The sequence below is a fragment of the Myxine glutinosa genome, chromosome 9 (genome assembly GCF_964187855.1).
Source record: "Myxine glutinosa chromosome 9, kmMyxGlut1.1, whole genome shotgun sequence".
In the NCBI taxonomy this organism is placed as follows: domain Eukaryota; kingdom Metazoa; phylum Chordata; class Myxini; order Myxiniformes; family Myxinidae; genus Myxine; species Myxine glutinosa.
Genome location: NC_136269.1, coordinates 24,547,166 through 24,691,344, shown reverse-complemented (window position 1 = coordinate 24,691,344; position 144,179 = coordinate 24,547,166). Strand labels below are relative to the sequence as shown.

The 144,179-nt window shown below is 43.3% G+C and overlaps 1 protein-coding gene across 4 annotated transcripts; it reads right to left on the bottom strand.

Moving 5' to 3' along the window:
• Positions 1-86,581: 86,581 nt before the first annotated feature.
• On the bottom strand, positions 86,582-143,718 carry SLC37A2 (solute carrier family 37 member 2). Of its 4 annotated transcripts, XM_068129451.2 has the most exons (19): positions 143,256-143,710; positions 135,304-135,385; positions 134,945-135,068; positions 134,706-134,784; positions 134,397-134,532; positions 132,032-132,108; positions 121,522-121,688; positions 121,378-121,415; positions 119,911-119,964; positions 108,538-108,717; positions 105,799-105,889; positions 104,218-104,280; positions 103,429-103,514; positions 101,347-101,395; positions 100,517-100,590; positions 100,124-100,202; positions 95,115-95,212; positions 92,513-92,571; positions 86,582-92,241 (listed from the first exon to the last, which is right to left on the bottom strand). In XM_068129451.2, the coding sequence occupies exons 1-19, from the start codon at positions 143,309-143,311 to the stop codon at positions 92,226-92,228; spliced, it is 1,608 nt and encodes a 535-aa protein (XP_067985552.2). In that variant the 5' UTR covers positions 143,312-143,710; the 3' UTR covers positions 86,582-92,225. The 4 variants fall into 4 exon arrangements, with proteins under 4 accessions (XP_067985552.2, XP_067985553.1, XP_067985554.1 ...); XM_068129452.2 differs by lacking the exon at positions 119,911-119,964 and having other exon boundaries at positions 143,256-143,718; XM_068129453.2 differs by lacking the exon at positions 119,911-119,964 and having other exon boundaries at positions 108,538-108,660; positions 143,256-143,712.
• Positions 143,719-144,179: the final 461 nt, after the last annotated feature.

The window sequence follows — 144,179 nt, the reverse complement described above, 5'->3', positions numbered from 1 at the left end:
GCATGTACACCTTAAACCATGCATGTACACCTTAAACCATGCATGTACACCTTAAACCATGCATGTACACCTTAAACCATGCATGTACACCTTAAACCATGCCCCCTTGTGCTGTAAGTATCCATTCTGCTGAAAAGATTATTCTGCACTTATTTTGTCTCTACCCTTCATTATCTTAAACATCTTTATCAGATTCCCTCGTAATCACCCTTTTTCTAACGTTAAAACTCCAGTCTATTTCAGCCGCCCCTCGAGGCTTAGTGTAGCCAGGCCTTGGATCAATATAGTTGGTGTATGCTGTACCTGGTGTTTCAAAAATTCCATTGAAACCCCTTTCCCTCAATCAACAACCTGATAATTCATACCTCGACTTCAAGTCCTTTGAATATGTTCTTCCCACATCGTTGGTACCCACAAGCATCACAACCCATGTCCTTCCACCATGTCCTGCCAAAACATCATCCTATAATTCATCAATATCCCTCATCCCCATCACTCTGAAACACAGAATTGTATTTTTTTATTATTATCTCTGACACAAAATGGAGTCCACATGCCCAATCGCCTCATCCCTGGCAAACTTATCTTCCCGATCTCCCTCCCTCCTCTCTCCATCCAATGCCCACCACTCTTACACCCACCCCACCGCCAACAACTATCCACACCACAACCCCAACATGCATCCCTATCGGCGTCTGAACCTACAGCACCCCCAACTCACCAACGGCAACCCCACTGCTGACCAAACCAACCACAACCCTACCGCCGACTACACTAACCACAACACTGCTGCCGTCTCCCTCACTTGAAACCCCCCCCCCCCCCATGTCATTATTAGAGGTCTCACCCCCTCTCGCATGCTATGCGACCCACTGTCACCCACAATCTCATTCGCACCCGTTGTACTTACTCCAGCAACCGCTCCCTCCACCCCTCCTCACTGCTGGCAGCACACTCTGCCATCACATTGTCACCCGCACCCTACATACCCCCACACCTCTTGCACTGCCAAACCCCCTCTAGCACCCGCACATGCCGTAGACCAACCCCCTGACCATGACCAACCTTCTTCAATTAATCCCCAACTTCAGACAAATCCCACAAAGTTTTTGTCTTTTTCCTTAACTTTCCAAGCAAAGCCCTTTGGTGAGCCATCTCCAAACATTTACCAAAGGAAACCTGCGCTTCCCCTTCCACCCCCTTTTCAGTCACTACCAACATGGACACCGCCCACATAAAACACCCAATGCACTGTTTATAACTGCCTATGTACTTGTCCCTGGCCTATGTACTTGTCCCTGGCCTTGCACTTATCCAGTGACATCTGCTTCATCTCGATCTCTTCTTCAGGCTTCTACCCCTAGGTGGCACTATCGATCATGGATTGATCATCATGCTCAGTAGATTCGAAATTTGAGTGGTCACTTTCTCTGATGTAATTCCTCGGTGAGCCGCCATTGTGAGATGTGCTCTGCCCACACCTGTTCTCCAGCCTCAGGCCAATGCACTTATCTCCCTCGTCAATCAAAACTACGCCCTCCATGAATACTTCGATCCCATCCTCCCTTTGATCTCATTCTTCCCTCGGGGTCTTCAAGAGAGCTGTTCAACATCATCTCAGGTCATCCCCTGTCCAAAGCCATGATCTTTTCGACACTTATTAAACCACCCCAACCCTGCCAAAATTTTGTTTATGTATCCATCTTGCCCACCCCTTTGCATTCTCTCCTACCACTCATCGTTACATGCATCCATTGTTTGTCCGTCTCTGTCGACCTTCACTCTCTGCCCTGCTGTTGATGCTTTTCCCATTTATCCTGCTCTTCCCTTTGTTATGTTGTGTCCTGGTCTGTTCTGTGTCTTAGGTCTTCCAAACCAAGTATATATAAACAAGACCGAAAGTCAAACAGTGGCATAGCTGGGCTTGTTTGATACTTTAGTTGAAGAGGATGGTATGACCTGAATGGGGATACCAGTTAGAAAATAATGTAAGTATTAAATTCTGGGGTCAAGAGGTCAAAGGTCAGAGGTCATGTCAGGTGCAAACAAGGGGGGAACTAAAGTAAAAATAAGTGATGTTTCGTTTCAAGCTGGCGCTGGCCGGCACTTAGCTTTGCGTCCCCAAATGGCTGGTAAGGCTTGCTGGTCATCGCCTTGAACCACTGCGTGGGAAACGCACAAGATGGCGCAGAATCGCACCCGTAGCCAGCCGCCGGCATGAGGCAAGCAGGCAGGATCCTTCTTTGCTAACACGGCTCCGATGATCTCTCCGGCTCCGGCATTGATGTACGTATTTTTATTTTTTTTGTATACAAGATCGAGGCTCGTGAAAGAGCTAACATTAATCACACAAAAAGTCAAAACGACACATAAAACACAAAAAATAAGGGGAGCGGTAGACAAGATGGGGAGAGAGGGGGAAGGACACAAACACAACATTTGAGAGCAGGGACATCGGGAGAAATGTGGGAGGGGGAGGGCTTGGGGGGAGGTATAAAACATATGAACACTGCAAGGACTTCCAGGAAAGAAGTTGGAATTTCCAAAAAAAAAAGTGTTTCTGGGGTGAATTAGCGGGGGTAGAAAAGATCAAGGTTTTGGATGGGGGAAGATAAGAGATGGTGGTGAACAGCTGTTTTAAAGACCTGGAGAGGGGAGTGGGATTGAAGGGAGTGGGGGAGTTTGTTCCAGAGGCGGGAGAAAAGGGGAATGAAAGAGTGAAGGTGAGCAGAGAGCCTAGATTTTGGCAGTTTAACCAAAAGAGGGTTACAGGCAGATCTTGTGTGACCTGAAGGAATATTGGGGGGACAGAGCACAGAGAGAGCTGGGGGAGCAAGGCCGGAGAGGAGTCGGTAGAAGACAGAAAGACCACCAACCTGACTGCGGTGAGTAAGTGAAAGGCCCTCGGAGTTAGCTTCATTGCAGGAGATTCCAATGATTCTGAAAGCTTTGGTTTCAACAGTGTGAAGCCAAGCTAGGTGTGAGGCAGGAGCACCGGCCCAGAGGGGGGAACAGTATTCCATTGAGCTACGGATGAAAGCCTTGTATGTGATAATGTGGATTTTATGTGGATGTGGATTTAATACTTACATCAATACTTACTTACAATACTTACATCAATACTTCAGCAATCGGCCTTTTATGTGGATTTAATACTTGCATCAACACTTACATCATTCTCTCCGGCGCACACAGATGAGCGCCCGTCGTCCTCTCATGCAAAACAACCAAGCGACCACCGCGATCAAGACCAGGACAAGAGCAAAAGACAAACGCAGCCGTCCTCTTTGAAAGGGCAGCACAAAAGAGAAATACGACCGCCTCCAACAGAAGAGAGAACATGATGGCGAGACGGCTCCGTTTTGCTCTCCGAGCTCTTGAATGTTCCACCCTGATATCACACTCCCACACCTCCACCAATCACAAGGCGTGGGGCATGGTCTTTCCATTACACGTCATTCTTCTGGGAGGGGGGGGGGGCGGAGTCTAGTCACTGTTTGTGAATGTTCAGATGAAATCAGAGTACCCACCCCCAATTATTCTAAATCAGGGTACCCACCAGGATCATTCATCCCCGCAAGCTGGTTTCATCCCCACAAGCTGTTGCTCAATTTGCCAACCTTGGAAGGATGACAGGCTGAGTCAATTCCCCTGGTCATTAATTCAGTAATTATCAGCCGGGATTTCGAACTCAGGATCCTATGATCCCAAGCCGGCACCCTATCCACTAAGCCAACACCAGGCTTTGGGATTATTAACCATAAGCCCTATCATTAATTAGCACAAAACCACCCTCCTTATGGCAGGCAACATGCAAACACTCTTAACCTGAGCATTTACTCTGTTTATCCACATTGAGATGGCTTCTTCTTCTTCTTCTTCTTCTTCGCGTCACATGATCCATACTAAACTATACATTCCTGACTTTCCGAAGGTATTTCTTGCCTACCCCCACAAACGTAATATTATTATCATTATTATTAACGTTATTATTTTATCACGAAAATGATTGTACTGTCTTAAGAAACTTGGGCTAATTTGTCTGAAGTGGCCTGAGGTGAGGCATGAAGGCATGAAGCCTAAGGCCTATTGGTACTGTGTCGTTGAAAGAGCCGTAATGCAGATACTTTTGATATTTGATGGTAATTTTAACAATCGGTTGTTTGTGTTTCACACTGAATGAAAAACGTGAGGGTAGAGCATGGCGATTGTGATATATGACAGGTTCGACGATATGTTTGGCACGAAGAGCATAGAAATCAAAATGGCGGTGTGTGGCGTCAGCCGTTGTATGCCGTAATGACATCACGGATATAATCACATCACGTGACCCCTGTCATGTGACCAGACCTCAGCTATGATTGGTGTACGCTTGTAAGGACCATACATACATACATACGGACATATGGACAGACAAACACTGTTCTAGACGGCTTTGCTCTTTGGGCTACACCATAACAAACAAAAAGATACACGTAGGCCATACGGCTGTCAAATTCCCACTGCCCTCCATCCCGAATCCAGCAAGCACAGGCCAACCCAACGGCTCCAATTCACGATAGGACTCGGCGGAGGTACTTTTTTGTCCTTTGGAGGCTGTTTGACCACTGCCACGACTTTCCTAGTCGATCTGAATCGTTTCTTAGCCATTGGGGCTTTTATGGTATTGAACATATCTGACTCGTTATCGACTAAATGGTCAAAACGGTTCATGATGGTGCAGCCGAATGCCCACTCAAGCAATGGATTGCACTCAGTTGCAAAGATAAAAAGGAAATTTTGACAAATATGCTTCGTTTCAGTTATGACAAGAGATAAAGACGTTTATAAATTTGCTCTTTTGAATATAATTGTGTTCAACGTTCTTGAGCATTTACTGTGATGAGGTCGGTGCAATACATCACAGAAGATGGCAGAGCCGGAAGTGGTCGCTGACATCATACATAGTGTCGCATGTAGAATTAGCAAGTTGTCTCTATCCACATACATAACATGTCTCTTTCCACAGTGCTGAATCCAACACGTTACTCGAGATAGAACTGTTATGTTTAGTTAGAATACATGTAGATCACCTTTACTAACCCTGTTAACCTCCCCAAGCCCACCTCTTTCTGCATTTCCAATCTTTCCTTCCACGTCTGTGATTGAGAGTTTGCGGCCATCTTGTTCATCCCATATGCCATCCTCTCTTGCCCTCGTTCTTCCCCACGGTCCTTATTTCTCCAAGTCTCCCTCTATTTCTGTCTCCAACAACCCTGCTGTCGTTGTGCCTTATCCCCCTCTGTATTCAAAAAATCTATAAAAAAAAATGAAAGACTAGCTTAGCCGACCCAGCGGAGAGTCACTTTAGCTCGTCGGTAACAGTTCCTGATGCTCACATGTTCAGTTGTACATTGTGAATCCATCAATTGTAGTGAACCTTCTTACTGTATAACAAAATTATCACAGTAGTTAAGCTAGGCCGCAATCTGAGATCTGAAAATGCGGCGAAAAATCTTTATTTATACATGAAATTTTTTGTCCAACTTTTCATTTAACATAAGTACTGTGACACTGAAAACGTGGATGTGCATATAATCCTTTATTCTTTTATATTCCCATTAAATCTCTGATCTTCTATGGTTTCCCTTTTCCCAGCGCTCCTTAATACGCTCTATTACTCCCTTCTCGTTTACTCCTTTATTCTCCCAGATGAACTTACTTCACTTCACTTCACTGAACTTACTACACTTCCGATTCCTGTACTAAGTTATTTGGAGGCAACGAACCTTCAATGGAATTAACCGGGTCATGTACCATATGTTGCTAGCCAATGTTAACTACAACACTTAGACTAATTCAGATAAATAAACAAACTTATGTAACAGACACACATGTAACATGTTTACTTTCAAGCAAATTTGTCAGAATGTTCTTGATATGTCATTAATTATCTATAGAAGTTTCCATGATGATTTCAGTGTTTTTCGAGTTATACCACCAACTGTCAACTGCAATATGATTATAACATCGCACATAAATGTAAACACGCGGAACTACAACTTGCTTGGCACAGAAACCAAGACGAACTCTATTTCCATTTCAGACGACGAACTTTATTTTCACAATTTTTTTTCTTCCAGAATCTACAAATTTTTAAACATCAACAAATCTCATTGATTGGTGCATCCCAATGGCACAGCATCCTATTTGTGGGTACCGCAAAAACGGCTGAACCGATCGCAACAAAATTTTGGGTGGGTAATCCTGGGACCCCCTGGAGTAAAATAGGCTATATTGTTTTTCCAATGTTTTTTCCCAAATTTACAATTTTTCCAATTTCCAATTTTTCAAATTTTCCAGTTTTTCCAAACACGACGGAATAATATTTACCAATATGAACAGTGATGTGGCTTTTATTGAAATTCTACAAATACTGTTTAGATTTTGATGATTTCCGTGTGATATGATTTAACGGATGTTTATATAAATCGTTAAAAATAAAAAAAGCCTTCAATTTCTGATATTTTGCCTTTTCATTTGGGCCTCCCAATTGAAGCTCCGCCCTTAGGGTGGGTACCGTTGCTAGTCTAACTATAATTCACTAAATGTCTGTCCGTCTGTCTGTCTGTCCGTCTGTTCCCAGGTACCGCAAAAATGGCTGAACCGATCGCAACAAAATTTTGGGTGGGTAATCCTGGGACCCCTGGAGTAAAATAGGCAAATTGTTTTTCCATTTTTTCCCCCAATTTTCCAATTTTTCCCCAATTTTCCAATTTTTCCCCAATTTTCCAATTTTTCCAATTTTGCAATTTTCCAGTTTTTCCAAACACGATGGAATAATATTTACCGATTATGAACAGTGATGTGGCTTTTATTGAAATTCTACAAATACTGTTTAGATTTTGATGATTTGCGTGTGATATGATTTGACGGATGTTTATATAAATCGTTTAAAACAAAAAAAAAGCCTTCAACTTCTGATATTTTGGCTTTTCATTTGGGCCTCACAATCCCAATTGAAGCCCCGCCCGTAGTATGGGTACCGTTGCTAGTTTTCAAAATAATGATGAGCTAACGTGTGCTCATTCAATGAGCTATCATTACAGCCTGTATAATCAAAATGGCGCCCATGACCCAGGTGACCAGAATTGGGATGCACCATGTCACTACTCCTCGTTATAGAACGACTCTAACTAACCCAAACCTCTTGCTTACAGGTTACTGTGCTTCCTCCTTTCTAATTCCCTTTTCCTGTTTGTCCATTCACTTGTTTGATCCAACTGTGGCCGCACTGTCGTTGTGTTTACTTTTTTTTGACGTCACTCTTCCATGAGCCTTGATTTGGGATGTAAAAAAAAGTTTTTGATCCTATTTGAATAAAAATTGTGTAACTTCACTCGACTTCAGGAGATCTATAATGGTCGTTTTAACAATTGATCTTTATTAGTCTTATGTTTTCCATTCCCAATGCTCCAGAGTAATATAAATATATTGTTACAGACGCGGTTGTGGATGTTGGTTTACCGAGCGGTTTGGTATGACCGCGTCTGCACAGTTTAGCCGATTATACTCGAACATTGGCCGAGTCGCGCTACGCTAAATCAATTGAGGAAAGGACACAACGGCTGGGTTAAATTGACACGACACCAGGGGTACAGTTCTCAAGACCTCCGGAGGAGGTTATAATATTGCGGAACGTTAGATTACAAGGACGAGAGAGACAGCATAGTAAGGTGGGCACTTAAATACGGTCTTATAGTAACCCCGACAGACGACAGATAAACAGGACAAAACTGACTCACACAGGGATTGATGGCAAGGAAGGGCAGGTAGTCGAGGCTCAAGGTGCACCTTGGCGCAGGGGCAGAATCGACCCGGTCCGGTCCAGAGATGCGGGAGGTCTCGTCGCGCTGGAGGTGGCGTCCTTTTCTCTCCGTAGTTCCGGCGCATCTGACCTCACATCCGGTAAGTCGCTGCGTATATCCAGCGGGGAGTGACACGCCCTCGGCTCGTTAGCTCCGCCCCAGATGGAATCGGCCCGCCGCTCCTTATTGGTGCTGGGGGTTACCGGGCTCCGCCCTTGACGAGGAGCTGGCAGTCAGCCCCTTCGTGGTAACCCCGTCGGAGCACATGGGCCATGGCGGCTAACCGAGCCGGAGTGAGGACGCCCACTCCCCGCACCGCGGTTGTTGTAGTTGTTGTTGTTGTTGTTGTTTCATGGGGAAGATGGGAGGAGGTATGGGGAGGTCCTAAACTCACTACTGGTGCCATACAATCACATTCTGGTGCAACGAAGAGTCAGAATTAATGGAAACGAGTCCTTAACTGACATAGACTAAGAATAACTAGCAAGAGGTCCTATAGTTGTCTACGTGAGATGCGGTGAACCTGGGCACGACATTTAATGGGGGAAAAAGGGGAAGGTCGGTTCTACAGAGTTATTGTTGTGTTGTGTTGTTGTGTGTTGTTTACAGACAATGGGACTAGGGAATGGGGGATTGGGGATAGTTGGGGAGTATTGGGGAAATAGGGGAATATTTACAAGCGGATATGGAGGCCAAATCCCATATCCGCAACATTGCACCCTTCTCTACCCTCGGGGCGTCCCGACCCGATAAATTTTTACCTGTTTTAGTGTGGCACTCAGATGTAGTTCCCTCTACTATTACCTCTACCCTGAGTGCGACAGTTTTACAGATATTCACAATTGAGTAAATATGTCCCCCTGCGACGTTGCACCCTTCTCCTCACAGAAACACACCCACAGGATAACCGAATCGCGGAAAGAATTCGCAAACTAAACATACAGCCGGTAGGGAGCATTATTTACAAGACTACACTGATATTTACACTACGATCCAGGACCTGTTTTTGGAGGAACACATGCAGATGTTATGCATAGAGAGAGCACGCATGCCAGCATCGATACACCAACCCACGAGTGCTCTGTGGCCTTACGGCCTTTAATAATGTGCAGAGCACCCCTTCCAAGCACCAAAAGCACCACCCCATAATGTACAGTCAGCACCATCCGGTGCACCAATAAAGTGTTTATAGTCACCGGTGGTGTCGCAGCCGGCCGATGTTCTGCCGCTGGTCTTGCCTTCGTGTGGTGCACTTGGCCTTCTGGCTTCTTTAAAAAATAAAGAAAGGCGCCAACCGCGTCCATTTCTTTATTGTGGCCGTCAGGGGGCCAACTATTAGTGGTTCACCTGTCTGGCATAGGTGCCACGTTGACCCATAGGTCCATCGACGGGTGGTGCTTGGCCGCAAAAGACTGCGGTCCATGGTGGGCGGCCACAAACATTGCGGTCCATATGGTGTATCGATCCAGGCAGCAAGCAGCGAAAGTGCAGGCCCACAACTGCGGAGCCAGCACCTCTCTCTCCTCTCTCTCTGCCCCAAAGCCAGATCCTCGGAGGTGGGAGACAAAAGAAGAAGACAAGTGAGTAAGGTGGTAAGGGCGCAAAAGTGCACGCAATACAAGATGATGCACACTGGGGGCACATGGGAACCAGGTGAGACAGGTACGTTCCTACCGTACGCCCCCCCCCCCCACCAGGTAACCTACATTGCCCCTCCCTTACCCCTTACTGTATCCACAAAACACAACACTACCCATAAACATCTACTTTACAAATCAACAAACGTCCCTACTGTCTTCCCCGTTCCTCCCATATACCAAATTCGTCTTCTCTCCCTCCTAACCAATCAAATTTGCCATTTTCAACTCTCATCAAAATTTGCCATCTCCAACTGAACATCAAAATTTGCCATTACCAATTCATCATCAGTCCCTCCTAAGGAGGGAGAGATGGAATCACCCCAATGTCTCATCCACGTCGTGATGCGTCTCACCAATCCACACAGCAATTCTCATTTCCTGCACACAGAACAAAGAAAACACAGGTGTGGAGTCATCATCATCACCACAGGTAAGTGGCTGCGTATGGTGCGACAGGTTCATCAATCCTAACTATTTCCTAAATGACTTTAACAACTTTACATTACCCGGGGTCTTTCTCCTGCCAAACCATTGGCCCTCTTACACTATGGGTTCTAAAAACCAATTCCCATTGACCAAACTGTGGTGCTTTTCAATTTGGGGTCTCACTCCCCCGATTCATCTCTCGGTGCCCTCGCACAATTTCTGGGCTGCGACGTGAAGCTCTCCTAGCCGGTCTACCCACCTGCACACCTCCACCACTGCAGTTGCCTCCGAGCTTACCTGCTCCTTACCCTAACCTAACTACCTGGGGAAGGCCCTCTGGCGCTCTCCCCACTCGGTGCCCTCTCTGGCACTGGGCTACCCGGGTCCATCCTCCGGATCCTCGGGCCCCACTGACACTAACGGCTCCCAGAGCCCACCTGCGGCCTCACCTGGCCGACATCCTCACAGTGGTGGAGTGCCCAACCAACTACACACACTAACAGGCTACACGCCCAGCCATTTCCACAACACTAATGCACCCATCCACAATACCATTCTGTCACCCGCACCACAGATGCCAATATCCAACCACAATTTACCTGTACCCTCTACCTAACACTTACACTACCCGCCCCGGGTATCCGTGATGGGGGTCCACTCTTCCCCCATTCACACCTTCGCACCATGCACACCACTCCGTACCACTTACTGCAACTCTCTCCACACACCTCATTCTCTGCTCCATGTATTCCACACACCTGTGCTCTCACACCTGGTGCCACCTGCACCTTTCTCTCCCCAAGCGCATTCGCGCTGATCCACAACACTCACTACTCATACACTGCTCCACACACCTGTCCAGTTGCACACCTGTGCAATCACACCTGTTCAATCCTCACACAGCATCATCTCATCTAACTACTCCCCTCTGAAACTTGCGCTTCCCAGTCGTCCCTTTAAACTATTGCGCTCCCACGTCATTATCATCCACACTAATCTACCTGCGTCCCCACTACAGGTATCAGTCACTAACTAAACTTAACGTTACCTAATGTCCTCTTCGCTAGATCCCTACAATATAACCTAACCCACCCGGGCTAGTTTTCACTGCCATACACCCCATAAGCTATTGCGCATTTGCCCCCCCCCCCGTTTGTGAGGGATGACAGAGTTGCCATCCCACCACATCGGGCATCTCCCACTACCAATTTTGCACATCAAATTTCAACAAATTAAAAATTTGCCAATCACTATCCATCATCTGCCAATCATTACTGCTAATCCTTTGCCAATCATCAAATTTTGTTTTTCTCTAATTTTGGGTCCAAAACACTAACCTCATCACCCAGTCTACTCACTAATGCCTCTCGGTGCGCCAATTCCTGTCCAAAGCCCGGCTTCGTAAAGCCGAGCAATGAATGCGGGTTGTTTGGTGCCAGCGGCTGGATGCGTCCGGCACTCGGTGCAGGGAAGGAGGTTTACCCGGGCCGAGATCCCACGCACCTTCTCGGCACGGAGCCATCCCATGGCTCGATCTCGACCTGCCGGAATGCCTCAACAAAAAGTGGTCGCCATGACGACCCTTCCTATCCAGCCGCCCGCTCCGCCTAGTGGAGCACGGACGCGGCCGTTCAAAGCGAGGCCCAGCACGCACCGAGGGCCCGATTCGGCTAAAAGTCGCTCTAACCTCTAACCCGGTTACCTTCGATGCCTCACCTGCATGCTTACACCCCGCAGCCCGTTCCTTGCTCACACATCCAGCCGTTCCCATGCTCCTCGTACCTTTCCTTACACACCCAGGTACCCTCATTCCACTCACAGCCTTGGTCACACACCTGACCACCGAACACTTTGGCACACATTCGTTGGTCGCACACCTCACCAACACACCTCTTCGCGCCCCCTCCTCGGTCACCTCCTCTGTGACAATCACAGGTGTGCTCTCATTCGCACACCCAACCACGTGCCTCACTACCAATTCCAGCGTGCATTCCCACTCACGCTCTACCATTCCAGGTGTGCTTCCTTTCTCACCTGTCACAACCAACTCACGCTCCGTGTCACTCTTACTACTCTCACCTCCACTCTTGACAGCGCACTCACCCTTACTCTTGACCGCGCACTCTTTCCTCATGCACCCGTCCGTTACACACCTCTCTCGCGCACACTCTTGCGCACACTCTCCCGTCACACCCTCTGTAACACTCACCACAGGCGTGCATTCTTCCTTGCCTTTGACAGCGCACTCTTTCCCCATGCACCTGTCCGTCACACACCTTTCTCGCGCACACTCTTGCGCACACTCTCCCATCACACCCTCTGTAACACTTACCACACCGCGCTTCCATGTGCTCCCTCGCACACGCGCTACGACCGACTCACTCTCGCCAGCACCCTCACTCCTTGGCACGCACTTTTTCCTCACACACCCCAGAGTCGGACTTTCTCGCACACCTCCTTTTTCGCACACCAGACCTGTCGCACACTTCACCAACGGCCTTTCACGAACACCCGGGTCCATCTCGACCCCCAAGCTTCTTAAATCCCCTGGCGCATCATACGCACGACCATATTGGTCACCACTTACACCGGGTCCTCTTCCTCTTCGCTTCTCCTCCATCACCTGCGAATCCCTCATCCGGTTAATGAGCACATCATCACGATCCGAACACAGACTTCGGACCAATTCTTTTATCTCCTCTTTTATCTCTTTCTTATCCCCTCTCCGTCGCTTCTTAATTTCGCTCACCCCTTCTATTCCCCGGTACGTCTCCTCAAGCTCATCCTCTAAGGCTACCTTGACCGTTTCCATGTGCGTCCTCACCTGCCGGTCCTTCGTCTCCATTACCTCTATCACCTCGTCCAACCTCGTTGTCAGTCCCTCACGTACCATCTGACATTCCCTCTTTGTCGCTATCAAGTCGTTTTTTATGTCGTTTTGTGTCACTTTTAACCCTCCTAATACCGCAGTGTTCTTTTGAACCTGCTCCGTTAATCCTTTTTGTCCCTCCGTCAGCTGTTCCACCTCCTGCGTCAGGTCCTCTATGCCCCCTTGTAACTTTACAGTCCCCTTTCTCACCTCCTTCTCCATGTGCTCCTTACAGTGCCTCACCTCCTCGCGCACTCCTCCGACCTCCTCACTCACACCTCCTCTGATCTCCTCTCCCATCACTTGCATCTCCTGCCCAGATGCCACCCTCATCTGCTCCATTTCCTCCCTGTGAGCATCCAGTTTGGTCTCTACCCCCATTCTGACCCCCTCTATCTGCTGCCCCATTTGTTTAACTTCCCTTTCCGCTTGGTCCCTCATGTCCCTCAATTTGCCTTCCATCCTGTTTTCTAACCCCTCTAACCCCTTTTTCACTCCCTCTATCTGATTCTCCTGGGCAGCCATTCTATTTTCTACCCCCATTAACCCATGTTTCACCCCTTCTATCCCATTGTCTAACCCCTCTAATTTCTTGTCTAATCCCTCACCGGTACCCCTCGCTTCGTCCCTCATTACTCCCAATTGCTCACTCTGAGCATCCATCCGGTTCCCCATTACCCCCATTTGGTTTCCCATTACCCCCATTTGGTTTCTCAAACCTCCAATTTGGTCTATAAGGGCCCTCATTTGCAGGAGGAAAAGGTTCAAATCCACCAGCGGCGCTACCACGGTCGCGGGCGTGGTCGCCGTGGCCATGTGCGAGGCGCCATTTTGTGCGTCTGCTACCCCGTGCGTGACGACGCTATTTTGCGAATCTGCTACCCTCACTGCTTCGCTCTCCTCTTGTCCCTCAATTTGGTCCTGGATCGACCCTGCCTCACTCCCTACTACCGGAACCCAGCCGTCTTGGTCTGCCATAGCGCGACTTTCAAAATTCGGGTTTTTATTTTTTTTTGTAAAACACAATTAAATTTCGCCGTTATAATTTCGAGCGCGGGAAACGCGCTCCGGATCGAATTCCACTTCCCGACACCAAAATGTTACCCTAATGGTACAATTGGTGTTCCAAAATTTGGGCCTAACTGAATTTAGTCCCAGGTCCGAATCCAACTCCTCGACACCAAATGTTACAGACGCGGTTGTGGATGTTGGTTTACCGAGCGGTTTGGTATGACCGCGTCTGCACAGTTTACCCGATTATACTCGAACGTTGGCCGAGTCGCGCTACGCTAAATCAATTGAGGAAAGGACACAACGGCTGGGTTAAATTGACACGACACCAGGGGTACAGTTCTCAAGACCTCCGGAGGAGGTTATAATATTGCGGAACGTTAGATTACAAGGACGAGAGAGACGGCATAGTAAGGTGGGCACTTAAATACGGTCTTATAGTAACCCCGACAGACGACAGATAAACAGGACAAAACTGACTCACACAGGGGTTGATGGCAAGGAAGGGCAGGTAGTCGAGGCTCAAGGTGCACCTTGGCGCAGGGGCAGAATCGACCCGGTCCGGTCCAGAGATGCGGGAGGTCTCGTCGCGCTGGAGGTGGCGTCCTTTTCTCTCCGTAGTTCCGGCGCATCTGACCTCACATCCGGTAAGTCGCTGCGTATATCCAGCGGGGAGTGACACGCCCTCGGCTCGTTAGCTCCGCCCCAGATGGAATCGGCCCGCCGCTCCTTATTGGTGCTGGGGGTTACCGGGCTCCGCCCTTGACGAGGAGCTGGCAGTCAGCCCCTTCGTGGTAACCCCGTCGGAGCACATGGGCCATGGCGGCTAACCGAGCCGGAGTGAGGAGGCCCACTCCCCGCACCGCGGTTGTTGTAGTTGTTGTTGTTGTTGTTTCATGGGGAAGATGGGAGGAGGTATGGGGAGGTCCTAAACTCACTACTGGTGCCATACAATCACATTCTGGTGCAACGAAGAGTCAGAATTAATGGAAACGAGTCCTTAACTGACATAGACTAAGAATAACTAGCAAGAGGTCCTATAGTTGTCTACGTGAGATGCGGTGAACCTGGGCACGACATTTAATGGGGGAAAAGGGGGAAGGTCGGTTCTACAGAGTGTTGTTTACAGACAATGGGACTAGGGAATGGGGGATTGGGGATAGTTGGGGAGTATTGGGGAAATAGGGGAATATTTACAAGCGGATATGGAGGCCAAATCCCATATCCGCAACAATATAATATGAGTTCTCAGGTGAAGAGTGCAAGGTCCTCATGAATCTACCGCATTTCTACCTTCAACATACCTTGGCAATCATACAAGAAAAAAGAAGCAACCCAAGGGTACAATGAAATATTTTCATTGACGTCTCGAGTGTTTTCCCAAAGATTGTACAAAATTTATGGATTCTCATAGACTCGCCGGTGTTTCAAGTTATGTGGCGTCCGACCATTATCTTTTATGACGTCATTTCCTCCTCAATTTCTACACAGTCCTCCTGGTTCTACGCACCGGCACGTCTGACGTGTTTTCAGCATGCAGTGGAAAGGTCATGTCCTTAAAATGGGCCCACGGTGTATACATATGGGATAATGTACCAGACGTCTCGGTCTTCTTTCTGAGGATGCTGCATTTTTCTCCATCATGATTTCTTTTCCTTTCCCAATCATTTGGAGGCTTCAAATTTACCCCAAATTTCTGGATAATGCGACTGCCTAATTCACATTTTGGTTGACATTGATCATAGTTTATCTTATAAATACGTTATTTGATAAAGTATTTTGTTAAAGCCCTACCGTATCATTGGGTTAGCGGTTAGGGTGTCGGCTTGGGATCCGAGGATCCTGGGTCCGAATCCTGGTTGATCGTTGAATTAACACCAGGGGGATTGACTCAACCTGTCATCCTTCCGAGGTCGGCAAATTGAGTACCGGTTCACTGGTAATTCTCTGTGTGTCGCAAGAGGCGAATAACAAGGTTGGCGGCAGGAAGGGCACCCGGCCATAAAACATTGCTTCAAAAAGGGGACCAAAGGAAAAAGGGGGAAAAAAAGGAAAAGGCAAAAAGGAAAAAAAGGCCAACCCCTGCTCTGCGGGGAAAAATGGCCTCTTCAGGTGGTTCCTACCATATGATTATCTACTCATTACTTCCCTCTCACCCACCATATCCAATCAGTTTGCATTTACATCGAGAACCTTCGACATATTACATACAGAAATGGTGCAAATGTTGACTTCCTGCTTCCCCCATGTTCCTATCAATGATCCACCCACCCTTCCTTTAACCGTGCTCTTCTCCTCTTTCTCACCCACAGGATTTGTCCATGCTCTGTCCTCTACATGCTGAGTCCTAAGTAAGGAGGCAGTATAGTATGTACCATTTGTAAAGTCCTTAATATGACTTGATCAGAGTGAAAATACAACGGCTGACCTTCCAGACCCAAAGTAGCCACTCTACCCATTATTCACCTGAATGTGATACTTATAACCTGCGCCATCGACTGTGGACGAAGGTTATGTATTTACCCTTGTTTGGTCGTTTGTGAGCAGGATATTTCAAAATGTTATGGACGGATTTGGATGAAACCTGGTGGACAGTTTGGGTGTGTGATTGGATGACATTATTCCCATTTTGGTGAAGGTCCGGATCCGGATACTGGAATGTTTTTCAAATAGTGAATTTCCGGATATCCGGATATTTCAAAAAGTGATTCTTTACTACTGAGGGATAGGGCCAAAAACGATATATAGCATCATATTTCAAACTGTTGTGGACAAGTTATGACAAAACTTGGTGGATGAGTTTGGTAGGTGACAAGAACAAACCGATTCGATTTTGGTTCAGGTTGAGATACAGAGCCAGCAAATCAGTGGGATACAAAAGGTAACTGTTCAGCCTGGCAGAGGTATTCGCTATACAGATGGATTGGTCATTTATTGGTCTATTTATGATCAGGTCAGTCTTTTGGGACTGCCACTGGTAACATGTAACCCAGTGCTACCTGCCACCATGGTCGGGTTGTTGGTGACTAAACTGACACCCCTCACTGGCTTTGCTAATGGGGAGGGTGACTGTGACAACCTGCCAGGACCAAAAACAACACCTGGCAAAGGGCGGATGGTCTCACGTAGGGAGCCAACGGCCATCCAGTAAGGAGATGGTGTCTCCTAAACAACACCCATCCCGTTTGGACCCGTTCAAGTCATACCAAAGACTTTTAAAATGGTATGTGATGCTTTCTTGCTCGAAAAGGGATAGAGCACGGACAATCCCCATTGGTTGGCATCCATGGGGAGGAGGAAATTCCTCTTGAGGAAATGCCCCGCTGAGTACGGGGAGAAAAGCGGCGCCATTGTTATGACGTCACTGGTACCCAGAGTATCCCAGGAAGTGGTGGTAGTGACGGCATTTCCCCCACGCTCAGTATAGTCCATGAGCCAGACAAAATTTGAGTATCAAATTGGCGGACTAATTCCCACCATGATTTTTAGTTACACACATGTATGACGTTCATGAAAATGAGTGATGGACATTTCAAATGAGTAGCTTAATGCCATTTCCGACGCCATCTTTAAAAATGGCTGCCATTTTCAAAGAATATTCATGTAATTCAAAACTATGGCTGCATGGTAAATTCTGATGGTCAAATCTTAATTTGTACTTATCAAATGTTGTTCACTTTATAATTTGGAGCATGTCAATACTTATTTTAACCATTTTTATACATGTTTGCCAAGTATTTTGCTTAAAAATGCTTGGAAAAATGCCTAAATTTGTTATTTTTAAACAGGTCACTCGCAGAAGTTGTCTATAAAAGTTGGTTAAACCAAATTGGGACAGATAGATTGAGATTTTCAGTAAAGGTAATGATTACCGACATGAGAATATTAGTCATAACTACCGTAGCCTCCGCGTTTTTGGTGAAAAACCTCGTTTTTTGTTTGTGTGCCCAAATTCTAAAACAAAATTATGGTGTAGGGGAAATAAAAATAGGCATAACGTTTGAACCACACAAGATAAGCCAACATATTACCATTCATAATGTGTGTCTTGAAGCCCTCTACGCATTGCATTAATTAATATGTAAATTGGATCAGTAATTAGGTCACCAGGGGTCACAAGGTCACGAAATTCAGGCACTACTGAAAATGAGTACATCGTCCAGCAAAAATTAAATTTAAAAATCGGTTACACACATTTTCACAGTTTTGTGCTTCTATTCTTCAAAGATGAGACCCTTACACCTGTTGGATGAGAAACTACTCTTCTTTGTGGGCAATCTGTGTGTAGTTTTGCATTGGTTTTATTTTGCTTTGATTATGTCGTAGTTTCTATTGAAATTACTGTATGTACTCTTTCTTTGTTCTTGTAGTATTAAAATCGTCTATTCAACGTATTTATGCCTTTGTCTTTATCAATCCTGGTTGATTTCGAGGGCTACATGTTTTGCTAGAAATGTATTGAGGACACAATATTTTATATTTATATTGGTATTATTTTCAGCTGAAGGAAAAACATATTGATTTTCAGATTTGTTTAGCTAGATTCACATTTCAACTGCATATACAAGTATGGTAATTTTCCCCCATCGTTTTCTCATTTCAGATTGCATGGATGACGATTCGATCTTCTGCCCAAAAGTGCCATTCCACCTACATATACATGGTTTATAAACAATTTTGAAATGTCTCAATCGGAAGTAAGGGTTAAACGGAGAAAGCTGGAGCATGGCACAGGAACATGTATCATTTGCAGCAAGAAATCAGCCCTGCATGAGTTGAGCAAGCCAAATGACAACGACTCATGGCAGACACTTTGCAATGCAGCGACCATACGAAATTTTAAACCCATTCTTCAGCTTGCTGAAGAGAGCCCAGCTGAACTTCCGCATGTTCCAATATACTATCACAGGGCTTGCAGGTCAGACTTTACACACAAAAAGTCATTAGCTAAGTTTCAAGAGCAATCCAACAGTTCTTTGGCAAATGTGCCCGATACTGCGCCCAGACGATCTTCCAGAGATGAGCCGTCATCGAACGAGAGAGTGTATGAAAAGAAATGCATCTTTTGTCTGCGGGTGTCAAAGTATATCAAGGGAACACGGTCGAGAGAGGCTCTTAATCCAGCTGTTGAGCTGCGGTCAGACAAAACCGTGAGGGAGGCTGCAATCAACCGTAATGACGACAGAGTGTTGGCTGTGACTGCAAGAGATATAGTTGCAGCCGAGGCTCATTACCATAAATCGTGCTACCGAGATTACACACGTCCAGAGAGAAGAGAGCAACTGCAGACTCCAGAACCGAGTGAAGAAGACTACATTCAATATCAAAAGGTTGAGAAAGCATCACTAAAAACTGTGTTTGAATACATCCGGAACAATTTATTTTCAAATCCAAGGATTATTCCACTGCTCGATATCACAGCCAAGCTTGTGTCATCAATGGCGTCTGCAGGCATAAGTGAGATCACCAATTCCACCAAGAAAAATATCCGGCGCAGTATGGAGATGCAGTTCTGCGATTCACTGACTTTCTTCACAGAGAACCGTCACGTTTACTTAATGCCTGATAACCTAACCAAAACGATGTTAGCTGCTGAGTTGATCCACGTGAAATCAAAGCTGGAAACATTTGAAAAAGCCAGTAATGACAACATAATTGTCCAAGCAGCCATGTCACTGTGAGATGAAATTAAAGCCGCTCCCTTCAATGACAATTGGCCTCCTCAGCCAGCAGACCTCACTCCAGATTATGTGAAAGTTCCACCGACTCTACAGAGATTTTTGAGAATCTTACTTGGTGGAAGTGTGAACGCCTCTGCTCGCATAAATAGACTAACATGGTCGATGGCACAGGATGTCATCACTGCAGTAAGTGTTGGCACAGTGAAAACATCAAAACATGTCTTGCTTCCATGGGCTATCAAAACACTAACTGGTAATGTTGAGTTGATCAAAATCTTGAATAGACTCGGACATGGGTGTTCATACATAGCTCTGGAAGAGATTGACACAGCACTCTGTATTGACAAAATAGCAAGTGTTAACAGCGATGATGTTTCTCTTCCTTCAGATGTGCACCACTCTGTCCCGACAGTATTAGCGTTTGATAACATTGACAGGTTAGAAGAATCCCTGAGTGGAGGTGGAACATCACATAGAGTCAATGGAATCATTGTCCAACCAAAATCATTTTCGTGTATGCCCGCACAGAAAACATCTGTTGTTGATAAACAAGAGAAGAAACGATCCATTCAATCATCGGATAAACTGCTACCAGTGTATAGTGTCGGGAAAAGAAAAGGTCCGCCAGCAATACAAACAGCTGATTTGTCTGGAACTCTTGAAGATGCAGCTTCTAAAGCACAGAGGAGAAACCACTTGTGGGTGTTGACGCGTTTGCTCGACCCACTTCATCAGAAAGTCAGCTCATGGACAGGTTTTAACATCATGACAAGGGGTCATGTGGAGGTGATGGAAGATGTTGTAGGCTATCTGCCCTCTATAAATGCACCCGCAACAGAAATGGCAACAGCGCAGGAGATTCTCTCCAATGCTTTAAAGATCATGTCTTCACTCCATCTTGAGAACATTGCAATGGTACTCGATCAAGTTCTGTTTGCTAAGACAACTGAAATAGCTTGGAAGCATCCCACCCAGTATTAGTGGGGCGACTTAGCCCAAATATTCAAAAGAATTGTGCATTTTGTGAAACAAGCACCAAATTTGGCACAAATGTACATTAATATGTTGCGAACATTTTCAGATATTGGGCCACTTGAAATTCCGTAATTTTTTTTTTCAAATTTTTTCAAATTTCGTAATTTCAAATTTTTCGGGTGACACCGTCACAATTTCAGTCTTCGAGGCCGGCCGATAGGCAAAGTGTGACCGGAAGGGACGAGGTTCTCCTGACCACGTGGCCCTCGATCTGGGAAGCGAGAGGCGTTCCATTAGTGGACGCGCCCCTCACGCCCGACTTTTGGGCGGCCCCGGCAGGCCGTTTGTTTTGACGTTCCGTGACAGGCCCCGCACCCCCACCTCCGGGCCGCCCGGAAGCTTGTGCTGAGTACATCATACCTGAACAACTCAGTGAGGCAGAACACAGCAGTGCACACCAGGGTGACCCCTTCAGTGCATAAACCAATTAACCTGTCCACTGCAGGGCATATAGAAATGAAGTTATTTTCTGCATATAATAATAATATAAGTTCAGTTCTATATAACAATTTCTGTTATCACCACTACCACTACAACTACCACTACTACAAGCTTTGTCTGGAATTTTGTGGACTAACAGACAAACAGACATACAGACAAGCTGGGATCAAAACATTACCTCCTTCCACCATTGAGTGTAGAGGTAAACATCATGGAAATTATATCATGCCCTAGATTTAATTCATGCTTACCCGTGTATTTGCTTCACTGGTTCACAAGGTCTTTTGCATACATGTAATTCAGACTCTCGTCTTCATTGCTGACCACACAATGTTCGCAACATATTAATGTACATTTGTGCCAAATTTGGTGCTTGTATCACAAAATGCACAATTCTTTTGAATATTTGGGCTAAGCCGCCCCACTATATCGGCCAGCCTCGAAGACCGAAATTGTGACGGTGTCACCCGAAAAATTTGAAATTACGAAATTTGAAAAAATTTGAAAAAAAAATTACGGAATTTCAAGTGGCCCAATATCTGAAAATGTTCGCAACATATTAATGTACATTTGTGCCAAATTTGGTGCTTGTATCACAAAATGCACAACAGGTTTGCTATGCTGCTACACTATATGGAAAAATTGTGCTCATGATGGGAAATTTCCATACCATGGCTGGGAATTAAACAGTGACGGAGAACTAATAATTCAGTGGATGACTGGCTTGCCGGCTCCAGATGTCGTTCTTAGTCCCATCTCATGCAAGTGTGCACGGAGTTGCTGCCAGTTGGACTGTTCTTGCATGATTAATGGTCTACAGTGCACTGCTGCATGTAAACTGCAGAGTTGCACCAACATGGCACAAGAAGACGATGATTACGATGATGGTGCTGATATTGAACAGGACTCAGATGATTGCGACAGTGATTGTGATAACGAAGAGGATTAACGTCAAAAACTTGTAAACGAATTTTTTATCAGTGTATATATGAAGAGTTTGGCTCCAAAACGAGATAAATCCATTTTCGAGGTTTTAAGAAAAATGGCAGAAAAGGTCAAAATTCAAAGGGAAATGTATAATATACATGTTATTATTGCCAAGAAACCCAGGATTTACGGCACTTTGGGACGAAAAAGCCCAGGGAAAGTTTGATCACTTTGACAATCTTTTGACAACAAAAAATCCAAAATGTTAAATTTGGCATTTATTTCATTTTGAAACCAAGCTCTTCGTATGTCACATTGATACCGATAGGCTAAACCATTTTCAGATTTCATTCAGCATGCCATGGAGGTTAGGTTTGAAGAGGACTAAACATAGCCATTGAGTAGAACATAGAACTTTTTCTATTTCCCTACAATTTCATAGACATTGCACAAGCTGTTTTGGGTAGAGAGCAAAGCACAACGTACTGGAGGGCATATTTCCAGTTTCGCATGCCCCACACATCAATTAATAATTCATTGTATGTAAACTTGTTAGCATGGGTTTAACAGTATACCAATAGGTGTAAGGGTCTTATCTAGGCATCAGAATTGTGAAAATGTGTGTAACCGATTTTTTAAGTAAATTTTTGCTGGACGATGTACTCATTTTCAGTAGTGCCTGAATTTCGTGACCTTGTGACCCCTGGTGACCTAACTACTGATCCAATTTACATATTAATTAATGCAATGCGTAGAGGGCTTCAAGACACACATGATGAATGGTAATATGTTGGCCTATCTTGTGTGGTTCAAACGTTATGCCTATTTTTATTTCCCCTAACCCATAATTTTGTTTTAGAATTTGGCCGCATACAAACAAAATAAATGGATTTTTCACCGAAAACGCGGAGGCTACGGTAATTATGACTAATATTCTCATGTCGGTAATCATTACCTTTACTGAAAATCTCGACCTATCTGCCCCAATTTGGTTTAACCAACTTATTTAGACAACTTCTGGGAGTGACTTGTTTAGAAAAAACAAATTTAGGCATTTTCCAAGCATTTTTAAGCAAAATTCTTGGCAAACATGTATAAAAATGGTTAAAATAGGTATTGACATGTTCCAAATTATAAAGTGAATAACATTTGATTAGTACAAATTAAGATTTGACCATCAGAATTTACCATGCAGCAATAGTTTTGAATTACATGAATATTCTTTGAAAATGGCGTCGGAAATGGCATTAAGCTACTCATTTGAAATGTCCATCACTCATTTTCATGGACGTCAGACATTGGTGTAACTAAAAATCATAGTGGGAATTAGTCCCCAAACTTGATACTCAACTTCAAAATTTTTGGACCTGGCTCATGGACTAGTAGCTGTGCTAAGTGTTCGTCTCGTCAATGTGTGTGTGTGTGTGTGTGTGTGTGTGTGTGTCTGTGTCTGTCTGTCTGTCTGTCTGGGCTGTAACCTTTTTACATTTGAGCTTTTGTCATCAAATTTTCAACAAAGCTTTATGAAAATATCTTGTGAAATATGAACAAGTACAAAAAGTTTTAATTAAAACAAAAGCCGCGTCGATGTTACACAATGCCAAGATGCAGCTGTGCTTATAACGTCGATGTTATAGGCACAGGACATTCCTATTGATTCGATTACTTGATGTTATTTTTGTGCAAAGTGAAAATATATCTCGGCAATTTCCCGTGTGTGGCGACGAATTTTTTAATATATCTCGCCATTTTCCCGTCTGTTATTTCAGGCGGTGTATGACTGACCATGCCGCGATTTTAAAAATATATATCTCGGCAATTTCCCGTGTGTGGCGACACGTGAACGAAGCTATGCTCCTCTCTCCACATTATTGTGACGACGTTTAAATTAAATATTTCATCGTGACGATTGTCATCAAATGGACGAATTTTTAATATATCTCGGCATTTTCCCGTCTGTTATTTCAGGCGGTGTATGACTGACCATGCTGCGATTTAAAAAATATATATCTCGGCAATTTCCCGTATGTGGCGACACGTGAACGAAGCTATGCTCCTCTCTCCACATTATTGTGACGACGTATAAATTAAATATTTCATCGTGACGATTGTCATCAAATGGACGAATTTTTAATATATCTTGGCATTTTCCCGTCTGTTATTTCGGGCGGTGTATGACTGACCATGCCGTGATTTAAACAAAATATATATATCTCGGCATTTTCCCGTCTGTTATTTCGGGCGGTGTATGACTGACCATGCCGCGATTTTAAAAATATATATCTCAATGGACTTGAAGTTACAGGCCTTTGAGAATTCATTTCGTTCTATAAAGGGCAACTTTCATCGGATTTTCTTCCCGTTTTTTTTCAACCGAGTCTAAAACTATGTTAGCGTCTGTGAAAAATGAAATGATATATCGAATTTGATTTGAAATAAAACTGTGTGAGAGAGGAAGACACCACGGGCCTACAAAACAGGCCTCAAAGCTATGTGAGTTAATAAAATGGTGGATATTTGTTTATATGAAGCCTCTCCAAAAATGGGTGGAGCTATGGTTCCCAGAATGGGTGGAGCTTTGAGGTTTTGTCTTCTCTGCAAGAACAACAACAAGAAGAAGAAGAACAAGAAGAAGAACAACAACAACAGCAGAGGGCACTCTATGAGCAGCGTCTGCGACGTGGCTAAAAACAAAAGCAGAGAAATTAATCATTTGGTCAAAACTCAGCGTCACATATCGTCAATTTTCATCCAATTGGCATGAAATTTTAGGAATTTACATATTGCGTCACTGAACTGGTTCACCAATCAAAAGCGAGAAGCCAATGTCGGCATAAACTGGTGGAGATAAAAAAAATTGACGTCATCGGTCACATGGTACGGGCACCATCTTGGAAAAACTGAAAACATTTGCACCTATATATCTCTGAAAGTGCTGCATAGAAAATAATTGACATGGCTCATTGTAAAGAACTCTCCATGGGGAATAAAATATGTCAATGATGATATCATAGGTGCCTCCATTATGACGTCATAATTTGACAAGTACAAAACTTAATCCAATCAAGATGAAATTTCTTGAGCATCAACTAGGGTTAAATTGGTGGATAAAAAAAAATGATGACGTCATCGGTCACGTGGTTCGGCTTCCATATTTGCTTTAACACAAAAGCCTTAAAAACCACTAAAACACGTCCTGGCGAGTGTCTGCAATCTCTGATTGCTCTTTCTGGTTTATATTTGTGATAGAGCAGTACAACATGCCTTTTTTTGCATGCCAACTTTTGCTGCTGTTTAGGTATGTTGCTGCTTTGTATTTGGCATGCGCACACAGCTACGAGCCAACTGTTTGTAAACGAATCCGTTACGTTAAACTTCCCCATACAGCTGCCTTGCAACAAACATTATTGCCTCAAAACATTTACCTCTACACATGTCAAGCTGAAAAGTCTACAGTTGCTCTTTTATGGCATCATCCTCAATATTGGAGCTAAATCGTTGACTTCCAACTTATATTGCATAAGTCTCAAATTCAAATCGATTGACATGTCAAAGGAAAGCTATACCATCATTTCAAAAACTGAGAATTTAATTTTCCACTTTACATCCTCGTATGGTGAAAAATATAACCTGTGGTAGCAATCCATTCCTTGCCTAGATGCTTAGAAAGTCCCTAATTGGCTGTGGAAAAGCACGTGGTTTTCACAGCCAATTATGTACAACAGGGTCTCCTGCAAACAATTATTATGAATGAGTCACAGAATCTAGGATGGAGTGACAGGAACTATGAACTACAGGATCTGAAAATTTTCACAATAAATTAAGATGAGGAGTTAAGTGTCTTTTCACAAATTTGAATATACTGGATATGATCACAATATAAAAGTTGTACTAAGTAACTCCTTGTTCTCCAGGACCTTGCCAGTGATCATTCTGTTTGTTTGAATCTTTTCCGTTTTATTTGGACTGGCAGGCAGTATTTTTTACTTCATGCTTCTCGGTGGAACATTCACCAGATGTTTTCCTTGGTGGTTAACCGCTGTAATGCAATGAAAACTAAAATAAATATCATGATAATAGCATCTTTGAATAGTGGTTGAATTTCAATTTATCAACGCTGCTGTGGAAATTGCATTTTCTTTCAAAGTACTTTACAAAAAGTCAGTACTTTGTATGGAACATCAACCACCTGTTCTAAAATTTACATCATCTTCTGAAACATTAATACTTGGAATGAATGAATATCGATGTATACGTTGTTTTTTTTGTTTGTTTGTTTGTTTGTTTTTGTATACAAGATCGAGGCTCGTGAAAGACCTAACATTAATCACACAAAAAGTCAAACCGACACATAAAACATACAATAAGGGGAACGGTAGACAAGATGGGGAAAGAGGGGGAAGGACACAAAGACAACATTTGAGAGCAAGGACATCGAGAGATCTGTGGGAGGCAGAGGGCTTGGGGGGGGGCGGTGGGAGAGGTATAAAACACATGGACACTGAAAGGACTTCCAGGAAAGAATTTAGAATTTCAAAAAAGTGGATCTGGGGTGAATTAGCGGGGGTAGAAAAGATCAAGGTTTAGGATGGGGGAAGATAAAAGAGATGGTGGTGAACACGTGTTTTTAAGACTTGGAGGGAGGAGTGGGATTGAAGAGAGTGGGGGAGTTTGTTCCAGAGGCGGGAGAAAAGAGGAATGAAAGAGTGAAGGTGAGCAGAGAGCCTAGATTTTGTCATATTCTGTTAAACAAGTTCCGTTTGTCGGGTGGGGCGCAGGATAGGAATCATCTTAGATCAGTTATAGAGGTATAGGTTAGTGTGCTCCGTGTTTCGGGTAGTTTAGCCCATTTTGATGTACAAGCAACAGTACCCGCCCTCTTTTTGGGAGGCCCAAATGAAAAGGCAAAATATCAGAAATTGAATTTTAAACGATTATCTATATAATAATAGCGTAAGGTCTCGACTTTGTTATCCCTTTTACGCCGCACCCAGTGACCCGATGCCCATGGCACAAATGGATTTACGATCTACGAACCGCACTCTTTGTTTATCACGTAAAGCCATACTCGAAAAATCTGAATTAGCCGACGTTGGGGCCCAAAAGCATCCGATTAACTGCCGATACGACGCCATCTTACGACGCCATCGTATTGGCGTCTGCTGGGCGAAGGCGAAGCAAGCCGTCCGCTGATTGGACAGGCGAAGGCGAAAGCAAGCCGTCCACTGAGTGGACAATCCAGAGCATGCATTTGTGCCGGTGTCGACGATCGTTGTTCATATACGCACTCTTCATTCTCATCTTTATTCCTAACTCTTACTCGGACAAGCAAATCCCCTATGCCATCCATAATGGTGCACTCTATCCATACACCACATCCTCCCTTCCGTGAATGTCCCACGGGTTTCGGCTAGTTAGGTTTACTCTCCATGAAATGGAGAGTAACCTATTTTATTACTGCTAGAGTTTTTCTTATTATTCTTCCGCCCTATTTTGCACCTCCGAAAACTTCATAATTAATGTTCTCAGCAACCGCTGGTCGGATTGACAGGAAATTTTCATCAAATGATCGTCTCGGCTCCTAGAATTTTTTCATGCTAATTATGACGTCATAGGTCACGTGGTGTGGGCGCCATCTTGTAAAACAAATTCAACTTTTCCCCTCTGTATCTCCGCAACGGCTCAATGGAAAAATTTGAGGAATGGCTCATTCTAAAGAACTCTTCAATGGGAACAAAAGACATGTGTATCGAGTATATGAAAAATGCTAACGTTAAGAGGTAAGAATTCGTCAAACAAAAAAATTTCTCCCCCGAAAATGGGATTTTTTTCCCAGATGCTTAGTTAAAACAAACTCAGAATGCAAAAATTTTCGAAGTCATACGTCACATGGTTCGGCCGCCATCTTGTTTTCCGTGAAAAAACACAAAAACCCCTTTTTCTCCGCAACGGCTGAATGGATCGAGCCCAAACTTGGCAAACATATTCGCATACACATGGCGAACAAAAAAGTCAGCGAGCACGACGTCATCCGACACATGGTTTCAGAGTTATGACGTTTTAAAGCTCAAACTAGAAATGGAATCACCTCCATAATTTGTGGAGATATCGAGTGGAAACTTTACACAAATGTTCCTCATGGGGGGATGTTTCATCGTTACTTGAGACGTTTTGATAAGTCACATGGTTTGGCCGCAATAAATAATGGAATTTAAATTTTAAAAAGCTTGTAACTCTTGAACCACTGCATGTATCGACTTGAATTTTTAATGCAATGTAGATCTCATCAAGCGAAACAGGTGTGCAAACTTTCAAGATGATTGGATATACGGTCGCGAAGCTATAAGTCTTTATTGTTGAAAGAAGAAGAAACACACCATTTTGTCCTCCCAGGCCACGTCTCCCAGTGCTATTGCCTTTTTAAGTTTTAATTTCCTTTAAAAAACATTTTCTCTGCAATAATAGGGCCGATTGAGATAAAATTTTCACGGTAGGAGGGACTCGGTCTGTAGAATATTTTAATGGTAATTATGACGTCGCAGGTCACGTGGTTCGGCCGCCATCTTGTTTTTCGTGAAAACACGAAAACCCCTTTTCCTCTGCAATGGCTGAACAGATCGAGGCCAAACTTTGCAAGCAGAATCGCATACCCATGACGAACAAAAAAGTCAGCGAGCACGACATCATCCGACACATGGTTTCAGAGTTATGACGTTTTTAAGCATGAACCTTTAAAACCTAGCTCCTCCCTCATTTTTGATCCAATCGAGGAGAAAATTCAAAGATCTGTTCAGCATGTCAGTCTACTAAAATGTCATTTTAGAATTTGCGATAGGTCACGTGGTTTGGCAGATATCGTTAATTAAACGATTTTTTTTTTAAATGGATATCTCTTGAATCGCTTTATTGATCGACGTGAAACTTCATACTCTAGTAGAAGTCATGAAGAGTAACAGGTGTGCAAAATCTCAAGATGATTGGATGTACGGTCTGGAAACTAGAAGTTGTTATTGCCTGAAGAAGAAGAACCACAACACTTTTTTTTGACCAGGCCATGTGACATAACCACCTCACGAGCTAAGGGTAGCTCGAAATTAAATTGTCTTCGGATTTGACAGTCGCTAGAGGGTGTTAACATTCGAATGCAACAAATCTGGGCAAATTGTGATGAATTTTCGTAAAACTACACGATATTGTCATTTACATTGGAAAATAACATTGTAAAACTCTCCGCCGCCTCGGCTTATTTCTCGCTCTGAAGTTCATCCTGTCTTCAATTTTAAGGAGAAAGAGAGGTATCTGCAAGCAATGGTGACCTTTATTTTGTGGAAATCCGATTTACAATGACGAAGTTATCCAAAATCTAACATTTTAAATGGGTCGTATTTCCAAAGTGAATCTTCCACAGGTAAAATATCCACACGTGCAGGCACACCTTCCGGCGTCAATTTGGCTCCGATTTCAAATCGGATTTCGATTGTCGTATTGCCTCGGATGAGTTAACAAAATACCACAACAAATTTGGTGACAATCATGAAAAATTTGACCAAGTTCGATCGACGGGATACTTCGTTCTACGCTGACATACGGCACGGGCCACGGCAGGACGTTCTTCCACGGGTGGCAGATATCGTTAATTAAACGAAAATATTTTTTTAAATGGATGGGGTGGGGGGGGGGGGATGTGTGTGTGTTTGTGTGTGTGTATGGATGTGCGTGTGTGTGGATGTCTGTGTGTGTGTGTGTGTGGGTTGGGGGGATGTGTGTGTGTGTGGGGGGGGAGGGATGCGTGTGTGTGGGGGGGGGGAGGGATGTGTGTGTGTGGGTGTGTGTGTGGGTGTGTGTGTGTGTTTGGAGGGGTGTGCGTGTGGGGGGAGGGGTGTGGGTGTGTGTGTGGGAGGGGGAAGGGGGGATGTGTGTGTGTGTGTGTGTGTGTGTGTGTGTGTTTGTGTGTGTGTGTGTGTGTGTGTGTGTGTGTGTGTGTGTGTGTGTGTGTGTGTGTGTGTGTGTGTGTGTGTGTGTCAGGGTTGTATCCAAGGGGGTTGTGTCAAAGCATGTCCAATGAAAGTGGGGTTGTATCACAAGTGGGGTTGTATCAAAAGTGGGGTTGTATCAACAGTGGGGTTGCATCAAAAGTGGGTGCGAGTAAACCGGTCATCACTGCCAGCAGTTTTAAAGTGGCAGTTCTAGTTTTAAACTATTTTTTGAACGATTATTTTGTTTAATTATTTTAAACGATTCATATTTTAAACGATGATTTGCGTGTGATATTTAACGGATGTTAAAATAAATCGCGCCTCCCAATTGAAGCCCCGCCCTTAGGGCGGGTACCGTTGCTTGTCATATATAATGGCGATACAACAATTTTTACCGCTTTGCTTTGAAAAACGGGAATGAAGGGGGAGGAGCGCGTTAGTATGTCTGGTTGAAGGCTTTGGGTGGTGAAGGGGCTTGAAGCCAGATTTTAATCTTACAGCCGCCATATTGGTGCTCGCCGTCACTGCGATGCCAAGCGAAAGACGCCTCAGAGCTGTCACATTCACAATCGCTATGTCGTATGTACTCCCGATACGTGTACCAAATTCCCGATACATGTAACTGTACCAAATGAACAGTTAAAAGGATTTTGAGCCGATAGCTGTTACGGCCTTGGAAAGATCGATGGAGACAGCGATCTGTTAGCATATACACCGCCCAAATAGCTATGTGGAATTCTCTCATGTAGAGATTAAACGTCGTTTGAACTTTGGCCGAGGTCATTATTTACTTTTAATGATGTTTATATACGAATGATGTTTAAAATGGGTTTGGGTCGTCCTTTCCGCATAACTCGTGGGATTGTGAGTTGGAGAGACGGCCGTGATGGTGGGGAGGGGGTTAGAATTCTCTCAAGCAGGGATTCAACCCGTGTCCTTATAAAAGGTCTTTGTCCGAGGTCACCGAGTCCGATCGGTGCAGCCGTGCAGCAATCGGTGCAGCCGTTTGTGCGGCACCCGGGAAAACAACACTGTCACAATGAAAACATTGTCACAATGAACGTTATGTGAACACGAATGTTATGTGGGAGTCCAAACCTGAGAATGCTGGAGACCAAAGCTGAAATTGGAAAAACTAAATAGTCTATTTTACTCCTGGAGATCCAAGGATTACCCACCCAAAATATCGTTGCGATCGGTTCAGCGGTTTTTGCGGTACCTTCGAATGGACAGACAGACAGACGGACGGACATTTGGTGAATTATAGTAAGATTACATCGGGAAATGTTAGCTTAGAATTGTCCTGTTGCCATATCCCAACAACAGACCAGCAGCTGCTGCATCCTTCTCATCAGAAATGAAAATGATCAGATGCTGGTCTGACTCGGGGGAACATTTTATTAAACCCATGCACGTTTCATATTCTCACCATCTTGTTTTTCAGGAGGATCTCGTGAACCGACATATATAATTCCTTAGTCACCAATGGAAGAGGTTCATTTTGTCAAACAGTTTGATGGCCTCTCTTTTTGACCACCTATCCTCTGGTCTAGTTCCCTCTGCTCTATCAGCCAACTGCTCCAGTTCCAGATGCTCACATATTTCCTGCAACCCTCTGCTCATTCACCTTGCATAATCCAGGCATGCTGTGCAACTTCACTCCTTTATTCCCCCTACCCTCATCCCTCTCCTACTTGTGGAACTATCTCACTGAGTCACTACAATCGTATTTTCCCTCCAGAGCTTCAATGTGATAGTATATAGACATCTTGTTACCTTGCACCCTCAACCATGATCCTTTTCTACCCCTGGCATTCCCCCGCACATCTTACGTTTAGGTGGCTGTCTTAAGTTTTCTCCTCTCTCTCCTTTCCTTTCTCCTATTTTCCCGTTTGTTCATCCACTTTAATTTATATATTTATTTTTGGAGACAAAATAAAGGTTAAAGGAAGAGCAGTGATAGAGGTTACAAGGCAACATCAGGACAGTGGGCTAGTAGACTAACACACAGACACAACAAAATATATAATAATAATAGCTTGCGAAGCCGGTGTTGTCAATGAATGCGTACGTATTATGTTGAAAAAACAGATTATGCTGGATCCCTTGGCTTGAGAATTTCGAAGCTTTGACGCACCAAATCGCTCAATGGAGGCCGCCATCTTGCGGATGCGGAAGTATGCATAACAAATTTGAAAAAGTTCCATAGGAGTTTGTTTCACCCGTCTTTGTTTAATTCACAATCTTATGCACCTCTAATTTGTAATTAAAATACTTTAAGACCAACCTCGGCCCGCACGGGCCTGGTTATCTTAAACGAAAATCGTCACCAAACACCGGAACCAATGAATTCGAGAATTTGAAAAAATACTTCAAAAAAGCTTATTACGCATTTCGGAGGCTGAAAACGGCGTCAAATATTCTAAAATTGACGAAGAATTGTTTTTTAGAAATCTCGCGGCTGTAGGGGATAGTTTTTCACGGCCGGAAATATCCGAAGTTGAGACGGAATTCACCGAATTAATCAAGAAGTAAATTTTATCAATTTTAATCTCATCCAGAATGCAAATGGTGTCATTTTAGGTCTGAATTTGCGAAATTTTGTGAGCTTACCAATCAACGATCAGCTTAGGTCAGCCAATCAGCGCCATCGACACGGTTTGATTAACGACAGTCACACATTGCCGTTGAAACGGCGCTATCGTCTGATTTGTCGGCACTGATCTTACTACAAGCTAACTTCTACTGGTGGAGGAAGCCGCAGTGCCCAGAGAGAACCAGCCCTGACAGCGACTGAAGTTAGAAGACCACACATACTGTGAAAACGTATGTTAAGCCCAGTTAAAATTTCTTAAAATAGGCCTTAAGCTAGCACATCGTATAGTTACTTCCTTAAGCTTCTTGTGACATTTATTGTATGTAGGTATTCGGGAGGACTGTCTGCTCTTCTCTTTTACCAAGTCTTACCAGGTACGGTACCTACTACACCTATCGACTACCAACTACCTAACCCACTGATGCCATCGTGATGGGTAAACTAGTGGCAAGAGGCTTTGGCTTCGCCGGCTCATTGCGGCTTTGCAGTCGGGTATTAGTTTCAGTAAAGGGCAGTGCGTGCATATGTCTCCTCCATAACTCCAAAACGATAACACCAAGCGGCCCCAAACTTTGTATGCGTACTTCTCAAGCTCCAAGGAAGTTTGAAGATGATGACACCCTCTTTGAAGATGATTAATGGGGTGCTCATAACAAAAAACGAAAATAAGCCTTACCAAAATGGCGGTCCACCTTCTTGGTCAGCCCTCTGTGACATCGCTGGGTTCTTAATCTGCCATTTTGTTTTGGCCTATTGAAACGTGCCTTGGCTTGGAAACACTATATATTCTCACGGACTAATTAAAGCATATAATTGAAATCTGGATTCCGATTTGAGGATTGGATCCCATACACTAAAATAGAACGGCACTCAGTAGAGAGCATACCTCCACCAGGTGAATAGTTTACGTTTTGTATCCGAGAGTAAACCAGAAAATCAAAAAAAAAAATTGTTTGTTTTTTGTATACAAGATCGAGGCTCGTGAAAGAGCTAACATTAATCAAACATAACACACAAACAAAAGATTAACAAAACATTAACAAAAAATCAAACACACATAAAACATATACTAAGGGGAGCGATAGACAAGATGGTGAGAGAGGGGGAAGCACACAAACACAACATTTGAGAGCAGGGACATCGAGAAATCTGTGGGAGGGAGAGAGCTTTGGGGGAGGAGGCGTGGGAACCGGGGGGGGGGGAGGGGGGAAGTATAAAACACATGGACACTGCAAAGACTTCCAGGAAAGAAGTTGGTATTTCAAAAAAGTGGATCTGGGGTGAATTAGCAGGGGTAGAGAAGATAAAGGTTTTGGATGGTGGAAGATAAGAGATGGTGATGAATAGCTGTTTTAAAGACCTGGAGGGAGGAGTGGGATTGAATAAAGTTCGGGAGTTTGTTCCAGAGGCGGGAGAAAAGAGGAATGAAGGAGTGAAGGTGAGGAGAGAGTCTTGATTTTGGCAGTTTAACCATAAGAGGGTTGCAGGCAGATCTTGTGCGACCTGTAGGAATATTTGGGGGACAGCGCACAGAGAGAGCTGGGGGAGCAAGGCCGGAGAGTAGTCGGTAGAAAGACCACCAACCTGCCTGCGGTGAGTGAGTGAAAGGCCCTCGGAGATAGCTTCATCACGGGAGATTCCAATGATTCTGAAGGCTTTGGTTTCAACAGCGTGAAGCCGAGCTAGGTGTGAGGCAGGAGCACCGGCCCAGAGCGGAGAACAGTATTTAGAACAGAGAGGGGAGAACACAATACAGAATCACATTTCATCAAAATCGTCCGTTCACAACTTTTTGAGATATCCTGCTATATATCGTTTTTGGCCCCATCTCCCAATGCTTCAGAATCACTTGAAAAATTCCACAAGCCGGATCCGGAGCCGGATCTTGACCAAAATTGAATTGATTCTTCCTTGTCACACACACAACCTGTCCACCAAGTTTCGTCCAAATCCATCGATAATTTTTGAGATATCCTGCTAGATTGTGGTCTTAGTCCTATCTCTCAATGGTGAAGATTCACTTAAAAATTAAATAATTCTCATATCCGAAACTATATTCAGATCTTCACCAAAATTGAATCGATTAGTCCTTGTTAAACACAAAATCTCTTCACCAAGTTTCGTCCAAATCCGTCCACAACTCTTTGAGATATCGTGCTATGTATCGTTTTTGGCCCTATCTCCCAATGGTGAAGAATCACTTTTAAAATTCCAGTAGCCGGATCCGAATCCGGATCTTCATCAAAATCTAATAATTTCGTCCTTGTCTCATAAGCTACCTCTCTGCCAAATTTCGTCCGAATCTGTCCACAACTTTTTGAGATATCTTGTTCACAAACTAACAAACAACCTAATTTTTATTATTCCCCTCACGAAACGACATTGCGTTAACCAGCAATGCCGGGTACCCTTTGCTAGTGATGAATAAACAGGAGCTAGAGAGAGAAAAAGGAAAGAAGCAGAGTAACCTGAAAATATTTGGGAAAAGACAAGGGAAGAGGGGGCATTGGGAAAATCATTGTTGGGGATGGAAGATGAACTGATGTCGTGGTGCATTGCTAATTGAATCTCTGGAAGGAAGAGTCAGATTGAACAGACGATGGAGGTTCCACAAGTGGGAGAAATAAGGAACAACAAGCGTTACGCCTAGGTCCCCCGTCGGTGAAGTGATGCGAGTTGACAAAGTGGAAGACGCAAGGCGGCCATCTTGGATTTTGACGTGGCGACCCAATTTTCAATAGCGTTCTCCCTTATGCCGAGATACACCCACACACCAGATTAGAAGTTGGTACTTCGCTTATTTTGCAAGATATTTCGCTCACAAGGTTCAGACATATATGTGGTGGCGGCCATCTTGGATTTTGACGTGGCGACCCAATTTTCAATAGCGTTCTTCCTTATGCCGAGATACACCCACACACCAGATTAGAAGTTGGTACTTCGCTTATTTTGCAAGATATTTCGCTCACAAGGTTCAGACATATATGTGGTGGCGGCCATCTTGGATTTTGACGTGGCGACCCAATTTTCAATAGCGTTCTTCCTTGTGCCTAGATACACCCACACACCGAATTAGAAGCTGGTACTTCGCTTATTTTTCAAGATATTCATCTCACAAGGTTCAGACATACATGGCGGCGGCCATCTTGGATTTTGACGTGGCGACCCAATTTTCAATAGCGTTCTTCCTTATGCCGAGATACACCCACTCACCAGATTAGAAGTTGGTACTTCGCTTATTTTTCAAAATATTCAGCTCACAAGATTCAGACATACATGGCATCAGACATACATGGCGGCGGCCATCTTGGATTTTGACGTGGGTTGCACCCACAGACCAAATTTGAATGCGGTCCTTCGCTTACGCACGCACGCCCGCACGCACGCCCGCACGGACAGACGGACGGACGGACACACGGACGGAGGGGAAAACCATAGTCCCCCTTTCGCCGAGCCGAGCAGGGATTGGCCTTTTTTGGGCACCGTGGTCCCCTTTTTGAAGCAATGTTTTATGGCCAGATGTCCTTCCTGCCACCAACCCTGTTAGTCGCCTCTTGCGACACACAGGTAATTACCAATGAACTAGTACTCAATTTGCCGACCTCAGATATAGCCACATATTTTGACAAGTAATCTTTTACAGTGACAGCGAGTCTAATTACCTTTAAAATCCACAACTATCGGGGACGCTTCTTCATGGTGGTTGTACCCCCCAAAGCAAGTTCCAATGTTAAATGCCAAAATGTGAACACAAGGGCAAATGTCAAATGTCCCCAACGCAAGTCCATCTGGGCAGCCTCCGTTGTGCGAAGTCCTTCCTTGGCACACCTGAGCTCCTCACCACTTACAAAGCTTTCTCCGCAGCTCAAGGGAATACTGCTCTCCCGTCTGGGCCGGTGCTCCTTCCTCACACCGAGATCGGCTTCACGCTGTTGAAACCAAAGCTTTCAGAATCATTGGAATCTCCCGCGATGAAGCCGATTCTGAGGGCCTTTCTCTCTCTGACCGCAGGCAGGTTGGTGGTCTTTGTCTTCTACCGACTCCTCTCCGGCCTTGCTCCCTCTGCTCTATCTGTGCTCTATCCCCAAAATATTTCTGCAGGGTGCACAAGATCTGCCAGCAACCCTCTTATGGTGAAACTGACAAAGTCAAGACTCTCTGCTCACCTTCACTCCTTCATTCCTCTTTTCTCCGACCTCTAGAACAAACTCTCACACTCTGTTCAATCCCTCCCCTCCCTCCAAGTCTTTAAAACAGCTGTTCACCACCATCTCTTATCTTCCCCCACCCAAAACCTTGATCTTTTCTACCCCGTTAAAACACCCCAAATCCACCTCTTTCAATCCCCGACTTCTTTCCTGAAATTCCTAGTAATGTGCATTTGCTTTATACCATGTACCCATTCCTTCCCCCTCCGCCCCTCCCCCCCCCCCCCCCCCCCACCAGCCCTCTCTTCCACAGATCTACCGACGTCCCTGTTCTCTACTATTGTATTCTTGTATTCTTTGTATTTGTATTCTCTACCTTGACGCTTGTATTCTTTCTTCTCTCTGTCCCTCTTGTCTCCCGTTCCCTTTATTTATTGTATGTTGTATGTGTCCGTGTCTGTTCTCGTATGTAATGTGTTAGCTCTTACATGAGCCTCGACTCTGTATACAAGAAAAAAATCTTCCCCATTCTTCCCTGCTCCACGGATTTTTCAGGTCAGAGCGGTCACGGTCAGAGTGCTGATCGATCCCCATGGAGCGGCCCTTTCCCTCTTGTCTGCCTGTCTGTCTGTCTCTCTCTCTGTCTGTCTGTCTTTGTCATGGCCCTCACTTTGTGAAGGCTGGGGTACACCATCCTGGATGTGGGGGATCTCTGGGTCGCTTCTGTGAGATTGATCGGTTGTCGACGTGCTGCGGGTTTGTTCAGGAGAACTGTCAGGGGATATACAACAACAACAACAACAACAACAACAACAACCGTTAAAATCCTTATATGTACAGAAGTACTGTATCACTTGCATTGAATCCAGCAAAATGACAAATTTCCAGGACCTACAGTAAGAGATCAACATCATCCTCTGCAGGAAACTCAAACCCATCTTGTAACATATTCAGTTTTGACAATGATGACAAATACAAACTTCAAGGAGAAAATAACTTATTCGTCTTCAGTGTTATTTTTCTTGGTGTCTTTTCCGTTAGATTTTCAGCCGAAACAGTGAGGTAGATACATGCTTGGAATCCCATTAATGTTCGTGTTGCCTCTGTGGATATCCTCTATGCTCTTTGATGCAACTCGGCACTCGAAAACATCTCCATTACTGTTCTCTATGGTCCTGTAAAACTTTCACTTTTAGCACGAGCAGCACATTGTCTGTAACAAGATTGGTTCTCTTCTTCGCACGCACTCCTTCACTCTTGTTGCTTATTATCTCTTTGTACGAAGTCATTCCTGAAATTGTACAGGAATGACCTTGCTGACGTTGGTTCTTTTCTCGTTTCCGCAGCCGAAACCTCAGGCATAGTCAGCAAGAATTTGGTGTTGTGTGTAATCATTTCATCTTCTTTCACCTTCACTCCCTCACTCTCTTCAATCCCACTCCTCCCTCCAGGTGTTGAAAACAGCTGTTCATCATCATCTCTTGTCTTCCCCCATCCAAAACCTTGATGTTTTCTACCCCCGGTAATATACCCCAAATACACCTACTTCAAATTCTGTTTTCTTTCCTGAAAGTCCTTGTAGTGTCCATCTTGTTTGTCCTGCGTACCTCGCCCCATGCCTCTCGCTTCCATAGATCTCCCGATGTCCCTGTTCCCTAGTGTTGTTGGCCTTCCCTCTCTCTCTCTCTCTCTCTCTCTCCCCCTCTAGGATTGTTTACAGAAAAAATCCCATTGTTTGCTTGTTTCAAACAACACACACACCTACCTTGGTGGTGTAATGGTTAGAGTGGCCACTCCGAGCCTGAGAGGTCAGTGGTTCAAACCCCAGGCGAGTCATACCAAAGACTTTTATAATGTTACGTGTTGCTTCCTTGCTTGAATACATCCCTATCAGTGCCAGTTGGTGCATTGAAAACCCCCATTGCTGGAAGGGTACCTCGTCTGGGGCACCGATGAAACACCGGCTCCAGCAGCATGGAATGTCTCCTTCTCGCCTCAGTCGAAGCATTTACACAAACTAGGGAAATAACATCCAGAGTGACAAATCCTCAGACTCACAATACGCTGGTTGACCAGTGTTACATCCATTACCATTGGAGTCAGACTTTTGAACACAAATACAGCAACTCCCTGGGAATGGTAACCATCAGAGCGACCAGACCAGTAGGCCTAGTAGGTGTAGCCACCCACCATGATGCCACCACTATCCGGTCTCTGAACCTCAGAAAGTGCTGCAACACTGGTCAGATGACAGCAGTGACAGGTGATCATCCTCGCTTAGAGTGTAAACGTTCCAAGCACCCAACCCAGAAGGGAGCGTCTCAGGTTAACCCGAGGAGACCACCGTCTGGTGGACAACACCTCAGCACCAACCTCCTAGGAATGGTTAACCCAACTGCAGGAGGACATCCATGAACACAATTGGGCACCAGATATGAATGGTGCATGAGGACATCCATGAACAACTGCAGGAGGACATCCATGATCAACTGCAGGAGGACATCCATGAACACAGTTGGGCACCAGATATGAATGGCAGTTGGCTCACTAGGAGCTCATCCACCCTTAGACAGGAAACCCTCCTCACCAGGAAACCTGGTGGGGGAGTGGGTCGAGTCACCGACAACCTGACCTTGAAACATGTTAGTTCAGGTTTACTTGGTACGTGTAGCACGTAACTGATCTGATTGGGCCTGACGTGACAATAAAGTGATACCGTGTAAAACAAGACCGAAAGTCTAACATCGGCGTAGTCGGGCTTGATCGATACCTTAGTTGAAGAGGATAATATGACCTGGGTGGAGATACCAGTTAGCAAATAATGTAAGTATTTAAATTTTTTTGCATTGAGACACTGGTTTGTTCTATGTTTTGAGTCAACAATGAACCAACCATACACCGCTTCAATCTAGAAACTTTGCAATAACGACAAATGGATTTCAGTGTTACGATTACATTTACTATATTATTAGTATTAACGCTATTATTATTATTATGAAAACAATACTACTGTATTAACTAGAACGGCACTCAATAGAGAGCAAACCTCTGCCTGGTTGGTCATATCACTCAACGGTGAAGAATCACTTAAACAAATTCTACTCGCTGGATCCGGATCTTCACCAAAATCGAATCGAATCTTCCTTGTCACACACACAATCTGTCCAACAAGTTTCGTCCAAATCCATCCATAACTTTTTGAGATATCCTGCTATGTATCGTTTTTGGCCCTATCTCCCAATGGTGAAGAATCACTTTCAAAATTAAATAATTCTCAATATCCGAATACATATTCAGATCTTCACCAAAATTGAATCGATTCTTCCTTGTCACACACACAATCTGTCCACCACGTTTCGTCCAAATCCATCCATAACTTTTTGAGATATCCTGCTATATATCGTTTTTGGCCCTTTCTCCCAATGGTGAAGAATCAATTAAAAAATTAAATAATTATCATATCCGAATACATATTCAGATCTTCACCAAAATCGAATCGATTCTTCCTTGTCACACACACACAACCTCTCCACCAAATTTCGTCCAAATCCATCCATAACTTTTTGAGATATCCTGCTATATATCGTTTTTGGCCCTATCTGCCAATGGTGAAGAATCAATTAAAAAATTAAATAATTATCATATCCGAATACATATTCAGATGTTCACCAAAATCGAATCATTTCGTCCTTGTCACGTATGCTACATCTCTGACAAATTTTGACTGAATCTGTCCACAACTTTTTGACATATTTTGATCACAAACGGACAGACAAACAGACAGACAGGGGTGAAAGCATAACCTCCACCCACCTTTGGTGGCAGAGATAATAAACCTGGGCTAATTTGTCCAAATCAGCCTGAAGGTGAGCCATGAAGGCATGAAGCCTAAGGCCTACAGTACTGTGTCGTTGGAAGAGATGTAAGGCCGATGCTTTCGATATTTGATGGCCATTTTAACAATCGGTTTGTTTGTGCTTCACACAGAATGAAAAAGGTAAAGGTAGAGCATTACGATTGTGATATATGACAGGTTCGACAATATGTTCGGCCTGAACGAAATTGGAATCAAAATGGCGGTGTGCGGAGTCAGCCGCCGTACCGCCGTAATGACATCACATCATTCCGCCATGTTACCAGATCCTCAGCTCTGATTGGTGTACGTTTGAGGGGACATACAGACATACATACAGACATACGGACAGAGAAAGAATGTTCTAGACGGCTTTGCCTTATGGGCTACGCCGTACAAAAGCAAAGATGCCACGAGTGTTTTTTTTCCCCTAAACTAGAAATTGAGTAGTAACCAATAAGGGTGCTCTAAAAGGTCACGTGGCTTAGTTACATGTGCCTCACAAATCACAACCCCAATGTATTATAAATGTTCAAATTGCGTCTTGAAATTTGGTTATTTATGGGGCTCGAGGTATTACAGAATATTGATTTGTATTACATTCCTGTAGTTAAAACCTATTAATAAGAGATACAAAACATTTAAAAAATGGATACACAATAAGTAAGCTGTGTGGGTGAGGCCCACACACATAACACATCAGGAGCTGCAAGTGTGGTCCAATATGGTAAATAGGTTGAGAAGCACATGGTCTGAGGGATGTCTGGCACTAAATGCCATTTGAATGAATGTGAAAACAGCAGCAGTGTGTCAGTAATGACGGCTTCTGTGGATTGAACACAATCCATTGGCTTTAGCAATGAATAGCAAATGCTTTGCTCTGAATACCAGACATTTACAAGAGACACACACACACACACACACACACACACACACACACACACACACACACACACACACACACACACACACACACACACACACACACACACACACTAAGGCCACTTCATCTGTAATCATGACTTTCTAATTTCCAGACAAAACTTGTTCGATTATGACGTCATTTCTTCTCAAATGACTGGGGTGTTGATCGTTCTTATAGTCTTCTCTAAAGGCTCCAATTATTCCCACCTTGTGGGAAACGGTTTTGGCCCAAGTCTTTCTGGAAACAGCTGGCCAGGCCCGACTATGTGGGCCTTACAGGTTTGATCTTATTGCTGTGATATTCGATGGCCCAGAAGGTTTGACCAGTTCAAATCATGGGAACATACCAACAGGGGCATCTGACATTCCACCACGCAGCAGTTGATGGAAAAAAAACCCAAATCCAGACACATTACTTGGTGGTACAGCTTCCCGAAATAATGGCATCCTTGTGTAGGGCTTTGGAAAACTTCGATGGAATTTGAGAAATTCTGCGACAGTCTCAGACGTACGACTCATGTGTGCAGACGTGCTGTACATCACTAACAAGTCGACCGTGAAGATTTTTGTGTGAACGTGTGGGTTTTATTTATTTATTTATTTAGTTATTTTTCGACAGCTCTTGGTGATGATCATTTTTACGCCAGGAAATGTGAAGCGAGCATCATGGTGAGAAACAACGACTTTAACAACAAAAAATATTACAACTGTTCTGTGCTTTACACATACGTAAGGCCTTTTGAAGTCTTCATTCTGGATTAGTAATCCCACCTGTTTCCCGCCTTATACTAGTTGAAGTCTCCTTATTACTGTTGCCTATACGTAGTTTTACCTATGGCGACACAAAGTTTACCTTCATCCACTTCCTGTACAAAGGCCCCAACTATTAAGGATGTATGTAAATATCAAGATATTTGATGCCCTGCCTCACCTCAACTGGATATTACATCACTTCCTGCTTCCTGTTCTCAATGATTACACTTAACGAAACCCCCCCTTTGTGCTTTCAAGATAAAAGTCCGTTAAGCTTTGAAAATCCTGTAAAGGCGAGTGTCGATCTGCGTTGGCGGACAGATAGAACAACAGATTAAATCAAAAGGATGTTGACCGATAAATGCGAACCAGTGGAAAGCAAGGGGAAGCTGATGTTTTAAATGTTGCAACAAAACAGTACACTTTTCTTGCTTATTTTTTTTGTATACAAAGTTGAGGCTCGTGTAAGAGCTAACACATAAAAGACAAAAACATAAACACACATCAAACATAATAAAAGGAGCGGGGGACGAGAGGTGAAGAGAAAGGGAAACACAACAACAATGGAGAACAGGGACATCAGGAGATCGGTGGAGGGAAAACGGCTGGGGCTGAGTATACAGGATAAACAAGATGGACACTACCAGGACTTTCAAGAAAGAAAACGGAATTTGATAAAGGTGGATTTGGGGTGTTTCAACGGGGGTAGAAAAGATCAAGGTTTTGGATGGGGGAAGATAAGAGATGCTGGTGAACAGCTGTTTTAAAGACCTGGAGGGAGGAGTGGGATTGAAGGGAGTGAGGGAGTTTGTTCCAGAGGCGGGAGAAAAGAGGAATGAAAGAGTGAAGGTGAGCAGAGAGTCTTGATTTTGGCAGTTTAACTATAAGAGGGTTGCTGGCAGATCTTGTGCGTCCTGCAGGAATATTTGGAGGACAGAACAGGGGGGGTAAGGCCGGAAAGGAGTTGGTAGAAGACAGAAAGACCACCAACCTGCCTGCGGTGAGAGAGTGAAAGGCCCTCAGGGTTAGCTTCATCACGTGAGATTCCAATGATTCTGAAAGCTTTGGTTTCTACAGCGTGAAGCCGAGCTAGGTGTGAGGCAGGAGCACCGGCCCAGAGGGGGGAACAGAATTCCATCAAGCTGCGGATGAAAGCCTTGTATGTGGTGAGGAGCTCAGGTGTGCCAAGGAAGGACTTCGCACAATGTAGGATGCCCAGTCGGCGATTGGCTTTGGAGGCCAGCTTGGAAATGTGGTTTTCCCAGGAAAGATCATGGCAGATTGTGAGACCCAAGAGATTGAGTGGCAGAACTTCTTGGAGAGGATTATTGAGAAAGTAGATGCGATGGTTGTCCAGACGGTCTTTTCGAAGAGACATAGTGAGAGTGTGAGATTTGTCAGGATTGAAAGATATGTTCCACTTGTTTAACCAGTCTGTGATTTTGTCCAGGTCTGCAGAGAGTGAGGAGGCTGCAGATTGTCGATCTTAGGGTTGAGATATGGAGTGGCAGAGTGTGGAGTCATCAGCAAAGAGATAGAGAGATTTTCTCGAGAGTCGGAGAGATCATTGATGAAGACCAGAAAAAGCACAGGGCCCAGAACACTGTCTTGGGGAACTCCAGCCTGAACAGGAAGAGATGAGAGAATTCCATTTAGAGCCACACGTTGACTACGATAAGAGAGGAAGTCCGCAAGCCATGCGTGGAGATTTCCATGGATACCATAGGTATAGGAGGAGAGTTTGGTGAGCAGAGCGGGGTGCCAGACCGTATCGAAGGCACGTGATATGTCAAGGGAGACAGCTCTAATTTCCTGTTTGGCATTGAGGACCTCCATCCATTGTTGAGACAGTAGAAGCAACATGTCCAGAGTAGAGTGACCTGGTCTGAATCCAAATTGTTGATCAGAGATCAAGCCATTGGAGAAAAGGAAGGATTTGATATCCGAAGGAATGATGGATTCCATGACTTTGCTGATGATTGGGAGCAGGCTGATTGGTCTGTATTTGCAATGATGTGTTTTTGCACCTTTTTGTGTAAAGCGGTGATGTTGGCTGATTTCCAAGATTCTGGGAGATGACCTTGAGCAAAAGAGAAGGTGAACAGAACAGAGGGAGGGTGAGATAGAGCGGCAGAGCAGGATTTTAGGACCCATGGGCAGATGCCGTCTGGTCCAGTTGCAGAATCGGAGTCGAGTTTGACAGCCAAAATTATTGGAGTAAAATTGTTCTTTTGCTTTCAAACAGTTCCAGAAAGCAGAAGCATAATCTTCTTTGGTATAACTTGGCCAAGGTTTGAACTTCCAACCTCCGAGACTCAGAGCAGATGCTCTCGCCACTGCCCCACCACGAGTGCGGCATCGCTGGCTCTTGTCCTAAATTCAGGAATTGAATTGGGAGGCCCAACAATCAAATTTGATTGTATTCCATATCTGGTAAATTGTTTTTTTTATAGGTTGTGGCCTTTTGTGGACATGCCCATGATCTGTGTAACTCTTGCACAGTAGTTATTGCGTCAGTGATTTAAGACTCCTGGAAGAGCTTGTGCATAAATCAGCATTAGGAGCCATCTTTGCGCTTTTTAATGTGAATTACAAGGATATTAGTAAACATTGAGCTGGGAGGATAGCCGAGATGTTCGCCTCCTCGCCTCTCTAAACCGTCTAGCATGTGGTTGAATCCCGACCGAGTTATAAACGGTCATCCTGGTGTTTCGTGGGCAGGTGAGCAGATTATGTTACAAATTATGTAACTGCAGATGAAAGAAAACAAGAAGACTAGTAAACGACAGACAAATAAACACGGCATGTAGGATATGAATCTGGGATTCCCAGCATCATGAGCCAGGAGTTCAGATGGGAATAATAAACATGCCAACCAAAATGTTTTCCTCCTCCACTAACCCCTTCAAACCTTCTTCCTCTTTACTTCTGTCAGCTCTAGCTCTCACCCTCTAATCATTTCCCCTTTCTCTTCTATCTTTTTACCTACTTGCCTTCCTTTACTAATTAACATCATTGTCTCCTCCTTCTTTTGTGTACATAGGTAGAATGCCTTTGTCTTTACAACATTTTCAGTGCTTCTCTTGTAACAAGGTCTTTGTGGGTAGTAAGTACTATGGAGGTCCAAGCCTGTTGGCTTAACGGTTAGGGTGCTGGCTTGGGATTCGAGGTATATTATTCTCAGCCTTTAATCTCAGGAGTTCAAATCCCGGTTAGTCGTTGAATTAACACCAGGTGGGGTTGACTCAACCTGTTCATCCTTCCGATGTCGGCAAAGTGAGCACCAGCTTACTGGGATGAATGAGCCACCCAAGTGCCCTGCGTCGGAGTGGCGACCCGACCAGGATTGTGCCCAGTAGTCAAGAAACTGCTTCGGCAGCCATATGCATCTGATGATGCAGGAGTGGATATCATCATCATCATCATCATCTTGACAAAGTTCTGCAACTCGCTTGGAATTTCTTCCAGAATAAGTGTACAAACCCTGGAGCATCATTGATATATCTGCAAGAGGCTTAGATGCAGAATATAAGGCCTCTTACCACAAAAAGTTCAGCAAAATCTTCTTCTTCTTCTTTCTTGAAACCAATGACTATCTGGGCTTGCAACACCTTGTTACTCCCGCCACCAAAGGTGGGTGGCGGTCATTTTTCACCGCTGTCTGTTTGTTTGTCTATCTGTCTGTGAACAAGATATCTCAAAAGGTTGTGGACGGATTCAGACGAAATTTGGTGGAAAGGTCAGATATGTCACAAGGACGAAAAGATTAGATTTTGGTTCAGGTCTGAAGCCAGATCTGGCCTATCAGTGGGATACAAAACGTAAACTGTTCAGCCTGGCGGAAATATGCTCTCTACCAAATGTCGTTGTAGTTTTATTTGATTTATATCTTTGTTAAACTTTGAGGGACAAATTTACGAAAGGATTTTAAGAGTTAGACGCGTGTAGAATCGCTAATCGTGCGATGATCACACGTTCAAAGTGAATCGCCTATCGTGGAAGAGTGTTTATCTAATGCGTAATCAAAACCTAATCACAAGCGTTTAAATAACAAACAAACTTTTACACGTTGGTGACGACATGTTTAAGAGTGTGCTTAAGGCCTTGAAGCAAGAATTGGGCAAAAATGGTGTACTTAGAACTGCAGTTGTACTCTCATATACTTCCTGGCAGTTTAAGTTAACTTTAGAATCACTACAGTATACAAGGATATGGAAGGAGTGGCTAAACGACACCAGATCTGCATACATAATATATAGATAGCCACGTATTAATTTTATACTGTGTCTATAACCCAAACATTAAACATGATAAATGTTTCAATAACCATCATCGATCACTTCAATCCAGATTACACAGAGTGGCATCATGTGCATACATACATACATACATACATACATAGACAGACATACATACATACAGTCACGTGAAAAAGTACATGAAAGAACGTGAAAGTCCTTGAGTGGCCCAGCCAAAGCCCAGACTTTGAAGCCCAACGAGAATCTGTGGAAAGACTTGAAGATTGCTGTTCATCAACGCTCCCCATCCAACTTGACAGAGCTTGAGCAAATCTGCCAGGAAGAATGGGAGAAACTCCACAAATCCAGATGTGCAAAGCTGATACAGACATACCCAAGAAGACTCGAAGCTATAATCACTGTCAAATATGCTTCTACAATGTATTGACTCAGGGGGCTGAATACTTATACAAATTGGCCATTTCTTTATTTCATTTTCAATAAATTAGTAAAACTTGTCTAAAAACATTTTTTCACTTTGTCATTATGGGGTCTTTTCTGTAGATCGGTGGCAAATAAATTAAATTGAATCCATTTTAAATTCAAGCTGTAAAGTCTGGTATTGGCTTCACGTTTAAGGTTGCTGGCTTGAGATCGCAAGGTCCTGAGTTCAAGCCCCTGGCATGCCGTTGAATTAACACCAGGTGGGGTTGACTCAGCATGTCATCCTTCCATGGACAGCAAAATGAGTGCGAGCTTTCTGGGATGAATGAGCCATTCGGGTATCCTGTGTCGGAATGGTGGCCCATCCAGGATTGTGCCCAATAGCCAAAGAAACTGCTTCGGCAACAATATGCATTGTCACGGTGCAAAAGGAGAGGTCATCATAATCATAAAATTCAAACAACACTGTGACAAAATGTGGAAAAAAAAATCAAGGAGTGTGAATACAATATATATATATATATATGGCAGGTGGTGGCAGACCTAAAGCCACAATTGGTATTCCCAGAGGAGATCTGTGTGACAAGGTTGCGGCCTGACTGTCATTTGGTCAAGTGCAACAAGACAGGTCATCTTAGGGGAGTTGTCGGTACCTTGGGAAGAGAACATGGAGGAGGTGCACGAGAGGAAGAGAGGAAAGTACAGTGAGCTGGAGGCAGAGTGCCGGGAGAGGGTTGGCGAGTTTCGTGTCAGCCATTTGAGGTGGGGTGTAGAGGGTATATTGGCAATTCCTTTTCTGCATTTCTTGCTCGGCTGGGAGTGTGTGGGACAGAAAAAAGGAGGATGTGTGACAAGGTGGCCCAGGTTGCCTTGAAAGGCTCATTTTGGATATGGAGGAAGTTTATGGAGGCACGTCGAACGGTGTAGGTTGGTTGTGTGTGTGTTTTTTTTTGTTTGTTTTTTTGTTACTATTATTTCTTATTTTGTGTATATGAGTGAGTGGGTGAGGGTGTGTGTTTTTGCATGAATTAATTTTTGCATGAGTGTGTCTTTTTGTATGTTGAGTGCTGTTTGTTGTAAGGGTAGGTGGTTGGTTGGTGTTGTGTGTGTGTGTGTGTGTGTGTGTGTGTGTGTGTGTGTGTGTGTGTGTGTGTGTGTGTGTGTGTGTGTGTGTGTGTGTGTGTGTGTGTGTGTGTGTGTGTGTGTGTGTGTATGTGTGTGTATGTGTGTGTATGAATGATCTGGTGTGTTTTGTTTGTGAGTGGTGAAGGGTATAAAGGTGGGTGTTTGAGTGTTCCACCATGTTTGTTTGGTGCTGTGGATTCTGGAGGTGGAGGTGTTGTTGTTGTAGTCTGCGTTCGCACTGGCTGGGGGTGGGGGTATGTACGCATCCAGGTGTAGTTGCTGCATGTGGAGATGTATGTGCCCCTGCTTGCCCACCTTAGCTGACCGTATCGAGGTTGAAGGGCCGAAACGGGCTGATGCTGAGGACCTCGACTGAGGACCCAGTCAGTGAGGCACACTTGTGAACAGGTGTGTTTTGAACTTATATATATATATGTATGCTTATGCATAACACAGAGAATTGCCAAATTTTAGTATGATGAGCATCCAGCCGGGTTGGCAGCTAGCTCAGAGGTAGCCAAGTCTGGGTTTGTTTCCCAGCCTATAAACTGGCAGTGATTTGCAGGCCTCAATGTCAGTTAGTTTGACGTAATGTTCAGCTGAGGTCCCATTTGCCAGTATTTCTTGCTGGTGGACATTATCGTTCCAACTATGTCATTCTCAAGGTGGAGGTGATTGTTTCCGGTACCCTGACCAAATTACAAATTCCTGCCTGAATCTACAGCGGGCACTGCGTCAGCAGCACAATTACGCTACCCCAAAAATGAAGCAGCCAGCTGCTGCTCACAAAGTGATGAAATGAAAAATTAATCTCAATGCGAGAGTGAAAGCAAATAATAATGGGACTACATTTCAATTGATTTCAAGCATTTCCTCCGATATGCCAAACAAATTTCAGCACACCACCTCTTTGGGTATTTTATAAGCAAGACACAAGACCTCGGTAGAAGGCCGAGGATTGCAGGATTCCAACATGGAGGAGAACCCGCAAAGCTGGATCCGACGTGGCCAGACTTATCCCAAACCCGACTGCCAAAACTACTCGCAATCCCACAGTTTGCCCCATGTTGAGCTCCGCTTCCAGTACAACAATTCCCCGAAACAGCCTTCCCTTTTACTTATTGCTTTTTCAGCTGGGACAGGCACTTGGCCAAAAGTTTTCAAAACAAATCAAGATTTTTTTTTTTCTTTTGATTGGTTCGTTTTTTCATGTTTATCCTTTCCTGCTATCAGGACAGGAAAGGAACCTAAATGTATACAAAACTTACCATCCCAAATTATGACCCAGAAATACACAAACCACATGTCAAACACGTGGATGCCACAATCTCTTGGTATGAACTCTATGCTTCCTTAACCATAATTTAGTAGTACGCTATTCCTTTATTTATTTTGGAATGTTCCAAGATTTTTTTTCTCTTCTGTGTATAGTGTAACCTTCATACTACTCTCTCAAAATGACGAATTTATTTCTTGCAAATTTCAGCGTAAGTTTAGTTTGTATTAACTATTGAAATGCCCAAGACAGGGGTTGAGTATTGTTTTTCATCCTGCAATATGCAAGGTGTTTTCAGCAACAACAACAAGAGTCTCGATATAAATAAGCAGCAAAGACGTACATGCTAACAATATGAGACCAGAGATGGAGAATAAGTGTTTCATTCGAGTGCATGAAACGTGACGTCACACTTGTGTTCGACTTGCGTTCTCCATAGAAAACTCTAAACATTTGCCTGATCAATGCAACTTCGTAATGTCTATATCTTTATTTAATAACAGAAGTAACTAGAACGGCACTCAGTGGAGAGCATACCTCCTCCTGGTTGGCCACATCTCCCAATGGTGAAGAATCGCTTAAAATTTTAAATAATTCTCATATCCGAATCCATATTCAGATCTTCACCAAAAACGAATCGAATCGTCCTTGTCAGACACCCAACCGGTCCACCAAGTTTCGTCCAAATCCGTCCATAACTTTTTGAGATATCCTGCTATGTATCGGTTTTGGCCCGATCTCCCAATGGTGAAGAATCACTTAAAAATTCTACTAGCCGGATCCGAATCCGGATCTTCACAAAAATCTAATCATTTCGTCCTTGTGACATATGCTACATCTCTGCCAATTTTCGTCCGAATCTGTCCACAACTTTTTGAGATATTTTGTTCACAAACAAACGGACAGACAAACAGACAGGAGTGAAAACATAACCTCCATCCACCTTTGGTGGTGAAGGTAATTAAAGGGGCCGCACTGGGAGTATGATCATGACGTCATGAATTGTAATGAAATTGCAGTTTACAAGCAGATTGCTTGAGTGACATCATAACGTTTGCACAGTTGCCAACTCTACCGCTTTTGGTGGTAGTCTACACTTGAAAAACCTACCGATTTTGGCGATAGTCCACACTTGAACAACCTACCGATTTTGGCGGTAGTCCACACTTGAACAACCTACCGATTTTGGCGGTAGTCCACACTTGAACAACCTACCAATTTTGTCGGTAGTCTACACTTGAACATTGAACAACCTACCAATTTTGGTGGTAGTCCACACTACAACAACCTTCCAATTTTGGTGGAAGTCCACACTTGAACAACCTTCCAATTTTGGTGGTAGTCCACACTTGAACAACCTTCCAATTTTGGTGGTAGTCCACACTTGAACAACCTTCCAATTTTGGTGGTAGTCCACACTTGAACAACCTTCCAATTTTGGTGGTAGTCCACACTTGAACAACCTTCCAATTTTGGTGGTAGTCCACACTTGAACAACCTTCCAATTTTGGTGGTAGTCTACACTTGAACAACCTTCCAATTTTGGCAGTAGTTTACACTTGAACAACCTTCCAATTTTGGCGGTAGTCTACACTTGAACAACCTTCCAATTTTGGTGGTAGTCCACACTTGAACAACCTTCCAATTTTGGTTGTAGTCCACACTTGAACAACCTACCAATTTTGGCGGTAGTCCACACTTGAACAACCTTCCAATTTTGGCGATAGTCTACACTTGAACAACCTACCAATTTTGGCGGTAGTCCACACTTGAACAACCAACAATTTTGGTGATAGTCTACACTTGAACAACGTACCGATGTTGGCAGTAGTCTACACTCGAACAACCTACCGATTTTGGTGGTCGTCTTCACTTGAACAATCTGCCGATTTTGGCGGTAGTCTACACTAACAACCTACCGATTTTGGCGGTAGTCTTCACTTGAACAACCTCCCAATTTTGGTGGTAGTCCACACTTGAACAACCTTCCAATTTTGGCGATAGTCTACACTTGAACAACCTACCAATTTTGGCGGTAGTCCACACTTGAACAACCAACAATTTTGGTGATAGTCTACACTTGAACAACGTACCGATGTTGGCAGTAGTCTACACTTGAACAACATACCGATTTTGGCAGTAGTCTACACTCGAACAACCTACCGATTTTGGTGGTCGTCTTCACTTGAACAATCTACCGATTTTGGCGGTAGTCTACACTAACAACCTACCGATTTTGGCGGTCGTCTTCACTTGAACAACCTCCCAATTTTGGTGGTAGTCCACACTTGAACAACCTACCAATTTTGGCGATAGTCCACACTTGAACAACCTTCCAATTTTGGCAGTAGTCTACACTTGAACAACCTACCAATTTTGGCGGTAGTCCACACTTGAACAACCTTCCAATTTTGGCGGTAGTCCACACTTGAACAACCTTCCAATTTTGGCGATAGTCCACAATTGAACAACCTTCCAATTTTGGCGATAGTCTACACTTGAACAACTTACAGATTTTGGCGGAAGTCCACTTGAACAACCTACCTATTTGGCGGTAGTCTTCACTTGAACAACCTACCGATTTTGGCGGTCGTCTACACTTGAACAACCTACCAATTTTGGCGGTAGTCTACACTTGAACAACCTTCCAATTTTGGCGGTAGTCTACACTTGAACAAGCTTCCAATTTTGGCGGTAGTCTACACGTGAACAACCTACCAATTTTGGCGGTAGTCTACACTTGAACAACCTACCAATTTTGGCGGTAGTCCACACTTCAACAACCTACCAATTTTGGTGGTAGTCCACACTTGAACAACCTTCCAATTTTGGGGGTAGTCCACACTTGAACAACCTTCCAATTTTGGTGGTAGTCCACACTTGAACAACCTTCCAATTTTGGTGGTTGTCTACACTTGAACAACCTTCCAATTTTGGCAGTAGTTTACACTTGAACAACCTTCCAATTTTGGCGGTAATCTACACGTGAACAACCTTCCAATTTTGGCGATAGTCTACACTTGAACAACCTTCCAATTTTGGGGGTAGTCCACACTTGAACAACCTTCCAATTTTGGTGGTAGTCCACACTTGAACAACCTTCCAATTTTGGTGGTCATCTACACTTGAACAACCTTCCAATTTTGGCGGTAGTCTACACTTGAACAACCTCCCAATTTTGGTTGTAGTCCACACTTGAACAACCTTCCAATTTTGGCGGTAGTCCACACTTGAACAACCTACCAATTTTGGCGATAGTCTACACTTGAACAACCTACCAATTTTGGCGATAGTCCACACTTGAACAACCTTCCAATTTTGGCGATAGTCCACAATTGAACAACCTTCCAATTTTGGCGATAGTCTACACTTAAACAACTTACCAATTTTGGCGGTAGTCCACACTTGAACAACCTACCAATTTTGGTGGTCGTCTTCACTTGAACAACCTACCAATTTTGGCGATAGTCTACACTTGAACAACCTACCGATTTTGGTGGTAGTCTTCACTTGAACAACCTCCCAATTTTGGTGGTCGTCCACACTTGAACAACCTTCCAATTTTGGCGGTAGTCTACACTTGAACAACCTCCCAATTTTGGTGGTCGTCCACACTTGAACAACCTTCCAATTTTGGCGATAGTCCACATTTGAACAACCTTCCAATTTTGGCGATAGTCTACACTTGAACAACCTGCCGATTTTGGCAGTAGTCTACACTCGAACAACCTACCGATTTTGGTGGTCGTCTTCACTTGAACAATCTACCGATTTTGGCGGTAGTCTACACTTGAACAACCTACCGATTTTGGCGGTAGTCTACACTTGAACAACCTACAGATTTTGGCGGAAGTCCACTTGAACAACCTACCGATTTGGCGGTAGTCTTCACTTGAACAACCTACCGATTTTGGCGGTCGTTTACACTTGAACAACCTACCAATTTTGGCGGTAGTCTACACTTGAACAACCTACCAATTTTGGCGGTAGTCCACACTTCAACAACCTACCAATTTTGGCGGTAGTCCACACTTGAACAACCTTCCAATTTTGGAGATAGTCCACACTTGAACAACCTTGCCCAACCCTTGAGTTTACTGCCCAACAATGGCGTAAGTTGCTGCTTTCACAAAATACTATCTCATTGAAGTTTTGTATCGATTTTCATGTTGTGACAAGATTTATAATCGGGCTTCAGGTGTAAATGCATCAGGAAAACATGATTATTCTGCTTTAATCTTGAGTGTATTAGAATGTGCAAATTTAAAGTTAAAATTACAACGTTTTCCATACCTGGAGAGAGAGGCGCGACGCCCACTCCTGGACACTCACAGACCCTCACTTTCCCAAACAGACCCTCACCTCCCCCCTTGGTCGCTTCGCTCCCTCACACCACGGATCATTTCCATCCTACTGCATTTTCTTCTCTCAATGTTGGCAACTTTGCATTTGCAAAAACTACAACAGCACTCAGCGCACACTTCCGCCAGGTTGAACCTTTTACGTTTTGTATCCCACTGATAGCCACTGGTCAACAGCCAAATTGGTTCTGACTTATTTTCAACTGTTTCTAACTAATTTGATGCCCACGAATCCGAATCTGACCTTAAAATTTCGCTATCACGTAACCTTGACGTAGTACATCATAAGTGTGAAAAAAATCTTTGGAGCATGCGAATTTCTTGATTAAGTCTCAATAAGTCTATTTATTGTCACAAAAAATCATATGAACTTAAAGTTTTTATTTACATCACATTAAAAAAATGTAAATCTCCAAAAATAATATGAACTTTAAGTTTTTATTTACATCACATAAAAAAATTATTTACATCACATAAAAAAAAATTATGTGAATCACCAATTTACTTTTTGGAGTAAATCCCCAAAAATAATATGAACTTCATAAAATATCACAAAAAATAATATGAACTTTAAGTTTTTATTTACATCACATAAAAAATGTAAATCACCAAAAATAATATGAACTTTATAAAATATCACAAAAAATAATATGAACTTAAAGTTTTTATTTACATCACATAAAAAAATGTAAATCTCCAAAAATAATATGAACTTTATAAAATATCACAAAAAATAATATGAACTTAAAGTTTTTATTTACATCACATAAAAAAAGTATTTACATCACATAAAAATTTTTTATGTGAATCACCAATTTTCTTTTTGGAGTAAATCTCCAAAAATAATATGAACTTTATAAAATATCACAAAAACTAATATGAACTTTAAGTTTTTATTTACATCACATAAAAAATGTAAATCACCAAAAATAATATGAACTTTATAAAATATCACAAAAAATAATATGAACTTAAAGTTTTTATTTACATCACATAAAAAAATGTAAATCTCCAAAAATAATATGAACTTTATAAAATATCACAAAAAATAATATGAACTTAAAGTTTTTATTTACATCACATAAAAAAATGTAAATCACCAAAAATAATATGAACTTTATAAAATATCACAAAAAATAATATGAACTTAAAGTTTTTATTTACATCACATAAAAAAATGTAAACCTCCAAAAATAATATGAACTTTATAAAATATCACAAAAAATAATATGAACTTAAAGTTTTTATTTACATCACATAAAAAAATGTAAACCTCCAAAAATAATATGAACTTTATAAAATATCACAAAAAATAATATGAACTCTAAGTTTTCATTTACATCACATTAAAAGTGCTTCTGAACTTTACTTTTGCGTTTGTAGGAGCAATCACTTTCACGCTGTAAAGTCCAACAGTAGTCGCCCATCGTGTTTGGATTGAATCGGCCTTGATATCGAGTCTCCATGATATCGAGATATCGAGATACTCACCAATACAATTTCCTGGTGAAACCTTTCTCAATGTTCATCACTGACATCGCCAAGATTTTGTGGAAAGAAGTCCAGATGAGAATGGAAGAAATGTATCTTGAGTGACATTCGAGCACCGAGCGCCTGATAACTCTTCAACATCTTGTCCACAAGCTCTTCATAATTTGGTGCTCCAAAATTTCCAAGGTAATTGTTTAGCAAGAGCCACAAAGCTATCCCAAGCAACGCTCTCCAGCTCAGATAGTCTCGTTACAAAGTCCTGATTAGTGAGTACGAGACGAATTTGAGGACCATTGAAAACACCCGCGTTTACTTTGGCCTCAGATACAATGCCTTGAAACTTCATTAGCAAGTAGTGGAAGCCAGCACCATCTTGATCCATGGCCTTCACAAAGTTCTTCATCAAACCAAGTTTCAAATGAAGTGGTGGTAAGAAGCCAGCACCCTAACCGCTGAACTCAGGATTCTCAGGGTCAACAAGAGGTTTGTGAATTTCAAATGAAGTGGTATTCCTATGGTATACTGGTTCTCAAACACTGGATGTGCTCGTGAAAATTGGATATCATAATCGAAATCTACAGGTTCATGTTGGTTCGAATCACCTCAAAATATACTAGAACCTTAAAACTTTAAAAATTTTGTGAGTTAAATCACATCTGGATTCGGACCTGAACCAAAATTGAATCAGCTTATTATTGTCACCAAACCAACTCATCCACCAAATTTTGTCATAACTCGTCCACAACTTTTTGGTGTGTGTGTGTGTGTCAAGGATCATTGATAATTTTTCTCATCCACCATTCGCCTCTGCTTCTCTATTGGCTAATCTTTCACCTCGTGTTGTTCAGCTCATCCATGAGCCTTGATGTGTATGTATTCACAAACTAATACCTTGTTCCAAATTCTTTGCCTTGATGTCAGGTACACAATAACTTGAATAATTGTAGTTGTGATCACAGAACCAAAAGAACGGCATTCAGTAGAGAGCAAACCTCCGCCTGGATGGCCATATCACTCAATGGTGAAGAATCACTGAAATAATTCTACTATCTGGATCCGGATCCGGAACTTCACCAAAATTGAATCGATTCTTCTTTGTGACACACCCAACCGGTCCACAAAGTTTCGTCCAAATCCATCCATAACCTTTTGAGATATCCTGCTATGTATCGGTTTTGGCCCGATCTCCCAATGGTGAAGAATCACTTTAAAAATTAAATAATTATCATATCCGAATACGTATTCAGATCTTCACCAAAATCTAATCGATTCGTCCTTGTCAGACACCCAACTGGCCAACCAAGTTTCGCCCAAATCCTTCCACAACATTTTGAGATATCCTGCTATGTATCGTTTTTGGCCCGATCTCCCAATGGTGAAGAATCACTTTAAAAATTCCACGAGCCGGATCCGAATCCGGATCTTCACCAAAATCTAATAGTTTCGTCCTTGTCACATACGCTACCTCTCTGCCAAATTTCGTCCGAATCTGTCAACAACCTTTTGAGATATTTTGTTCACAAACGGACAAACAGACAAACGGACAGACAGGGGTGAAAACATAACCTCCATCGACCTTTCGTGGAGGAGGTAAAAAAAAAAAAAAAAAAAAAAACATTTATTTTATATAGCGCTTTTCAAGAAGCCCAAAGGCGCTTTGACAGAGTACAAAAAAACAAAAATCAATAGGTAAATAATCAAAGCAAAAGGAAGGAGAAGGAGAAGAGATAGTCAGGGGTTAAATGCTGTGGGTTACATGTTGAATGCAGTGTTGAACAGGTGGGTCTTGAGTGATGTTTTGAATGTGGTGAGTGAGGAGGAGTCTCTGATGGTGTGATGGTGTGAGGTAGTGAGTTCCAGAGGGTGGGAGCAGCGATGGAGAAGGCCCTGTCCCCCCAGGATCTGAATTTGGTCTGCATGGGGGGGGGGGGGGTCGTCAGGAGGTTGGTACCAGCAGAGCGGAGGTTGCGGGTGGGAGTGTGTCTGGAGAGGAGGTCAGCCAGGTAGGATGGTGCCAGGTTATGGAGGGCTTTGTAGGTCAAGAGGAGGATTTTGTACTGGATTCTCTGGGGGATGGGGAGCCAGTGAAGCTTGTAAAGGACGGGGGTGATGTGGTCACGGGTCCGGGAATGGGTGAGTAGACGGGCAGCGGAGTTCTGAATGTATTGGAGTTTATTGGTGATTATTGAGGGTGAACCAAAGAGTTGACCAAGTTGACCAAAATGACCAAGTTATCCTGAGGACAAACTAGCATGGAGCTTCCGCACGCAGGTCACATTATTAAATTATTAAATGCACCGCACAGCCGATACAGCAGTGAGATTGAAATGCCTCGACGACGACGACGACGACAAATGTTGTCACTTTCGACAGTATCAACGTCCTGTGAGTTGATCGGCGGTCTTGTGTCGCCCCTTAGAGAGCCCCTGGTCTAGTACAATAATAAATATCTATCTTTTCCCTTCCTGTAATTATTTTTGCTGGCTGGCCAATCATGTTATCAGAACATTTACAGCCTCTCCATGGGCAATTCAACACATTAGTACAAAGTTAAAATGTACTTTCGCAGATGATCTACATTCTATAAAGTGAGGATCCTCGGTTCCCAAGCCTGCACCCTAACGGCTGAACTCCAGATCCTTAGTACCAAGCCAGCACCCTAACCGCTGAACTCAGGATCCTCGGATCTCAAGCCTGCACCCTAACCGCTGAACTCAGGATCCTCGGATCTCAAGCCTGCACCCTAACCGCTGAACTCCAGATCCTCGGTTACCAAGCCTGCACCCTAACCTCTGAACTCAGGATCCTTGGTTCCCAAGCCTGCACCCTAACCGCAGTATTCAGGATCCTTGGTTCCCAAGCCAGCACCATAACCGCTGAACTCAGGATCCTCGGTTCCCAAGCCTGCACCCTAACCGCAGTATTCAGGATCCTCGGTTCCCAAGCCTGCACCCTAACCACTGAACTCAGGATCCTCGGTTCCCAAGCCTGCACCCTAACCGCTGAACTCCGGATCCTCGGTTCCCAAGCCTGCACCCTTACCGCTGAACTCCGGATCCTTGGTTCCCAAGCCAGCACCCTAACCGCTGAACTCAGGATCCTCGGTTCCCAAGCATGCACCCTAACCGCAGTATTCAGGATCCTCGGTTCCCAAGCCAGCACCCTAACCGCTGAACTCAGGATCCTCGGATCCAAAGCCTGCACCCTAACCGCTGAACTCAGGATCCTCGGTTCCCAAGCCTGCACCTTAACCGCTGAACTCAGGATCCTCGGATCCCAGGCCTGCACCTTAACCGCTGAACTCAGGATCCTCGGTTCCCATGCCTGCACCTTAACCGTTGAACTAAGGATCCTCGGTTCCCAAGCCAGCACCCTAACCGCTGAACTCAGGATCCTCGGTTCCCAAGCCTGCACCCTAACTGCTAAGCCAACACGAGGCTAGGATTGATGGTTAAACGCACTTATGGAGGAGCTTTGTCTTATTTATACTGGGCACAGTGATTGCTATTTGCATAATTTAATTTTACAATTAATGTACAGATCCGATTAAACAAGGCAGCTTCTATTTCCAATAAATATCTGCAAAATGCACTTTTAAAAAGTACTTTTTCAACATAATGTACCCTTTGAGATATTACGGAATTTAGCGGTTCCTTGAAAGCTTTGGGGAAAAACAATACCAGACACGGAAGCAGCAATCCCTGGAAACTTGAAAATATCTTAATAATTCGAGAAGTCAGTGTGGTCTCAATAAGTCAGTGTGGTCTCGTGAGAGCAGAATCCACAGGCCATTCCAACTTGGTTGAAAAGGAACAACAACATAATCTTTCATCTCCAGTTAAGCCAGTTTGGTTTTTGTTCCCCAATCCTATCATTTCCCCCCAATTTCATGTGCATGACACATGGAAGATTATATATCTGTAATAGTGGAAAAACATAAAGGACGAGCAATAAATCATAAGTAATATAACGATCACGGTGTAACCTCTGACCTTTCAAACGGAAGAGAAGCTTAAGGAATGCCTCCAGACAGCAGATGCGGTCACATCATGAGCGGCCATTACGTGCGCATACTTACAACCCTTCTTGCCGATCATCTGGGGGTATACAGGCTCGCTTTGACCTGTTTACATGCTGCATTCCAACAAGGCAATAACATGACTTCCAAGATGCATTCGTTCTGGAAAAAAAGGGAAAAGCAGATAATGGCGGTGTTTATGTGGAATTGGTACCAACGGATTTTTTTTGTGGAGCCCAGGAGTCAATACGACCGCAATATCCTCCTCCTGTCTGGCTTTGGGCTTGAGATCGCAAAGTAAACAATCACAAACTGGCGACTTTCATTGAGCTGGAAACTTGCATTCTCTTCTATATTATGAAATTACATTTGCGGTTGAATATTGAAGTTCATGAGCTGGATCGGGCTAATTAAAAGGAAAATGGAAAGCACATCTGGGCACATCCTTTTTGGAATGGAGAGAAGGAAAGCCCTGAAGGTGTCTGTCCAGCCTGCTTGCATTCATTCACTAGACTAGACCGTCTCGCTATATAGTAAACCTCCAATAAAATTCACAATAAAGCATGTATTGAACAACATGTCATAAGCTGGGCTTAACTCTTCTCAGAGTGAAGCTGCAACTTTGAAGCCATCAATAAAAGATCCTCATGGACTTGTATTATATTCTAACACTTGAATCACAGCATCCTTGTGTTAAACATTCTCCCCGTTTGTGTAAAAGGCCATAGTATTGTCGCGTTTACAGCCCCACACCACTACTGGTAAATACAAGTCAGGTATTTACGCCGACCGGCCCAATCAGGATCCTAGCTATAGCAGCACTCCTCGTCATGGGACCGATCAATGGTGTGCCGCATTACTGCAGCGGTGGAACGGCCATTCCATGGGGCTCACCCCCAACTTACCACATCACCAGCACCAGCACCAGCAGTGACATCATGTCATTGAGGCCACACTGATGTCAGAGGGACGGGGGAGAAGAGGGAGCAAACATTTCCTTGTTGCCAAGCTTGGTGACCTTGTATTAATTGTCCTCTCGGGGATCCCTGCCTCTCCTTGCCTGACCCTTACCGGTTCAAATGGGAAAGACGGCTTATACGACACCCTTATTCTGGCTAATCACTACCGCACAGCATACCGCCTCCCGATGGCAGAAAAAAATATGAAATCTTGGACTAAACGTGAATTCCTTATTACAAGCAAAAATGAACTATTCTACAAGCTGCAAGATGCCCTTTACCGGAACTGCAAGCCAAATTGATATTTTAATTTAAAAAGAGCAACATATTGTTACGTTTGTGGGGGTAGATGATGGAATACCATCGTAAAGGCAGGATTGTATCGTTATAGCATGGATCGTGGACGAGTAGGAGGCATCTCGATGTATTTAAGTAGGGAAACTGGAGCTTAATATTGTTTATGCGTCTTCACACAGGTGGTGGAGCTGTGTTATCTAGGTAGGTATTAAAGTTAGTTCTCCCCAGTATGTGGTTGCCCCCTGTGGTTTTTCCCCTATGTTTTTGTATTTACAAAGCCAGCCATGCAACTATCTCCATTAAGCAATAATAACCGACATAACTGCCGACAGAACCCAGAACATTCCCGATCAGGCTAAACCCCGCTTCCATGAGTATATCGTAACTGACAGGCCATGCCCCGAGCTTAATCATTGGTCAAGGAGACATGGGGTGATTCGACAGATCTCAGCCATTGGTCAGGGTGATGTCGGGCAGAAGGTTTGAGTAAGAAGAAGAAGAGTGCGCCTCTTGGCTCTTGCTCAGTCGTGCTCTTGTTGTATGATCGAGGAGGAAGGCGGTGCCATTTGGTGTGTGTGGACCTTGTGCTGAGAGGGAGCGGTGTCAACAATTTCGATCGTGAGGGAGGGGTGTTGGCAGGGGTTTGTGGGCCTCTTGGCGCTTTGGACAGAGTGGAGAGCAAAAGAGGACCGCCCGCACAAATTACCTGATGTTTGTGGTGCCGCGGAGAGCGACTCCGCACCATCTTGTGCGCTTCCCGCACGGTGACTTCGAGGTGCAATGACCACTAGGCTCCTAAAGGCCATTTCTGCATGCAAAGCTGAGTACCGGCATAAAAGGGAGATTTTATTTTATTCTATCTTTCCACATGTCCGTTTCTGTGTCTGAGTGGAGGATCCTCAAAGTATGAGTTTCAAGTAGTTTTACCACAACTTTATTTCGTCTTTGATTTATTTTCATTAAATTCATTGTTGCATTTTATTTGTTGTCTTTGTTTATTCATTGTGGGTTCGGGAATAAACCTGTGTGCTTTCGTGCAGATAAACGTCTCGATGCCTTCCATTGTGAGCATGTTGTGAGCCAGAGGTTGATAGCCATCTGGGTCGGGCCAGTCATGGATTCACTGTACCATGGGGTGTGGCGCTGTCGGTATCTATGCATGAGGGCGAAAGTCAGAGTCTTTAAGTCCTTGGTGCTTCCAGTCTTTCTCTACAGATGTGAGACTTGGACCCTCACCAAGGGCCAGAGAATGAGACATAACGTCTTCAGAACCAAGTCTCTTCGGAGAATCCTTGACTATCGCTGGTAGGACTTTTTTGTCAAACGAGCGGTTGCTGAGAGACTCAGATGAGATTTGTTACCTGTATGGTCCGTGAGCGTCAGCTGCGGCTGTATGGACATGTGGCTCATTTTCCGGATGCTGATCCAGCTCACCAGATACTTTCAGCAAGGGAGCCTCGTGAGTGGAAGAGGCCAACAGGCCGACCGCGTGCCTCGTGGTTGCAGCAGGTTGATCGGCATCTCAAGGAGATAGGGATGGGCCAGGCATCAGCCTGGGGGGTAGCCAGACGGAGGGCCCTGGAGCACCATCGGAAAGTGGATGGAGCGATGCGCTGCTCCGGCGCATGCTCCCATACCTGACCTAACCTGCCTTCCGTCCTGCGCGCGCCATAAAAATAACCGTCAAGAATTCGGAGTTCTCCTCGGGAGTAAAAACGATCGGCCATTCGTCACCCAGTGGTCTTTATCACTGGGCGACACGACAATATTATAGTTTACTCACATTAAAAGCAAAACTGCCGAAGCCTAAAATAAATAAATAAAATAATATTGTCACCTGGACACTCCCCCATCACGCATTCGTGAACGGCACTTGACGGGAAATAGCAAACCCTGAGGTCTCAACTCTAGAGATGACTGAGTTTTGACCTCAATTTGGTCGGTTGCACACCAGGGTGGTTGAGCAAGCAATGAGATTCCAAGCATGGGCTAATCCCATGCTGGCTATCAAATTTTTACTTGATTTAACGATCTCCCCCAGGGATGTCCAAAAGACTGAAGGGTAATCCACATATTTTTACCCCATGTAATTATTTTATTGTTTTACTCTGAAATCGATTGAATTGATTACAGACTTTGCCCTCCAAGTCCTCCAGTAGACTCTCCAAAGCAGTATTCAACCAAAATCGTCATGTGTAATTTATTGGGCCACTTTCATTTGGTTTTCTGTATTATAAGATTTTTATAAATGAAGTTGCATCTCTTTGCTGTGAGATTAGTTTGCTGGACACTTGAGAAGGTGAGATTAAAATTTCTTGGAATTTACTTTGTTGGCTTACTCACTCAATGTATAACAAAACGTGTATTTTTTAATGTTGTTGAGGTTTTGTTTCTGGGTCAACTTGTTGCTTTATCATCAAATTTGTGTTTAGTGACATCGTGTATGTTCTTTATTATAAATAAATATATGGAATTTTGAGTACAAATGTTTTTTTGATTAATAGGATATTGCCCGCCACAAAGCCATCCGAGGTGGGGGCTACACAAAGAAAACAAAATCAGAACTACCAGCCCCTTGGATTGAAACAAGATAAATGTAAAAAGTTGTCTTCACAGAACAAAAAGGGCTCGCAGGGGTTAACTAGTCTGCTTCGAGACAACAGTGCCTCTACCCCCATTCTCGGAGTATTTGTATTTGCTCCTTTAAAAACAATTATCTAAAATGTGAAAGTTACCCCACGCATGTGAAGCAAAAAGCGGGGTTAAGCAATTGGCTCAATTCTGTCTGTCCTTCTGTCCACAAACATCAGTTTATGATCGAGGGAAAACTTAATTTCAATTGAATGTTCTATTTTTAACACGAATCGGAACATGAATCGTTAAACATGCAGCTGTAGTTTGCAGTACTTTGGCTCTGGATTTGTCCCAATTGCGCATGCGCAGAGAGGAGCCAGGTAATTTATTTACTCCGTCTGCCCGTCTGGCAGTCAAACAAAATTGAAAATTATTCCAAACAGGAAAGTCGCCGCTTTTAAGGACGTCATAAACTAATCTAACGTGTTAAACAAGGTGGTGTCTAAGACACTGGCATCAACGGCGGTATACTTCCAATTTTTTTTTTCTAGAACCTTAAAGTCTTTATTTTATTTCAACTGAATTATGTACTTGCACATAGTAGAACACAAATCGCCGTTTGGCACTTTCTCAATCCTTCCGGTTAGCAGTACTTGGACAAATTATTACAGCATTTCACGTCACCACGACCAATCAAATTTGCCGCTTATAGACCACGCCCATGTTCTTGTTGTATTATATTTTTCCTCTACCTATCTATATAATAATAGCGTAAGGACTCGACTTTGTTATCCCTTATACGCCGCACCCAGTGACCCGATGCCCACGGCACGAATGGATTTACGATCTATGAACCGCGCTCTTTGTTTATCACGTACAGCCATACTCGAAAAATCTGAATTCGCCGAGTTGGGGCCCAAAAGCATCCGATTAACTGCCGATACGACGCCATCTTACGACGCCATCGTATTGGCGTCTGCTGGGCGAAGGCGAAGCGAGCCGTCCGCTCATCGGACAGTCGAGTGGTGTGAACATGGGTGGTGTGAACCAAATGGTCTTTTTATTCCCTTGAACATTTTAAATTAGGATATATAAGGAAACGTCTTTATCGTCATTTTAATAAAGTTAAATGGAGTGACGTTGCGATACTCGGGGTGCATTGCATAAATCCTCGTAACTCAGAGGTGTGGCAGGTGGCGAGGCGTAAGGAAGCTTAAAGATAACGAGCTGAAACAGACGAACGATATGTCAATCCCTTTCTACACCGAACGGCAATAAAAGTATGAGAGCGGGAAGGCATGGCTTGAGCGCTTCGAGCAGAGAGGACTGATTGGACTTAACTTAAAGAGAAATTGGAGCTTAACGGAAGAAGAAGATCCCATGAGCACTCCCCGATGCCATCCATAATGGTACACTCTATCCATACACCACATCCTCCCTTCCGTGGATGTTCCACGGGTTTCGGCTAGTACTATTATTATATTTAACTCAAGTCTTCACGGGGTAAGGTGTTCTATGAAATCTTCACGGGGTTTACTTTAAGTATGCAATATCTACGCCCCACGACATTGCATCAGCAGTGCCCTCGGCCAATGATGCCACCCCGCAGCCTTGAGCTGCAAAGGAAAGACTAGACTAGAGATCCCCACCCATCCCCATCTCCATGTGGCTCATTGTAATATGTAGGAAGTGGGTAGGTTTTTGAGGCAAGTAATTATTTGTTTTGATATGGCAAAAAAAAAAAAAAAAAAAAAAAACTTGCGTTTTAATTGTCTGATTTGTTTTATTTTATTTTACTAGCAATTTCACCTTTTCTACTCTATGATTTACAAATTTACAAATTTATTTTTCTCTTTCACGAGCCTCGATCTTGTTTGCAAAAAAAAAAAAAAAAAAAGTAGAAATATCTTTGAAATCCTGGAATCGATAATTATCTATCTATAATTCCAGTAATCTCTGTGTGTGTGTGTGTCTGTGTGTGTGTGTGTTTGTCTGTGACCGCTGTTTCTCGACAACCACGGGTCCGATATACTTGAAACTTGCCAGGTATATTGCTGGGGACCTGAGGATGTGCCTTTTCAAGGTTTCATATTAATCGGACAAGTAGTTACCGAGCTATGGCGATTTAGCCGTTCGCCGTTCGCTTTGCGAATGGACCAAACCATTCATGTAAATAGAGGGGGGGGGGGGTTCTGTGGTCGTTCGCTTTGGCTTTGCGAATGGACCAAACCATTTCATGTAAATAGAGGGGGGGGTTCTGTGGTCGTTACTGCCACGCGGTTTGGAATGTTTTTCCGAACGGGCACCCACGTACGGGCACGTCCTAGTACGATTAATTTAGATAATATTGAAAAACGTATTTATTGAGACTGGACACACATTTTAAACTTACACACTCTAAATCAGCATTTGCATCGTACGCCTCCATTCCCCCACCTCTCAATACCTGTGTGCGCCTCATAAAAGTATCTTTTCTCTGTCATCTACAGAATACTTCTTGCATAAAGAGCCATATGTTCAAAATATTTTGAACAGTGTACTGTAGTCATTTAATTAGAGTTGCTTTGCACCTTTCACCCCATTCACCTCACATTTACTTCACTTTATTGAAATGAAGTTTCCTTCCTCTAAAATTGCTTCAAATAAATTTGCTCCTTTAAAAACGAGCTACAAATTTTCTGAACGATAATACTACACTCAAAACGGAGTGCTCTATTTGCACAGTACTTTGTCTCAGTATGAAAATGTCACATATTTGTACTTTATAAGACACACAGGTGTAGCAACAGTACTTGCCAACAATATGGATTCAATTTGTGATTCATGTGCATCTTGAAGAATGCTTTGTCTGAATGTTTTTGGGGGGAATTATTCGTGTTTCCACATTACTCCGTCTGTTCCTTTCAACGCATGCAATGGAACATTATGGCAATTCACAGCCAAAGGTCACACTTCAGAAATGTATTCTCGAAAAAGATCGTATTTTACAGAGGGAATAATAGATTATTAGGCTTGTATAATACAAGGGGCGTGAAAACGTAAGTAATTTTGCTATTTCGAAGTGTTGCATAATGCAATAAATGGGTAATTGTCTTTTTCAAGTGTCAATATCAACAGGAGAGATTGGTCTCTTCGGAGTAATTAAGTAAATAAATCGCAATAAATAATTAATCTTTAAACTCCAAATGAGAACTTAACCTTAACCATTGGAGTAATTAAGTAAATAAATCGCAAAAAATCATCTTTAAACTCCAAATAAGAACTTAACCTTAACCATTGCAGTCTTAATATACATTCTGTACGTTTATATTTTAGAGTGATTGTTTCATGTCCATAAATGGTGAAACTGGAGGTCGAAGGATTGGAAGGACTTAGTCGAATCTCAACATTCACGGTCCCAACATTGGCAGACACCACATGTTCTTGGTCCATAACATGTGGCCCGTTTATGCATACTCACGTATTTGTGGTTAAAAAAAACCTGGACATCAGGACTGCTCTCTTATATTCACCACCATCAATATCAATTCAGCCTGGGAACTCTTCCAAAGAAACCTGCTCTCTCTTATGCACAGATTCATCCCATCTCTTCAATTATCTTATTCATCCTGTGATGCAGCAGTTGTATTAAAACAACTTGCATTCGCCTCCTGGATGGCAAATCCAACTGAAGAAAACCTCAGATCATTCAACAAAGCTCGCAACAAGTGTGTCACCTCTCTCTCTCGAGCCAGAAAACAACATCTGTCAAATCTCAAAAATGAGCTTTCAAACTTGTCTACCTCCTCTAAAACCTGGTGGAGCCTTGTTAAGACATTCACCCTCTGCCCTCTCCATGCTGCGTCACCCTCAGTTCGCAGGATGCACGCGGTCCACCAGCAACCCCCTCGGTGAAACTGCCTAAATTCAGAACCACTGCTCACCACTCATTTACAGGGCGTTTCAAAAAGAGTGATACAACTTCAAACGTTTATTTACAAAGAAACAGAAACCTCAGGAACGTGAATCAAACATTTATTGAAAGCTTATGACATGATATTTTCTATCACTGATTGCATTGCAGTAAGTCACTGCTAGAGTTAGTGAGAGGCCAAGGTCTGAAATTGGCATTTATGCAAAATCCTTGTAATTGACGTTCTCGATGTGTGCCCCTCCGCGGTTCAGACCGGTGTTGATCCTGACTCCAAAGTTCTGTCCAACTTCCCTGTAGATCTCATGTGGCACTGCCCGGGGGTAGTCTGACACCTCCTGCTTCAGATAATCCAATGTGGCAGGGCGGTTGACATAGACAGAACTCTTGGCAGCCCCCCAGAACCAGTAATCCAGAGGGTTCCATTCTGGGCGATGGGGTGCCCAGTCATGAGCGGTACCCAGTGCCACGAGGCGGTTTCTGAAGAGCTGCTGCAGGAAAGTGATGGTGTCACCAGCTGTATGCTGGGGAAGGGGAGGGGGGAAGGGTAGGGGGAGGAGGGAGTGGAAGGGGGAGGGGGAAAGGCAGGGGAAGGGGGAGGAGAGGGGGAGGAGGAAAGGGAAGGGGAGGGGGAAGGGTAGGGGGAGGGGGGAAGGGGAGGACGGAGGGGGGAGGGGGAAGGGAGGGAAGGGGAGGGAGAGGGGGGAGGGAGAGGGGGGAGGGAAAGGGGGGGAGGGAGAGGGGGGGAGGGGGAAGGGGAGGGGAGGAAGGGGAGGGGAGGAAGGGGAGGGCCAGTCAACAATGACGTTGCAGTTCTCATGGGAGGAGGGCAGCACAACAATCGCGACATCATCCTGCATCTTCGCAACAACAGCACGAAGCGGATTTTGGAGACTCACCGATCCTGTGACGCCCTCCAGTACCGGCGTTGCCGGGCGGAGGAAGGGAGACCCGTACATTCCCAACCCGTACATTCGCCCTCTCGACTCAAGCTCACTCGGACAAAAGCCTCGCACAAATTACACCGTGAAGGCCCAATGGCCATGTCTATGCCACAAATCAAGTACGTGAGCGAGTCTGGCACACTAAATTGAAAATATATAGAACGCTCATACTCCGTGAAAAGTGTAGCTGCCGTGTCGCAATCTTGGTTAGCACGACTCGACCAACTCGCTTCGCGGATCTCGTTTGTTTTGAACGTGTCCCAGATTTTAAAAGCGAGACAACTGTTAAAATGCCATTTTGTGCAGCAATAAACTGCTCCAATCGGTTAAGGAAGGGTTGTGGAAAGACGTTTCACAGCTGTTTCAAAGACGTTTAATTCATATCGCACAAAATCGACAAAAATCGACACAAAACACGATCGCACAAAAGGTGAAAAAAACGCAATCGCTTTTCGCTCTGAATTACGTGCAAACGCATGACGGAAATCACCATTGCCCAGCATCGAGTGCCAACCAAGATGGCGCCCGGGTAGCTGCATCTCCACCTATGTAGTGTGAATGGCAATGGTCATTCTATATATTTTCCGTTCAGTGGTCTGGCAGTGAGGATGGAACATCACGTGATCGCTCTGAGCGAATCAGCGAGCTGCTCTGGCACCGGCTGAGATTCCGTATATCATGTTCCTCACTGAAATAAATATGAATAAAAAATATGGATCTCATCAAATATTTTCAGGTAGGCCATGTCCTTCCCAGGCTCAATGGCCATGTCTATGCCAAATATCAAGCACGTGAGCCTCTCCGTTTAGGAGTCTATCGGTAACATATACACACACACACACACACACACACACACACACACACACACACACACACACACACACACACACACACACACACACACACACACACACACACACACACACACACACACACACACACACACACAGTTTTATTTATATAGATATGCACCTGCTAAACCATCCCCACCCCTCCCAAACATTTTGCTTATGTGTCCATCTTGTCCACCCCTTGCGTTCTCCCTTATCCCTCATTGTTACCTGCATCCCTTGTTTGTCCACCTTGGTCTACTTTCTCCCTCCACCATGCTGTTAGCATTTCCCCTTTCTCCTGCTGTTCCCTTTGTTATGTTGTGTCATGTTTGCTGTGTCATCACTCCATCCAGTTAAAAAAAAAAACATGACCGAAAGTCTAAATGGTGCAGCCGGGTTTGTAAAATATTATAAACCACAAACAACCACAAACACATATGATTATCGTTTTCAAACAGTCGCTAATGCTGTTTATAACATTAAACAAAATAAATTTGGAGGAATCGAGACATCCGTGAGGGAAGTTTTACTTACAGAACTGAGGGAAGATCTACTGTAATCTATATACCCCACAAGGGTTGGGTTAATAACATGCTATCAAAAAACTGAGGTGACTTCCTTACTTCCGCGGTTGTTAGTATCATGCACCGCTTATCATTGATTCATGAACCATACACCGCTTCAATCCAACAACATTGTATTCACGACATTGGGATTAAAGTGTTATGGTCATATTTACTATATTATTATTATTATTATTATTATTACGATTACGAAAATGATACAACTGAAACGACACTACTGTATTAAGAAACCTGGGCTTAATTTGTCCGAAACGGCCCGAAGGTGAGGCATGAAGCCTAAGGCCTATAAGTACCGCTTTGTTGGAAGAGCCGTAACGCCGATGCTTTCGATATTTGATGGTGATTTTAACAATCGGTTTGTTTGTGTTTCACACTGAATGAAAAACGTGAATGTAGAGCATTGCGAGAGTGATATATGACAGGTTCGACAATATGTTCGGGCTGAACGAAATTGGAATCAAAATGCCGGAGTGTGAAGAGTCAGCCGCCGTAATCACATCACCCTTTCATGTAACCAGATCCTCAGCTCTGATTGGTATATGTTTGAGGGACATACATACGGACGGACAGACACTGTTCTGGACGGCTTTGCCCTATGGGCTATGCCATAAAAATAATTATCCCCCATTCACGGATTCAACATTCGGTGTGTGTATATTATATTATATATATATAATATATAAATAATATATAATATATAAATAATATATAATATATAAATAATATATAATATATAAATAAATATATATATATAATAATATATATATATAAATAATATATAATATATAAATAATATATAATATATAAATAATATATAAATATAAATAATATATAATATATAAATAATATATAATATATAAATAATATATAATATATAAATAATATATAATATATATATATATATATATATATATATAGATATATATATATATATATATATATATATATATATATATATATATATAGTTACGGTCCGCGGTTAAGGATGTTGTTTGCCGAGCGGAGGCACCGCGACCTAACAGTTTCCCCGATTCACCCGACGTTGGCCGTATCGCGCCACAGCTATTCAATATGGAAAAGACTAAAACGACGGATGTGAAGAAAAGGAAGGAGAAGAAGACAAAAGGTTGAAAATACTACTAAATTTATTTACTATGTACAGGCTCAAAGAAACCAAGGAGAAGGAAAGATAATAAAATAATATACAGAAGCTTTTAGACACACAGTGAAAATAATAGCTTATACAAACTTAATTAACTACCCAGGACAGAACAAACAAACGGACTCACACGGGGAATTGCAGAGTGGATTGGCTGGAAGGAGAGGGAGGTCCAACGGGTCCGGCAGCACGATCGGCGCGTTGGGCAGCCGCCGTTCCTTCGCGGCCCTGCTCAAAACCGCCGTCCAGGCCCCAAGCGGCTGCTGAGTGTTGTTGCTGCTGTGGACGCTGCTGCTGGCGAGCAAGGCGACGAATAGCAGGCTTTTGTGCTTCCCTGGATGATCTCCTTTGAACAAGAATCGCTGCTGGATGATCGCTTCTCTTGGACAAGAATCGCTGCTGGATGATCTCCCTTCTCTCTCTTGGACCTTACAACTCCACAGCTTTCCTCTGACAACTCAGCTCTTTTCATGGACCTCACCACGCAGCTCAGCCCTGGTCACTCTTGCGCGCGTGCTTTTATCACGCCTCCGGCGATTAAGCCGCCGGCCTTCAGGACACGCCCATCGGTGTGCTCACCTCGGCCATGGTTGGTCGTGCGACCCTCTGGCTCCGCCCTTGATGACGACGGGCGGGCACGCCTTTCTTCCCCGACCCTGCCTCGTGGCCAATGGCGGCTTTGGAGGGGATGTAATTGCCAAATTGAGGCTTGGCCATTACGAAAGGGGAAATGGAGGTTTTGGGAATGGGAATGAAGGATGAAGGGAATCTATCTTTTTCACTTGGTGCAATGGAGTGTCATTTTAATGGAAGACAAGGCCTTACCCTAAAACACATAATAAGGATATAAACTACTGAACAAGGGTATTATAGTGTCCTTCAATGGATGCTTTATGGAATTAACTACCGGGACGCCCTTTGACCTTTACACAACACTGGAGGCAGGAGGGGCCAGAATCAAACAATGTTACACAGCAATTTACCACAATACAACACAATAAAAAAAATACAATCCTCACATCCGCAACTATATATATATATATATATATATTGTTACGGTCCGTGGATTAGATGTTATTTTACCGAGCGGAGGTATAACCGCGGCCGAACAGTTGTTCCCCACTAAACCCGATTCACCCAACGTTGGCCGTATCGCGCCACAGCTACTCAATCTGGAAAACTCTAAAGCGACCGAATGCAAAGAGGAAGAAGACGTACAGAAGAGTAGCGGGATTTATTACTATTTACACACATAAGCAAAAATAGCAGTCACGATTATTTACAGGGGACTTGAGACGCAGGTGACACAGTGAAAATTACTAGCTTATACAGACTTAGTTACTACCCAGGACAGAACAAACAAAGACAACTCACAGGGGAATTGCAAGAGTGGATTGGCTGGAAGGAGGTGTGTGGCTGGAGGGGGAGGATGGCACGGAGCTGGCTGGAGCTTGATCCCGCACGGGACGTCGGGCTGGACCTCGACGGCCGCTGATGCCACCGATCCTGTCGTGTGCGCGGGATCACGGGTCGGATCACGGTCGGAGCCGACGCGCTGGTGGGGGGTCTGGCGTGACGGGTTCTCTCCTCTCTCTTTCTTTTGTCCAACCACTCTTTCTCCACCGACAACTCAACGCAACCAACGCAACCACTCAACGCAACCACTGACCACCCCTGACGACCAACTCAGCTCTTGTCATGGACCTCTCTTTTCAGACTCATCTCCTTGTCTCAGTAAAAGCGCATCTCTCTCGGGGGCGTCTCTCATGGGTTATATATAGCCCCACCCTTGAACCTTTGCGAACCTCCCCGATCGCTCTTCCTCCGCCCTCCCAAACCAAACCCCTCGTGCTTGGTTGGTTGTTCGGGGCCGGGCCACTCCTCCCCTCTATGACGAGGTGGAGACACGCCCTTCTTCTCCGACCCTGCCTCGTGGTCAATGGCGGCAATTGGAGGGGAGGTAATTGGCAATGGCAATTGAGGCCTGGCAATGACGAAAGGGGAAATGGAGGTTTTTGGGAATGGGAATGAAGGGAATCTACTCTTATTTCACTCGGTGCAATGGAGTGTCATTCTAATGGAAGACAAGGCCTTACTCTAAAACACATAATAAGATATAAGCTACTGAACAAGGGTTTTATCGTGTCCTGCAATGTGGTGTTTATGGAATAGCTACCGAGACGCCCTTTGACCTTCACACTACGGAGGTATTTACAAGGAATCATTACATTTTACAGAGGGTGATATTTACAACAATTTACTATACAATACAACACAATAAAAAAACACAATCCTCATATCCGCAACAATATATATATATATATATGTAATATACACACACACACACACACACACACACACACACACACACACACACACACACACACACACACACACACACACACACACACACACACACACACACACACACACACACACACACACACACACACACACACACACACACACACACACACACACACACATCGTCAAAATCCATTAATCATCAAAATTTATGCCATGAGAGAACCTTGTCCAAATAGTGTAAAACTATTATATAGTTTTATTATACATCAAGTGTAAACTATTATATCCCTGGTGTTGGGCTAGCGGCTAGGGTGCCGGCTTAGGATCCTAGGATCCTGGGTTCGAATCCTGGTCAATCGCTGAATTAACGCCAGGGGGGTTGACTCAGCCTGTCATCCTTCCGAGGTCGGCAAATTGAGTACCAGTTCACTGGTAATTCCCTGCTTGTCGTTAAAGGCGGCAAAAAGGGTTGGCGTCAGGAAGGGCATCCGGCCGTAAAACATTGCTTCAAAAAGGGGACCGAAAAACAACAACAACCACAGTTCCCGAAAAAGGCCAACCCCCACTTGCGGGGAAAAATGGCCTCTAAAGGTGGTTATTATAATGTATTGTGTAAAGCTACACCGTACATTTTAATCAACCAGATCAATCAATAGACAACATTCAAATCTCTGCCATTGAATCAATTGCAAATCGATCACAAACCACAATTCTGAGACGTGAGTCTTTTTGGATACACAAACTTTGGACAAGGTTCCCTCATGGCATAAATTTTGCCGATTAATGGATGTTCCAACTCGTTCACCGTAACTCATTTACTTCATTTTTTTCATAAAACATCTCCTTCACCTTTGCATATGTCATTAACAAATGTAGGCAGTGTATGTATATGAATATAAACTATATGAATATTTGCATGTATACTATGTGTTTATATATGTACACATACATGTACAGGACTTTTACTTACTTATAGACATACATATAAATATATATATATATATATATATATATATATGCACTACATGGCCAAAAGTATGCGGACACCCCTCCTAATTAGTTTATAAAGCCAAGCAGCCGCACACAAGCAAAGATCACCATGCGCAATGCCAAGTGTTGGCTGGAGTGGTGTAAAGCTCGCCGCCATTGGACTCTGGAGCAGTGGAAACGCGTTCTCTGGAGTGATGAATCACGCTTCACCATCTGGCAGTCCGACGGACAAATCTGGGTTTGGCGGATGCCAGAGGAACGCTAACTGCCCAAATGTATTGTGCCAACTCCAAAGTGACCTGACCTTAACCCCATCGAACACCTTTGGGATGAATTGGAATGCCGACTGAGCCAGGCCAAATTGCCCAACATCAGTGCCCGACCTCACAAATGCTCGTGGCTGAAAGGAAGCAAATCCCCACAGCAATGTTCCAACATCTAGTGGAAAGCCTTCCCAGAAAAGTGGAGGCTGTTATAGCAGCAAAGGGGGTGCCTACTCCATACTAATGCCCATGATTTTGGAATGAGATGTTTGATGTTCGGGTGTCCGCATACTTTTGGTTGTGTAGCGTATGTGCTATTTCCTATACTAGTTAAAGTAACCGTATCAATGCCGAACTCTCTTAATAAAACCTTCACATAAATCGTTTTACAAACCACAACAAAATTATTAGCAGCCTTATCCGCTGGAGTTATGACGTATCTATCATGCAGATCCTGAATATGATGCAGATCCTGAATGTTTATGAACACTCGGCTTGTTACCCTGTGCTCGCGAAACGAAAAGCGGGGTTAAGCATTCAGGCACGTATGTACAGGTGTGTGCAGTGTCTGCATTTTAAAAATTCATTTTCTCAGCAACCGTTGGTCCGATTGACATGAAATGTTCACCATAGGAAGGCCTCCTCCTGTAGAATATTTTAATTGATTATTGTGACGTCATAGGTCACGTGGTACAGGCATCATCTTGGAAAAACGTTGCACCTCTATATCTCCAAAACCGCTCTATGGAGAAAATTGAAACGTGGCTCATTGTAAATAACTCCATATGGAGAATAGGTGTTAACGATGACGTCATTGGTGCCATAATTATGACGTCATAATTCGACAGGGACAACGCTTATTCTGATCAGTTTGAAATTTGAGCGTGATCTACGCAACAATTATTTAGAGAATATAAATTTATGATGTCATCGCTCACGTGGTCTGGCAGCCATATTGGATCAAAAAAAAAAAAGAAACGTTCAAAAACAGAAGAGTTGGCTCACACCAAGTTTACTGCACAGGGTAAGTATTCTATGAATCCCATCTGGTTCAACACTGGTTTAGACCGACCCAGTGAAAGCAAGCCCCGACTACTTTAAAAAAAATCAAAAAAAAATCTTATTTTCCAGGACTTCCACAAACTCTGTTAAACCATGCATTGCAACTTTTTACAGATAACTTGAACTTTGTGCACATTCTGTTAAGAAAATTAGAGACAGAATCTACAATTGATTTTGTACAGTCTTTTTCGGTTTTTTTACCTAGTCAAGTTGGCTGACCAGGATACCTATCTATTGGTGAAGGGTTGCCTCCCTTAAGGCGGGTGTTACCTGGTATAGAACTAAAACGTTCTCCCACCTAGACTACACCTACATAGTTTAACGTCTCGCTGATAGATTTCTGTTGCGGATAGTGACACGAAACAGATGTATAGGTCACTGTCAGAATGTCGTGGATGAAACAGCACCAGAGAAGGGTCTTCATTGTGAAACTGGACCCTGCCCCATGCTCATTCTTTACCAGGTGTCAACTGACTCATTTGAGATGGCGGCTCCCGGTGCGGTGTTTGTGTGAGGTCCCGGTGAGGAAGAAAGGCTGAGAGGGGAGGGGGTGATTACTTTAATTTTACTAGCAGAGTACCCACCATATGGGCGATCTTGTCCCAAGCATGTAACACGCTCTTCTTACACGGACATTTTTATGGGAAGCGTATAGCTAACTGACATCTCCCTCCATCGCTCCTGAAATAAACATGCCTACTGCTTCAAATTCACCTGTAAACACCTCACTGCCCTGGAAAACATGGGGACAGGAACAATGACTGCACTGTAAATCAGACTACAAACTCTTACCCTGATGCTGCTTCACTGGCAAAGCCTTGGAGCAGAGCAAGTCATCCTATTGGACACGCTTGTTCTCTGCCTGCTGAGCAACTTGGAAACATTCAAAATGCCACAGCCCACAGTGCCTGGTGAAAAAGACTATGGTGTTTTGGGATGTTGTCCAAATTCCAACCGAACCACCTAAAGGAGCAACATTGTTATACTGTACACATCAAACGGCACAACAAAGCAGAAAGTCTGGTTGTACAAAATCTTCCAGTTCCTTTTAGAATCAATTTGTGAATTTTCTGGTCTGATGACATAATGTAAGAAAACCGATCAAATCCTTCATGCCAAATAGAAGTAGAAATGCGAAACTAGGGTGATTGCTCAGTAAAAATAAATAAATAAAGTATGAAATTGTGAAATGGTGACATTGAACTCAAGGAAAGTGATGTCAGGCAGTGAAGAGTTTTTCTAATATGGAAGATTATTGTGTTTAACAACACTTATTAGCTCACCTGGAACCTAGTTTCGGGGAGCTTGTGTGATGGCACGTCGTCAGTCCGTCAATGCTTGAAACTTCTTCTCCGAAACCGCAGATGGGATTGTGACCAAACTTGGCACAAATTATATTTGGTATGTTGTGACTAAAGTTTGTTCATGGCATTAAAAAAATATATATATATTTATTTATATATATATATATATATATATATATATATATATATATAATCGGGAGATTGAATAAGACGCGGACGTAGCTTCAGGGCTTCGATCTTTAATTCGACAAGCTTTCGACCAACAAATTAAAGATCGAAGCCCTGAAGCTACGTCCGCGTCTTATTCAATCTCCCGATTATTTATTCAATGCAAATGAGACGCCCTGCTCGTACTGTGGAGTTTCTACTATTTCTCACAGTTATATATATATATATATATATATATAATATATATATATATATATATATATATATATATATATATATATATAGTTTAAGGGGTCTACCGGGGGTCAAAGTGGATCCAGGTTTGACCCCCCCCCCCCCCCCCCCACCCCAAAATCGAAATTTCCTTTTTCTTATGAAACTACACACACGATTTCGATGAAACTTGGCCACATCCTTCAACACCCGTGCTGTCCCAACGTTTGTTCATGGTATGAAAAAAATATATCAGGGTCTAAGGTGGTCGATAGGGGGAATGCCCCCCCAAAATAGGTGTTTGCGCAACCTTCACCATCCATGGTGTACCTAAGTTTGTTCACGGCATTAAAAATCGGGCCCTAAGGGTGTTTGGGGGGGGGGGGGGGGGGAGGTGGTGGTGGGAAAGGGGGTTATAATAATAATAATAATAATAATTCATTTATTTTGTATAGCGCTTTTCAAGAAGCCCAAAGGCGCTTTGACAGAGTGGAAAACATAATGCATAACAATACATGAAAACAACAATTGCAAAAAGACAAGAATCAATAGGGAAATATTTAAAGCAAAAGGAGGGAGAAGGAGAGGAGATAGTTAGGGGTTAAATGCTGTGGGTTGAATGTTGAATGCAGTGTTGAACAGGTGTGTCTTTAGTGATGTTTTGAATGTGGTGAGTGAGGAGGAGTCTCTGATGGTGTGAGGTAGTGAGTTCCAGAGGGTGGGAGCAGCGATGGAGAAGGCCCTGTCCCCCCAGGATCTGAATTTGGTCCGGATGGAGGGGGTCAGGAGGTTGGTACCAGCAGAGCGGAGGTTGCGGGTGGGAGTGTGTCTGCACTGTCTGGAGAGGAGGTCAGCCAGGTAGGATGGGGCCAGGTTATGGAGGGCTTTGTTTGTCAAGAGGAGGATTTTGTACTGGATTCTCTGGGGGATGGGCAGCCAGTGAAGCTTGTAAAGGACGGCGGTGATGTGGTCACGGGTCCGGGAATGGGTGAGTAGACGGGCAGCGGAGTTCTGAATGTATTGGAGTTTATTGGTGATTTTTGAGGGTGAACCATAGAGGAGGCTATTGCAGTAGTCCAGACGGGAGGTGATGAAGGCGTGGATGAGGGTTTCTGCAGCAGTGGAGGAGAGGGATGAGCGGAGACGGGCAATGTTTTTCAGGTGAAAGAAGGCTGACTTTGTGATCTGTTTAGTGTATTTGTCGAAGGAGAGGGTTTGGTCAAAGATGATGCCAAGATTCCGGATGTGAGGGGAGGTGGATACTGGGATACCGTCGATGTTGAGGGCAAAGTTATGGGTGGATTTTGTGAGCGTTTTTGGGCCAATGATGATTATTTCAGATTTATCACAGTTAAGCTTGAGGAAGTTGATTTGAAGCCAGGATTTTATTTCAGTGATGCAGTTTGTCAGGATAGAGTGGGTGTCGGTGGAGACGGACTTGGTGGAGATGAAAAGCTGGATGTCATCGGCGAAGCAGTGGAATTGGAGACCATGACGGCGGATTAAGTGACCGAGGAGGGACAGGTAAAGGATGAAGAGGAGGGGGCCAAGAACTGAACCTTGGGGGACACCTTGGGGGAGGGGAGCAGTGGGGGATTTGCAGTTATTGATGGAGATGAACTGGCGTCTGTCAGAGAGGTATGATTTAATCCAAGAGAGGGCAGTGCCGGTAACGTTAAAGGTGGATTCAAGTCGGGTGAGGAGGATGGTGTGATCGATGGTGTCAAAGGCAGCGCTGAGGTCGAGGAGGACGAGAATGTTGAGGATGCCAGCGTCAGAGGAGAGGAGAAGGTCGTTGGTGATTTTGAGGAGAGCAGTTTCAGTACTGTGGTTGGAGCGGAATCCGGATTGGAATGTTTCATACAGGTTATTGGCAGAGAGGTGATGTTTGAGTTGAGTGGCTACAGCGCGTTCCAAAACTTTTGACAGAAAGGGTAGGTTGGAGATGGGTCTGAAGTTGTTTAGGGTGTCAGGGTTTAGACCAGGTTTTTTTAGAATGGGGGTAACAGCAGCAATTTTGAGGGAAGGTGGGACGATGCCTGTAGACAGGGAGGAGTTTATTGTTGCAATGATAAGTGGAGAGAGAGCAGGGAGGGGAGGCCTTGACAAAGCTGGAGGGGATGGGGTCAAGAGTGCAGGTGGCAGTTTTCATTCCTATGAGGAGTTCAGAGAGGTCAGTAGGGGAGATTGGGGAGAACCGAGACAGGGGATGGCAGGACAAGGGGGGGCAGGTGGTTGGAGGGGGAGCGGGTGCGGCGGTGGTCAAGCTGTTGTAGATGTTGTCAATTTTGCGGTGGAAGAAAGAGAGGAAGGAGATGCAGTTGTCTACTGTGAATGACTGGGTGGTGGTGTTCAGGGGGCGGAGGAGTTTGTTTATTGTCGAGAAGAGTGCTTTTGGGTTTCCGGAGCCAGAGTGGATAATTTGAGAGTAGTAGGCGGAGCGGGCGCGGGAGAGGGCATCTTTGTAGTGTTGTAGGTGGTCCTTGTAGGCTTGGGAGTGAACTGAGACCTGTTTTATTGCGGAGTCTTTCAAGTTGGCGAGCACGAGTTTTCATCAGGCAGAGTTCAGGGGTAAACCAGGGAGCAGAATGGGTGAAAGAAACCGTTTTGGTTTTTACAGGCGCAAGCTGGTCAAGGCAGGAGGAGAGAGTGTGGTTGTAGTAGTCAGTGAGGTCAGAAGGGGTGTGGAGGTCAACGAAGGGAGAAGTGGACATTTTTTCAGAGAGGGTGGATGACAATGAGGTAGGTGAAAGAGCGTTTAGCTTACGGAAGTTGATAGTGCGATAATGCCTTGGTGCTGGGGTGGGGATGTTGATGGTCATAGTGATAGCTACGTGGTCAGAGAGGGTGAGGTCGGAGCCAGAGAGATGGTGCAAATTTAATCCAGTGGAGCAGACAAGGTCCAAAATGTGACCACGGATATGGGTAGGAAAGTCGACATGTTGAGTGAGGTTAAAGCAGGTGAGTAAATCAGTGAAGTCAGTGGTTATTGTGGAGTCAGTGGAGTCCATGTGGATATTGAAATCACCAAGGAAGAGGATTGAGGGGGAGAGGGAACATAGCTGGGTCAGAAAGTAGAAGTCAGACAGGAATGATGGGTGTGGCTTGGGAGGGCGGTAGACGACAGCCATGACTGACTGCGTGCGACCAGAGAGTTTAAAAGCCAGGTGTTCAAACGATGAGGATGAGGCGATGGGGATGAGGCTGGTCCTGATGTCTTGACGGTGGATAACGGCAATTCCACCACCTCCGCCCCCCGAGCGTGGTTTATTGACGTAGGAATATCCATTGGGTGTGGTGATGTTGAGTGTGTAGTAGTCCAGAGGTTGTTGCCAGGTTTCGGTGAGACAGAGAAAGTCCAGTTTGTTATCCAGGATGTATTCGTTCAGGATGAGGCATTTGTTGTTGAGGGACCGGGTGTTGAACAGGGTGAGCTTGATGTTGTTTTGAACAGCAGGGATGAATTCAGGTGATTTAGCCAGGGTTCATAGGCAGGAGGTGCGATTGTGTGCGTTGCTGTGACCAGGTGCGCTGGGACGAAGAGTGAGAGTGCGCTGAGCCGACCAGAGGACGGGGATGGAGTGACCTGATTGCAAATATACAAACTTACGACCGGAGCCACGGTGAATGTACCTGGGTCGTCGGAGGAGTCCATTTGATTTGATGGCAGAGATGCATGATGGGGTGGAGCGGGTATTGAGCAGAAGGAGCCTTGCGGCGGAGTACCGCAGAGCCATGCCAGGCAGGAGCGGAGAGACGAGACGAGGCCAAGGTTGAGGAGGTGAAACAATGGTCCCAACCCACGGGAGCGGGCCCGAGGAAACGAAGGAGCCAGGTAGGTGAAGCCAGGAGCAGAGCCGGGACCAAGCAGAGGGCAGGCAGGAGCAAAGACGATCACGAGGCCAAGGTTGATCACGGCAAAGCGGCAAATGCAGTGGCAATCGACCGCCGCCGCTACAAATCAAGATCACGGCGGGAAACCGCCACCAAACCGCTGCGATGGTCACAACCCACGAGAGCGCGCCCGAGGAAACAGCGAGCAGGCGAAGGAGCCGGGCAGGCGAAGCAGGGAGCAGAGCCGGGGCTATCCAGAGGGCAGACTCAATGGCTAAAAAATCCGCACGACCACCAAAAAAGCAAGCAACTGACAGTGGCCCGGTCGAAGAAACGGCGAGCATGTGATGCCTGCGTCCTCTTCATACCGGACCGGAAGCTGAGAGGGAAGGGTTGGTTGGTTTGGGGTTGGCCCCAAAATGGGTGTTTGATCTCTTCAGAGAAACTACACACACGATTCTGATGAAATGTCACCACAACCTTCATCAACCATGATGTATTAATGTTTGTTCATGGCATTAGAAAAATTGGGGTCTGAGGAAGTATACGTGGTGGGGGGTGGGGGAGGGGGTGGTGGTTACCCCCCCAAAATAGGTATTTTTTTGGGTTGTTTATAGCTGGGGTTCTTAACCTGGGGTATCCATACCCCTTGGGGATATGGGGACCAAAATCTGGGGGTGTGGGACTCGTAATAAATTATAATAATAAATTGTAATAAATTCAATGAAATATGACGGAGAAGATGAAAAGGTATTGCCTGGGGAAATACCTCAAGAAGTCAAGGACCATTTGAAAGTCCTAAGTACCAATTTTGAGGGTTACTTCTCAGATATTGATGATCTTGGGCACGCAATCCGTTTGGATCCAGAACCCTTTGTTTGATATTTATACGATGAGTGACAACGATTTAGTGAAGGATGATTTGATCGAGTTCCAAGAAGATCAAAGAAAAAGCTGATTTCAGAAAGGCTGGGCTGGATTTTAAGCAGTTTTGGTGTGAGCAGATGGCGGCTTACCCTAGCTTGTCGAAGAGGGCAATGAATGTGTTGGTTCCCTTCACAACTATGTATCTCTGTGAAACAGGTTTCTCTGCATTATTGAACCTGAAATCAAAGTGGAGAAATCGACTTGATGTGTCCGATGACATGCGAGTGGCGTTGTCAGGAACTGTGCAACGATATGAACAATTCCATATTCTGATTGCACGAAAACAGCAGCAACAATCTCACTAGATTAGTAAAACGGCTTGCAGAAAACTTGCATGTTTTAGTTTAGTTTGTTTTGTTTCTTTGTTAATAAGCAAAGAAATAAATAGGGATAAAATCCAAATGATTTTCTTTCCTGTTCTGTTCCTAATTATCCATATGTAAAACTAAGCTATTGAGATATTTTGAAGTCACACTGGAACCTAATGGGACTGGTAATCAGGCGCGGATCCCGGAACTTGGCCCATTTTCTAGGTAATAAGTTACCAATTTTCATCCAAAAAAATAGGCAATTAAAGTAAAAACACCCCTCAGAATGCACCACAGAGCACATAGAAATCAAAAACATTCTAGAGGGACATGCCCCCAGTCCCCCCTAGCTATGCGCACCTTCGGTGCGCCTTGGTCAGTCAGCAGTCTGGCGAAGGGGGTATGGGGACATCGTAGGTAATCCGTTGGAGGTCTTGACAGGGAAAAAGGTTAAGAACCCCTGGTTTATAGTCTTATGATTATATTAGTATGATTGATTGTACATGCTGCCCTTTCTCCTAGCAACCATTGAAATTGGTTTAAAATACCGTGATACTGTTTAAAATACCTTTAGTGTGTTAGACTCGACGGATTTATGGAAAAAGGCCATGCATAAGCTTCTAGGTGCATTTTTGGGTAAAAGTTGGGAACCTTACTTTTGAACATAATTAGGGTATGCTGAATTCGATTAACCCGGTTCCCAAGCCGAATTTTGAGTTTTGAATTTTCAGTTTTTGAGGGTTCCTCTGTTGATTCAGCATGACATAATTATGTTGTTCTCCAAGACTGGTAAACCAGAAGCAATGTCACCGACAAGTGATGCTCTTCATTTCCATTTGATGCGAGTACACTATCAAGCTATGGTATGGAGAAATGCTCATTGTGCCATACCTGACCTTCCTGCACCTGTGGAAATGGGATGGAAACGTGGTGATTCAGGACTAGAGCCTATTCTGATGTCAACGAGTCCAATCCCAGAAAGTTGCCTCGGGATGAGTTGTTGTGCATGCCAGAAGCAATACAAGACTCGACGCTGCAAATGTCACTATTCAGAGTTGAGGTGCACGTCAATGTGTGCCTGTCAGCAACAGAGTGATGATCAGACCCCTTGTGTGAATTTGATGTAGTTTGGCAAAACAACATGTGTGACATTCCTGAATGTTTGTGGCCATGTATACTTAATTTTAGAATAAATGGTTGTATGAAACATTGTCTTATTAAAACCATTTCCCATTTTATAGTGTCCAATTTCATTATCAGTTTGAATGTCTTTCAATATGTCGCCAACCATAATATAGACTAGACGGATTTATGAAAAAAGGCTATGCATAAGCCTCTCGGTGCATTTTGGGGTAAAAGTTGTAACGTTAAAGTAAAAGAGCTGCATGTATATACATGATATATAAATGCTTGTTCAAAGAAATTGTCCAACAAGCGTTACGCCTAGGTCCCCCGTCGGTGAAGTGATGCGAGTTGACAAAGTAGAAGACGCAAGGTGGACATCTTGGATTTTGACGTGGCGACCCAATTTTCAATAGCGTTCTCCCTTATGTGTAGATACACCCACACGCCAGATTAGAAGTTGGTACTTCGCTTATTTTTCAAGATATTCCGCTCACAAGGTTCAGACATACATGGCGGCGGCCATCTTGGATTTTGACGTGGCGACCCAATTTTCAATAGCGTTCTTCCTTATGCGTAGATACACCCACACACCAGATTAGAAGTTGGTACTTCGCTTATTTTTCAAGATATTCCGCTCAAGGTTCAGACATACATGGCGGCAGCCATCTTGGATTTTGACGTGGGTTGCACCCACACACCAAATTAGAATTCGGTCCTTCGCTTACGCACGCACGCACGTATGGATGGACACACGCACGCACGGAGGGGAAAACCATAGTCCCCCTTTCGCTCCGCAGTGCGACGGGGGACAAAAATGGCAATTTGGTGGCCATTTTGTTTGTGCTTATTAGAAGGTCAAAAACTCAAAATTCGGCTTGGGAACCGGGTTAATCGAATTCAGCATACTCTATGTTAAAAAGTGAGGTCCCAACTTTTACCCAAAAATGCACCTAACATTCACATTTCTCAGAAATCCATCTCGTCTATGTGTAGTATACTGCTTTATTCTACCAGGTGAGCGCCCAGGGGTATTGCCTCTATTTTTATTTTTTACTGTTCATATCCATGATTTTAAACGGATAATTTTTCTCAGTTTAAATGAGTCTTGAGAAACGAGTTTGCACCCTCTGCCCTCCCAGGTTTCCGCAAGGCCCACAATCTGCCAGTAACCCTGTACTTGGGAAACTTTCAAAATCCAGGCTCTCTGCTCACCTCCACTCATTTGTTCTTCTTTTTCTCACCTTTGGAACTAACTCAGCCAGTCTGTTCAGTACCATTCGCCCATCAAGGGCTTCAATACAGCTGTTCACCACTACCTCGTTACCCTCCATCTGTATTTATGATCTATTCGACCACCCCAAATAACCCCATTCCCAACCACTTCCTTATTCCAGGTTATTGTCATTTTCCCCCTCTCCCTCACATCTTTTCTTTTGTTTCATCCCCTCCTCTTCTTGCTGTGTTTCATTCAGCTTGTATACAGCTTATTCACCCCATGTGTCCTTCTCCCCCTCCCCTCACTTATCCACTGTTGGTGTTTCCCCCTTTATATTTTGTTCCACTCCATTCTGCTCTCGCTCTTCCACAGGCCTCAAAGACGTATACATGAAGAAGTTTACGTGCTGTTAGTAGTAACTGAAATCCACACCAGGGTGACAAGGTAAAGCAGTGTGAAACACAAAGTTGTGGCAAGTTTTGAATGAATGTCCAGATCCTGCATTCTGCCATCAGTAAAGATGTCAATCAATGCCTTTTTCACCATCTGCTGAAGTCAGAAGCTTTGTCCACCTCGACCCACTCCCACCGGTGACCTCCAGGTAATTTGACTTTTTTAATCTTTTTTTTAAATTACAGCATTTTTGAAGCCAGTTTTGAATTTGACTTTTGTAATCACAGGTTCACAGGTAAATGAAATTTTCACCATTGCAAGCTAACCACCACGATGGGTGCAAAGGACATCAGGAGTAGGCTGGCACAGAATGGGATTTTCCCTCGTACTTGGGGTGAGCCAGAAACAGCATTTCCACACGACTTCGATAGCACTTCATCCATTGTGATTATTTACTGTGCTGCAAGGATAAATCAGGTTGAACATCTGAAAAATCTTGGTTTTGCATTCCCGAGATACAAAACACTAAATATTTGAGGATATAACTTCCTTGATTACACCATTTGTGACATCACTTGTAAAGAATAACCAATTACTTATTTCAGCCTTCATGATGGTCTGCGTAAAATGGCACTTTCATTATTTAAAAAAAGAAAACTCATCCTTCAACATACGCCTCCAGGGATACAAATATTGAATTGTCCAAAAAGTGAATCAAATCTTTCTCGAGCCGCCTCTGAGCAGTCCAGCCTGGGTTTGAATCCCGACCGAGCTATAAACTGTCATCCTGTTGCTTCGCAGGCAGGGCGAAGCATCAATGCGTGGACCATCCCTCAAATAGATGTTACATTGGGCATCCCATCTGCCAGCATTAGTTGGTCGATGTTATAGATCCCTCACTGTCCTTCACGCAGAGTAAGCGAGCTGTCATCGGCACCATGAAAAAATTCAAAATTCCTGCTCTAACCTACAGGGGGCATTGCATCAGTGCCACAGCCACGCTCCCAGCAAATAAAGCTACCTGCAGCCATGCGATGTACACAAAAGAAGATCTTAATTACCATTGAATACGTGCAAAATGTATCATCTGCACAGATAAGCATTCATGATATTGACGAATAAAGAATTAAGTAACACAATTAAGACAGTGAGACTTGTTTTGAGGTCTCACAAATGCATCACTCTTAATGTAATCAATTACAAGTCTCAAGTGCCACATCTTCAGCTTCCAAAAGAAAGACAAAATATTATAGCCTCAATATCATGTGGCTTGAACCTCACCTCCAATCCTCATTTTTCCATGAGGATCAACTGCGTCATACGAATTTAGCACGTGCCAGAATTAGAATTCCAAAGTTCACTCTCAAGCCGAAAGAATCTCCAGCTTCTGCATCAACTCAGAAAAACACCGAGCAGATACTGACATCATACTGCGTCACCAACTACGTCTCATACCAATGGGTTTCACTTTACCAATTCCACTGGTATTTGTTCATTTACCATTCTTCAGATATTTTCCACCAACATCATGCAACAAGATCGAGACAATGAAAGGTCCTCGAGTCATGACATTTTTTAACACAACGTTTTACCCTAATACACGTTTATGGAACAACCACGTCAAACTTGGGTTCGCCGTGCCAGATCACCCCAAAAAGTCTCTTAACATCGACATCAAGCCGATATCTTTGTCACGAAGAGGTAATTGAGGATTGGTGGGTCATCCCAAACAAGGATATCGTATTATGGAACAGACTGGAGTCTATGAATAACATAAGTTTCAAAGTACATTTTGTTGCTGATCTATCAGATTACACAAGAAAGTGAAAGGCCCCAAAATAAACGATTTCCACAACGTTAACCATTACAGAAAAACTTCAAGCCCTTCACCAATGTTTACAAATTACCCAACAATGTGATCAGTGATAATTGTGTTGAGGCAATGTCACAAAGCCTTCAACAATAAGTTTTTGCTTTTCAAAAATTCTGCTTCTTAAAATACAAAGTCTTTGCAATCAACATGGAGGAGGTTCTCCCTCAACCATCAAGCTAATTGGAGACTCGGTACATGTACCAAACCTTCACAGCAAATGGCAACAGAAACGTTATATAAAGTACAAAAACTGCATGACTGATTGGTGAGCATAGTTTATTTCCAGTTAATAAAACAAAGCAAACAACCAAAGCATTTTACAGCATGTTGCAATGGGGGAGGGTGGAAGGCCACAGTTCACACAATAGATTTGTCAAAGCACCGGACGTAGACAAAAGTTATTAAAAAAGGAAATAAAGGAAAACGTACCGAGAGTTCTGCCAAACCTAACACGTTTATGGAGCAACTAACAACAACTAACCCTAACCACAAACACGAAATTTTATGAAAAAGCATGAAAAGTTATTAATTACAAAATGTTAAGTACCAGTATTCGTGTTGGCTGCTACTATAACTGACTAATCTATTTAAACCATACAAAACACCGTTATTTGATTTGCTAATCAATGTCAGTTCTGCGGTTATACTGGGCTCGATTACAATCACCTTAACCAAGGGGATAAATGCACATGAAGGAGTTCGTAAAAGCAAAACTTCAGAGGTGAAAAAAAAATAAGAAAAAAAGTAAAATGAGCCTGGGAAATAACGATAGCATCAGTTTATGTATTTTACATTTAAGGCAAGAGAAAGTACTGAAAACTCCTGCATGCACCATAGAAGCATGGAGGGTATCGGAACAAGCAGCACATCTTGGCATAACCAACACTACACGACCAAAAGCAAAAACAAAAAGGCACAAGACTTCATGAAGCAGGTCTAGTGAGACAAACGACATCGACGCAACCTTAAAAAAAAAAAAATTTTAAATCTCTGAATGACCTTGTCTTGCAGCAAGGTATCCACAATCTCGCACTAAGTAAAGCTTGGATGGGATCTACATCGTCGTAGTATAGAGAAATGGCACAGGGCCGTGTTGCCTTATTTGTTTGAAAACTTTCTAATAGACTTGGCTAAGGCAAAAACAATTCACATCCCAAGACTGCTGCTGGCTCCGGTGAAGTAATTTTAGAACCGCCATGAAGCTCGGCAGTTTTGAATCTTTAAAAATGTAATTTTTTATATAAAGTCAAGGCTCATGCAGGAGCTAGAACATAGAGCAGATCAGGAAGTAACAGTAGAAAGAGAGAGGGGGGCACCAACAGCAGAGTAATGGGACAAAATAGGAGGGAGACTTGCGGGGGTGGACAAGATGGAAACAGAAACAAACTCAGAAAGGAAAGACTGGAAATTTGGAAAGAGGTATGCTTCAGGAGGGTTATTGGGGGTCCAAAAGATCATGGCTCTGGATGGGGGATGATCTGAGATTTTTGAGATGGCAATGAGCCATTATGGGCCTGTTTATATGCTCTAATAAAGTTCTCCAAAAAAATTCAAGTGCATCAATTAAATATTTTGTAAACCAAAATTTCAAGTTTTACTTTACTTTCGTCACTTGAAGTCAGTCATGTTAGATCATTTGTATGCAAACATCAAGATTAAACATATTACAGACATGGCTTCCCAGTCTCCCCCTTCCCTAGAAGGTAGTGCACCATTCAGGAAAGATGTGTCTATATATTGTAACAAGATCCAGTGTTATTGTCATCTTTACCTCGCCTGGACTTTAGCCCGGTGAGCTTATGTGATCGAGAAATGTCCGTAGGTAGGTAAGTCAGTTAGTCAGTGAGCGAGTCTGTAAACGCTTCAGTCATTATCGCATGTACCAAACACAATTTTGATGAAACAAGGCCACAAGCTTCATATCAGACGCCAAAAGAAGGTGTATTGACCACATCGGAATCTGCACTTGTTAACGGGATTAAATCAGATCTAAAACACAAAAAATTCCTACCCTAACCTACATGGGGCATTGCATGAGCAGCATTCAGCCAAAAACGACCTGTAACCTGTAAACATGTATCGCTGCAATCAGTATTGAGGGCTTCCATTCAAGCAATCATGTGACCAGATTCTGCACATGAACAAAATTGATATATTATGACGTCATTGACTGTTGCTCTAGATTTAATCTTGCAAAACACTAGTCATAAAAAGTTGAAAACTACCATATTAATCAATGAGGAACCAGGCAGTGCAGAGTTAAAAGGATCGACTTGGACGAAAACAATTCCATTATCCACATGGATAAATACCACATGGACAAATGCCTTGACAAAACAAGTGTGCACAATACTTCGTGTGGTGACAAGTCGTAAGACTTTGTTGATTGACTGAGAGTAGTTAGGTGCACAGTGATTGGCTCCTAGCGACGTCAATACTCCCTTACTGTACCTATTTTTTGTGTGAAATATGACAAAACATACAGGAACAACCGTGACAAGCAAGGAAGTCTCGCCAGGATAGAAGAGATGAGGAAACAGCAAGCACAAGAAAGGGAGGCAATTAATGCCAAGCGTTAAAGACTGAGATTGCAGAAACGGAGAAAAGAACAGAGGATTACTACCCAGAAAAAAAAGACCGAGGTCAGACTCAGAAACTCAAGAGTAGAGAGAAGAAAGGCAGTGATTAATGACCAGAAGAATAAGACCGAAAAGAGGACGTCCAACTACAAACAACGCACCAAAAGTGTTGCTGAAGGCCCACGGGCTACTATTCACAAGAAACAAACTCCTCTGGCTATGTGGAGGCTGACAAAGTAGATTCTGCTGCTCACTACTGCCCCCTACCGTGTACCACAGAAACGATGTGCTCCAGGGTCATCCTGTTGGTCAGGATCCATGTGACTATTTTTATGGTACCTGGTACCATGACAATGCACTATGATAAATACGATGAACATTATTGCTGCAATTTAACAACATATTTGCCTCGTTTCAACAATATTGCAAAGTTGACTAAATGACGACATGCATTATAAGTCAATAAATTATTTCCTTGGCAGGAGTCAAAGCTTAAGGAAAACAATTGATTATTGAAATGGCAAACCTCGCGTCTTACATAAACGAGAGTAATTCTGTCTGTTTTTGTTCTATTTGGCCTGACATGTAATGGTCAAAACAATTTGCACAAAATATTGGATAAATAACAGTTTAACAACTTATCTTCTGTTTAACAATTTAGCTTCTGTTTAAAAACTTAGTCAACATTACCTTCTGATATTGCAGTGCAGTAGATCTTGTTTTGAGATTACTTTTAGTGTCAAGTTCAAGATGGTCACTCAAAACAAGTGGTCTTTCAGGTCTTTCATTGAAGGGACACTTTAAAGACACCATATATGCTTTTTTGCAAATTATCTACTTTACCCTATAAAAATTTTATGGATAAAACCGAAAAACACGGCCCCATGAAGCCATATATATTCATTATTAATTATGTACTGTTTGAACACTGGTTGCATCCTGCTTATTAATAACAGTGCATTCAGAAATTAATTTCTGTATATATTCTGCCCAATCCTGTATATCTGTGAGCTCTGCAAGCAGTTCCTTCGACCTCATGGCTTGGTTTTTGCTCTGATATGCATCGTCAGCTGTGAGACCTTATATAGACAGGTGTGTGCCTTTCCAAATCATGTCCAATCAATAAATTGCTAGCATGGTGTCTACAAATAGCCGATCCACACTAGCTAGCATGGTGTCTACAAATACCTGATCCACACTAGCTAGCATGGTGTCTACAAATACCCGATCCACACTAGCTAGCATGGTGTCTACAAATACCCGATCCACGCTAGCTAGCATGGTGTCTACAAATAGCCAATCTACGCTAGCTAGCACTGTCTACAAATAGCCAATTCACGCTAGCTAGCATGGTGTCTACAAATAGCCGATCCACGCTAGCTAGCATGGTGTCTACAAATAGCCAATCTACGCTAGCTAGCACTGTCTACAACAGCTTCACGCCATCTCCAAGATCCAACTCAACATTTCCTCCATCTGCAGCTCCCTCTGTGCACACCTTACACTTGAATGTAGCTGCCACACTGGTTAATGACCCTCTCAAACCACTACATTTTTGATGAACCCACTCAGCGCACATTGTACATTGAATTGAGTTCACTCCGACACCCTTCCTGCACACAGCACAGGGCCACTTCCCAGTTCTTTCCACCTCACCACATGCTTTACCTAAATCTTTCCTTTAGAGGACTGATAAAATGAAACGGTTTTACTGAACGTGCTGACTCGAATAACTCAATGGAGATCCTGTGAATTAATGTGTGTATTTAATGAACGGGTTGAGGGCGAAGGAACATGAGATAATTTTATAATATAACAAATCTACTTGCAAGAAAATACATTCCCTGTGTATCGTACATGTGAAAGGTCCTTATCAAACTAAGCTTCATCTGGCTGCAGGCACACTACAGGCAAAAGACAAGGGAGAAATCAACAAGACAATGGAATACCAGTCGTGACCCAGACATAGGTCAAATTACCAAACGGAGCCAGCCGCAACGCATGGGCTGCAGCGAAAGGGCATCTCTGTGGCAGCAGGTCGGGATCTCAGGAGTTCATAATGCATGTCAGCACAAGTGGGATGCAATTACTGTAATAATGAGATAGTGTTGAGCAAGGTTTAGCGAACTCCTGTCATCCTTCCCAAATGCCTGTTCCTAAGGCCCTATCCTCCCCCTCCCCCATATTCTGCACAATGTCACCATGCAAATATGTCCATTTGTATTTTTGCACTCTACCACAGCCTGGACCATCTGTGCAAAAGGCCACACCAGTGATCAGAAAAAGTGACTGTCATGCCTCAGGAGCACAGCCAACGCATGATTGGAAAAGCACTACAACTCCTTCCTTCCCACACCTCCACCCCCTCGGCCCCAACCTCCCTGCCAATCAGCACAAGCCAGCAAAACTGGTCCAATGTCTGTGCCATGGCACTCAATCAGTAGACACAATGGGGGGGTTCAAGTTCCATCCCACGAGAACTGGAATAAACAACCCAAGGTGTGACCTGTGCCCACGAGCACATGCTGGTCACTGGGATGCATCGTTTGCTTCGCTGCTTCTGTTTTTTGGCTTCCCGTCCTCGGTGCTGCACCGCTCTGGAGTTACTTACCCGCTGTACGCTGGAAAACATGAGCCGCACTGGCCGCTACAAAGACCCCTCATGACAAGATTCAATATTTATTTATTTTTTGTCTCTGTGTCTCTCCGTGTGTCTCTGTCTCTGTCTCTGTCTCTGTCTCTGTCTCTAAAAATAACTTGTTTTCACAAACTATCAGAAACCAATAAATGGAAGACATGAATATATCCACTGAAATTACTGGATATTCAATGAAGTTGCATTTGCTGCCAAGTGTTGTTGTTTTATTTCCCTTTTTTAATCTAAGGATGCCAAGTGAAATTTGACAATAATCACATCATAATCGTACATTCTAAACTTCTTGTTTTGTTTCAAACAAACGTTTCCATTAAAAAAAAAAAAAAGCCCCTGAAATGCTGAAACAAATGTTTACAAATCTTAAGAATTTTTACCCTTTATTGCATTTTTTTGGATTTACTGACTGTATGAAGTGAATCTTACTATCAACCTCAGATGGAGTAAAGTGCAGCTGATAAACGATATTCCTCAATGAGAATTCTTAATGAAAATTGTTCTAAAGTAATAAATAAACAGTAAGATAAAATAAAAATCACTTTATAAAGCAAGATAAAACGCTGAGTTTAAAACTGGTTAAGATTTTGTTGAAGCTGTTTAAAATAAATGTACATCGTTTGCCTCAACACACTTTCCATGGAAAGCAAAATAATGCTGTATCAGATGAAAACTAAAGGTCTTTAGATCTGCAAAACAGAAAATAAAAATTACAATACGATCGATAAAACATACAAGTGAGTCACGTGTCCTTCACCAGAATAATTACTTTTACAAAAATTGGTATAACTCACAGCATTCTATGAAACAAACCTTAAATACAATGTGCTCAGTCCTGCTTTTGAAACTTTCTATCACAAACTGAGCAAGATAGTGTGCCCATCATCCTCCATCCCCACCAAGCTGACTATTCCCCTCAATTTACAACAATTGATCTAAGTCTCCAAAGCAATGTCTCACCCTGCAACACCTGCGCAACACCAGCCCTTCAACTCATTGTAGATCAACCTGGACAGAAACTGGTGGAAGGGGAGGTGAAGATGAGCATGTTAAATTATTTTAAAGTGGTACAACAATGGATTTATTGATTTCAAACTTATCACCTCAGAAATATTGATAACCATCTCATCGCCTTGATAGCCAATAACATACTTACTCTGGTAATCAATCTCCTCACAGAGTACGATGAGCCTACATCACATGTTATATATATATATATATATATATATATATATATATATATATATATATATATATATATATATATATATATATATATATATATATATATATATATATATATATATATATATATATATATAACTGTATGCAAAATCTCCAAAATAAAACAAAAAACCTTTTCCTGTCAATTGAAGTGAATTATTTTCAAAATAAAATACCGTATGCACATTTTAACATCTCTGAAATGACTGACATTGGTAAACTAGAAACGCACTCGGTGGAGCACATACCTCCACCACACCCTGAACCAAAATCGAATCCGCTTTGTTCTCGTCACCTACCCAACTCATCCACTAAGTTTTGTCATAATTCGTCCACAAATTTTTGAGATATCATGCGAAACAGTAAAACCACACCATCTGCAAGGGTTAGATTACTGTAAATCAACATTAATGGCAAGATCACAAACGGCGAAAAGCTTCTAACATGCAAGTCAATGAGATACACTACATGACCAAAAGTATGTGGACGTCCAAACATCACACATCTCATTCCAAAATCATGGGCATTAATAAGGAGTTGGTCCCCCCCTTTGCTGCTATAAGAGCCTCCACTCTTCTGGGAAGGCTTTCCCCTAGATGTTGGAACATTGCTGTGGGGATTTGCTTCCATTGAGCCACAAGAGCATTTGTGAGGTCAGGCACTGATGTTGGGCGATTAGGCCTGGCTCGCAGTCGGCGTTCCAATTCATCGCAAAGGTGTTTGATGGGGTTGAGGTCAGGGCTCTGTGCAGGCCAGTCAAGTTCTTCCACACCGATCTCGACAAACCATTTCTATATGGACCTCGCTTTGTGCATGGGGGCATTGTCATGCTGAAACAGGAAAGGGCCTTCCCCAAATTGTTGCCACAAAGTTGGAAGCACACAATCGTCTAGAATGTCATTGTATGTTGTAGCGTTAAGATTTCCCTTCACTGGAACTAAGGGGCCTAGTTCGAACCATGAAAATCAGCCCAGACCATTATTCCTCCTCCACCAAACTTTACTGTTGGCACTATGCATTCGGGCAGGTAGCGTTCTCTTGGCATCTGCCAAACATTGATTCGTCCATCAGACTGCCAGATGGTGAAGCGTGATTCATCACTCCAGAGAACGTATTTCCACTACTCCAGAGTCAAATGGTGGCGAGCTTTACACGATTCCAGCCGACGCTTGACATTGCGCATGGTGATCTTCGGCTTGTGTGCGGCTGCTCGGCCATGAAAACCCATTTCATGAAGCTCCCCAACGAACAGTTGTTGTGCTCACGTTGCTTCCATAAGCAGTTTGGAACTCAGTAGTGAGTGTTGTAGCTGAGGACAGATTATTTGTACGTGCTTCAGCACTCAGGGGGGGGGGGGGGGGGTCCCATTCTGTGAGCTTGTGTGGCCTCTACCACTTCATGGCTGAGCTGTTGTTGCTCCTAAACGTTTCCACTTCACAATAACAGCACTTACAGTTGACCGGGGCAGCTCGAGCAGGGCAGAAATTTGACGAACTGACTTGTTGGAAAGGTGGCATCCTATGACGGTGCCACGTTGAAAGTCACTGAGCTCTTCAGTACGGCCCATTCTACTGCCAATGTTTGGCTATGGAGATTGCATGGCTGTGTTTGATTAATATATATACCTGTCATCAATGGGTGTGGCTGAAATAGCCAAATCCACTAATTAGAAGGGGTGTCCACATACTTTTAGTCATGCAGTGTACATTCCAGCCTCACAAAATTCAAGTGCAAAAATCAATAGAAAAATAAAAACCATTGAGTAAAATAAGATCAAATAAGTAACATTTACTATCAATAAGAAGGCTTTTCTTCTTAGAGTACCTGTGCAGTACATTTTTTATGGTTTGGTTAGTACCTGTGCAGTACAGTACAGTACAGTACAGTGATCAATCTCCCAGGAGAAAAACACAAATAAAAGCCCTCCTTCTCTACCCCATCACCCCTTTGCCCCTCCCTAGTATGTACCAAAGTGCTCATTCTTTTTTTGATGATGTAAATTTACACTATTTGTTAAATTGCGTACGGTATCAAATTTATTCTACCGTGTATTCACTGTTCTATTGTTAACTCAGATACTGTAAAAGATCAAAAGCCTTACACGATGTTGTGGCACAAGATCGCTCCAGCATGTCACACACTCGGGGGTGGGGGAGTGGGGAGGCTATCCCTTTCTGTGAGCTTGTGTGGCCTACCAACTAAAATCGATAGCCAGGCTGTGGTAGCTATTGCTATTCTGAACAGCAAGCACAATGCAATTACAAAGAGGAGATAGGGTTAATACATCATGAGCAAAGGGGACAACTAAAAGTTTTTTTAAAGTGTAGGGATCATATACCAGACAAGCACAACCATCCGCTGCCATCAGCATGTAGAAGACGCAATCCCACCCCATTGGGGAAATGAGACCTGCTAGTAATGGGCCCAATGCTGCACCTGCAGTGACAGAAAAATTATGAGAGACTACAAAGAAAAGCAAAACACAAAGCCAAACAGTCCTGTTTTCTGCTCTTTCCACCGATATAGTTTCAGGGTAGAGACATCACGAGCTGTCTTCAAGTTGTTAATATGCCCAAAACTCATTGGACAAACTAAAAACCACCAACGACACAAATTTCATTACGAAAAATCAAAAAAAATTCCCTTTTTAAGGCAATTTTCCCTGCTAGAGCGGGGGTTAGCCTTGCGAGCCCGATGACAATCATCATGGTTCCCTTTTTGAAGCAATGTTTTATGGCCGAATGCCCTTGACGACAACCCTTTAGTCCCCTCTTACGACACGATACGCAGGGATACGGTGTACCTATTCTAAGCCGGGGCACACCAGCACATTCATTCCAGCAAGCTGGTACTCAATTTGCCGACCTCAGAAGGATGACAGGCTGAGTCAACCACCCTAACGTTAATTCAATGATCGACCGGGATTCGAACTCAGGATCCTAGGATCCCAAGCCAGCACCCTAACCACTAAGCCAACACCAGGCTTATTATGAAAAAGAAAGTCCAACTAAAATCGATTTTGGAAATTGGACAATATTAATCATACCAAAAAGGATGTATTATTGTTAAACATGGTCTCACATATGCCTCCACTTAAAAGTCATTTCCTTGATTTAACACAAAACCAAACTCACATTTCAAAAACAAGGATAAGATTACTAATAAGTATCAAATATTTCACATTGCTTGCTTGATTTTTTTTAAATGCACCTCTAAACAACAATTCTACTACCGTATATTAAATAAGGCAATTACCTGTATAGCAGCTAATTTTCCAGTTTGTTATGTATGTATGTATGTTTGTATGTATGTATGTATGTATGTATGTATATCTGAAAATCATTAAAAAAAAAAAAAAAAAACTGGCCCAATGCCCACCAAATTTTACACACGAGTGGGGTTACCTTCCTGAGACCCTGTCACTATTTTGCAGAGAACCAAGCTTGAAGATGGAATTAGGTACCTTGGGACATCTTTAAAATGGGCTTCCACACATCTCACAAAATAATGGGGAACGACAGATAGGGGGTTTTCCAAAATGGCTGCTACGAGAATATTCAGATTTTGATCGGTTTTTGATCAGAATATTCAGATTTTTTTTTTTGAGCTCATGGTGTCTATTCTGGGTTTTTGTGGGGGTTTTAAATCCATCTGACAAATTTAGAACGTCCAACGGTAATCAGAACTACCTCAAATGTTCATTTACTGGCATCTTAAAGGGCCAGGAAAAACAAAATGGCCACTATAAGAATATTGTCTATTTCAGATTTCGACCGATTTCACCCACAGAGTCTGGCATGGTGTCTATGCTGGGGTTTTCAAAGCTCTTAAATCAATCTTTCACACTTACAACACCCAAAGGCATTTAGAAATACCTGAAACTTTCATCCAATAGCATCTCGGGCCACCGGCAAGCAGATACCACTTTATCATAATTTACCCGTCACACACATAGTCTTGGTGTTGGGCTAGCGGCTAGGGTGCCGGCTTAGGATCCTAGGATCCTGGGTTCGAATCCCGGTCGATCGCTGAATTAACGCCACGGGGGTTGACTCAGCCTGTCATCCTTCCGAGGTCAGCTAATTGAGTACCAGTTCACTGGTAATTCCCTGTTTGTCATTAAAGGCGGCAAAAAGGGTTGGCGTCAGGAAGGGCATCCGTCCGTAAAACATTGCTTCAAAAAGGGGACCAAAAAACAACAACAACAACCACGGTTCCCGAAAAAGGCCAACCCCCGCTTGCAGGGAAAAATGGCCTCTAAAGGTGGTTTTACACACATAGTCTTGGGTGTTTTGAGTTGAGTTGGGTGCTTCATGCTTTAATACTTTTATTGCAGTGAGCAGTTCAAATAATGGCTCATCCTCAAATATCAAAACCACTGATAAAGCCACAGCCAGAGGAGACTGGGCGAAAGAGAAAGTACCTGCCTAACTATATACTGTGTGAGCAAGACGTTGAAGCCGAGGACCTGTTGGAGTTGAAGGATTTGGCACCATGGGAGAACTCAAAATTGAAGGCACAGGTGTGGATTGGCCTCAATATATTCGAAGGCACATTTGACTGGGTCACAAGGGTCACAAGCTACTGGGTCACAAGGACCATTGATGCACCATGCATGCACATAAAAAATGTCGCAGGATTTCTGAAGCAATGAAACAAAAACAAAAGGCCAGCGAACAGGAGTTGCAAGATCCACCTGTTGCCGAGGAATCTTTGTCTGAACACGGCGGTGCAACACGTGCTACAACTGGGCCTCTGCACCAAAAAGATGTCTGCATTTGGTGTTTCCAGTTTACCGATGCTCAGCACCCAAAGAGATCAAAACGGCATCTCTATTTGTTGACTCAGGTTTGTTTACAATCTGTTTAACTGAAAACACTAAGGTTTAACAAACAAAGCTACATTCTTTCTGGCGTATTGTTTTTATCGTCCCAGAAACCACAATCAATATAGCTCCTGCATGTCATGGGCCATCACGATCGCCTGTCCAACTCATAATCCTGTGAGATATGTGCCAACTTCGTGGAATTGCAACTCTCAAGTGACCATGAGAGCCTAAACTAATTATATTCTTTCTGATATGTACAATTGTACATACACTAGCAAAAGTAGCCGGCGTTGCATGGTAACAATGAGTCGCTTCCTGACAGGAATATGATATATGCAATCTGGGTTCTTCATCGAGGGAATTTTAAAAATAGATTGCACGTCCACTGCAACAGTGGCGTAGAGGAAAAATGATGCTCAGGGCGAGATGTCACATTGCCGCCGCTCGTAACTTCCCACAAGTCTTTGAATGGTGTGTGTGTGTATGCGTGTTTTATTTTTTTTTGGATCTAAAGCTCAAAGGTCAAGGCAGTCAAGGCTGCAATTTTCTTTTCTTTTTTCAACTATTTTCATTATTATGAGCATACGGACGCGGACGGGCCTTGCATTTCGAGATGCTTTCTGGTTTAGCAGTTGCAACTGGTCCTACTCCCCACGCCCCCCCCCCCCTCCACCCCACCTTTATTTCATTTCCGCACACGGTTAAAAACCACATTGTGATAAGCTCCACAAACTCTTAATCCGAACCGATCTTCAAAATTCCAACTTCAGAATTGACCAACAGTAACAGCAGTCCCAACTACTAAAATAGTGTTCTTTGCTAAAAACGTTTCATTCAAAAAATGCGTCTCCGAGCAGTTCCCATACAAGTATGAATTAAGTTAAAAACGATTATCAAAAAAAAACAAAAAAAAAAAACTACCACCACAAGGAGAATCCCAGCCTCGCTTAAATAAATGCATATATACACTTAGTTATAAAATCGCAAGATAAGATAATTTTGTCAGATTTCACCCCAGATTTGGACATCGTTTAGTCTACAGCATCTAATCCTCATATCCGAATCCAGATTTTGATGATGTGCTTCAATTATGTAATGATAATTAATCGATCGTGTTTCCAAGGCAAGGCATGTTTGAGAAGCCGCCATTTTGTTTCGGCCTAAAGAACCCAGCGATATGCAGTGGGCTGACCAAGATGGCGGGCCACAATATTGGTACACCACCACCAATCCATTGGCCACCAATCCAGATTTAATGCTGGTTTTATAAAAAAAAATTATTTTTTTCTTATGAGCACCTCGTTAATAATCTTCGAAAAGGATGTTATAACACACCCAAACACCCAGTTTTCATCCTTGCAATCTGTTGGAGGTCCAGGTGTATGCATGCAAAGTTTGGGGCCGCTAGGTTTTATGGTTTTGGAGTTGTGGATGAGACAGATGGACGGACGGACACTGCCTTTTATTATTATACATACACATCGTTAAAAGTAAATAATGATTGAGCTTTTCTTTCACAATGGCAAGAGATTCCCGAAAGTCTTCGGATGGGTTTTATGGTCCCTGGTCGAGTCAGTTAAGAGAAAAGACAGAAATTACAGCAAGGACCTGCGTAACCTCCGTGGTGAAAGCCCTGCATGGTTATATAGGTGGTGTAAAGACAACAGACCGCTGAGACCTATCTTCACAATGCACGTGACGCCTATTTGCTCAGAATCCTTTGAACTGTCGCTTTACACTAAAGGGAAAAGGGCATGGCGATTGTGAATATGATGGCTATGAAGATGTATGGCTTTGCATAGTAGGAAGAACCACCATATAAGCAGTATGGGTTTTCAGGTTTAAATTGTAGGTGGAGACAGGGCAGCTGTCTAACCAATGGATGGAACAGAATGTTACACACAGACAGATGGACAAGCATATTAATATGTAGCTATCATGACCCAATCATGTATCTCACCTGTAATTAGAGGGAATAACCAATCAGCTCTCACCTAATCAATTACCCCAGGTGGCTAGGATTTCAATAAATTCACTCCCATGCTCTTCCAGCCAAAGAAAGCTCTATAAAGCAACCAAGAAAAGTTATGCAAGGTAAGCCCTTTGATGTTTCAAACATTAGCCGGTTCCTCTACAGCTGCAGTCATTCACAAATACTGTAGCACATACATAAGAATGGTACGCTTTTCTGTCTACACTGTTGCTGATGATTCACCAACAAGTGATGTAACTGGTAGGTGGTTGAGGGGTTGTAGCATAGGGATTCTTATGCATGTACTACTTGTGAATGTCTGCAGCTGTAGAGGAACCAGTGTACGGTTTGAAACAAAGGGCTTGCCGTGTGTCACTTTATGCAGTTTTCTTTGGTTGGACGAGCATGGGAGTATAACTACATTGTGCAAACAAATTGTTTGCTTTACCCAAAGAGAGAACAGTGCTGTATTTAATAAGCTTTGTGGTCTGAAATAATATTGTAGTCTCTACAATCGTGCAAAATAAAGGTGTTTTTGCCAACGCACCTACAGACCCTGTTCCATCAATGATGGCAGTAACTGTAGACAGTGCCTTTGAATTCCCTTTCAAACTTTTGTGTGTTCCCTGAAAAACAGTATGGTTGTGGTAAACAGCATTATTAAAGGAAGCAAACATTCAAACACAATGAACTAAAGAGCTTCTTCTAAAGGCTGAGCACAATAAATCAGCATCCTGATTGCTGCAGAATTTATTTCAAGTATCATCCCAAGTATAAAACTAATATAGCTATTGCTTTAAGGAAGCTGAAAATATGTAGTCTTGTCTTTTCATTCAAAGTTTCATGGAGATTTTAACAGTATGGATGTGAATTTAATGAGGCACGATGGGAAGATTTAGGGGAATTTCAGAACTTTAGCACAGCATCAGGAGCAGCTCACCAGATCAGCTGAAACTGCAGTTGTAATCAGAGCATAAGGTCCATTAACCAAAATGCCACATAAGATCAGCAAAGCTGAGAACAAAGAACAGATGAGGCAATTAAACTTTAATTAAATTAATTAACAGGATTATATAACTAATTAATCGACATATGTGGGAAAATTACACACCCAGACCAGGAATCGAACCCAGGTCCTCTGTTGAACCGGACCAGTGCTCTGCCATTTAAAAAAAAATTTTGTATACAACATCGAGGCTCGTGAAAGAGCTAACATTAATCACACAAGTCAAACCAACACATAAAACACAAAATAAGGGGAGCGGTAGACAAGATGGGGAGCTAGGGGGAAGGACACAAACACAACATTTGAGAGCAGGGACATCGGGAGAAATGTGGGAGAGGTATAAAACATATGAACACTGCAAGGCCATCTGAGCTATCTGGGTAACCCTGACCAATAGCTGACATGGATTTGTCTTCCCATTGGAGGAATACCCTCTCGTGTTCAGACAGTTGGTGCTCCTATGGTTGGCAGCGAGTGCCCTGGAAGCATTGATGGAAAGAGAGTGGCAATCATATGTGTGGGACAATTGCATGCTCAGTCAGGGTCGCCCAGATAGCTCAGACGGCAGAGCACTGGTACGGGCTTTTCAGAGGACCTGGGTTCGATTCCTGGTCTGGGCGTGTAATTTTCCCACATATGCCAATCAGTTGATTAAACTTTACAAAGATTTTGCAGAAAACAACAATGTGTATCTGCATTCTCCCAAATAACTTGCATCATTCTCAGTGAATAAAAACCAAACTAGTCAAGCGATTCAAACTTACATATCAGTGTTGGTGTGCTTGTGTAACCAAAAGAGTTATACACATAAAGCTGTAAGGGAACACGAAATGTGCCATTAAAAACACCATCAAAATTACAAAATCTAATCTTTGATATAATGCATTGAATAACGGTGAATGTTAAGGAAATAAACCTTTAAATAACAACATGCTTTTTAAACAAACAAGGTATATTCACAACTGGTTTCAAAAACATTGATGCACTGAAGTATAACCATGATAATAGTAAGCAAAAAATAAAACAAGACGTCAAGCAGAGCACGATATTTGCAAAATCTACCCCCCCCCCCCCCCCCCAAAAAGGTTGCCATGGATATTAAGATGCTGAGCACGTCCATTTCATCAAGATTTAAATTGATCATCTTCATCAAAGCTCGGGTCAATCAGATTAAACTTTGATTTTTCAGATGAAAATTTATATCAGAAGTTTGACCTTGAGTTGACCTTTTGACCTCAAAAGTAATTGGGTTCCCAATTCAGTGAGGCACTTTGCAATTGTTGTTTAATTTTCAAGTCAATCAGATGAAAAGACAATTAGAGATGAAAATTGATTTTAGAAGTTTGACCTTGAGTTGACCTTTTACCTTTTGACCTCAAATAGTTGGTTTCCCAATTTAGTGACAATATGCAAATGCTGTTCAATTTTCAAGTCAATTGGATGAAAAATGACAATTTTAGAAATTTGACCTCACGATGACCTTTGACCTAAAAATCAATAGGTTTCTTCCTTATGACCAAGTCTACCATCTGGTGAAGTTTCGTGACAGTTTAATATTGTGATCTGTAGGCGATTGACAGGCAGAATAATACACAAAACCAACCAATATACTTCAATATACAATATACAAAATCTTCGATTTTGCAAGTAATAAATTCTCAAACTGCACTGACATATTGGATTAAAACACTAAAAGTGCTCATCGTCACTATGGTACGAGTAGTGTAGTTACAAAGACACAGGGGACTGGTGGCAACAAATCTTTGATGTTGAAGTTCAAATCGAGCGGAAAGCAGTCGTATGACGGATTACGATCCCAAGCTTCTCAAAACAGAGCTCGTCTCTGAAGAATTAGCATATCAATCTTGGATATCAAATAAAACAAGCGTTACGCCTTGGTCCCCCATCGGGGAAGTGATGCGAGTTGACAAAGTGGAAGACGCAGAAAACATGCTATGATATGATATTTCGCTCACAAGGTTCAGACATACATGGAGGCGGCCATCTTGGATTTTGACGTGGCGACCCAATTTTCAATAGCGTTCTTCCTTATGCCTAGATACACCCACACACCAGATTAGAAGTTGGTACTTTCGCTTATTTTTCAAGATATTACACTCACAAGGTTCAGACATACATGGCGGAGGCCATCTTGGATTTTGAAGTGGCGACCCAATTTTCAATAGCGTTCTTCCTTATGCCTAGATACACCCACACACCAGATTAGAAGTTGGTACTTCGTTTATTTTAAGATATTTCGCTCACAAGGTTCAGACATATATATGGTGGTGGCCATCTTGGATTTTGACGTGGCGACCCAATTTTGAATAGGGTTCTTCCTTATGCCTAGATACACCCCACACACCAGATTAAAAGTTGGTACTTCGCTTATTTTTCAAGATATTCCGCTCACAAGGTTCAGACATACATGGCATCAGACATACATGGTGGCGGCCATCTTGGATTTTGACGTGGGTTGCACCCACACACCAAATTCGAATGCGGTCCTTCGCTTACACACGCACGCACACACGCACGCACGGACGGAGGGGAAAACCATAGTCCCCCTTTCGCTCCGCGGTGCGACGGGGGACAATAAACGATAGCGGACAGTAATGACCTTCAGGAAAGGATTGTATACGCACACCGGACTTGGTTAATCAAGTCTAACCGGTGCCACACATACACTTAATGACTTCAAAATTTGCAGCCAGAGAAGCAACAAAAGAAAATGCTACTTATGAAAGGCGTACTCCTACCCACATCTCTCCAAATAACGAAATACATACAAGGAAAAAGAAGTTCCTATTTCAGCCATGACATTAACCAAACCACACAGAACACACCATGGGTGCTGCTAAAATAAGCATCGCTCCGCAGATGGTTGCACGGCCCCCAAAGTAATCGGATAGAATTCCAGCCAAAATGCCACCTGCACACATGCATACATTTCAAACTCTACTTAAATGGTTTAAAACAACAATACGCAATATACAATACAAATGACAGGCATTATAAATCCAAATTACAGCCATTATAAATCCTAATAACCATTATAAATCCAAATAACAGCCATTATAAATCCAAATGCCATGTTATTGATAGCAACACAAAATCACATGGGCGAGGTGCAACATAACTCAGCTTAATACTTGCACTTGTATCCACCTAAACGCAGCGTTTTACAATCTTTACAGGCATTTACAAATAATGTGTGCAGGAATTGAGTAGGAGAGGCAGTGGATACATGAAATGACGTTTCAGAAGAGATGGGAGGAAACAAACTAGATTGGCACTCTTCGATGCCGCAATGTCGACAGATATGTCTCCGCCCATGTTAATACATCATTATACATACTTGTACCATGTTCGATTTAAATCTCTTCAGCTGTTCAAGTATCACATTTTTACCTGACAAGCCCTCTGACCTTTGACCTTTTTATGCCAAAATCCAATCAGTTCATCTTTACATTTATACATATTTGTACCAAGTTTGACTTGGATCCCGTTATCCGTTTTTAAGTCATCACGGTAAAAAAAAAAAAAAATTATCACAGATGGACGGACACACAGAATCCAAAAACACAATGCCTCTGGCAACTTGGAAAGCGGAGACATAAAAATATATTTTTTACCTATAAGGCCTCCGACATCAAACAGTGTAGACATGTTTCCAGAGTCTTTGGAACCGAGACGAGCTGAAGGGAGATAAATTAATCCATGAAAAAGAACATTTAAACAAAATACACAAATTGAATACTATTCACCTGATAGCAAATCAACCTACCACTCCTAAAATGATGTTGAAACAAGTAAGAACCTCACACGTTTGTAATAGTCACAAAATTAAAAATTTAAACACCATTGTTGACAAATGTGTGGCACCAACAAGCAGGATCACATTTTTGATGTAAAGTTTGCGCAGTCACAGATCATAACCATTTGTTTATTTTATTTAAGGACTATTTTTGTTATTGCTATGATTCCCTCACAGGAATTCCCTCAGAAAAAAAAAAAAATGCACACAAAACAATTAAATAATCTAATGCGAAGTCGATGTCGTGCCATCACAAATTCCCATGCATCCCACCTAAAGCAAATTGAAAGATGGCAAAAAGTCCCACCAGAAATAACCAAATATCAAATTTGGGTTTTAAAGTTTTCTACCCCCCCCCCCCCCACCCCCTCCCCCTCCCATTTTGACCTCTGTCACCCGAAGTTCCCACTCCCTAGGGAATGACCCAGGGTTCAAATCAAAAAAGTCGTTACATATTTCATGTGTCCCCCAATGTTGATTACATAAATTTAGGGTGGCCCTTAAACGGGGTGAAAATTTTAAAATGGTAATTTGAATGTTCTCATGGCCTAAATGTGATCCATTTGGGATAGAAACACTGCAGTCAAAATTTCATACAAGTCTGTTTACATTTAGAGGTAGTCCAGGCACCTTCAAGAATCAAGATTTTATATATACTGTATATATATATATATATATATATATATATGTATATACAGTATATATATTTTTTTATTTTTTTTTTTTATTTTTTTTTTTTCTATGCCATAGATGTGATAATTATTCACAAGCATGTTTTATCAAACGGTGTTTATTTCTGTGATACATACTGTATTGTCTGCGATATGTGTTTTTAGTGTTACGTGACCTCAATCACATGGCCGACAGGGGGAAATGTTCAAGGGTGCTGGACTACCTCTAAATATTCATGAATTTAGCTGACCTGGTTTGTTTTTAGGGCAAATGGACCAGTTGTAGAGGGTGAGAGCTTAATATTTCAAACTTTCAAAAATAAGGGCCACCCCTATTACATATAGAAAGTTTAATTTTTAAAATGTGCTCTTAAATACCAAGTTTGGTGAATTTCTGCACAACTGTTTGAGGAGACAGCATGACAGACAGACAAACAAAGCCAATTACAATATCCTGTACCCCCTCCCTCCCACTCCCAGCTATTTGTTTTGGGTTTTTTTTCAAAAAGCATGGGAATAATCAAAGAAGGTTCTTGATTCCACAAGTTCTTGATTAGCACCGGTCAATTGTGCTCAAACAGGCTGTTAGCCACACAGAGATAGCTGATTGATCCACTGGGAGTGACCCAAATATCTCTTCCATAAAAGTCGACACGTGTGCAAACCTAGTCGACATGGAAAATGCAGTACCATACGACCAAACAAAGTACAGGGATCACCAATAATACCTTGGCTGGAGATGTACATAGGCAGCCAGAAAAGGAAGGTGTAGCTGACCAGCTTGGCAAAGAATAAGCACAGGGAGAACTCGATAACACCCTGCATGACGACGATAGCAGGGAAGGTTATTAAACGTGTAATCAGTATGGTTTATATGCTGTATATACCATATTGAATGCATTTGGCATGTATCGAACAATGAACTCAATGACATGCAATTTGATGTTTTTTAATAACAGGTTGACCTATGGGGTAGTTCATTGCAGAACCAATGCACACATAAACAAAAAACTGACTATTTACTTTGATTGTCAATACTAGGGCATGCCCGTACGTGGGTGCAATGCCCGTACGTGGGTACGTGGGTACGTGGGTGCGAGTACGGTGACAATCCCCCCCCCCCCCCCCTCTATTTACATGAAATGGTTTGGTTCATGAAATGGTTTGGTCCATTCGCAAAGCCAAAGCGAACGGCTTGCGAGTACGGTGACAATCCCCCCCCTCTATTTACATGAAATGGTTTGGTCCAAAGCGAACGGCTTGCGGAGTTTGGTAAAGAAATCGCCATATCGTGCACAAACGCGCAGGAAAGCGAAAGAATCGCAAATTAGTTTTAATTAGTTTTAAAACATAGTTTAACGCCCGAGCGAGTTTAACGCAATCGCAAATCGCATCGCAAAGCGAAAGAATCGCAAATTAGTTTTAAAACATAGTTTAACGCCAACATAGCGCCAACATAGTTTGCCGATGGGAAATAAATGAATACGCTCTCAAATGTGCCGTCCGAGGCAGAGTCTGTTCGCCACGTTCGGCACACGTGATAGCTCGCTGCTCTCTGATTGGTTGAATCGTTTTTTGGACATAGCTCGGTAACTACTTCTCCGATTAATTTAAAACCTTGAAAAGGCACATCCTCGGGTCCCCAGCAATATACCTGGCAAGTTTCAAGTATATCGGACCCGTGGTTGTCGAGAAACAGCGGTCACAGACAAACACACAGACATACACACACACACACACACACAGAGATTGCTGGAATTATAGATAGACTAGGGCATGCCCGTACGATATATATATCTAAAATTATATCCCCCCCCCTATTTACATGAAATGGTTTGGTCCAAAGCGAACGGCTTGCGAGTGGTGACAATCCCCCCCCTCTATTTACATGCAATGGTTCGGTCCAAAGCGAACGGCTTCCGGAGTTTGGTAAAGAAATCGCCATCGCGTACACAAACGCGCAGGAAAGCGAATGAATCGCAAATTCGTTTTTATTAGTTGTAAAACATAATGCCCAATTATTCAATTATCGCCAACGTATTTTGGCTTTTTGCAATTTAATCGCAAGGAAAAGTAGAAAGAGAAGAGGGGGAAAAAGAAAAGCCTTCCCTTGCTGCAAACAGCTGCTGCAAACAACAACAACATGGAAGGCTGCACTGTCCGGAAGTTGGCATATCGCAGTTACGATTATTTTAGTGTTAATGGCCAATTATTCAATTAGCGCCAACGTATTTTGGCTGTTTGCAATTTAATCGCAAGGAAAAGTAGAAAGAGAAGAGGGAAAAAAACGAAAAGCCTTGCATTAACGCATTAACGCTTGCATTGCATTAACGGTTCGGCACACGTGATAGCTCGCTGCTCTCTGATTGGTTGAAGCGTTTTTTGGACATATCTCGGTAAGTAATTGTCCGATTAATATGAAACCTTGAAAAGGCACATCCTCGGGTCCCCAGCAATATACCTGGCAAGTTTCAAGTATATCGGACCCGTGGTTGTCGAGAAACAGCGGTCACAGACAAACAAACACACAGACAGACACACACACACACAGAGATTACTGGAATTATAGATAGATAAAGGATTTTCTAAACACCTTCAGAAAATTGCTGTATTTATTACATTGCTGACCTATGAGCAGCATATTTCATAACTTAAAGTTGTGACAATGAATTTTCTCAACCAAATGTTGAGGGTATTGGCCACCATGTGAAAGAAGAGGAAGCAACATTTACGATGTGAGCCCTTCTTCAAAGGAACAATTTTTCACAAAACTAATTCTTCGTTTTCTGTGCATGTAGATGGATTCCTTAGAAAGACTAGTGTTCCATTGTCAAAACAGTTCTCCTATTTCACATTCCCATATGAGCACAAGGCTTATGATGCTAGGATTGCAAGTTTTAATCCCTTATATGGTGTTGATCCTTGTCTATGTCCATTTAATTCAGCCTAGAGTTAGACATTGTAAAAGGGGAAGAGGTGGGGCAGAGTGGAAGCTCATCAAATGCTGTATCACTGAAGATTTATTTTCCATATTCCTACGATTGTTTTGCGACCCATTGCTGGAAGAGGAAAAACAATGTCTATCGACTCCCATTCAGATATTAGGTTTAACATCAACATGGTAGATTAAGCATCAACATCAGTTATAGTACATGTGGTAACAAATATTAGTGTTTGTTCAGACCTTGTTTAAACAGAATGTATAGGAGAGTGGGAGGAAAAACAAAACGAAAAGGAAGTGAGCAAATAACGAATCAACACATGCATTACCAGCAATTTCAATACATTAGCAGAGATGAAGTTAAAGTTTAAGAGTGCACACCTAATTATACCACACTATCGGGTTATGTGCATTACCATCTTTAAATCATCCCACTATAATAAAATAATTATTCATCCCCATCTCGACCACTGCCCCACTCCTCCACCCAACAATTCACCACAAACGCCTCTGCGTTGGTGCCTACCGGTATCCGCAATGCATCCAGAAATCTGATAGCCTTGGCAGGACAGGCTTCACCCGACACTTGAAAATCAGTGGGGACATGACTTTCAAAGCCCTCAGTTGCCACTGAACCATATGCCTGGTCCTGTGTGGGCACATGAACGACAGATCCTGAAGGTATCAGGCACTCCCTATCTGGTTCCTGCAAGATAGTAAAAAGCCAAACAAAAACACAATTACAGACACTGTAATCCTGTTGTAGAAGTCCACATGGACTTCTGATTTTATTGAAATGTCCCTCTCCTATTGAGTGGGTGAGTTATCACTTGCATCCTGTTTAAACCTGTTCTTACTCTGCTCAATTTCAGGAAAGCGAGGGAACATGGGTGTTGCTTTATAATCCAAATCGTGATGTAATTCACAGCAGTATTATAATTTTTGGGATATGGAATGCTAATAAAGTGAAAAAACATATACCGGTACTTAGAGATAAATCTTTGAGTAATCTGCATTGTGAATTATAGATACTAGAATACAAGACCCGTCGCTTCGCTGACGGAAATACCAATCTTTACTGCGATAGCTAATCTATGGGGGAAAAAAAAAAAAAGGATTCCTGGGAGATCCTGCTCTCCGTCCAGGGATAACCAACTCCGTGCAGGGATAAGTGTTGCCATTTGCAGCTTTGACATGCGTGTCCAATTACCCATAAAAAAATCCCGGGAGTTACCCAAATCTACCGTAGTTGGTTTTATTGAAATCCGTTAATCCGTTCTCAAGTTGTAACACGACAAACAAACAAATAAATAAACAGACACGGCTCCTTTTATAATAAAGATTGTGTGTTGCTGTAGTTTGAAATACCAAGGAATCTTCAAAATGTATATTGCCAATAAAGGGCAAGAGTGTAATTAGTTATAAATATTGAAGTAACCTACATCATAAATTATAGAAATTATGTGCTGTGCTTAGATATACTTAAAGGAATAAAGCTTACATCGATAATCTGTGCCAAGATGAAATACAATATTTATTTGAAACTATGAAGCTGTTTTTTCAGACAGAGTGGAATTCGAGGACATTTTTTTTCTAAGGTGTCCTGACCCCTTGTTCGAACTCTCATCGTTCAGACGCTTCAAAGCACAGAATAATTCCTTTTGTCTCTCCAAACACTATACAAGACAAGATGCAGGCCGAATCGGGCAGAAGATTTGCTGGATACGTTGTATGGATTCCTGTTTGAGTACGCCGGCATAGTACTGTTAAACTGTGTTGTAATCCTCATTATATTTGAGTGAGTCCTTTCCATTGAATTAAATCTTTGACATCGTTCTTGAGGTGTGAACATTCTATTAGTGTACACCCTTCCACAACACTGTCAACCGGTACTCCAATTGGAATTCGTACCCCATTGATAAATTTCAGAGGTAACGTCAATCAAAGAAATCAAGGTCAACAACTGCTCAAGTACACACTATATCATGGGATAATTATAATCTTCTGCATTATAACACTAAGGTGCAACTGCCATTTTAAAATTTTAACAATCGAGTCCCAGTTCATCTAGATGTAAAGCAAGTGTCAGATGACCAGTCATGTGATGACAGGAATATTTTGAAACTTCGGAATATAGATAGTGAATCGGATAAATCGACTTCAGCAAGGACATTGAGGTTTTAATCTGTGTTAGCAATAAAAACCCAAAAATATTTCATGAAAACGAAAACGAAATTATTGAAAAAGTGAAAAATTTGCTTATATTGCAGTAAAAGTCGAAGTCCAATCAATAAACACAAATAATTTTGCAGACAGAACAGATAAGCGAAAAGACCAACATTACACAATAGAGTCCTGTTATATTGAATCTTGGTTTGACGAGCACACTAACATTTGGTAGATAATCAAGCTTTATTGACCAAATGTCAACCCAATATAATGACCATTAAAATGCGGATTTCAATGCTAGATATAATCAAAATTCATAATCAGGAGATGAAGAACAAAATGTACAGCCAGGTCGTTAAGCACCATTATGACCAAACAGAAACTGCAGGTTTATCCAAACAAGATTAAATGTTGAAATTCTAAGGTGTGGGGGCAAGAGAGTCCCCAAATAATAAATTTGATTCGCAGATTCAACATTCATTATAACGAAACACGACTACACAAAACCAGAAACGAATGGTGTGATGCATGCTGATGAAGAAGCTGCATGATTATGGAAGATGAAGAATGAGCAAAATGGCTAATTATTCATAGATGTGAAAATTTTGAAGGGGTAACAAAATCAAGTTTTACCTCAGATTTACGAGTAACTATCAACCAAGTGTTGGCTTAGTGGTTAGGGTGCCGGCTTGGGATCCTGGGTTTGAATCCCGGTCGATCGCTGAATTAACACCAGGGGGGTTGACTCAGCCTGTCATCCTTCCGAGGTCGGCAAATTGAGTACCAGCTTGCTGGGTGAATGATCCCGATGAGTACCCCGGTTTAGAATAGGTGCACCGTATCCCTGCGCATCGTAAGAGGCGACTAAAGATTGGCGCCAGGAAGGGCATCCGGCCATAAAAACATTGCCTCAAACAGGGAACCATGATTGTCATGTGGCCCGCAAGGCTAACCCCTGCTCTGGCGGGGAAAATGGCCTTAAAACGATCATTCATTCATTCATTATATCAACCACTAAAAACAAGTTAATATAAGCAAATGTAAACTGGAATCTTAAGATGAATAGACTCCTGGTATTTGACAATTTTGAAGTCGTGAAATTGGTAGAAATGGCAGTTGGCCAATAAACACCAGCCTTTTATTTCGCAATACAAAGTTAAAAAGAATAAAGCATTTCCTGACTTATGTAAGCTTCATGCCCCAGAGGATAGATAGTGAACCAGATGTGTCAGCACGTCAATTCTGACAAAGAAAATCCAAATGATTAATCAGATCATTCTTGACTGTTGATTCAGCGTGGTCCAGGATACAGAAAACTGTCGCAAACTGAAGAATCGGGATATATGGGTACGTTAGAACTTACTAAGCTGGCTCTTCATTTCATGTGTAACAAAACCGACTGGCATATACAGGCTTACTGCCAACCTGTCCGTTCACAAAGCACCATCGTGAATGGGTTGACAAAAATTCCACACCAAAAGAAGAACCTTCTATCACAAGGGCTTCAAAAGTTTTTTTTGGAGGTTCGACGCACACAAAAAAAAATGAAGGAATAAAATTAAACAAGCATTCTGAGTATTGCGCTGCAATACATGTCCCCTACCAAAGTTCAAAGTGCCATAACTTTGTCAAAAATGATCGAATATGCAAATTTATGCACGGTTGATGCTGGTTTTCAAACTTGATCTGAGGTATGCTGAGACACATGTGTCACGCGTCGCCTCGATGATAAGCCCGCAAGGTCGCTCCGTGGAGTGGCCTGCACGTATTGCACTGTGTGAATTATATAAATTATTACCAACTCACGGTCTGAGGTACTAGCGATTCAAGAGATATCCATTTTTTTATGGCACATTGGAGAAGCCAATGCGAGGTTTCTTTTTCCTCAGCTTGTCACAACTCTGTCAAATGCGATAGAGTTAAAAGTCAGAATTTGACCAAATCTTTTTTATTCGTTTGTTAATATACCTCAGCTATTGACAAATCTTAAATTAGAATTTTATTCGAGGTCAAAATGACCGCGACAGGTCGTGTCCAACGATGCTTTCAGTCTGTACATGTGATAAATAATTAAATCCGCACACTTGACGCCTCTTCTTCTTCACGCAACAACAACTTCTAGCTTCCAGACCGTACATCCAATCATCTTGAAATTTTGCACACTTGTTACTCTTCATGACGTCTACTATAGTATGAAGTTTCACGTCGATCAATAAAGCGATTGAAGAGATATCCATTTCTTAAATATTTTCGTTTAATTAACGATATCTGCCAAACCACGTGAGCTATCGCAAATTCCAAAAGGACATTTTAGTAGACTGCCATGCGGAACAGATCTGTGAAGTTTCCCCTCGATTGGATCAAAAATGAGGGAAGGGCTCGGTTTTAAAGGTTCATGCTTAAAAACGTCATAACTCTGAAACCATGTGACGCATGACGTCATGCTCGCAGACTTTTTTGTTCGTCATGGGTATGCGATTTTGCCTGCAAAGTTTGGCCTCGATCTGTTCAGCCATTGCAGAGAAAAAGGGGTTTTTTGTGTTTTCACGAAAAACAATATGGCGCCCGAACCACGTGACCTGTGACATCATAATTACCATTAAAATATTCTACAGACCGCGTCCCTCCGATGGTGAAAATTTGATCTCAATCGGTCCCATTATTGCAGTGAAAAAATCTTTTTTAAAGGAAATTAAAACTTAAAATGGCACTGAGTTAAGGATCATCAGAATTATCAAAGTTCAAAGTGCCATAACTTTGTCGAAAATGATCGAAACGTCGTGAAGTTCGAACTTGATCTGTAACTTATCATGAGGAAACCATGTGCCAAGTTTGAAATCATTAGCTTTAAGCGTTTAGAAAAAAAAGTCCGGAAAACTGTTCTTTGCGTGATGGACTGACGGACAGAGGGACGGCGTGCAAACCTATAGTCCCCTCCGGTATACACCGGTAGGGGACTAATAATATAGCATCACTTTGGAGAACAAGCATTCTGGGTATTGCGCTGCAATACATGTCCCCTACCGGCAGTCTGTCGTCCGGAAAACTGTTGGGGAAATTACCAAAGTTCAAAGTGCCATAACTTTGTCAAAAATGATCGAAACGTCGTGAAGTTCGAACTTGATCTGTAACATATCATGAGGAAACCATGTACCAAGTTTGAAATCATTAGCATTAAGAGTTTAGAAAAAAAGTCCGGAAAACTGTTCTTTGCGTGACGGACTGACAGACGGGCGGACTGACAGACGGAGGGACGGAGTGCAAACCTAAACCAAAAGAGTGCAAACCTCCGGTGTACACCGGTAGGGGACTAATAATGGTCCACACTTCAACAACCTTGTGCACAACACTGAGGCCCCATGTATACAAGCCTCATGCCTCAGTAGCAGCAAAAAGCACTGGGCCTCAAGCCATAACCACACTACAGTGCACTCTACGGGATGAATAGACAGTTTCTAGACTCTTGGTGATACTACGAGATGAATGTGGAAACACACACAAGTCAGTTTCTAGACTCTTGGTGATACTTGAAATCTGCAATGAAAGTACTGGTCTTCAGTAATAATACATATATTATTGTAATACTGTACTAGCAAGGGATACCAGCATTGCCTGTTGCTGTTCTAATCCTGTTAGCATTTGAAATTTTGAAGAAATCAAAATTCTTTTTTTTTCTTTTTGTGGGGCTTAAACACTTCCCGATATGCACGAAGGAATGGGATCAGGGATCATTTAATATTACCTTTCACATATCTACAAAGGCTTAGGCACTGCAGAGCGATTAAAAAAAAAATTTGAGGAGAAATTAAATAATGTCTATATAAAAACTTAACTTTATTATACCAGAAAAATTACAGAAATAAAAATGAAAACAATGCAGTTCAAACAAAGGCTTACAGTAATTTGCACACAGGTCTCAGACCTCAGAAGAACCTCCGTGACTAAGGGGCATTGCATAGCTGGCTTTCTTCAGGATGTCCCTTTGCATTGTCCAGGATGACGAGGGCTTTGCCACCAGGAGGGAGGTTAGTATTCTTCCGGAAACGTTCCCTAATTTCTACAGTAGCACAAGTATCATTCCAGTCCTTGTATATGTCACGGATCATCTAAGCAGTTTTCTTGAAACTACAATGAACTGGCAACATTTTCACTTCCTTCAGTGCCAATGGCCGGGCAGGCTTCTGATAAGCTTAAGCTGATTTGTACCAGCTGCGTTCACACATGCCACAATTGTAAGGCGTTCCTTATTATTCTTAAAACCAATGCTGGAAGTTTCTTCGCCACTTCCAAGGGTTCAATGGGGCAAACAATATCAATAAAACTCGGATTAGTCTGCGTTATACACTTGTTTAGGAGTTTGATTATGGTCCTCAACCAGACGTTGCAAATCCACAACATAATCCTCAGAAGCAACAATTTCAGCAGAGATCTTCCCACCAAACTTCAAGGACATACGGACACCAAGAGTAAGCCACCTAGAGTGCTCACACTTCTGCTGTATTTCAATATTTTGGTGGAATTCCTTGATCTTACTGTCAACTATAGGCCTACTCTCAGCAATACCCAAGGAACAGGCCTGCTTGAACCACTCAGATGTCACTTTATCCACGAGTTTATATTTTTATTCAAGAATGGGGTTTGCGTTCTCTTGTGCTTTTACCGGCAAAAAAAAAACAAAAAAAAAAAACACACATTTCCTTTATTTATTTTTGGCACCGTAGAGTAGGTGCAAGTAGTCACGGAAGTGAAGATCACTTTATGGGTTATTTGTAGGTGGACAGGACGAGTGGACCGATGTTACTTCAGATTGAGTTACTGGTTTTTGGCCAATACATTAGTGACGGAGATTTTCCTTTTGTTTTTGTCAAGAGGCCGATGCCAAGAGATTCAGCAGCAGATGCTGCAATTTCATCATTCTCAAGCCACCTTACAAGCTTGAGTTTGTCCTCTGTCGTTAGTACTGTCACGCAACTCCGATTAACATCAGTCGCGGATAGCCTAAACGGTCTTATTGGAGGCAACTACCCAAACACGGATTCGGCTATGGCCGCGTGGGAGGAAGAAGGAACATGGAGGCTGCGGCGAAAGCACTTAACTGCAGCACGCTGGCGTAGTTCCGGTCCTGTGAGAGGAAATTAACTCAAGCGGGCACAGGTTTGAATGGGGATGCAAAATAATACAAGGGTTTATTCAATAACAGGCAGGGATGGGAAAATGTGACGATAAACCTAAGGTAACTAAATTGGGATCCCACACACAGACATCGAATACAAGACGAGGGGATCTGACTTAACAAGAAGAAAATGTCTCGTCGTGTACAGTGTACGCGGAGCTCGGTCTTATCTGGTCTCGTGTCTTGTCCGTCCAACACGGCTCCAAACTCCGGCGTGGAGGAATCCTCCGTCCGCCTCGCACGCCCCGCTAGGCCCGAGCCAACGCCCTCACCGCTGCACACAAGGTCCGTGTAGCAAGCTCCGAAGCACCGAGAGGTCCCACAGCAGGACAGCGAGCTCCACTCGGGCTACACTTCAGCCCCACTCGGGTCGGGATCTCCGAAAGACTCGACCGGGCCGCTCAAAACAACTCCCCGTATCGACTCGACTGCGCAATGGCGTTCGGAAACTCCCTACGGCTCAACTGTCGAACTGCGAACTGCGCACTGCCAACTCAACTCTGCTTCCAACTGCCCACTCTTTCGGGATCCAACTCACAACTCTCGTTCTCAACTTGAACTGTGTACTGCCCACTGTGCACACGAACTGCCCGAAAATGGCGCTCGGCACTCGTCACTCAATCAACTCTCAACTTCCAACTCTCAACCACGAATCCAAATGCTCTCGCCGAGTCAACTGCGCACACGATCCTCTCCTTCGACTCTGCGCCAGGAAGGTAACTAGTTTCTCACCTTGGTTGAGCTTCCTCATGGGTCCTCAACAGCCATTTCCCCCTCAGATGTCCAAGGGCAAATCGCCACAGGCCGGGCGCACTACAGGAGTGCGAGCGAGCTCTTTCTCCATTTTATAACGGACTGTTGTTGTTCATTAGGGTTTATAGACCTGCCACTGGGGAGTGATACGACCTTAGAAATGGTACCCTGTACCTGTAGGGGATTCTATTTTTTGCAGCAAAAGCCTGGCTATGAACAATGCAGTGATGTTCAGGAACTTGTCCGTTGATACAAACTAGGAACCGAGAAGGGCAACTCAACATGGCCAGTGCTCCATCTGTACAAATCCTACAGAGGTTCGACATTGTATGTCCTCACCCTAGGAAAAGAAAAAAAAACCTCTGACTTTCTCAAAGACATCAATTCCCTTTCTGGTTGTCTCAATAGGATTACAAGAGAAACTCCTCTGAAATCTCCATCACTAATGTATCGGACACAAACCAGTAACTCAATGTGAAGCAACATCGGGCAAATCATCCTATCCACCGACGAATAACCCATAAAATGATCCGAATGTAATGCAGTCAAAAATCGTCCGGCAGACAGACACCAAATTTCTTATTTTTGTATGATTTGTCTCGAATATGTAGTTTAGTTATGTCAGGTTAAAGTTAAGTTTGAGTGACCGAAAATGTGCTTTGGGGATGCACCCATCAACCCCTCCCCTCTGTCCCCCCCACCCCCTTATATTATAACACTATGTGCATGGGAACATCTCGTCTGCTAATGTACAGGGTGTCCCATAAGTCTGCAACCATAGAGCAAAATGATGAAAACTGCTTGTATCCACAGAATGTGTTCAATGTGTCTGTCTACCATTATGATCGATACAAAAATGCAGACGATGTATCCAGTCAGAAATCACACGGCGAATGGTGTCAGGAGTGATGGTGTTACATGCGTCGCTGATGCGCTCCCACAAATGTGCAGCACTGAATTTTTTTTCCACATAGACCAACGCCTTCAAGTGACTCTCCCCCAGAGATTAAAATCCATTGCGCTGAGATCGGGTCTCCTCGTCAGCCACTCCACAGACCCTTGACGTCTTATCCAATGACCAGGGAATTACTGGTTCAGCCACTCTTACATGGATGCTGTAATGGGCAGGAACGCTATTCTGCTGGAACCATGTTGGGAAATCTCCATCTGCGTTCAAGACACTGGGGAATGCTTCCTCGTCGAGCATATGCAAGTAGGCGTCTCCTGTGACTGTGCCAGTGTGCCATCAAAAAAGAAGGGGCCTTATGATGCCGTCTTTCCAAATGCCACACCACACCATCACACGAGCAGCAACTTGTTCCTTTGAAACAGTAAACCAGTGAAGGTTGTCTTGCGACCAGTAGCAGGTGTTCTGTCTGTTCACCTCACAATTTGCGTAAAAAACAGCCTAATCACTGAACAGAATGGTGGATGGGAAAATCGGAATTTAGAGCACATTGTTCCGTAGCCCATTCACAAAATTCCATCCGGCGGTCCAGATCATCTTCACTTAATTTCTGCAGGATTTTAAGTTTGTAAGGAAGCCATTTGTTTTGTATGCTTGAAGAATGCGATGGATATTGCTTTTCGACAATCCTGTCTCAGCAGACAACTGCCAAAGATACCTATTGGGGCTTTTCGTGAAATTAGCGAGGAGGGTAGTAGCTGTGTGGGTGTCGGTGGATGTCCTCGGAGGTCCACTGCATGGTGTATCTCCTATGGATCCAGTTTCCCTGAACTTTGCTACCAGTTTGCCAACACAGCTCTGTGTAATCGGCACGCGGTCCAGATGCAACCTGTTGAATTCCTCAGCAACCTCCATACGACTGATTTCCTACGAGCAGAATTACCTGGACGAGTTATTTATTACTCGGCGACATCATGGACACCTGCAAGAAACAAAAAAAAAAGATCATGAATCACTTATTTTGCCCTATGGTTCCAGACTTATGGGACATCGTGTTGTTTTGCTTAATGTTGCACTTTCTAGGAACGCATCCATGACATCGTGGAAACTTGTAGTGTGAATTTAAAATGATACAATTTATTTCAGAAAATCACACGTTGCAAAATTTTCCATTTATGCAATTCAAAGTCTTAAACCATAGATAAGTCGATTCTAAATACAATTTGAGGCCCAGATTTTCAGGGGGGGGGGGGGGGATGTATAGATTTATATGCAGCAAACTACAGAATATTCATGGTTGTAATTTGATCAACAAGGCATCTTCTGCACCATATGTAAGAGGTTGGGGGGAAAAAGCAGTGTTTGGACAACATGACTCAAAATTTCACATTTGTGTTTTATTTAATTTAGTCAAGAAAGTCAATTTTTTTTACTTCTTTAAAATGTTTGTTTTTGGTCTCGACTAGTGAGTACTGTTTTATTAGTCCCCTACCGGTTTCACCAGAGGGGACTATAGGTTTGCTATCCATCTGTCTGTCTGTCTCCATCCCACCTATGGTTATCCAGACTTTTTCCCCTTACCCATTAACATATTCCACTGAAACTTGGTACATGGATGTATTATGACGAGTTGCAGTTCTGTAGTTTTGCATATCTAAAACAATTTGTCCTGCTGTATATGGCACACAGTTGCTGAGTGTTTGGAACAAGAACATTCATTAGGACCAGTAGGGGACATGTATTGCAAAGCAACTCTTCCTCTATTTTATTTGCTTTCACCATTTTCCATGTTCAATAGCTTCCTTTAAAATACCTTACACATGGTTCAATCAGGTCTCTTGATGTTTCTCCTGAGGAATAGTTATTTCTGAACTTCAGACACATAAATATCTTTAAAAGATCTTACGAAAATTCAGAAATTCTCTATACATGTGGCTGAACCTCAATCAAAAACTGCTTGGACAATTTCCCTCATTTTTGGAACCATCGATTAATTTTTAATCCTCCTTATCTGGTGCTTTCCATTTTATTATCATACAAGTCGATACCTTTTTCCTCCCCGGAAGCCCGAGCCTCGACTTGTACTCAGAATTGACTTATCCTTTATTTAAGACATTGAATTGCATAAATGAAAAATTTTGCAAAGTGTGATATTTTCTGAAATAAATTGCATAATTTATTCATTTAAAACACAATACTCAGTGATTAAGCTCTTTCATGAATTAAAATGCGCTTGTGTACTCCAACTACACTTACCTATCTTTGAATGAGGAAAGAAAAATGGAGAAATTAGCCAAATCGTCCTGTAATCCACATCGACTTATCAGCTGAAAAATACAGTTTTAACAAAAGCAAAACAGAAAAACCCAATCTTAGATTCCATCATCTTAGCATTTGAAACATGTAGCCTGTTGACCTCAAGCTGACCAAGTTTCAAGTCTTGAAAACTAAACATTCCTGTGGTTTGTTGAGAGTTCAAAGTGGAATGCAAGTATGCCGATTGAAACCAGTAACTATAAACCCAACAAGGTAGTAATTATCTGGCTATTTATTTACTAAAGCTCTTGGATGTCTAAACATGAGGATTGGACGTCTCTCAAAATCCAACAAAACAGATTCATGAATGTCCTACCCAAACCAACAATTTTCGGTATTCCAAAGAAATCTTTACAAATGCAGCAATCACACGACCTCTTCAAACCCAAACCAGCATTCATACTCTGAATTTTTTTTTTTTTTTTTTTTTAAATACGTTACGATGTTACAAGTTGAAAATGTCTAAATGTTTGTTACAATGTGTGTGGCAAAGAAGAAAAAAAATGGAATAATGTTAGCGCAAAGGAAAAAGAAAACCAAATGAATGAAACTCCCTGTCAAAGAAGCACTGTCCACCTCACCTCATTCTGAACACTGAAGTAATCCCCATTGGATCTTCGATCGTATAAATATTCCTCAAAAAAAAAAAAGACATCGTTGAATTATAAACACACATCGATCTCAAATGCAATTTGAAAGACTACCTATGACAGTTATTTTTTCCAGGAACATTAAATATTTTGCAATCAATTCAGTTAAATGGCACTTGCAGCAAACACATTTGTACTACAAACTAAAGACAAGGATCTTTTGGGGGAACTGGTGCATAATCAGTTGGGTATATAGTTTCATTGCAACTAATTTTGACCAAAAAAGAAAAAGAAAAAGGTATTACAGCAATCATGTTTTTCCAACAAGCCTCAGGAAAATTAAATATTCAAAATTCACACAGGAAAAACGAAAAAATGTCATAGCCCCCGTTGTTTTAGTAATTTCGCTGTACAGAGTTAAAGGCTGCCAGTCGGTCATTTTTGGGCAGATTACAAAACATCTGAATATATATATATATATATATATATATATATATATATATACACACACACACTCATGTATTGTCTTTGAGCAAAGTTTGTACAAAATCGGTCCATGCATGTCCAAGAAATGGATGGGGACACGTGCAAGTAACAAAATGACCACTAATCAGCCATCTTGGACCTGATCTAGAAAATAAAGAACGTGCTTATGCAAGCTGGCATTTCTTATCTGTGTGCCAAGTTTGAACAAGATTGGTAAATGCATGTCCGAGAAATTGTTGAGGACATGTATGGACATGTTCGTCCTTGGTGTACACGTTCAAGAACGGGTTTTTATATTCTTTTCTTCTTCTTTTTTTTTACAAATAAGATGGCTGCTAGCCTACCAGTCGGCCATCTTCGATCAGATTACAAAATAAAGTGAGGTGTACGTGTATACCATCATGTACTATGCTTGTGCCAGGTTTGAACAAAATTGGACCATGCATGTCTGAGAAATGGTTGAGGACGTGTTCAACAATAGGTTTTTACAAATAAATGGCCGCCAGTCGGACATCTTTGATCGAATTGCGAAACAGAATAACGTGAATATGTATGCCATCATGAGTCGTCTTTGTGCCAAGTTTGACTACGGATGTTCTCACGATACTCAATCCATAAGCCCCCGTTTCAGACAAACTCCAACGGGGCCTAAATAACAGCCATCCTATTGTTACTCAAAACTGTTTGCTTTTGAGGGAAGTATAATTAACAAGGTAACAAGTTAGGTCAAGTCAAGCTACCCTTGCTGTATGCATCACACCTGTTTCACAACGAATCTCTTCTCCATTTTGATGCAACCATACAATCTTCAAAAATGGGTAATTATCAGTCTGGGTGGACAGACCACCGCATCTTTCTCGTCCTATCTGTCATTCTTCCTCATTATCCCATAATTGACAGTTCATCACTTACATAAGCAATTGCAAAATTCCTCTTCCTATTTTCCCCAATAAGCAATGTTTACACACTCACCTGATGCTGTGGAGGTGTACAGTCAACATCCCTTGGGTCTGTAAATAAAACACAAAAAAATAGCACTTTATGGCAGGAAATGATTCAAGTCAGACTGGAGACAATGTCAGACTCCAACAAGATGAAAACATACGATCATGGCACCTTCAATGAGGAATAACCAGCAGAATATCCCCATCACAGCGATGATAATGCCAGGGACCACGAAGGACCAGCCCCATGCCTTGGTCACCCATACACCAGCTACCAGTGAGCCGAGTATGTTGCCAACAGATGTGTGCGAGTTCCACACACCCATTATGAGGCCACGCCTGAGGGGAAAAAAAAAAAAAAAAAAAAAAAAAAAAAAAAAGAGGCTTTAAGACATTGGGATATATTGCCATCAGCATTAAGATTTTTAAAATGCTACCAATATCTTTTTTTTCGGGCACAATCTACAATCCTAAGCTTCTACTTTAACAGTCTTAAATACCAATGTATCCCATTCCTCCGCAAAGAGTAGGTGAGCTATTGCCGGCACCATGGCCAAATTCCTACCTTAACTACTCCGTCAAGCACCAGGCCAACCAGTTTGTGAAGGCCTCAGAGTAAAAACTCCCCACCAAGGCCATCCACACAATGATGTGGGAATAATTGTGTCCATAAAAAAGAAAACAGTACCAGTATATCCCAATATCCCATTAGAATATATAAATAAATCATACCCGGATTATAAATCAGCCGATGGCCAAGAAAGACTTTTGTTTAATGTTCACAAAAATTAAACAACAGACAAAACACCTAAACAAACACCATATAAATGTTAGGCATGTAACATCGCTTGGAATCATCAGAAAAGGAATTGTTCCTTGCATTTATATTTGAAAAACTGAAAAAGAAAGGTTTGTTTTTTTTCTCCACCTCAACAAAAACTTGTACAAAGTGCTTCATTTTAAGGGCCACTTATTCATTATGGATGCACGGAAAAGGAGGGGAAGGATAGAGTTGGACAAATGGATGAGGTTAAATGAGGAAAACCAAGAAGAGGGAGGATAGGACAGAAAAACAGGTAGGAGGCTGTAGAGAGGAAAGGAGGTTGGAAGAGGTAGTGTTAGTAATATGAATGTATGTGAAACATGGGATGAATCATAAGAAAGTCCACAAACATTGCATGCATAACAAAAAGAGGTTTTATGGAACAACTTTAAGCCATTTCATCCACCGTGTCGACGAAGTAAGTTATTCCGTTGTTTTGTGTTCGTCCTTGGTCGACAAATAATCATTTATTCCTTCTCAAGCTATTTACAAATGTCACCACCTTGTATTTTACATATAGTGTATAAACCACCGTTTAGAGGCCATTTGTATTTTACATATAGTGTATAATATATAGATATTTATAGAGGGGGAAACCATGCTAATACAACAACATGCATTTTAAGGCCATTTTCCCTGCTAGAGCAGGGGTTAGCCTTGCGGTCCCCATGACAATCTTCTCCATATTGCCCTATTTTCTGCATCTCTCCTTGTTAACCCCCTTGCCCGCATTTCTTCTTCCACCATCTTTAGCCAAGTCTTTCTCGGTCTTCCCCGTCCTCTACTTCCTTCGACATTCATTTCCATCACTCTTCTCAAACAGTCACTTTAATCCTTCCTCAACACATGACCAAACCATCTCAACCTGTTCCTCTTCACAGCATCAATCACAGGCTCTATTCCCATCATCTTTCGCAATTCATCATTTGTCTTCCTCTCTCTCAACGATACTCCGCACATCCATCGAACCATTCGCATTTCCATCCTTTCCAACCTTCATTGCTGCTCTACGTTCATTACCCATGTCTCGCTCCCAGAAATCATAACACTTCTCACACATGCAGCATACACCTTTCCCTTCAGCTTCAACGACACTCCCCTCCTCATCAGCACGCCACTCAGTTCCCGAAACTTCTTCCATGCACATCTCACTCTAGCAACCGTTGCCGAGTCTGATCCACCTTCTCCATTCAGCATGTCTCCGAGGTAGCAATATATGTATTCAGCAGGTAGTATGCTAATACCAGAATAATATTCAAACAAATTTATTCCGTCTGTAACCACAGCATTTGAAGAGGTGCAAAAGAAAACTAGAACTAGAACGGCACTCGGAAGAGAAAATACCTCCACCTGGTTGGCCATATCACTCAATGGTGAAGAACCACTCAAATTCTACGAGCCGGATCTGTATCCAGATCATCAGCAAAATTAAATCGATTATTCCTCGTCACACACACAGCCTGTCCACCAAGTTTCGTCCAAATCCATCCACAACTTTTTGAGATATCCTGCTATGTATCGTTTTTGACCCTATCTCCCAATGGTGAAGAATCACTAAAAATTCTCGTAGACGGATCCGAATTCAGATCTTCACCAAAATCTAATCATTTCGTCCTCGTCACATACCCTACTTTTCATGATCATCTTTCAATCGCCATGCCTAGTCAATGACACATGTAAAGTTTCGAATTAATTGATTTGGTGGTTTGGGAGAAGATGTTTTTTTTTATGTTTTAGGTTAAATCCAATATGGCTGCCAAACCATGTGACATGTCATAAATTTAATATTTCAATACAAATGGGTCATAGATCATGTGCAAGCAATTTCAGATTTTTAGAATAAGGACTTCGAGTAAAACATTGTTGGCTGGTATACAACTTCACCTATGATGTTAATTATCATGCTTTTGTTCCCCAATTGGGGGTACTTGACAATGTGCCAACAGACTTGCCATAGCAAAAAAGAGGGGGGCACAACAACAGCAAAGAATAGGCACATCAGGAGATCTGTGGAAGATACAAAGCTTGGGTGGGGTACACGGAATAAACAAGATGGACACTACCAGGGACTTTCAGGAAAGAAAACAGGGAATTTGAAGGAGGTGGTTTTGGGGTGGATTAAAGGGGGTAGAAAAAAAGACCATGGTGTGGATTGGGGAATATATGAGACGGCAGTGAACAGCCGTTTCAAAGAACTGGAAGGAAGAGTGGAATTGACGAGAGTGTTGGAGTTTGTTCCAGAGGTGAGAAAAAAAGAGGCATGAAAGAGTGAAGGTGAACAGAGTCTTGATTTTGGAAGTTTCACCAGAAGGGGTTGCTGGCAGATGTGCGTCCTGCAGAAATGTTGGGGGGCCAGCAAAGACAACGCAGGGAGTGCAATGCAGATGAGAATTTGGTAGAAGACAGAAAGACCACCAACCTGCCCTTGGTGCGAGAGAAAGACCCTCAGAATCAGCTTCAGCATGGGAGATACCAATGATTCTAAAAGCTTTGGTTTCTACAGCGTGAAGCCGAGCTAGGTGTGAGGCAGGAGCACCTGACCAGAGGCAGTATTTCATCAAGCTGCAGATGAAAGCTTTGTATGTGGTGAGAAGCTCAGAGGTGACAAGGAAGGACTTCGCACGACGGAAGATGCCCAGTCGGCGACTGGCTTTGGAGGCCAGCTTGGAAATGTGGTTTTCCCAAGAAAGATCATGGCAGATAGTGAGACCCAAAAGCTTGAGCGACAGAACTTCTTCGAGAAGATTGTTGAGAAAGTAGATGGTGAGGGTTTTCTAGTCGGTCTTTTCGGAAAGATATCACGAGTGTGAAATTTGTCGTATTACGAAGCAAAATATGAAGTATGAAGAAAAAATATATAAAATACTAGCCGAATGCACCTGGCGTTGCCCGGGTTCTTTTTGAATGAATTTAATCTTCTGCACATCGGTCTGACGCGAGCCCAGTATCAGTTAGTGCTCAACGATTCCTTGTTCTTTCTTCTGTCGGGCCCCACGAGAGAGAATTTTGAAAGCATGTGTTGCAATCAGTCAGATATTCCTATTAAGTGCATATAATAAGTTGTACTTCAAGAGAATTTTGAAAGAATAAGATTTATTGCGAAATGGGCCCAGCCCGGCCGAGGCGGCCTCGACCGGCCTCGCCACCAAGCCTATAACCTTTCTGGGGCCCGTCCCGACATTTTTTGTTTCAAAGGTTTCCTCCTATCTTTCACCGTTCAGGAGATTAGCGCGTACAGACAAACAAAAAACAAACAAACACTTTCTTTTATATATATATATATATATATATATATATATATATATATATATATATATAGATAGAAGATATAGAAGATATATCACATATTATAAATCAAAAAATGTTTTTTGTGTTGTAGCAACACAAATCTTGGATGGATTTACGTTTTTTGGAAGAAAATACTTTTACAAAGGTTATAATACAGTATATTCAAACCCTACAGATGAAGTCACCAATGACGTCATCATTAACATATCTTCTGCCCCATGGGGAGTACTTGATAATGAGCCATGTTTCAATTTTTTCCATGGAGCGAGGTCGGAGATATAGAGGGGCAAAGATTTTCGGTTTTTGCAAGATGGTGCATTTACCGCTGAACTATGACGTCATAACTATCATTAAAATATTCTACAGGAGGAGGTGCTCATATGGTGAAAATTTCGTGTCAATAGGTCCAATAATTAGTCAGGTTCACTATGTTTTTTCGTTCAAATTTTTTGGAGATTAGCAAAACTATACATTTTTGGAATATTCAGAGCATGAGGAATCCAAAAATTAATATTGGCATTTGCGTAGACGCCTTTGCGAAAATGACACTCAGGACAGTGATGAAGATCTGTAAAAGCATATTCCTGAACGGTGTAGACCTAGTAGATCCTGTGTATAGGACTTGTAGTTCAATCCGATACCAACAAGGCTGCTTTCTTGCTTTATAAACCCACGAGCAGAGGTACCCGGCATTGCCGGGCGGGGGAGGGGAGGGGAGGGGAACGGGGGGGAGGGGAGAAGAGTGGGAGGGGGAGGGGGAGAGGAGAGAAGAGGGGGGGATGGGGAGGGTGAGGGATGGGAGGGGGTGGGAGGGGGGAGGGGTGGGAGGAGGGGATGAGGGGAGGAGGGAGAAGAGGGGGGAGGGAAGGGGGGAGGGGAGGGGGAGGGAGAAGAGGGGGGAGGGAAGGGGGGAGGGGAGGGGAGGGAAGGGGAAGGGGGGAGGGGGGAAAGGGGGGAGGGGGAGGGGGAGGGGGAATGGGGGAGGGGGGAAAGGGGGGAGGGGGAGTGGGAGGGGGAATGGGGGAGGGGGAGGGGGCATGGGGGAGGGGGGAAGGGAGGGGGGAGGGGAGAGGGAAGAGGGGGGGATGGGGAGGGTGAGGGATGGGAGGGTGAGGGATGGGAGGGTGAGGGATGGGAGGGTGAGGGATGGGAGGGTGAGGGATGGGAGCAGGGAGGGGTGGGTGGGGGGAGGGGGTGGGGAAGGGGGTGGGGAAGGGGGGAGGGGGTGGGGGAGGGGAGAGGGGGAGGGGAAGGGGAGAGGGGGAGGGGAGGGGAGGGGAGGGGAGTGGAACGGGGGGGGGGGAAGAGGGGGGGAGGGGAGAAGGGTGGGGGAGGGGAGGGGGAAAAGGGAGGGGGAGGGGAGGGGGAAAAGGGAGGGGGAGGGGAGAAGGGGAGGGGGTAGGGTGGAGGGGCTAAGGGAGGGGGAGGGGGGAGGGGAAGGGGAGGAGGGGAAGGGGAGGGGAGGGGGAGGGGGAGGGGGGGGGAAGGGAGGAGGAGGGGGGAGGGGGAAAGGGAGGGGGAGGGGGAAAATGGGGGGGAGAAGGGGAGGGGGGAGGGGGGAGGGGAGAAGGGGAGGGGTAAGGTGGAGGGGAGAAGGGGAGTGGTAGGGTGGAGGGGGTAGGGTGGAGGGGGAAGGGAAGGGGGGACGGAGGGGGGAGGGGGAAGGGGGAGGGAAGGGGATGGCCAGTCAACAATGACGTTGCAGTTCTCATGGTCGGAGAGCAGCACAACAATCGGACATAGTCCTGCATATTCGCAACAGCACGAAGCGGATTTGGAGACTCAACGATCCTGTGACGTCCTCCAGTACCGGCGTTGCCGGGCGGGGGAAGGGAGACCCGTACATTCCCAACCCGTACATTCGCCCTCTCGACTCAAGCTCACTCGGACAAAAGCCTCGCACAAATTACACCGTGCAGGCCCAATGGTCATGTCTATGCCACAAATCACGGGCGCACTGAATTGAAAATATATAGAACGCTCATACTCCGTGAAAAGTGAAGCCGCTGTGTCGCCATCTTGGTCAGCACGACTCGACCAACTCACTTCGCGGATCTCGTTTTGTGCGGCAATAAACTGCTCCAATAGGTTACGGAAGGGTTGTGGAAAGACGTTTCACAGCTGTTTCAAAGACATTTAATTCATATCGCACAAAATCGATACAAAACACGATCGCATAAAAGGTGAAAAAACGTGTGACGTGTGACGGGATGGAACATCACGTGATCGCTCTGAGCGAATCAGTCTGGCGGCGGTAATGGAACATCACGTGATCGCTCTGAGCGAATCAGCGAGCTGCTCTGGAACCGGCTGAGATTAGCGGGTACTTCGCTGAAATGCGCTGAGGTAAATATGAATAAAAAATATGGATCGTCAAATATTTTGAGTTCGGCCATGTTCGTCCCAGGCTCAATGGCCACGTCTATGTGAAATATCAAGCACGTAAGCCTCTCCGTTTAGGAGTCTATCGGTAACATTACACACACACACACACACACACACACACACACACACACACACACACACACACACACACACACACACACACACACACACACACACACACACACACACACACACACACACACACACACACACACACACACACACACACACAGTTTTATATATATATAGATACCTATAACGTCAAAGGACTTGCAATATCATGTAATAGTTATATCACAAATATAAAGACAATGGTTTTCAATTACCTTTGTTTGTTGCTTTTCTATAATCCTGAGCACTATTTTGAGGCCTTTATTGGATTCCTTGACCCAGAAAACATAGGATTAGCAGATTTAATTAAGTTTCTAGGTTGACTAGAAGCCGAGATGGCACAAAATGTGTATTTTATGGTGGCCATTTTGAAACTCCAAAATGGCGGCCATGCAGGTGTCTGCAAATGCCAACATTGATTTTCGGATTCTCCATGCTCTGATGATTCCAAAAATGTATAGGTTTGCTTATCTCCCAAAATTTTGTACGAAATTATATTTGTTAACAAAGTGAACCTGACTGTCTGAACGGTGTAGACACTGGGAGGGTGAGGGATGGGGGGGAGGGGGTGGGAGCGGTTGGGGAAGGGGGGAGGGGGAGAGGGAGGGGGGGGAGGGGGAGGGGGGAGGGGGACACTGTCCTGAGTGTCATTTTCGCAAAGGTGTCTGTGCAAATGAAAACATTAATTTTTGGATTCCTCATACTCTGAATATTCCAAAAATGTATAGTTTTGCTCATCTCCAAAAATTTTGAACGAAATTATATTTGTTAACATAGTGAACCTGACTAAATTGCAAAGAAAAAAAATTCATACTGATTGAATCAAGCTTTGTACTTGCCAAATTATGCCGTCATAATTAAGGCAACCATGACATCATCAGCAACATATTTTATTCCCCAAGGGGAGTGCTTGACATTGAAACTACTCCATGGAAAAAAATTGAAATATGGCTCAGAGATATAGAGGTGCAACGTTTTTCGATTTTTCCAAGATGGCGCCTGTACCACGTGACCAATGACATCATAATTATCATTAGAACAATTCTACAGGAGGAGCCACTCACATTCTGAAAATTTCATGTTCATCAGACTATAAACAGTTGGAGACGAATTTTTTTTTTTCATACTGATCAGATCAAGCGTTGTACTTGTTGAATTATGACGTCATAATGGAGACACCTATGACATCATTAACATATATCTTATTCCCATGGGGTGTACTTGACAATGAGCCACGTTTCAATTTTTCCCATTAAGCAGTTTGGGAGATATGGAGGTGTAACGTTTTTCCAAGATGGCGTCCGTACCACATGACCTATGATGTCATAATTATCAGCAAAAAAATATACAGGCAGAGGCGCTTCGAGAGTAAAATTTCTGTCAATCGGACTAACGGTTGCTGAGAAAAAGAATTTTTAAAATGCAGACACGGCACACGGACGCACACGAATGCTTAACCCCGCTTTTCGCTTAACGAGCACAGGATGATAAATGCTATCTACTATATAAGAGAGATGTTGGTCTGTGTCGCCATTTTTCTCAGAGTTGGCTGAACATATCTTCGTCAAACTTTCAGAGGTTCATCAGTGAGTGCCTGGGTGTGTTTTAAGCAAAAAAAAAAAAAAAAAAAAAAAAAAAAAAACGCTCTATGGTGCCTAACAACAACAACAACATGCATTTTAAAGGCCATTTTCCCTGCTAGAGCGGGGGTTAGCCTTGCGGTCCCCATGACAATCTTCTCCATTTTCCCCTATTTTCTGCATCTCTCCTTGTTAACCCCCTTGCCCGCATTTCTTCTTCCACCATCTTTAGCCAAGTCTTTCTCGGTCTCCCCGTCATCTACTTCCTTCTACATTCATTTCCATCACTCTTCTCAACCAGTCACTTTCATCCTTCCTCAACACATGACCAAACCAGTGGCCTAAGCCTTTTAAAATTAATGACAGTTATATACAAGTACACATTCGCACAAATACGTACAAAACAATCACCAGACATTTGAATACAATTAAATCAAACAATTCCGGAAGTGTACCAAGTTTGTAGTACGGCTTCTTCTTCTTCCTGACCGGCATCACACTTAACTCAGAAACATGATGAACACCACATTCACCCACCAGCATATATATATATATATATATATATATATATATATATATATATATATATATATATATATATATATATATATATATATATATAATATATATAAACTGTATATATATATTTATATATATATATATATACACACACACTTGGCATTTAATATGGAATTTTTTTTTGTGGGGGTGAACTTACTTTTCAAGATGTCTTAGAACCAAAAGTTCATTGGAATTATGTTGAAATTATTCCAGATTTTGTTAATGTGACCTTTAAAAGAAACAAAAACCACATTTGACATTTCGAAGCAAATTAATTGATCCTTGAAAGTGATGTAAACTGATATCGAACTCAATTCACGGACAGTACTGTGTTAAACTTCTGTACATTTTCCAGAAGTACCTCTTTATTTTGCACATTAGCCAAAAAAAATTTCAACAAAAACAAAAGCTAAATTATGACTGGGATTACGGACAGTAAAATTACAGTTCAGTACTTCGTGTAACCCCCACGAGCATTCAGGAGAGCACGTACACGTTAAGGCATGCTGTTCACGAGATTTGCCAAGGTTTGGACAGGAATCGCTTGCCTTGCCATGCAGTGACAATAGTCTGCTGCAATTCACGCACAGAGGTAGGCTGCTGGTCCAAGTTGTCGATTTGACGCGTTAATTCTGCCCACACGTTCTCTATCGGATTCATATCCGGGGACATGGCAGGCCACTCCATATGATCTACACCACGGTCAGCAAGAAAGTGTTGGATCATGCGAGCACGATGAGGCCGTGCATTGTCATCTTGGAAGACAAAGTTTCCTCGAAAGGCTGCACGAGCAAATGGAAGCAATGTTTCTTCCAGAATGACCCTGTACTTGAACTGGTTCAGGTTTCCATTCAGAACAACCAGGTCAGTTTTGCCCCCTGCATGAAAAGCAGCCCAAACGGTCACCCCACCACCTCCAGCTTGGAATCTTGGCACTATACAATCTTCGTTGTGGGCTTCATGCACTTGTCTGCGCACTCGGACGTGGCCATCTTGACGATAGACCAGAAATCTAGACTCGTCACTGAAGGTCACGTGATTCCAGTGTCCTGGCTGCCATTGACGGTGCTCTCTGGCCCACTGCAATCGGCGCTGGCTGTGTTGTCTGGTCAGGCGTGGCTTTCTCAGGGGACGCCTGGCACGATAGCCTGCTTGAACCAGTCGTTGGTTGACTAGCCTTCTGGATACAGGCACATTTGTCAGTTGCTGCCACTCAGCCCGAAGCCGATTAGCTGACTTGGTACAGGCATTGCAGACTAACCGGTGCAGCTGGCGATCATCTCTCCTTGTGGTTCTGCGTGGACGTCCTGGCCCCGGTATTGGAGTAGGGACACCCCTCTGAGCATTTCGTTTCAGGATCTTTGACACCTGACCTTGAGTGATGCCATACGGCCGAGCAATAGCACGCTGTTTCATCATGAAGACATCATGCCAGAATTTCGTAAAGCCACCACTCCATGACAAACAGCATTGTCAAGTTGACGGACCATCTCCAGAGGAAGCGGCAATAACTTTTGTAGACGTGCAGTTGTTTTCCACTAATACAGAACGCAACAACCCTTATATACCCGATTGTGAAGCCAATCGTCAAATGTACCTGTCCTTACATTTTGTCACGCCACCTGTGATATAATCCTGTTATTGACTTCTTTGCTGCGAAAGACAATCAGTGACATGGTTCTTTCAACAAAGACATCACCGAAGGGTAAAGGAAACTCACCAGATTGATATACTGAGTTCAGAAAGTAAACCCAAGTCAAGAAAAAAAAAAAATTCCATATTAAATGCCAAGTCTGTATATATATATATAAACCCCCTTCCTCTCCTGCCACCCCCCCCCCCCCCCCCCCTTCCTCCCCCTTCCCCCCCCGGCAACACCGGGTACTTCTGCTGGTGTTGTATAAATGAAGAATAAATAATGATGACAAACTCACTTTCCTTTACCAAACCAGTTGCCAATGCAAGCAACAACGCTAGGCCATCCAGTTGTCTGTACCAATCCGTTTGCCAGCTGGGAGAAAAAAAGAGAAATTTTTTTTTTTTTGAAGGATTTTAAAAGAGGGGAAGAAGGAACAAGGAGAAAGGAAAGAAGTGTGGTGAGCAAGAAATATAGTGAAGAGTTGGAAAATGAGAGCAAATACAGTACTACTCAAGTGGTAGGTAATCAAGGGTGGCATGTGAATGAAGATATAAAATTTAACACAGGAAAGATGAAAATAATGCCGGTCTGAAAATACCATACTGTATATTATAACAAGCTTACAGTGCATGTTTCCGCGTGTGCTTTCAAACCGGTAATGCTCTCTATAAAGATACTCTCAGATACTATACAATTTATATTGAAGAAGAGAATTACAAAAAGCATGTGAACACAGAGATTGGAGACATTTCCATTAATTATAACAGAAAACACTGGAATAGTAACAGCATTAACTAGAATGGCACTCAGTGGAGCGCATACCCTCCGCCAGGCTCAACAGTTTGTTTTGTATCTCACTGATAGGCCTGATCTGGATATGGACATGAACCAAAATCTAATCGGCTTGTTCTTGTCACCGACCCAACTCATCCACCTCGTTTTGTCACAAGTCGTCCACAACTTTTTTTAATATGTTATTTTTAAAATATCACCTGGTGTTGGCCTAATGGTTAGGGCGGCGGGCCTTGGTATCCTAAAGTCCTGAGTTCAAATCCCGTTGAATTAACGCCAGGTGGGGTTGACTCAGCCTGTCATCCTTCCGAGGTGGCAAAATGAGTACCAGATCACTGGTTATAGAGAGGCATTGCATCAGCGGCAGACGCACCCACAGAAAAACGATGCAACCCGCAGCAGGGTGGCTGTACACAAACCACCCACCACTATAAAATTAAATAATTCTCGTATCGGGATCCGTATTCGGATCTTCACCAAAATCGAATAGATTCGTCCTTGTCGCACAACCAACCTGTCCATCAAGTTTGGTCTAAATCAGTCCACAACGTTTTGAGATACCCTGTTCACAAACAGACAAACAAGAAGGTGTCAGGCTGTAGCCAGACAAGTATGATGAAAATCAAGAGAACCTTGACCTTTCAACATGGTCATTTTGACAATAACTTTCCCATTGTCCATTTGTAGGTCACGTTTTTCCACTCATTTGTGTCAAATTTGACTCCAAATTGTGCAAACACTTTTGGTCGTATCTGTTTCATGCAAATGACGTCACTGTCACCTATGACCTTTGCCATATATAGCCTATGCCTATGAAAATGACCTTTGCCATGTATAGTCAAATTGACAGCCTTACTTTTTTTCCTTCGGAGTCCTCTGGTAAACTTTGAGGAAGAAAGCTGAAAGCATTCGCGAGTTAGCGCACTCACAGACAAACATACAAACAAGCGACACAGACATAAATATGGATTTTTAAAATTCCATTTCCATCATAAACAAATAAATAAACAGACAGGGGGGAAACATAACCACATCCACCTTCGGTGGCTGAGATAATAATGTGAGAGGAGATAAGGGAAGATTGTTTTTCGACAAAACAAAAGCAACAGCTCAAGTTCAGAAAGCAATGACGTTGAAATCTACATTTTGCTTTGCGAGGTCAGTAAAGTTCATATCATAAGCAGTCTACTGAAAGTGTGTAAACACAGTTTTCTTATTACTTCTATATTCTGCTTATCTATATTCTTTATTTTTTATTTTTTTGTATACAGAGTCAAGGCTCGTGTCAGAGCTAACACATTACACACGAGAACAGGCACAGACCAAAAAAACACAATAAATAAAGGGAGCGGGAAACAAGAGGGGGAGAGAAGAAAACATACAAGCACAACAACATTAGTGAACAGGGACGTCGGTAGATCTGTGGAAGAGAGGGCTGGCGGTGGGGGAGGGGGCAGAAGGGGAGGGAAGGGGTTCACAGTATAAAACAAATTGACACTACTAGGAATTTCAGGAAAGAAGTTGGAGATTGAAAGTGGTGGATCTGTGATTAATTAACGGGGGTAGAAAAGATCAAGGTTTTGGATGAGGGAAGATAAGAGATGGTGGTGAACAGCTGTTTTGAAGACCTGGAGGGAAGAGTGGAATTGAAGAAAGTGTGGGAGTTTGTTCCAGAGGTGGGAAAAAAAAAAAAAAAAAAAAAGAATGAAAGAGTGAAGGTGAGCAGAGAGTCTTGATTTTGGCGGTTTCACCAGAAGAGGGTATATATATTCTGCTTCTGCTGTGTGCTGCATGAAATACGTGACATTTATTATTCATTTTGTCACTTTGCTCTGTCCATTTATGGCATGCCACAATATCAAGCTCACCTGCACAAATATGTAAAAACCAAGGGAGTGAATGTTCCAGAAATATCCGAGACCAAAAAGTGCAGTGAAGAAACCACTCGCCAACATCCCTACCGCCAGGTAGCACCGCAAAGGAAGGCGCTCGCCGATCACACCACTTGTGGACATGCGGCAAGGAGGACACGGAAGTACAAGTCAAAGTAAAACACAAAGAAAAGCACATCGATAGAAACAGATCAACAAGATGAGAGATTAAATTGAAGATGGGAACACAGTGAAAAAAGTTTAAAAGGTTCATAAACTAGGCCTATAAGAGTGAAATATAATCACCTGAAATACATTCCGATTGCATACGTTCCAAGGAATGAATAGTCCAATGCGCCAAGAAGTTGTTTGAAGTCTTTACGATCTATATAGCAAAACAAAATGTAGACCAGTGTTTGAATGAGAAGTGATGGTTTCAAAACTTTCTTATTCAATTACAAATCATTTTAACCTTTTCCATTTTTAAGTCATTGCTTTATTTTTTACAACTCCATTTTTTTTTTTTTATCTATGATGTCACTTACTAAATGGTACCCAGTCACACCAAGTATCGTTTTCTCCTTTGCGCCATGGTCCCCCTTTCAACGGGTGCTCGTTATCCGTGAACATCATCTCGTGCACGCCTGAACAATTCCTGTGCAGCTCTGCCTATATAAAATAATGTCAGACAAAAAAAAAGAAGCTCATATGACTGAAGATACCTTCCAACTCAAGAATCACAATGTTGAGAATATAGCCTCTCCATTCTGGATTAGGAGGTCAGAGATGAATGGTGCAAGACAATTTTAATATCGTTTTGTACAACAAGTACATTTGGTTTCAAGAAACACAAGAACACTGCTCAAATTTTTAAGACTTTCATATGAGGAAATATGATCCATACCTTCACAATGCTAATGGGTTTCCGTGACATGTGGAAAGAAGTATAAAGCAAGAACGTGAAGATAAGAGTAAAAGTTCTGTACCTGGTCAAAGAGAAGACATTATGGCAGAAAGTTAACATTTTCTATTATATTCATTCCCTCATATATTTTCCAATAACGGGTATACTAGTCAACAACATACAAAGATATTGTAGGATTTGACAGGATGGGAAGGGTGAAAAGGTAGCTTGCGCCCTCCTTCAGTAGTGGAGGTAAAATGGGCTGTGAGGGACAGACAGACAGACACAGACCTTGAGACTTAGGAGGGCTCCGTTCCACCTTCTGAAACCCGCACATGGAGAAAACAACCAATGACACCACTGCGTGGGCGTACAGGCTAGCTATATAATAAAAGACTGGAACGGACACTTGGTATAGCGCATACGTGTGCCACGCTGAACAGTTTACATTTTGTATCCCAATGATAGGCTGGATCCGGATTCGGACATGAACCAAAATGTAATCAACTTGTTTTTGTCATCTACCCAACTCAATAACTCATCCACCAAGTTTTGTCACAACTCATCCATTATATCACATTTTTGGGAGGGGTTGGGGGAGTGGGGTGAGGAGAGGGAGTGAGAGTGTGAAAGGAGGGGAGGGGAAGGGGAGGAGTGTTTTACCCGTGCAAAGAGTGCTTTAACCTCAGCATTGCCCAGGTAAAAAAGGAAATTGCAATACCCTCTTCAACCACCACCAGGTGGCGGGACACTGTACACATTTACATAGAGAATTTTTTTACCATATTTTTACCTCAGCGCATTTCAGCGAGGAATATTATGCACGGAATCTGACCGGTGGCAGAGCAGCGCGCTGATTCGCTCAGAGCGATCACGTGATGTTCCAACTTTGCCGCCATAATCTCACAGTTATGCGTTCGCACGTAATTCAGTTTTTTCACATTTCAGCGAGGAACATTGCCATTCACACCACATAGGTTTTTTTTCACTTTCATCTGATATTTGTGATTTATTTCAAACAAACTGTATTTCCCATCTACACGGCCATGTATTCCTATTAACGTTATGTAAAGTACATCATTTGTGGATGTGATCAATTGCCAGTAACCATCTATACCCCTCCCCTCCCCTTCCCCCTCCCTTTCCCCCCTCCCTTCCCCCTCCACCCTACCCTCTCCCCTCCCCTCCCCCTCCCCCATGCCCCTCCCTTTCCCCCCTACCCCTTCCTTTCTGCCCTACCCCTTCCCCATCCCCCTCCCCCTCCACTCCTCTCCTCTCCTCTCCCATCCCTCCCCCCCTCTCCTCCCCTCCCCCCCCCTATGTTTATACACGGAATGCCGGGTACTTCGCCCCCCCCCCCTCTTCTCCCCTCCCCCCCCCCCCCATGCCCCTCACCCCTACCCCTCCCCCTCCCGGCAATGCAGGGTACTTCTGCTAATATATATATATATAGTTGCGGTTTTGAGTTTTGTATAATAACGGTTAAATTTTCCCCTCATAGTTAGTCACACAAACAACATGTAGCCTCGCGATAGTTCAGTTATTTCATAGTATGTGTGAGAATAGTCCTTTTCCTGTGTTAGTTTTGCGTTGAGTAGAGTAAGGAGAATAGGTTGTTTTTATACTTCCATTGCCTTATCCCGCCTCCACTGCCTCATGCCTCTTACGCCTCTTTGTGCTGCCTTTGGCTTTTTGGCGCGAATTAACACGAGGCCGGCCTGGAGGGTCGGGTCGGGACCGAATGAGGGCGGCAGAGAAGCTGACGGTAAGCGCGGGCCGCCAATCAGGGCTCACAGGGTGTGGCTGCAGCACTGCGCCACAGGGCGTGGTTGGAAGGTTCGAGAAAGCTCAGGGCGCGGCAGATATAACCGTTGCGCAAAGCCACCAGGAGCAGTAAGTGGAGTCGAGCAGTTGGCATTGAGTGAGGAATTGAAAGAGCACGGTCAGCAGTATAGCTTGAAAGATACGAGATCGGAGAAAGACGCGCATGAACCAAGATACGCGCTCGTATGAAAGTGACGCTTGGTCGAGCTTGAAGCCGAGCCGCTAAAGTGCATTGAGTTACGCGAGTGATAGTGCGCTGGTTGCAAAAACGCGCTGTGGAAGCGCCAGCCGCGCTGAGAGACGCGTACATTCCTTCCCGCCTTCCTGCCTCATCATCTGCCTTTTGTTCGGGAGACGCGCTACGAGGATCCTTCCACCGCGTGCTGGCCATCATCGCGGAACGTGCTGTGACCGAGGAGAGCCGGACGGGGCCATTCCTGGACGACCAAGTCGGCGCGTTTGGCCTGAACATCATCCTGCCTGCAATTTCCCTGTGCGAGTGCGAACGGGCCCGTGTCTGGGTTTTATAATAAGACTGCTTAAGTTCTGCTCTGTGTCTCTGCTTTCTACCAAATTGTACATACGTGTAAATAATAATTAAACCTGTGTTCTTCCTTCCATTCGATTGTTCTTGTGATTTCCATCATTGACTAAGCGTGGTACGAACGGAACCGCTCTAATCGGGGTCCAATATTAATGGTGACTGCACGGACCACGTGGTACGCAATCTGCTCTGTGTACTCAAATTACACGTCGCTCGTGCGAGGCATGGTTCCCCGCTTCCGTGGCGGCGCAGGTATTTAGCTACGAGCGAGACTTGGTCCCGAAACCCTACCTTGCGTTTGCCCGAAAGAGGCATTTCAAGTCTCCGTTACGCCAGGCGCAGAAAGACTAAGGGTCTTCACCCCCCTTGGTAGGGGTAAGAAGGCCGGCGGAAAACCATAACATTATATATAATATATATATATATATATATATATATATATATATATATATATATATATATATATATATATATATATATAGTTGCGGATATGAGGATTGTATTTTTTTTTTGTGTGTTGAATTGTGGTAAATTGCTGTGTAACATTGGTCGATTCTGGCCCCTCCTGCCTCCAGTGTTGTGTAAAGGTTAAAAGGGCGTCCCGGTAGTTAATTCCATAAAGCACACATTGAAGGACACGATAAAACCCTTGTTCAGTAGCTTATATCTTTATTATGTGTTTTAGGGTAAGGCCTTGTCTTCCATTAACATGACACTCCATTGCACCAAGTGAAATAGATAGATTCCCTTCATTCCCATTCCCAAAAACCTCCATTTCCCGTTTCGTCATGGCCAAGCCGCAATTTGCAAATTACATCCCCTCCAAAGCCGCCATTGAACATGTGCTTGGGTCGGGGAAGAAAGGCGTGCCCGCCCATAGTCATCAAGGGCGGAGCCAGAGGGTCGCGCGACCAACCATGGCCGAGGTGAGCACACCGATGGGCGTGTCCTGAAGGCCGGCGGCTTAATCGCCGGAGGCGTTATAAAAGCGCGGGCGCAAGAGTGATAAGGAGGGAGTCGTCAGAGCAAAGCTGCGTAGAGAGGTCCATGACAAGAGAGGTCCATGACAAAGAGAGGTCCATGACAAAGAGAGGTCCATGACAAAGAGAGGTCCATGACAAAGAGAGGTCCATGACAGAGAGGTCCATGACAAAGAGAGGTCCATGACAAAGAGAGGTCCATGACAAAGAGAGGTCCATGACAAAGAGAGGTCCATGACAAAGAGAGGTCCATGACAAAGAGAGGTCCATGACAAGAGTGGCGGTTGCATCCACAGCAGCTTGAGCCACCGAAACTGCAGCCACAGCAGCGTGGGGCCTGGACGGCAGTTTGGAGCAGGGCCGCGAAGGAACGGCGGCTGCCCAACGCGCCGATCGTGCTCCCGGACCCGTTGGACCTCCCTCTCCCCCCAGCCATCCACCTGCCATTCCTATCATCATTCCCCATGTAAGTGTGTTCGTAGTCTGTCTTTTGTCTTGTCCCTGGGAATAAGTTAAGCCTGTTAGATAAGCTAGTATTTTCACTGTGTCTCTAAAAGCTTCTGTAAAATTATTTTCTTATCTTTCCTTCTCCTTGGTTATTTTGACCCTGTAAATAGTAAATAAATTTAGTAGTATTTTCAACCTTTTTTTCGTCTTCTTATTCCTTTTCTTCACATCCGTCGTCTTTGTCTTTTCCCTCATTGAATAGCTGTGGCGCGATACGGCCAACGTTCGGGTGAATCGGGGAAACTGTTAGGTCGCGGGGCCTCCGCTCGGCAAACATAACATCCTTAACCGCGGACCGTAACTATATATATAGTCACGTGAAAAAGTAAGTACACCCCATGTAAAGTTTTGACTTTTTCAACATACAGCTATTTGATCTTCATTTCAACAATATTGACAGATAAAGGTGATACAATATAACAAATATCATAAAACATTTACATTTTGTAGTCTATTGTATAATTTAAATAAACATAAATGCAAATTTCACATGTGGAAAAGGTAAGTACACCCTTGGCTCTAATAGGTGGTATTGCCCCCGTTGGCAGAAACAACCTCAAGTAGGCATTTCTTATAACTGTCCACCAGTCTCTGACATTGACTGGGAGAAATTTTTGCCCACTCCTCCATGCAGAATTATTTCAGCTGTGCAATGATTGAGGGGCTTCTTGCATGCACAACTCGTTTCAAATCCCCCCACATCTCGATGGGATTTAGATCCGGGCTTTAACTTGGCCATTCCAGAACCCTCCATTTCTTTCTTTTCAGCCATTCCTTGGCGGATTTACTGGTATGTTTAGGGTCATTGTCATGTTGCATGGTCCACCTTCGGTTGTGCTTCAACTTCTCGACAGATGGCCTCACATTATCCTCAAGCACCCTCTGGTACAATGAAGAATTCATAGTGGATTCTATGATGGTGAGCTGCCCAGGCCTTGATGCAGCAACGCTGCCAGAAACCATAATATATCCACCACCATGCCTTTCAGTTGGTATCAGGTTCTTGTGGTCAAATGCTGTCTTTGGTTTTCGCCAAACATGTCTTCTGGTACTGTGGCCAAATAGCTCTACCTTTGACTCATCTGTCCAGAGCACATTGTTCCAGAAGTGCTGGTCTTTGCCTAGGTATTCATTGGAAAACTTTAGTCTTGCCCTGATGTTCTTTCTGGACAGCAAAGGTTTCCTCCTGGCACACCTCCCATGTAGATCAAATGCGTGCTGCCTCTTTCTAATGGTAGACTCGTGCACTTTGACATCAACAGTGGCAAGAGCTACCTGTAGATCCCGTGATGACATTCTGGGGTTCTTAGAGACTTCTTTCAGCATCTTGCGGTCTGCTCTCGGGCTAAACTTGGTGGGGCAGCCTGGCCTGAACAAGTTGGCAGTTGTTTGGAATCTTCTTCACTTGTAGATGATCTTCCGGACAGTCGGATGATTGATTTTAAATTGTTTGGAGATCTTTTTAAATCCCTTCCCAAACTCGTAGGCATCTATAACCTTTCTGAAGGCCTCAGAGAGCTCTTTTGATCGAGGCATGGTGACGCCGCACACTTCAACAACAAAGAGCAAACCAAACTAAATATCTGAGGTTTAAATAAGACAGGTTCCTCGAAGATCCTCTCTGATGATGTTCTAATCATTTGCACCTGAGCTGGTGCACCCAATTCTAATTTTAGGTATTTGAAGTAGTGATAAATGTCGGGGTGTACTTACTTTTTCCACATGCGAAATTTGCATTTATGTTTATTTAAATTATACAATGGATGACAAAATGTAAATGTTTCATGATATTTGTTATATTATATCACCTTTATCTATCAATATTGTTGAAATGAAGATCAAATAGCTGTATGTTGAAAGAGTCAAAACTTTACATGGGGTGTACTTACTGTTTGTTTCACATGACTGTATATATTGTTTTGGCACCATCTCTCAGTGGTGAATAATCACTTACAAATTCCATTATCCGGATCCGTATCTTCACCAAAATCTAGCATACGTTTACCTGTATTGACGAGTACCTGTATTGATGAGTGCAATCATAAGCATAACTTTGTAGGAATGTTGCGGTCCAAGAAAAGCATGATCATACACTTATGGATTGTAAAGGAATCTTGTTTAATCAAACTATTGTGTGATTTATCATGAATATTGATCAATAATATTATAAATAAATAAAAAACAGACCAAAGCGTGAGCTTGTTTTTCCTTTTTTCATCCCAGCTCTTTTGGTCGAATGTCATCGTGAGACTGATCAAATATAAACCCATCATTAAATGCCAGTAAATCATCTAAAGATATATCTACACTTTCTTGTTTTCTCCTGTTCATGTTCTGGACCCCGACTCGTGCGTCAGCAGATCAGCAAAAAAAAATTTAAAAAAAATAGGCTGGGGCAACGGACGGGCATGTAAAGACGACCGCACACATGAGCACACACACGCACAAAACACACAAAACTTTCCACATTGGAGCACTTACCCATGGAGAGATTTTTAACAAAGTTACATGATTGGACGGAAAATGCTGCCGGCATGCCAAAAGGTCTGCTTTCTGCAGGCTTGTGTTGTGTTGCAGGGTGTTTCAAGTGTCAGGAATAGGTGGGGCTCGACCGTGATTCGCTCAGCCGAATTACGCAACAAAACAGGAAAGCCAACAATCACAAACAAGTTTAAAATTTTGTTTGTGGGTGATTATGTTATTTGATTCAGGCGATTATGGCGATCATGTTATTATCTGCAAACTGACCGTGTCGATGTAATACGTTCACCTCTGGGCCTCGACGTTCCCCTCTGCTCTGGGCCTCGACGTTCCCCTCTGCTCTGGGCCTCGACGTTCCCCTCTGCTCTGGGCCTCGACGTTCCCCTCTGCTCTGGGCCTCGACGTTCCCCTCTGCTCTGGGCCTCGACGTTCCCCTCTGCTCTGGGCCTCGACGTTCCCCTCTGCTCTGGGCCTCGACGTTCCCCTCTGCTCTGGGCCTCGACGTTCCCCTCTGCTCTGGGCCTCGACGTTCCCCTCTGCTCTGGGCCTCGACGTTCCCCTCTGCTCTGGGCCTCGACGGTCACCTCTGGGCCTCGACGGTCACCTCTGGGCCTCGACGGTCACCTCTGGGCCTCGACGGTCACCTCTGGGCCTCGACGGTCACCTCTGGGCCTCGACGGTCACCTCTGGGCCTCGACGGTCACCTCTGGGCCTCGACGGTCACCTCTGGGCCTCGACGGTCACCTCTGGGCCTCGACGGTCACCTCTGGGCCTCGACGGTCACCTCTGGGCCTCGACGGTCACCTCTGGGCCTCGACGGTCACCTCTGGGCCTCGACGGTCACCTCTGGGCCTCGACGGTCACCTCTGGGCCTCGACGTTCACCTCTGGGCCTCGACGTTCACCTCTGGGCCTCGACGTTCACCTCTGGGCCTCGACGTTCACCTCTGGGCCTCGACGGTCGATTCACGACCACACTATACTCCATCAGATCGGTGCTTTGCAAGCAGAGCGTTCAATCTCAGATGGATATCCTGTCTGCCAGCCTTAATTGGTCGACATTAAACATCCCACGGAATTTTACAAAGGGTAGGTGAGTTATCACTTATCACAGACATCATGAGAATATAAATTACAAATTCCTGCCCAGATCGACTCCAGTCAAACGTCAGGCCTGGCCAGCAGGTTCGTGAAAGCCTTGGGTGAAATACGTTCCCCGGTCCTCCCCACAAAGTGGGAATAATTTGGTCCTTTTTAAGTAGTTATCGTGGTGCAGACACGGGTATCTCGAAACAAAAACCACCATTACCAGCAGTGGTCATAATGATACAATGGGTTGATGCTAATAAATGTACACGTCAAATCAGCACAGAATGCAAGAAAGAAGTTAGACAATCAGAGAGGAAGTCATCACAGCAGATACTGTGTACATAACCGATCAGGAAGCTGCAGATAAAAAGGCAATCGAGCATTTGATTAGGAGACCATGACACATCGGAGATGAAGAGATATACCAGCGATGCGTCAGAGCCTGAGGTAAATACAGTATATGAAATTAAATAAATAACACAGGAGATCCATCAAGTGTGGAGGAGACCAAGTAAAAAAAGGACGTACCACTGGTCTCGAGAAAACATCCTGATGAACCTTATGCCCCATGGTGCCTTGGCCATCGCGATGAAGTAAATATGGTCGATAGGAAGATTAATATGTGGAGATTAAACTGTAAAACATACAACTCTCTGAGTCGTCGACTTAGCGGTTAATGAAGTTTAAAAAAAAAAACAATTAATAAATTAACTTGGGTTGTTCCTCGAACAGCTTGGAGATGGTGACGGTGGCTCCTCGAACAAAGTGCCTTGGACGGGTTTATATCGAATTAGAGACGTTGATAAACCTACACGTCTACACACGAAAACGGACACAGCCTAATTCTGCCTGCACAGAAATCGCCATTACGACGACGGACGACTCTATCGCAAATCGCAATCCATCTCCTCATAATCTGCGACTGATAGAGGCCAACTGCTTCTTCCTTATATCGACCATGCCCGTGATTTCATTGCGCAAGCGCGGGATTGCGTCATTGCGCAGACCGTCGTGTCCATACGGAAGCCTCGCGTGATGACGTCATTACCAACGCACCACCTTCGGCCTACTTGTTCTCGGGAAAGCAAAAAGCCGTTGATATGATTTGCTCTCCAAATATTCTTCCCTTAAAAAACATCCATGCGCGTAACACAAGAGAACTCCGTTATATTAGTTACATCATGTGTTTGACCGTCGCGACTGCCCAGCAAACAGCTCCCAAGGAGACAAAAGGGTGTAAAATGTAGTTTGGTAAATTATTATACGGTATATAGGAAAAACGACTGACTGGCTCGATGTATGGGATAAGAACCAGAAAAAACTGGAGTTTGTTTGGCCTGGTCGTTGAAGGAAAGATGGGGTTGAGTTGAGGTTGGAGAGGGAGCGATGTTGTTTGCAGGATTGGACTATGGAGGAAGGTGGGAAGACTTCAGGGTCGGTGCCCTGTGCTGT

Bases quoted from the DNA above. Each gene is read 5' to 3' on its own strand.
- SLC37A2 (XM_068129451.2), bottom strand. From the start codon at position 143,311: ATGGCCAAGGCACCATGGGGCATAAGGTTCATCAGGATGTTTTCTCGA. The intron at 135,069-135,303 runs GTATGGATCATA...TATTTTATATAG, and splicing joins AACCCATTAGCATTGTGAAG to GCAGAGCTGCACAGGAATTG. The intron at 132,109-134,396 runs GTGAGCTTGATA...TTTTTCTCCCAG, and splicing joins GTTTTTACATATTTGTGCAG to CTGGCAAACGGATTGGTACA.